Source organism: Mixophyes fleayi, chromosome 9 (genome assembly GCF_038048845.1).
Source record: "Mixophyes fleayi isolate aMixFle1 chromosome 9, aMixFle1.hap1, whole genome shotgun sequence".
Taxonomy (NCBI): domain Eukaryota; kingdom Metazoa; phylum Chordata; class Amphibia; order Anura; family Limnodynastidae; genus Mixophyes; species Mixophyes fleayi.
Window position 1 is genome coordinate 36,421,317 of NC_134410.1, and position 144,179 is coordinate 36,565,495.

A 144,179-nucleotide genomic window follows, 5' to 3' on the forward strand; every position below is an offset into this window, starting at 1 on the left:
TGTTGCCCATCACCGTTTCAGATATTATCTGCATGTCCATTATGCAGCGTTCACATTGCAGCCCCGGCAATATCTCAGGTATATGAACCCGGAATATTGCCGGGTAACAGAGCCTCCCACCCCGACAAATTCCCAGGTCGACACTGAACTCAGGTCTGCCTGGGTCTCCCTGGCAACATCACAAGAGGAGCTTTCATTGGCTCCTCTTGTGATGTTGTTTTGTTTTTTTTTTCCCTAACTTTCAATTGTGTTCGATGAGACCCGGGTCTCAATGTTCAGGCTGGCATCTACCCTGCAAAAGACCTGGGTTCAATTCCCGGGTCATCTGACCCAGGTAGATGCAGGGGACCCCATTGACACACAAACTCGACCCAGGTTGCCTGGTCTTACCCTGGCAATAACTCGGGTTTTTGAGGCAGTGTGAATGGGGTATTATACTCAGACAACACATTGTGATGTTTCACTTGTATTTCAATTTAACTGTTCCAAATTAGAATCCCACTAAATGAAATCTGTATCAAAAGAGGTTAAAAAAGTCCCGCCTCCTTTTTCCCCATACTACTTAACCATCAGTAATGCAAAGCACAAACATGATGTTTAAAGCAAATTACCTGAGTACATGGCAAATCTTAAAGGATATCTCCAGTCAAAACCTTTTGAATGGAGTTTGAGGGGTTAAAATAAAAATAAGGCCACACGGAATCCAATGTTTTGGCCTGAGAGAGATGTACAAGCTGGGTGTATGTTTCATATAGCAGTACATTGGACACCTAATCTTCCTGCAGCAGCTTGACCTAGTTATCACATAATTACCTTTTGCTAATGGAGGCCCGTGCACCTTCCACTGTTTGTCAGTCTGTAGCTTCCGGCTCACCTCTATTCTCCTCCTCACAATCTTACTCTGTCCATCACATACAGCCCTGTCCTCATAAACATAATGCCAATAAGTGACAGGTCACTAACTGCTTTCCGGGTTATCAGCACACTCATCTCATTACATACTGCTCATACCATAGTTAAATACAAACTTAAAATCAAACACACTACATGGATTCTGCTTGGGAATGCAGATCTTTGAAGAAAAACAGTACTACAGTAGTTTAAAATGCCCAAATAAGCCCTTTTTAAAAAGTACTTTGTAGCACTGTCATTTTAAGACTGCACACTTGCTTCTGTCTGCATCTACAATTCCAGCACACAATTCTCTATACACTTTTTTAGAGACTATTTACTTTTGCAAATATCGCATGTGATGCATGCTGAATGCAGAGAAAAACTTTACACAGTTTTAGTAGACTCAGCTCAGCAGCCTAATTTGAACATTTTAAAGGAAACAAATGTAGGTAGACCAATAATCCAGCTACAAGGTAGCCCACTATGGGATCGGAATAGAGTCTTGTAAGTACTAGCCTTCAAATGTCCGTACAAAGCAAGCAATGAACCCTATTGAAAATAAAGGAACATAGGGCCTGAGTCATTAATGAAAGTAAGGCAAAAAAAAGGAGTACATGTTCTCCAGGACAAACCATGTTACAATGCAAGGGGTGCACATTAGTTTATTATTCTGCACATAAGTTAAACACTGGCTGTTTTTTCATGTAGCACACAAACACTTGATAGATTTAGTTTTACACTGAAATTTAAAGTTGATCTAGGACATGTCTTAACCCAACTATAAATCTGACCCACATATTTTAAATTGATCTTCCTCTCCAATGTGACATGGTTTTGCCCAGGTGCTAAGTTACTCCTTTTTTATGCTTTACTGTCCTTAATGGCTCAGGCCCATAATGTGCAACATACTTCTATATTAAATGCTCATACAATCAACTTCATTTAGGCTTCATGTCAGCAAAAGCAAAAACACAAAGCACTATTTAAGCTCCATTGTTTCAGTTTTTTATGGAGCTGTTAAACTTGATTATCTGTCCCTTGGAACTGAGTAATTAGGTCTTCTGATGTAATTCCTCTAAGTAACCTATCATTTCTTATTTCACAAAAGAGATAGTGACCATCCTAGAATTTCCAATGGGTTTAATCTACCTGGAATTTGTAATGGGCCATTTTTTCTCTCCTGAAATTGTTCTGGCCACTAAGATTGATGTCTATTCCTAAAAATATCTGAAGATGGGCACAATGGTCTGTTCTTCTCCGAGCAGGATGTAGCCATGGACAGTTGGTATGAAACATGAGTTTCACACAGATGCTAGCAATATTATAACAAATTATTACAACAACTATAGATATGTCTTCAACCAGAAAGAAAAAATGAAATGCACATTGAATTTTAAAAAGTCTTTACTTCCATGCCAAGGGCATGTCTTACTGTTTCATTAACATGATGGTGATAAGGTGATAAATTAATTAAAGACCTGCTGGCTTGGGATGCGTCTTAGAAATGCACAGTATACTTTGATTACATTATCAAAGTGATTTCGGCTACAGATACGTCTAAATGAGCCATTAAGAGAATTGCATATCATTTCTCAATTGATGCACACACATAAAGGACACACATGGGAACCCATGCATTATCTGTTACTGTGCAAGCAGAGATAGAGAATGATATAGAATACAGAGAGGAGCGTTATGTAGAATAAACAGTGAAATACACAGATAACTGGGAGGAATAGATGCAACGAGAATATTTTTCTTCAATAATAAACTTCTTTCAAGATTCTGCTAGTAAGAAAATTACTATATTTCTTTGACTGATATGTCTTTGAACTGTGGTTTTCAATAATTTCAATTCAGTGTGACAAATAAGGTAGAAAATTATTTTCAAGTCCAAAAGGCTGGGGTGATTGAATGTCTTCCAGAATATTGGAGTTTGAGTGACCCCATTAGTTGAAGTGCACATATACTATTGTGGGCCTTTATAGGAGATAAGCAATGTTTCATTTTCCCATTAGTATTTTAGATGTCAGATATGAAATGCTCCAATAAAATCCCATTTACAGTGCCATGCCATCTAAATATGGGAGATGAATAGAATTTCGTGTTGGATTTAATTACTGTCTGTGAGCACTGACATCTTTATGGAAAACGCCATCCCTTATTGGTTAAGAAAATAACTGTAATAGTTCATGGAAGATATATCTTTCGATAAGATGATATCTGCTTTAGTTTAGAAGTAAGTAGGCTTTGGGGAACTTATTGCCAATGACAGTATTTAAGCAATTCATTTCTGATGTAACATGGAATGGAGTCCCACTTCCTTCTCTACGAGGAGATTCGTTGAAAATGGTAAACGTTACACACCCACCAGGTGTAGGGGTTAAAACTAAAAAGGTAATTCTATCTGTGCTTTAAATGTATTATAAGATTACCTAAGGCTGGATCCCAAAACAATTCCTGTTCTACCTGCAACATTCAGAACCATCAAGTTACCCCCCTGATCAGAGTCGGAACTAGCAAGCTGTGGGCCCCGGTGCAGGGAAGCGGGGAGGAGGGAATCGGGGCCCACAGCTCGCTAGTTCCCAGTGCAGGGGGCCCCATTATCTCCATGGGCCCAGGGTGCACCGCACCTGCTGCACCAATGGTAGCACTGGCACTGCCTTTGATGTCGCAGAATTTAAGGATGACACTTGGCAAAAAATATTAATCTTGTGACTTTGTATTGTGGCAACTGAGGATGAGCTGGTCAGAAAGAGGTGTTCTTTTCTAAATGTCACATACATATACCTGATACATATACCTGACATGCAGGGCCGGATTAAGCAATGGAGTCCCCAGGCAATGGGCAGCGCGCTGCTTAGTAAGGAGATCTCACAAGACTATGAGTCATAGTCTCACGAGACCTTCTCTCTAGCAGCGCGATGTGCACTGCGGTTACACTGACAGCAGGGCAGCTAACAGCATCAGTATCAGATTTGCTGTTAGCTGCGTCTGCCTAGAATGAAAGGAAGGCTGCCCCCGACCCAATCTCCGTCAATATTACATAAAAATATTTGTTAGGGCCTCCCAGCTGCCCGAGGCCCCTGGGCTATAGCCCACAAAGACTATTAGGGTAATCCGGCTCTACTGACACGGCACTGAAATTTACATTAAAGGCTCTATTCCTGGAATACTGGGTATCTGTAGGACCTATTTAACCCATAAACAACTTGCCCCCAATATGTCTTAAAAATGGTAGATTCGACATTGCCTGGCCCCCTCACCTCCGAGCTCCAGAGATGCCGCACCCCCAGTAGCCACTCCACTGCTGGGGGGCCTGAAACAATTGCTCTTTTCCCGCAAAAAATCAGACTGAACAAATTGCTCAGTGATGCTGCTGGTTCTTACAGCATTAATAGGCTACATTTTCATGAACACTGGTTCAGTCCACAGGGGCAACTTCTGTCGTCTGCATGTGACAGGTGCTCTTTAACTTTTCACTGTTAACACTAAGAATTTGTCCTTTACTGCTTCAATTTTTCATGACTGTTGCCAAATTCACTACAGTGCACAATGAATGCAGAAAATATCTTAGTAATGAATGTGACATTACTTATATACCAGAATAATGTCAACCTGTTCACACAGCTTGATATGTAACTGTGCATTGAAAAAATACCATAGTAAAAGGACAAGTAGTCCCTTAAAGATATTTCCTCTCCAATCATTCAAAATATGTCTACTTCTGTAATCAAAATATGTCAACCTAGAAGGGAGACCTGTTGCTATGAAGTAATAATATTAATCCACCAGGACTTCTCGATAAGGCCCTACACCAGGATTTCCCAAACCCAGTCCTCAGGGCTCCCTAACAGTGCAGGTTTTCCGGATCACATGTGACATAATTAGGACCACCTGTGGATCTGTTACAATGTGTCAGTCAGTAATGAATACACCTGTGCTCCAGCAAGGAGATATGGAAAAGCTGCACTGTTAGGGAGCCCTAAGGACTAGTTTCGGGAAACCCTGCCCTACACAATGGAGGTAGAGGGTGCAGACCAGTTCTTGTGGAACGGAGCTCCGAAAGCATTGAATATTTACTTATCCTAAAGAATGCTACTGAGTGACACTACGATAATTTCTAAACCTGTAATCATCAACTATAATGGGCAAATATTATATCTATTTAAATATCTCATATTTTAATTATACATTATATGCCTTGTATTTCCCAAGTGCTGCTCTTTATGAGAAAATGTTCCTCTTTTGGACCCAAGTCCCACTGTTCCTCAACACTTCTAATTTAACCTTCCTTTGCTCCCAAAAATGTTTATTTGGCTGCAGTAATTATAATCCCAACTATAATGTGTATGGTTATTGTTTAGAGCTTTGTAGTGTTTATACCTTTGCTGAGGTAGCTGTGTCTTAAGAAGCAGTTGTCTCGATCAATGCCTATTAAAAATGAGTAGAAAAAAAATCCAAACACTGGGGCAAGGTATTATGGGACAGGTTGTTATTGAGTAACAACTGCACAAAATTGCTAATTGACTAATTGCCAAATAAGGAAAAGGTAGAGTGCTTGTCTAAGGAAAGCAATCATAAGATTGCTAATACATGATAACAACATAACAATAGAAATAAACAGACAATACCGAAATCGAGTATACTATCTCCAAATGGCAGTACAGAAGATAGTATATAATGTCTCAGCAGTAAAGTAAAGCCTTAAACTACCAGCTTTACTGATGAATTAGTCCGTAGAGAATAGAACAAGTCAATTCAAAGTGTAGTGAGCAAATCATCAGGTTCTAAGAGAATCAATACACGTGACAATAAATCATTTGGACAAGTCTAACTCAAATTTCCCATGTGAGCTCTCACCCCACTCAAGGAGACTGTAAGTCAGTCCAAAATAATTAAAGATAACTGAGCAGTGGATCCCTCAAAGAGAGATTGTTATCAACCTTGTAAATTGTTTATCCTTAAGGTTTAATATAGCTTTAACCTTTTGATGCCCAGAGGTGCACCTCCCCTCTGTTATGACCTGAACAATTTTCATAGGTTTGCAATTTTCTGAATGCTCCTAAAATTCGTCTGGATTTACCCCACCTAATCTGTGACATAAATTAATTGTGATGGTGAGGTGACATTTTATTTTGTTTGTCACTTTTGTGTGTGTGAAGCTTTTTAGAAATGTGATCTCTGCCAATGTACAACAAAGGAGGCATAAAAATATTAGGGATGTGCACCGGCCACTTTTGGTGTCTCCTATTTTGTGTTTTGGATTCGGATTTGCTTGAGGTTTTGGGTTTGGATTTGTTTCGCAAAACACCTGACGAAAGGTTTTGGTTCGGATTTAAGGTTTTGGATTTATTTTGGAAAAAACATAAAAAGTGTTAATCAAGTTTTTTTGGTTTATTTTCACTTCTACGCTATTATTAACCTCAATAACATTCAATAACAATCATTTCCACTAATTCCCAGTCTATTCTGCAGAATCAGTGAACTTTGTAATATTGCAGTACCAATGGACTTATACTGCAGGATTGTTTTTGGATATTTTTTTTTTTTATAACTTTTTTTACAATTTTTCGTGCTATGCTGGGCTGGGCTGGGCTGGGCCATTCTAAGGGCATTGTTATTTCCCCAGCACAGCACGAGATATAGCAGGACAGAGGACCACCTAACACAACCTCCCTCTACCCTGATCAATGCCCGAGTGAAGATGGCGGCGGCTAGCGGGGAATTTATAGGATCCCAGTATCGCGAGATCCGACAGCGGGATTATGACTCAGAGCCTCGGTTTCAGTTTTGCAATTGGCGGGAATACCCGGATCTGTCTCGGATCCGGCTCGAATCGGCAACGTTCGGGCGGGCCCGGATTTCAGATATCCGAGCCCGCTCATCTCTAAAAAATATAGGGTGAGATCTGAAGACTGCCAGCTCCGAGCTGGTGAAAATTCAAGAACTTTTGTGGAGAGTAAATGGTCAAATACTGCACAGCATGAAACCGCTGTCCACGTGCATTTCTTACACCCTACGTCACATTTTAATAATCAGGAACCGCAAAGGGAAATCTCATTTTCAGACAGCTCTGCAAAGCTAGGCACTCCGCACAATCATCATCATCATCATCATCATTTATTTATATAGCGCCACTAATTCCGCATCGCTGTACAGAGAACTCACTCACATCAGTCCCTGCCCCATTGAAGCTTACAGTCTAAATTCCCTAATATACACACAATGCAAGAAATACAGTCACTCCACCTGACTGATCCCCTTCACCTCTGCAATCTTCTGCTCCTCTGCAAACATTACCACTGAGGTCTGAAAAGGTTTTGGTGGAAATATTGAGGGCGAGCCGTACAGCAGGACCAGAGCTGATTTTGCACCGTACAGTTGACATTGTGTGATTCAACAATGACATCCAGGATGTGGCCAACCTGACGCAGTAAATGAAGAGCGTCCCGGAGTCAGAGGAAGGATTTATCTTTTTAAAGCTTAACATTTTTTTTTATTATGACCGATAAGAAAAAAAACACCCATAAAAATGCTGGCAATGGGGCGCATTTAGAGGTGGGCACATTTACGCTTAGAACATACGTTGGAAAAGACGAATGTAACAAAAATAAACATTTATGTGCACAGTGTTATTATTAAATTCCAAAGTTACATTACCCTATCTGTGCACAATATGATAATGTAATGGAATATTGTTATTAATAAATGCTTAATAAAGTTGCACCTTCAAAATGAAATGTAAGTACAGTGCAAGAACAAATACAAATGAAAAATACTAATGTAATGAAATGAAATAAAAATGGTTGTTCTCCCCTTTAAAAAACAAATAGGGATCATATTTCCATGCAAATGTCAATTAAGTATTGTGTAAAGACGTCCGTGACTTGATATAATATAGCAGTGCCGTAACTAGACATCTTGGTGCCCTGGGCGAGACAAGGCACTGGCGCCCCCCATCTAAGTGGGAGTGGCATTTGACAAATGGGTGTGGCAAACATAATGTGTGGGTGTGGCTAGCACTTTACTGAAACAATTATTATATATATATATATATATATATATATATATATATATATATATAATATGACCATTTAAAGTATGCAAAAAATATGTAGCGATAGGTATTCTAATTTTTATGCACTTAATACTGAAATAAGAGCAGCAAAACTGTGTCTTAAGGAATTGTAGACTGTAAGCCCCAATGGGGCAGGGAGTGATGAGAGGGAGTGATGAGAGAGAGAGGGAGGGAGGGAGAGATAGATAGATAGATAGATAGATAGATAGATAGAGTTCTGTTGCCCTTTACAATTGTTAATTTATAAAGCAGCAAAGATGCTGAAAACAAGCTTAAAGAGATCATGAAATAAACACTGAGGTGTTTTTTTTAAAACTACAGACAAGGATAAAGGGCAACAAGAAAGACTGAATGGTGCCTTTATATTTGGCATCTCCACATTAAATCACTTTAGCGTAGTAAAAATAAGGATTTGTGTAGTTGGTTTGCGCTATAAATCCAAAGAGACCATCTTTGTTTTCAGACTGCACGAGTGTCCATTAAAATGATACCCTCTCTCTTTTTTTATACAGAATGCATCTGGCATTAATGCGGGGGTCTCAGCAAGAGAAACGGTGGGATTATTGTACAATTATAACAGTAAATAACTAAAGAAAAGTAAGCACTTAGGAAAAAAAATTCAAAGTGTGTTTCCAATTTAAAATGACTATCCCCTGTTTTGTACGTGCCGATCTATGTTTACGAGTATATTCCTTTGTCTTTCTTACGTCCATCTGTGTTTTCAGTCTTTTATAGTATCCAGTCTGTGGGTCTGTGAGAAAAAAGAGCTTGGTGATTCTGCCCAGAGTGGAACGCAAACTTGCGTTCCAAATGACGAACTTCCTATCGGTGGAATGCACATGCGTTCCACTGCGGAACTTAAGGGCAGAAGCACCAAACTCTTGTAAGTTAGTCTCTCTTTCTTCAAGGTATGGAGGCAGGTACCGGGCGGCAGCTGCGCCCCCTTGGCCTTGCGCCCTGGGCAACGGCACCGCCTGCACCACCCTCGTTACGGCCCTGTGTGGGGGAGAATGTGCCTAGCACTTTACAAGTACTGGACTGGTCTCCAATCCTGTACAACTTTCTCGTACCTGTTCTTGTAGTTTGACCACATGGAGCTGCTGCTGTCATCTTCCGCTCACTTGCTACTTGGCCGGATCCTGCTGGGGCCCTGTTTGGAAAAAATATTTTTACTATTCACCACAAGGAAAGGAAAGCAAAGCAACAAGTGAATAGTCCAGGCCTCCTTCCTCTAACCAGCCCTGACATTAAATAAAAGTACCCATGTTTTATAATCAGGTCACCTTCTCAAAATTACATTAAAAAAGGCATATTTCCTGTCTCACCAACCAACATTAAATTAAGAGCACTCCCATTTCACAAATAGGCCCTATTCAACACCAACTCTGTTCCACATTCAATTAAAACACACCCCAAAATCCCCAGTAATAAATTAAATTAATAGCCCCCAACACCACAATCATCACACAAGTATAAGAATAGCCCCACCAATAAATTAATAACCCTAATTCCCATTAAATTAATAGTCACCAATAAATGAATAGTCCTACTCCTGTTAAATTAATAGACACACAGGCTGAGGGGGGGGGCAGGGGGAAGAGGAGACACACAGGCTGAGGTGGGGGGGCAGGGGGAAGAGGAGACACACAGGCTGAGGTGGGGGGGCAGGGGGAAGAGGAGACACACAGGCTGAGGTGGGGGGGCAGGGGGAAGAGGAGACGCACAGGCTGAGGAGGGGCAGGGGGAAGAGGAGACACACAGGCTGAGGGGAGGGGGCAGGGGGCAGAGGAGACACACAGGCTGAGGGGGGGGCAGGGGGAAGAGGAGACACACAGGCTGAGGGGGGGGCAGAGGAGACACACAGGCTGAGGGGGGGGCAGGGGGAAGAGGAGACACACAGGCTGAGGGGGGGGCAGGGGGAAGAGGAGACACACAGGCTGAGGGGGGGCAGGGGGAAGAGGAGACACACAGGCTGAGGGGGGGCAGGGGGAAGAGGAGACACACAGGATGAGGGGGGGCACACACTAGCTCAGGGGGGAGACACACACTGGCTCAGGGGGGGAGACACACACTGTCTCAGGGGGGGAGACAAACACTGGCTCGGGGGGGGGAGACACACACTGGCTCAGGGGGGGGAGACACACACTGGCTCAGGGGGGGGAGACACACACTGGCTCAGGGGGGGGGAGACACACACTGGCTCAGGGGGGGGGGGGAGACACACACTGGCTCAGGGGGGGGGGAGACACACACTGGCTCAGGGGGGGGAGACACACACTGGCTCAGGGGGGAGACACACACTGGCTCAGGGGGGGGGAGACACATACACGCAGGCTGAGGGGGAGACACACACACACACAGGCTGAGGGGGAGACAGACACACACACACGCTGAGGGGGAGACACACACACAGGCTGAGGGGGAGAGAGAGAGATTCAAATACAAAGAGAGAGACAGGGTAGGAAACACATGCTGATTATTACTTACCTACATAGCTGGATTACAGGCTGGTGTAAAATGCAACAGAAGCTTGTGGGCTGTCCAGGGGGCGGAGGGTCCACTGCTGAGCAGTCACAATACTTGTAGCAGGCAGCTTGCTGTGCTGGACAAGCTGAAGGGCTGACCACGGGGGAGGGGCGCCTCTTTCAGCTTGCTGTCACTCAACACAAAGAGGGCGGGCAGATCGGCTTCTTGTAGGAGCGTCCTGTGTTGAACTGCACAGGAGCTCCTTAGTGTATTTTGACTGTAAGGTGGCAATAGAGGCTGGAGTGCCTCTGCAGCATGGCGCCTCCAACCTCCCCGCACTGCTTATATCGCGATCTGCAGCGCTGACTCTGCATCAGCCCCAGATGTGTACCTGGGGCTGTGACTTGTTTAATAACAGGGGGGGCCGTGGCGCCCCCTAGAATTTGCGCCCTGGGCGGTGGCACCGGCCGCACCACCCTCGCTACGGCTCTGTAATATAGTCACAATGCTAATGATTAAAGTACTAATAGCTGGAAGGGTCAGTATGCAATCAAATATTTCAAGAGATCCTGTGAAAAACCACATTAAATCAGGAAGTAAAGCCAAATAAATTATTTAGTGTCCAATACTTTAGTGGGGAAGTAAATTTTCATATATAGAACTCAGCTATCATAAGTGTTTTAATCATGTATTACAGTAGATTGCTGGTTCCCAATAAACTGGGTGGTTCCTGAGATATGTTGTGTAAGACATAAAGGAAGGAGAAATGATGTACTTCATTAAACACACTGAATGGATTCTGTCCTGAAATCTTCAATTTCCAAAGGATTTGTCCTTGAAATGCTTCTTTCATCATTAACATTAATATTGATGAGTTTAATTTACTATACACCTACTACTTTACAAAATATGTTATAATGTGAGGAATCGTTTCAGCTTGATACTATATTTGATGCCCCATTAAGTACCTTGCTCTTTGCATGGAGTGACATACTCCTTGGGGTATATAATTACTAAACTGCGGGTTTAAAAAAGTGGAGATGTTGCCCATAGCAACCAATCAGATACTAACTGTCATTTTGTAGAATGCACTTAATAAATGAAAGCTAGAATCTGATTGGTTGCTATAGGCAACATCTCCACTTCTCCAAATCCACAGTTTAGTAAATCTAGCCCCTTGTTTTGTTTGAGTGAGCTTTACTTGTTTTCAGGTATCTGGTTATCTGTTCTCATTCCTCCCTGTGTGTGTATCCTATGTGTTCTCATTTCCTCCATGTGTGTGTACCTTATGTATCCTCTCTGGGAGATCCTGGAGGGCAAGTGAAGTGTGAGGATGGAAGTAGATGGGGCAAAGTAATTTTGGCCCCGCCCCGTGACACAATGACGCAAGAGTGTCATTTTGCAGTAGGGTCAAAATTACACGATTCACCGTGAATCGGGTCATGAAGGCTCCCATCCTGCGCACTTCACTAGGACAAGAGCAGGATGTGGGAGAATGGCCTACTCTCCTGACAGTCTCCTGGAAGTCCTGGAGACTTACCCGGAAATCGAGAGTCTCCCGGACATTCTAGGAGAGAAGGCAAGTCTGAATTACATGTTCTGCAATATTCTAGGACTCGAGAAAATAATCAGTATCTGGGTAACAATCTGAAAGTGGTAAACATTGTAAAAGCACTAGGAGTCGCTTTTTCTCTGCAAGTTATAATCCCATACACACATAAATGATTCACCAATTGTTTTATAACTACAGTTATTATGGCGAACTCTACTAAAGAATTTATGAGGGAAACAATTGGGGCATGGTCATCTTCCAAAAGACTTAATTAACCATAATAACCCACTCGATTTCATCTGGATATTTAGTGCTAAGTCGGTTACTCATTGGAGTTTATTTTGGGACCAAGTAGGCTACTATATTGGGCCTATTTACCCAAATCAATGACAATAACAGATTGCTTATACATAGCCACAAATGGACCAATAGGGATATCACTGTCACGTTTGGACACATACATGCGTTGCTAAATTGGATAAGATCCAGCTGTTTGGTGCTTGGCTGAGTTACCAGAGGACTTCTGTACCACATGGGGGCCTGTTATTGCCTTCTGATCCCAGTCAGTCTGAGAGTTAGTCAGAGGATGATCACTATCAGCCTGTATGGGGTCATCTTCCTACAGGAATTACTGTCATGCCCAAATAACTGTCCAAATGACTGCGATCTGATTATTACTAGGTATCTTATTTGCTTGGAGACCTCACATGCAGCAATATCAAACTAATGTCCAATATCATCTGCAATATAACAGTATGTATGTGTGACCAGCAGAAACCTGGGGAATAGAGACAAACAAAGGATGAGCTTTAAAAAAAAAAAAAAAAGTACAAAAATAATACTTTGGATAATAAGACAATAAATGATTCTTGCATACAACTTTGGGACCCATTTAGAGTTGCACGTGCACCTGTTTTAATTTGTGCAAGATACGCATTTTGGTACTGCGCATGCTCACAAAAGAAGTGGGCATATATCTGTATGAAATGTTGGCGTACCTTCTACTTACAATCTTTACGCCCGAAGAGATGGTACAGGGGAGAGAAGGGGGGGAAAAGCGTAGGCTGAGCACAGCAAGGGCACATTATTCTCTCATATGCATCTGACCTGTAAGGGTCCTTACCTGTCCGTGATCCAGCGCTGTCAGCCGCACTTCCAGGTTTGCGGCGAAGAGGATCACGTTACTCCCCGCCAGAGGCATCACGTGACTTCACGGTGGGGAATTCAAATAAAAAGGAGGATCTGACATGCATCTGTGTCAGATCAACAGTTTAGTCCACCTGACTCTGTGCAAGTGTATTTCCGTGTCTCACTCCTGACTGTTTATCCTGTGTACCAGACCTGGCTTCCTTGCTTGTTGCTCTTTTGGATTTCCCTGAGTGCTGCTGCCATCTGACCTGTGTACCAAACCCGGCTTGTGACTCAACTACTCTCTTACTCAGTCCTGTGTGCCGTCTGCCATCTGACCTGTGTACTGAACTGGCTTGTGTCCTGAATCCTCCCATGGGCCTATTCCCCACAAGACTAGCCGTAACCTGTGATTCAGCACCGCACCCCTCAAGGTACCCACTGATTTCTATTCACATCGTGTTGTCATATTCACCTATCCAGCTCACATCTAGGGGCCAAACCAAGGGCCGCGACCTGCAGTCCCTTTGCAGCCAAGCCCATCCCACCTTGCTGTGTTTCTTGGTAAAGACCAGGGGGCTGTAAGACTCCGTGCCTTGCTAGGCCTGTGCAAATCTAGACTGAGTGTACCCCTGAGTGTAACATGACCACATTATCCTATTTTACCCAACATAATAATGTATTAATATGTACAAACAGGGTAATGTCTATTCTGCATACAGTACTAATAGATACTCCTAATGCTTGGCTATGCTTCTGTCCGGCATACATACACACTAAGTAAGTACTACGTTTGAGTCCAATTGGCATGTAAGTGGTACACATAAAAAATATTATTATTTTAAATTGTTTTGCATTTTAAGATGCATTCACCTTTACATACAGTTGCAAGTGCGCTTTTTCTTTATATGTCATTTTCCACGTACGCCAAATGCACATGTAGAGCCACATCTAAATGATCCCTTTTTATATATATATATATATATATATATATATATATATATATATATATATATATATATATATATATATATATATATATATGAACCAGTAATAAAAGTTTAGTGCATTAATTTAATGGAAAAAAAGAAAAGTAGGTAGACACAATAGAGTCCAACATAAGAATTAGTTCCATTAGTGTTAGGACTGGCTTGACCTGCAGTTGCTAAAATAGTTGTTTCGTGTCATCATCCTTCAATGTAAGCTTGCAAATTTTTACATTTCTATATTTATAAAAGCTTATGGTCTTGGTATTCCCATGCCTTGCACAATATGTTTATTTTGCGTTCATTAATGAATCTGTCCAACAATGTTTAAACTTTTCTGCATTTTCCTCTGTATGTAAAGTACAGAATCTATATCGGTTCTCCTTTATAGTTAAGTGGTTAAGTTGTAGCAGAGCTATTTAAATGCTGCTGCATTGTCTGGTTTGACACCTGGGCTTATTAATTATATTCCAGATAAATTATACATTTGCTATCTGTACTTTCTTTACAATAAAATGTAAACATAATTTAATTCTCTATTATTGGTGTCAGAAAGGAGATTTATTTACTTATTAATACATAGTGAGGTTGCCTAGAAGCTGTAAGTATTTTATGTATGTACTGTATGGATGTAAACATGTATTGTAAGCAATATGGTGGTAAGCTGTACTAATAATACAATAATCATCATGGTAGTGTAGAACAATGTCAATTTTTAAATGGCCATTAATTACATTATTACTGACCATATGACATCTTGCTGGATATTATTACTGACCATATGACATCTTGCTGGATATTATTACTGGTCATATGACATCTTGCTGGTCATTATTACTGGTCATATGACATCTTGCTGGATATTATTACTGGTCATATGACATCTTGCTGGTCATTATTACTGGTCATATGACATCTTGCTGGATATTATTACTGGTCATATGACATCTTGCTGGACATTATTACTGACCATATGACATCTTGCTGGACATTATTACTGACCATATGACATCTTGCTGGACATTATTACTGACCATATGACATCTTGCTGGACATTATTACTGACCATAGGACATCTTGCTGGACATTATTACTGCCCATATGACATCTTGCTGGACATTATTACTGACCATAGGACATCTTGCTGGACATTATTACTGCCCATATGACATCTTGCTGTTCATTATTACTGCCCATATGACATCTTGCTGTTCATTATTACTGCCCATATGACATCTTGCTGGATATTATTACCGGTCATATGACATCTTGCTGGATATTATTACCGGTCATATGACATCTTGCTGGACATTATTACTGGTCATATGACATCTTGCTGGTCATTATTACTGGTCATATGACATCTTGCTGGATATTATTACTGGTCATATGACATCTTGCTGGATATTATTACTGGTCATATGACATCTTGCTGGACATTATTACTGGCCATATGACATCTTGCTGGATATTATTACTGGTCATATGACATCTTGCTGGATATTATTACTGACCATATGACATCTTGCTGGACATTATTACTGGCCATATGACATCTTGCTGGACATTATTACTGGCCATATGACATCTTGCTGGACATTATTACTGGTCATATGACATCTTGCTGGATATTATTACTGGTCATATGACATCTTGCTGGACATTATTACTGGCCATATGACATCTTGCTGGACATTATTACTGGCCATATGACATCTTGCTGGTCATTGTTACTGACCATATGACATCTTGCTGGACATTATTACTGCCCATATGACATCTTGCTGGATATTATTACTGGTCATATGACATCTTGCTGGTCATTGTTACTGACCATATGACATCTTGCTGGTCATTATTACTGGTCATATGACATCTTGCTGGATATTATTACTGGTCATATGACATCTTGCTGGTCATTATTACTGGTCATATGACATCTTGCTGGATATTATTACTGGTCATATGACATCTTGCTGGACATTATTACTGACCATATGACATCTTGCTGGACATTATTACTGACCATATGACATCTTGCTGGACATTATTACTGACCATAGGACATCTTGCTGGACATTATTACTGCCCATATGACATCTTGCTGGACATTATTACTGACCATAGGACATCTTGCTGGACATTATTACTGCCCATATGACATCTTGCTGTTCATTATTACTGCCCATATGACATCTTGCTGTTCATTATTACTGCCCATATGACATCTTGCTGGATATTATTACCGGTCATATGACATCTTGCTGGATATTATTACTGGTCATATGACATCTTGCTGGACATTATTACTGGTCATATGACATCTTGCTGGTCATTATTACTGGTCATATGACATCTTGCTGGATATTATTACTGGTCATATGACATCTTGCTGGATATTATTACTGGTCATATGACATCTTGCTGGACATTATTACTGGCCATATGACATCTTGCTGGATATTATTACTGGTCATATGACATCTTGCTGGATATTATTACTGACCATATGACATCTTGCTGGACATTATTACTGGCCATATGACATCTTGCTGGACATTATTACTGGCCATATGACATCTTGCTGGACATTATTACTGGTCATATGACATCTTGCTGGATATTATTACTGGTCATATGACATCTTGCTGGACATTATTACTGGCCATATGACATCTTGCTGGACATTATTACTGGCCATATGACATCTTGCTGGGCATTATTACTGGCCATATGACATCTTGCTGGTCATTGTTACTGACCATATGACATCTTGCTGGACATTATTACTGCCCATATGACATCTTGCTGGTCATTGTTACTGACCATATGACATCTTGCTGGGTATTATTACTGACCATATGACATATATCTGGACATTATTACTGACCATATGACATGTTGCTGCATTTACTCACCAGAAAAAAATTATTGAAAACGTCTCCTTCAGCAACAAAACCCTGAATAGCCGATGATCTATTTCAATCACGCCACAGTGATTGCAGTTATGTACAATAGCCTTCTAATGTATACAGGGGCGGGCTGGCCCGGAGGGCAGGGGGGCATCGCCCCCCCGGGACGCTCAGTCTGACCCCTGTTTGGGCCGAGCCCCCCCTTCCCGGTGGATGTAAAATTTAATCAATATTATCGGCGGCCACATCGCAAAACACGCGATGCGGCCGCATCAGTGCACAGGCAGCCGCATCATCAACGACGCGGCCGCATCGCGGGTCATGTGATGCGGCCGCCTGTCCGCCCCCCGGGCTGAGACTTGCCAGCCCACTCCTGAATGTATACGTTATTTAGGTTTTCAGCACAACATTTTGTAAATTACTTTAGTTTTGTTGAAAGTATGCTCCATAAGTTTTCTTTTTCGTCCTTATATGGGGCATTGTTTGTTTATAACCTTCTCTAAAGTTTTTGAATGGTCATTGAACAGTGTAATGAGTAATACCTGTTCGTGAATGGGCTTGTCTCTAGATTTACGTTTCATTAATTCTGTTCTGTCTAGTTCCTTTAATGGGTACATTTTACCTACCATTTTTTCCAAAGACCACAGTAGCCTAATCGGCACAAAAACCACCACGTGTTCAGGCTTACTTGTAGCTGAATACCACCTGAGGAACAGGGAATGGAGCAAGTAAGGACTGCCATTCACCTGAACCATCCATATTTAACAACAACACACAGAACACCAACTTGTATGTGAACCTATGAATTGAAACTTTATATGCAACCAACACTGTACATTATCATCATCATCATCATTTATTTATATAGCGCCAACATATTCCGTAGCGCTTTACAATTGGAGACAAACATAGTAAACTAATAAACAAACTGGGTAAAACAGACAGAGGTGAGAAGGCCCTGCTTGCAAGTTTACAATCTATTGGACAATGGGAGTTTGACACATGAGGTTAAGTCTACATTTGCAGTCGGCCCAGCCAGACTGCAAAGGTAAAAGTGACTCATAAGCTAAATGATCCTGTCACACAAAAATGTTGGTCAAGGGGTAGTTGTATAACGGGTGGTAATAGGGTAATGTAGTGAGGTTAAGAGGGTGGTTGAGGAATATTATAAGCTTGTCTGAAAAGGTGGGTTTTCAGAGAACTCTTGAAAGCTTGTAGACCAAAGGAGAGTCTTATTGTTCGAGGGAGAGAATTCCATAGAGTGGGTGCAGCCCGAAAAAAGTCCTGTAACCGGGAATGGGAGGATGTAATGACTGTGGATGAGAGACGCAGATCTTGTGCAGAACAGAGTTGCCGAGTTGGGAGATATTTTAAGACAAGAGAGGAGATGTATGTTGGTGCAGCTTTGTTGATGGCCTTGTAGGTTAGTAAAAGTATTTTATATTGGATTTGGTAGAAAACAGGCAGCCAGTGTAGAGACATACAGAGTGATTCAACAGAGGAATAATGATTTGCAAGGAAAATCAATCTTGCCGCAGCGTGCAAAATAGATTGTAGGGGTTTGAGTCTGTTTTTCGGAAGGCCAGTAAGGAGGGAATTGCAATAGTCAATGTGGGAGATGATAACTGCATGAATTAAGGTTTTTGCAGTGTCTTGTGTGAGATATGTGCGAATTCTGGAAATGTACATTATTGGCACCTTTAACTTAAAGGACACATTCCCTGTAGTTATGGTTTGAAATAACCCATCCATTACCAGGACCGAACGTTCCCTGTGAACCTCAAACCTTTTTTTTCTCCAGGTCCCTAATGCATGGACATTGTTGTTCTTTCTTGGATTTCCAGAAAAGATGTCCAAAACTATACTGACTTGCTACATTGACTTTAATGGATTGATGCTCTGCTACCACTCATCTGTTTCAAACTCTTCCTTTTCGTAATTTCCAATGCATGGGAATTGGAAGTACACAGAGGAAGGAGATCGATAATGCCCCTGCCTGTTTAACTGAGAGACAGCAGAACAGTTCTGGACAGTTATTTTATCCAGACATACTGGGCCTGAGTCATTAAGAAGAGTAAGGAAAAACAAAAAGGAGTAAGTGCTCTCCGGGACAAACCATGTTACAATACAAGTGGTGCAAATTATTTTACTATTTTGCACATAAGTTAAATTCTGCCTGTTTCTTCATCTAGCACACAAAAGTTATGGAACTGTAAAGAGAACAGCTGGGAGCCTGGGAACTGCCTAGGCCCCCAGGAGCCTTAGTAGTTTTAATAGTATGAAATTAATTTTTACATTTTCTTTACCATAGGTGACGTCACTGATGTCTCTACCAAACGCCACACTTCTAACAGGAGAAGAAGCAGCTCCAGCTCTTCTCCTCCCTAGGTTAGCAGCAGAGGGACGAGGAGACAACATAAGCGTAAATTGTGTTCCATAGTATTCCGAGCCACACGTATCTTAAGATATGTCCACCTCGGAATAATATCCAAAATATGTATATTTTCATTAGCCAGGCTTAAAGCGTATCCTACGCCATGGCCCGTAAGGCTGTTAAATAGTTACATTATTTTTATTTTTTTTAAAAAGTGTGTGTAATAGAAGAGTTCCCATTAATGGCACAAAGAACTACAAGGATGAAAAATGATTACTATGCCACTACCGTCTGTAGTGTCCTCCTTTAAAATAGAAACCCCTTTTGCATCCTTTTTTAATCAGATTAAACATAATTTCAGGTTTCACAGGAAGCAACATTAAAAAGAAATATATCATTATAGAATTGATTGCAAAGATATAGATTAAAATTCAATGAATTCAAATGTATATCTCAGCCCCAACTCTATAAGAAAATCAATTTACTTTGTGGTTATAGATTTGCATACAGACTGATCAACCATTATTCTCCAATTCTATTAACTTTAGCTGTCCTGTATTACATAATGTAAAGATTTTTATTCTTGCCTTACATAAATCTTATGTATTTGTTTATGTGGATGACAGATTCCCTTTAGATACAAATAAATCAACTTCAGTAGCAATACTCAGCAAATATTAAAGTAGAAATAAAACAGATCCAGGAACAAAAAGAGAGACAGAATATTTATTCCATTGGATCGTACAAATCAAACCCAGAGATATGCACTTAGCTGCTTTGTTGGACTGGGGCATGAAGGGCCCATCGGAGCACTGCAACGCTAGGGGCCCACCAGAGGGGGTGTGGCCAGCCATCATAGAGGGAAGACCAAACACTAGAGGGAGAGTGGTCAGCCCACAAAGGAGAGCTAGCACCATAGTGTAGTATGAAAAGAATGCAGTGCGTATATAAAGAGTACAGAATCTTGACCTGCCCCTTAGATTGGGCAGAACAGTCACCAAACATCGGAATTGTCCCACTAGAATCAGAACATTTGACAGACTGTCCTACCTGTTCTTGTCACTTTCACCATCTGTGGCTGCTGGTTTCTTTAGTTGCGGCTTGATCCTGGAATGCTGGGGACCCTATTTTGAAAAAAAATGGGTACATTTAGAAAATTCCAACCAGCCCTGGCGTTAAATCAATAGCACCCACGATTAATATTTAGGCCTTCCTCCAGCCCCAAAATTAAAGTAATAATATTCCCATTTAATAAATAAACCTATTTCCCTCCCACCAAACAGCCCCAGCAAAAAATTAATAGCATTTACGTATAATAAATATACCTATTTCCCATAACCATCACTGCCATGAAATAATTCATATTCACATTTAATAAATAGACCTTATGATCCTCAAACTCAGCCCCACATTCAATTAATAGCCCCCAAACCACCTCAGCATTAAATTAAAGGTCCTGTCACCCCATCTTAATTTAATAGGCCCCACTATTAAATTAAATAGCCCACCAATAAATTCAATTACCCCACCATCACCCCACAAATAAAATAGCACCATTAAATAATTAGCCCCCACCTAAACTCCACCATCAAATTAATAGTCTACCTCCGACCCATGTACTATTAAGACAACCCCACTCCGTTCTCTCATATCACACATTATATAAAAAAAAAAACACTCCCTCATACATTATAGCAGCCCATCCTCCTTTCATTCACACAGTATAGCAGGCCACCCTGCCATTTGATTCACACAGTATAGCAGGCCAGGCCCCCCCTCCCATGTCACTCATACAGTATAGCAGGCCCCCGTCACTCACACAAATAGCAGCCCCCCCTCCCCTGTCTCTCACACAAATAGCAGCCCTCCCTCCCCTGTCACTCACACAAATAGCAGGGCCCCCCTCCCCTGTCACTCACACAAATAACAGGGCCCTCCTTCCCTGTCACTCACACAAATAGCAGGGCCCCTTTTCATTCACACTTACCTTATTGCTGCAGCTCACATGCTTACAGTGCGATCAAAAGCGAAACAGGAAGTAGTGTGTGTTCTACTGTGGAACGCACGCTACTTCCTGTTTAGCTAAAGTGGCTGGTCCCTGAGGAGGGGCCAGTCACCCACTGCCACACTGACCCCACGGCGCGGCACCTGGTCCCCGGCCCCCACCGTTACCTGAGGACACAGTAATAATTTTTTAGCCCCACCCCACCACAGAAGAGGCCGGAGCTATCTGCCATCAGGGCCTTCCTGGATTTCCCGCCCAGCGGCCCAGTCCAATGCTGCTTAGCTGTATTTTCTTTAATGAGAATCTGTCACATTTGAGCTAACAGTATAGCACAATTGTGCCTTAAATATACTTAGAGGCCTATTTAACAATAAAGCCCCAATTGCGTCGATACGGCGATCATTTTAATGCTGCAATTTATAAAAAAATATTGCCAGGAAAATTATCCCGGCGACACTTCGTAAATTTACCGCTTTGCCGGGCCAGTCTTTGCCGATGTGTTCATGCATCAGCCAAAGAGGAACTGAGATCTGAAAGCTCAGATTTGGGCTTTCAGTTCCACTTAGATAAAAATAAAAAAAGAGTTTTAAAAATAGATAGGCCTACATATTATTTAAAACATTAAAAAATGTAAATACCTGTAAAAAAAAATATTTATGCAAATAATAGAGCATTTTAAAAATTATTTTATCTGTTATTGCCATCCTGTTGGGGCATGCTTACCCTTTTACAAGTGCTAGACCACCGTCCAACCCTATTCTGCTCTCTCCTAGCTTTTCCTGCAGTTTTAACTTTCTGGTGCTACTGCTGGTGTCTTAAGCTCAGTTGCTGATTGGCCTAATCTTGGAATGTTGGGGTTTGTTTGGAAAAGAGATAGGTACTATTCACCTTCTGGAAAGCTAAGCAATGAGTGAACACTCTAGGCCACCCTAACCCAACCAACAAAACATTAAATCAATTGTATCCTCATTTAATAATTATGCATACATCCCCCAACCAGCCTGACATTAAATTAATAGTGCTTTCTGTTTAATAAAAAATATCCCCTCTACCAGCCTCAAAATTAAATTAATAGTCCACATTTAATAAATAAGCATTTTTCCTCACCCAGCCCTGACATTACATTATTAGCACCCATTTTTAATAATTAGACATCTTTTCCCTAAACAGTCCGACATTAAATTAATAACGTTCCCGTTTAATAAACAGATAGAAAATGCCTTAGGCGATTGCAAGTGCTTAGGTACGTCATGTAATGATTGAAAATGCAGTGAAATCTCTATAATGTAAAGTTGCATTGTCCAAGAGAGAGGGAAAAGGCTGGGACGCAGAAAGAAGACGGACGGAAAGCACAGCATAGCAACCAGAAGATGCATCTAATGCGTTTCAGAGAAAGAGGAGATTATGAGGGTATTTAAACTTGACCTTCATAATTACATACCTATGCAGTGATGGGAAACTTGTTTTATCAAAATAGAGGAAATAACAAAAAACACAAGAGGAGCTTAAAAAAATAGTGGGATGGTCCACTATCTCCAACATGTGCAGTTTGAAGAGATAGGGCAACAAAATCTGAAATGATAAAATTTAGGACTAATAACAGTAATAAATAACAATATATAAGTAAACATTGCAAATTGCTTAATTAATTATCAATCTTAAATCATTTCACCTCTCCACCACCAGAGGGGAAAAAAAGAGATCTTGCACTAATTGGCTAGAAAAAGGTTCACAAATAAAACAGAACTACAATCAAAAAATGTTAAAGTCATTAAAAGATAGGAGGATCTGAGTTTTCATTGCAAGCTGTTCCATACGATTTTTTTTGTCGAACTCTGCAAACGCTCTTAGACGTGCTTGTCTAATATCTTGATTTTTTTTGTTCTCCCTTTCCAGAGAGGGAATCTTCTTTCTAGGTTGGGTGAAGCAGCAGACTGGGGTGATGATGCTTCCAATTCCAATTACTCAAGGATCAGTACTCCCTCCTCCGAGTTTTAGCAAAGAGAGGTCAAGACTCTGTAAAGACTTGGGGGTAAATTTATCAAGCTGCAGGTTTGAAAAAGTGGAGATGTTGCCTATAGCAACCAAACAGATTCTAGCTGTCATTTTGTAGAATGTGCTAAATAAATGATAACTACGATCTGATTGGTTGCTATAGGCAACATCTCAACTTTTTCAAACCCGCAGCTTGATAAATTTACCACTTGGGGTCTGAAAGGGAATCACCATCTACAATTAAACCATTGTTGCTTTAGTGCCCTGGGTTACATCTAAAAGGGATTCTATTTTTTGAATGGTGACGGGAGCTTATCTTTAATATGGAAATAGTGCATTCTGAGAATCATGTCCCGGGAAACTTATCCAGAGGCTGATTTGCAAAGTATGATGGGCTCCGTCCATTAAGAGGTCGTCGTCAGTGGCCTCAGGGAAAAGACTCACTGGAATTGGTGCCGCTGGAAGGCCTCAATCCCAGGTGCCTTCAGGAAGCCCCACTCATGTTCCCCAGAGGAACAGGTTAACTGTTGATTCAGGCTTGACCTTGGGTTGGGGATCACTGAATTTGATCAAATTTGGGGAAATCAAGAGGAGCTTTAAGCACGCTTATGTATTTTAGAAGCAAATGGATTTAAATTATATTAAATGTTTTACAATAATATGCAAATTGCAATTCTGCCATTCATTTAGGTAATTTTAGGCCTAACTATTTACAAATCTTTTTGTGTATTGGCCTAAAAAAGAATGCCGGGCAGATCTGTCAATTGAGATGGGTGGTAAATAGGTAAATATGGACTTTTTCCATCACAGTAATTATAAAGTGCTACATATGATTGTGATGATTGGTGGATATAAAACTACACAACTACAAGGTACCAAAAAATCCAATAATCAATAGAAGCTCATCATTAGCATGTTAACAAACAAGGAAAGGATGGAACACCGTTATAACTTTATCTTGAAATGTGTTTTATAATGAGCAAAGGCCCATCTAATGGAAATTGTGCAATTCAGTCTTCATTACACAGACAGTTTAATGGGATCATATATAGGATTTACAACTAGTCTTCAATATACTGTTGATGGAATTTCATGGAACTGTGTCGCAGCTATAATCCTAAACAGACGGTTCGGAAAATGGGACTCCTTGATGCATTACTTAAACAAATATCCCCCACTAAGCATTGTCTACCATTACTGATAGCCCAAACACATCATTATTATAAATGTTTTAGTTTTTCTGCCAATACACTGCTCATATGCCAGCATTCATGTTTTTTCATATAGTTCCTGACAGTAAGTGGGTATCTGAGCCACCATTATATGAAGTGACAATTTTTTCTATAACTGATTCATAAATACATTAGTTTATTTCAGCATAACTATGTGCATTGTGCTTTAATTATTGCTTACTTTTGTCTCTATGGTGGAAAAAAAGTATTAATTTCATAAAATGTACTGCCTTCCAAGGTGGAGTGAGTTTATGGTTAGTTTTCATGGCTTAAAAGCCTTACTGAACTTACTTTAAAGTACTATTTAGAAGTACCTTCTTGTATACATAGGATCTGATTCAGAGTGGAGCACAAACTTAAGCACAATTTGCAGTTGAAAAAGATGCACACAAGTGTATGTGTATGTACGTCGCCGTCAGAGTTAAAGATATGTCCAGGTCTGAATAAATAGCAGATATGTCCACTTCACAATAGACACACCCCTAAGTCCATCCTGTGCACATGTACAAAAACCTTTTATTTTTTATGTTAAAAACTCAATTCCTATGAAGCATCATTTACACTTAACCAAGCTAATACAGCAGGAACACCTTCCCTACATACATCTGCCCTGACCAGCTGCAAATAAAAGCTCTTTTTCAGACTGTGAGGAAAGCAGGATGCTAAGGACACATTATTAGAAATCGTAATGCAACTGTTATGAACATTATACTGTGTAAGACTCGCGCACCAAAATACATGTAATTGTTAAAGTGCAGGGATGGTGCAGTCACAAGGTTGACATGTTATTATTATGCATTTTGTGACTGTCATTTTTCATATGTTGTGAATTATGGTATATTGAGATGTAATATTTAAATTGCGGGGATGGGGACTGTGACAGTGAGGTCAAACAGTCTGGCAGCAAGTCACAATTAACCAACTGCACTCTGTTTCATTGACAAACTGTCACTGTACTGCAGAGTCATTCACTGCTGCTGACTGGGAAATGTTTTACAGGGAAGGAGTGCGGATAAGGAATATCTTGCTGGGGAGGGGCATGATATGCAGCATATGGGCAGGGCCACCATCAAGGGGGTACGGTCGGTACAGCTGTGAGGGGCCCGGGTAGACTTTGGGTCCCAGACAGACCCCAGGCCCACAGGTCTGTCCTGGCCCCTTAGTCTGACCGTCTGTCTCCCTCCGTGATGTAGCAGCTCCCGGTCACAGATCGGCTGGGAGCTCAATGCGCGGTGAGGTAATCACTGAGAGATTGATGCGTGGTGAGGTCATCACTGGGAGCTCGATGCGTGGTGATGTCATCACTGGGAGCTCGATGCGTGGTGAGGTCATCACTGGGAGCTCGATGCGTGGTGAGGTCATCACTGGGAGCTCGATGCGCGGTGAGGTCATCACTGAGAGCTTAATGCGCGGTGAGGTCATCACTGGGAGCTCGATGCGTGGTGAGGTCATCACTGGGAGTTTTATGCGTGGTGAGGTCATCACTGGGAGCTCGATGCGTGGTGAGGCCATCACTGGGAGCTCGATGCGTGGTGAGGCCATCACTGGGAGCTCGATGCATGGTGAGGTCATCACTGGGAGCTCGATGCGTGGTGAGGCCATCACTGGGAGCTCGATGCGTGGTGAGGTCATCACTGGGAGCTCGATGCGTGGTAAGGTCATCACTGGGAGCTCGATGCGTGGTGAGGCCATCACTGGGAGCTCGATGCGTGGTGAGGTCATCACTGGGAGCTCGATGCGTGGTGAGGCCATCACTGGGAGCTCGATGCGTGGTGAGGCCATCACTGGGAGCTCGATGCGTGGTGAGGCCATCACTGGGAGCTCGATGCGTGGTGAGGCCATCACTGGGAGCTCGATGCGTGGTGAGGCCATCACTGGGAGCTCGATGCGTGGTGAGGCCATCACTGGGAGCTCGATGCGTGGTGAGGTCATCACTGAGAGCTCGATGCGTGGTGAGGTCATCACTGGGAGCTCGATGCGTGGTGAGGTCATCACTGGGAGCTCAATGTGTGGTGAGGCCATCACTGGGAGCTCGATGCATGGTGAGGCCATCACTGGGAGCTCGATGCATGGTGAGGCCATCACTGGGAGCTCGATGCGTGGTGAGGTCATCACTGGGAGCTCGATGCGTGGTGAGGTCATCACTGGGAGCTCGATGCGTGGTGAGGTCATCACTGGGAGATCGATGCGTGGTGAGGTCATCACTGGGAGCTCGATGCGTGGTGAGGCCACCACTGGGAGCTCGGTAGGTGTTGAGGTCATCACTGGGAGCTCGATGCGTGGTGAGGTCATCACTGGGAGCTCGATGCGTGGTGAGGTCATCACTGGGAGCTCGATGCGTGGTGAGGTCATCACTGGGAGCTCGATGCGTGGTGAGGTCATCACTGGGAGCTCGATGCATGGTGAGGCCATCACTGGGAGCTCGATGCATGGTGAGGCCATCACTGGGAGCTCGATGCGTGGTGAGGTCATCACTGGGAGCTCGATGCGTGGTGAGGCCATCACTGGGAGCTCGATGCGTGGTGAGGCCATCACTGGGAGCTCGATGCGTGGTGAGGCCACCACTGGGAGCTCGATGCGTGGTGAGGTCATCACTGGGAGCTCGATGCGTGGTGAGGTCATCACTGGGAGCTCGATGCGTGGTGAGGCCACCACTGGGAGCTCGGTAGGTGGTGAGGTCATCACTGGGAGCTCGATGCGTGGTGAGGTCATCACTGGGAGCTCGATGCGTGGTGAGGTCATCACTGGGAGCTCGATGCGTGGTGAGGTCATCACTGGGAGCTCGATGCGTGGTGAGGTCATCACTGGGAGCTCGATGCGTGGTGAGGTCATCACTGGGAGCTCGATGCGTGGTGAGGCCATCACTGGGAGCTCGATGCGTGGTGAGGCCACCACTGGGAGCTCGGTAGGTGGTGAGGTCATCACTGGGAGCTCGATGCATGGTGAGGTCATCACTGGGAGCTCGATGCGTGGTGAGGTCATCACTGGGAGCTCGATGCGTGGTGAGGCCACCACTGGGAGCTCGATGCGTGGTGAGGCCACCACTGGGAGCTCGGTAGGTGGTGAGGTCATCACTGGGAGCTCGATGCGTGGTGAGGTCATCACTGGGAGCTCGATGCGTGGTGAGGTCATCACTGGGAGCTCGATGCGTGGTGAGGTCATCACTGGGAGCTCGATGCGTAGTGAGGCCATCACTGGGAGCTCGGTAGGTGGTGAGGTCATCACTGGGAGCTCGGTTGGTGGTGAGGTCATCACTGGGAGCTCGATGCGTAGTGAGGCCATCACTGGGAGCTCGATGCGTGGTGAGGCCATCACTGGGAGCTCGATGCGTGGTGAGGTCATCACTGGGAGCTCGATGCGTGGTGAGGTCATCACTGGGAGCTCGGTAGGTGGTGAGGTCATCACTGGGAGCTCGATGCGTGGTGAGGTCATCACTGGGAGCTCGATGCGTGGTGAGGTCATCACTGGGAGCTCGATGCGTGGTGAGGTCATCACTGGGAGCTCGATGCGTGGTGAGGCCATCACTGGGAGCTCGATGCGTGGTGAGGCCATCACTGGGAGCTCGATGCGTGGTGAGGCCATCACTGGGAGCTCGATGCGTGGTGAGGCCACCACTGGGAGCTCGGTAGGTGGTGAGGTCATCACTGGGAGCTCGATGCGTGGTGAGGTCATCACTGGGAGCTCGATGCGTGGTGAGGTCATCACTGGGAGCTCGATGCGTGGTGAGGTCATCACTGGGAGCTCGATGCGTGGTGAGGCCACCACTGGGAGCTCGGTAGGTGGTGAGGTCATCACTGGGAGCTCGATGCGTGGTGAGGTCATCACTGGGAGCTCGATGCGTGGTGAGGTCATCACTGGGAGCTCGATGCATGGTGAGGTCATCACTGGGAGCTCGATGCGTGGTGAGGTCATCACTGGGAGCTCGATGCGTAGTGAGGCCATCACTGGGAGCTCGGTTGGTGGTGAGGTCATCACTGGGAGCTCGATGCATAGTGAGGCCATCACTGGGAGCTCGATGCGTGGTGAGGCCATCACTGGGAGCTCGATGCGTGGTGAGGTCATCACTGGCAGCTCGATGCGTGGTGAGGCCATCACTGCGTGCTCACTGTCTATCAGTGACCGGGAGCTGCCGCATAGTGTTAAAAAAACAGGTAAGTGAATTTTTATTTGTATTCCAAATACTTTGTAGTTTATTTTGTCTTCTTATGTTTATCTTGTGTAGCCCTGAAACAAATGGAACCACTAGTTGCAAAACAGACTTTCTTCTGGCACCTAAAGGGTACTTGCTCTGTTCCAAAAGTTTTTAATTAGACCCTAGGTTACCACCGCAAATGCTGTAAAATTTAAGAACTACAAGGTACCAAAAATCCAATAATCAATAGAGGCTCATCATTAGCACATTAACAAACAAGGAAAGGATGGAACACACATAGCAAAAGGAATTGTAAATATATCACAGCAAAGGTCAGACAGTATGTTATAACATTATCTTGAAATGTGTTTTATAATGAGCAAAGGCCCATCTAATGGAAATTATGCAATTCAGTCTTCATTACACAGACAGTTTATTGGGATCATATATAGGATTTACAACTAGTCTTCAATATACCGGTGATGGAATTCCATGGAACTGTGTCACAGCTATAATCCTAAACAAAATGTCAAAGGAGCATATTTAACAAATTGTGATAGTGCACTATCGTGCACTTACCATAAATTACATGTCCCTCTTTGTGTCCCGCATATTTAAGAAAGGTGCATCGCAGCAGATATCGTGGATATCTGCTGCTTTGCATTCCTTTTCGTTTTTTGGGAGCAGTCACCATTCTACAGTATGGTGACTGCTCCCATCCGCAATCTATAAAGATTTTTTCGGTAACTTGTCTTGATAATGTACGCCGGCTGAAGCTGGCGTACATTATCATAAATTAAAAATTTTAGTGATGTCAGCTCTGCTCCGAAGAGCAGAGCTGGACAGCGCATGAATGGAGGGAACCCATGATCCCTCCCTGTCACTCACCGCTCGCTCTCTATAGTTGCCGAGACAGAGCGAGATGTTTGTGCGCATGTCCAGTTCTTCAAACTGCACATGCGCAATTGCTGTAAGAAGAGAAGTGAAGAGGACGAGGAGGAGATCCGGAGACAGCATGTTCCGAAGAGACAGTGGAACTGTGATTTTTTTTTATCACAGAAACAGCAGTTTATCGGAACTGCTGTTTCTGTGCTGGGTTGTACATAAATGTGAGAAATAGATCAATCCTTATCATTGCGATAAGGATTGAAAACTATTTTTCACTTTATGTGAATATTGATAAATGTGCCCCATGTCCCTTTAGTCTAGAGATGGGCGGGTCCGGTTCTCCGAGAACCGAACCCACCCGAACTTTGGGTATCCGAGTACCGAGCTGAGCCCGTTCCGAATCCAAATCGAGGCCGAACGTCATTGTGACGTCGTCGGATCTCGGGGCTCGGTTCTCGCGATACTTCAACTTTATAAATACACGCCTCCACAGCAATCCATCGCCAATTGACAGAGGGAGAGAGCAGGGTGTAGTCATAGGCTGATTAGAGCAGGGACAGAGAATACAATATTGTTCTTGCAATTGCTCTAACCAAAATCGCTAGTGCAGAGAGGAGGATAGAGGTTTATTATTTTTTCTTAATATTTGGCACTCCCCAGCGCTTTTGGGGTGTACCCCATAATTGTGCATAAATATTTCTGGCTGTCAAAAGTCATATCTGTCAGCAGTATCTACTAAATAATTTTTAGCACTCCTCAGTGCTTTTGGGGTGTCCTCCCTAATTGTGCATTAATATTTCTGGCTGTCAAAAGTCATATCTGTCAGCAGTATCTACTAAATAATTTTTAGCACTCCTCAGTGTTTTTGGGGTGTCCTCCCTAATTGTGCATTAATATTTCTGGCTGTCAAAAGTCATATCTGTCAGCAGTATCTACTAAATAATTTTTAGCACTCCTCAGTGCTTTTGGGGTGTCCTAATGGTGGGTGGGTGGGTGTCAAAATACACCCACCACACCATCCTCATCAATATCCTCAGTAGCGCTCGGAGTTAGCCCGGCATCCCACTTAAGGCTGGATGACTCCGGCACTATTATTGATTCCTCTGAAGAAAGCGTTAGTCCTGCTGCTGCTGTTGCTGCTGCTGGGGGTGAATCGTCATCCCAGAGGCAGGTTAATAAAATGAGCAGTCCTACATTTCAGCAATTAACTGTGAAACAATCATTTGCGAGGGGAAGCAAATATGACAGCAGTCACCCAGTCGCCAAGCGAATCACAGACGCCATGGCTGCAATGTTAGTGTTAGATCTGCGTCCAATCTCCACAATAAACGCAGCTGGTTTTTCACAGTTAATTGAGGTTTTGTGTCCGCGTTACAGAATTCCATCGCGACACCATTTCTCCCGTAAAGCTATTCCACAACTATACCAAAAAGTGTGTAAAAATGTAGAGATTGCGCTGAAAAATGCCATTATGCCCACTGTTCACTTAACCATAGATATGTGGACAAGTGGAAGTGGCCAAACCAAAGACTATATGACTGTGACAGCCCACTGGGTTGGTCATTCACCTTCACCAGCAGGAACAGCAGCAGCATGTACACCACTACTTAACATTTGTCACAGGCAGGCCACTCTTTGTATCACCGGCTTCACTAACAGGCATACGGCTGACAATTTGTTACGCAAACTGAGAGATGTGATTGATGCATGGCTTATACCACAGAGAATACAATATTGTTCTTGCAATTGCTCTAACCAAAATCGCTAGTGCAGAGAGGAGGATAGAGGTTTATTATTTTTTCTTAATATTTGGCACTCCCCAGCGCTTTTGGGGTGTACCCCATAATTGTGCATAAATATTTCTGGCTGTCAAAAGTCATATCTGTCAGCAGTATCTACTAAATAATTTTTAGCACTCCTCAGTGCTTTTGGGGTGTCCTCCCTAATTGTGCATAAATATTTCTGGCTGTCAAAAGTCATATCTGTCAGCAGTATCTACCAAATAATTTTTAGCACTCCCCAGTGGTTTGCGCTCAGAATGTATTCAAAGCAGTCCACATATGATCTGAATGAGCAACCAGGTTCTGTCACCAGTCCTGATGTTAGTGTTCCCAGTACGTCATCTGGCCAAGGCGATGTCAAACAACAGAGTGTTTTCAAATTAGTGCAAAAAACAAAAAACCCCCAAAAAATTTCTGTATTGAAGCGAAAAAGAAGTGTAACTGAGCAAAAGTTAAGTGACGATAAAAAAAAAATTGCAAGCATGCCATTCTACACACGCAGTGGCAAAGAGAGAATGAGGCCTTCACCTTTGGCTATTAGTGGCAGATGCCAAAAAGTTACCCAGCCTACAATTGGTGCACAACTACTGTTACGCGTCAAAGCCGAGCTGCAAGATAACAGTGAGGCATTACAGGAGAATATTTGCTCTGATTCACAAATGACAACAATCCCTGTGGAGAGTCCATCCAACAGTGGGATGTCTAATTGTGAGCATTCTGCTGATGTGTGCCTTAATAGCCCGAGTGTAGCCGGTGATACCCAAATTGAGGATGCCACTTTGGAATTAGAAGAGGATGAGGGGGAGATTTGTGTAGGCGACGAGGGCCCTAATGAGGATGTTGATGAGGATGAGGTTGTTTGTGTAAGTCCTGCACCAGTGGCAGCAGTTCTGGCACGTGACAAGAAAAAGGCCATTGTCTTGCCTGGGCATAAAACAAAAAAATCCACTTATGTGTGGAATTATTTCTACCCAAATCCAGACAACAATTGTATAGCCATTTGTAGTGTATGTCAAGCCACAGTCAGTCGAGGGAGGGACCTTAACCATCTTGGAACCTCGTCTATGTTACGCCATTTAACGAGAGTTCATGGCAAAGTGTTGGGAAAAGCTGAAAGTTCTTCCCAAAAGAATACAAGCACTCCCTCATCAGCTAAGACCCTCTGCTCACCGACATACCGACGGCTACAAAATACACCCACCACACCATCCTCATCAATATCCTCAGTAGCGCTCGGAGTTAGCTCGGCATCCCACTTAAGGCTGGATGACTCCGGCACTATTATTGATTCCTCTGAAGAAAGCGTTAGTCCTGCTGCTGCTGTTGCTGCTGCTGGGGGTGAATCGTCATCCCAGAGGCAGGTTAATAAAATGAGCAGTCCTACATTTCAGCAATTAACTGTGAAACAATCATTTGCGAGGGGAAGCAAATATGACAGCAGTCACCCAGTCGCCAAGCGAATCACAGACGCCATGGCTGCAATGTTAGTGTTAGATCTGCGTCCAATCTCCACAATAAACGCAGCTGGTTTTTCACAGTTGAGGTTTTGTGTCCGCGTTACAGAATTCCATCGCGACACCATTTCTCCCGTAAAGCTATTCCACAACTATACCAAAAAGTGTGTAAAAATGTAGAGATTGCGCTGAAAAATGCCATTCTGCCACTGTTCACTTAACCATAGATATGTGGACAAGTGGAAGTGGCCAAACCAAAGACTATATGACTGTGACAGCCCACTGGGTTGGTCATTCACCTTCACCAGCAGGAACAGCAGCAGCATGTACACCACTACGTAACATTTGTCACAGGCAGGCCACTCTTTGTATCACCGGCTTCACTAACAGGCATACGGCTGACAATTTGTTACGCAAACTGAGAGATGTGATTGATGCATGGCTTATACCACTCGGACTCTCCCCAGGGTATGTCATTTCAGATAACGCCAACAATATAGTGCGAGCATTACAGCTGGGTGATTTCCAACATATTCCCTGTTTTGCTCACACCATCAACTTGGTGGTGCAGAGCTTCCTACGAAATAACCGTAAGGTGCAGGAGATGCTTTCGGTGGCCCGTAAAATTTCAGGCCATTTCAGGCATTCAGCCACAGCATGTAGGAGATTACAGCAGCTCCAAGAGCAGTTTAACTTGCCCTGCCACCAACTTAAGCAAGAGGTGGTAACTCGGTGGAATTCCACCCTGTACATGCTTCAGAGGATGGAGGAACAGCGCAAAGCCATCCAAGCATATTGCACAAGCCATGACATTGGGAAAGGAGGCGGGATGTATTTCACTCTTGCACAGTGGGGAATCCTTTCAGTGCTGTGCAAGGTGCTGAAACCATTTGAAGTTGTGACGTGTGAGGTGAGTGCAGACTCTGCTAGTTTGAGCCAAGTCATTCCTTTAATTAGACTATTAGAAAAGCAGCTTGAGAAAATGAAGGAGGAGCTGAAAGCAAGCAATTCAGCAAAGTATGTTGGCCTTGTCGATCAAGTACTTAATTCGCTTCACAATGATCCTCGAGTTATTAAGATCTTGAACTCGGATCAGTACGTTTTGGCCACTGTGCTTGATCCAAGGTTTAAAACCTACATTGAGTCTTTACTTGTAAATGAGCGAGATGTGAATTTTTGCAAGGGGCTATTGCTCAGCAAGTTGGCCGCTGAACTGGGCCTCGGCTTGACGACGTGTCCTCCTTCACTTTCTCAAGCTGCTGCTCGTAAAAAATTAAATTTCCAAAAAAGAAGCAGGGAAGACACAGGGGGCAGACCAGAACAATTTAACATCTGGGCTGGTTTGAAGGATTTTTCCAAAAAATGTGTCACTTTGACCATAACTCCATCCAATACGAGTATAAACATGCAAAGGATGGTGGAGGATTACTTTCAAGAGGTAGTTGATATGGAAATGTCAGACAGTCCCTTTCCTTACTGGGAAGAAAAGCAGGCCATTTGGAAACCCATGTACAAACTTGCTTTGCAATACCTAAGCTGCCCACCCTCCAGTGTGTACTCTGAACGAGTGTTCAGCACAGCAGGGAACTTAGTCAGTGATCGCCGTAGAAGGTTACTTCCCAAAAATGTGGAGAAAATGATGTTTATAAAAATGAACTACATCTTCCACGAGGAAGGCCTTCACCATCCAAGACATCCAAGCACTGACTGTTCTCTGAGGATTAAGCTGAAGATGATGCCGATAACATCTTTTTAAAACTTTCTATGTAAGTGTAGGGTGCAATCTACCCCCAAAGAGGAAAGGGACTTGTGGCATTTCCATATCACGTACCGTCTTGAAAGTCTGCTGTTTGGGCAATTTATCCTTAAGGGTAGGGTGTCATAGACAGAGTGACCCTAAACTGGCTTTGTCCATTTTTCATAATATTGTACAGTCTATAATGGCTGAATTTTTTGATATTTTATACAAGTGGAGGGGGGCCTAGAGAGACAGAAACCAAACTGGCTTCCTCCATGTCAATTAATATTGTACAGTCTATAATGGCTGAATTTTTTGGTATTTTATACAAGTGGAGGGGGGCCTAGAGAGACAGAAACCAAACTGTCTTTCTCCATGTCAATTAATATTGTACAGTCTATAATGGCTAAATTTTTGGGTATTTTATACAAGTGGAGGGGGGCCTAGAGAGACAGAAACCAAACTGGCTTTCTCCATGTCAATTAATATTGTACAGTCTATAATGGCTGAATTTTTTGGTATTTTATACAAGTGGAGGGGGGCCTTGAGAGACAGAAAGCAAACTGCCTTTTTACATTTCTTTACATATTTAACTATAAGTGTAGGGTGTAATATACATTCAAAGACGATGGCTGCATTGCCAATATGCATAGATGGAGAGGAAGACAATCTGTTTTGTGTGTAGAATAGGCCTACCAACGAAGAATTAAACTGTTTTTTTGGATGATTTATTACCTCAACAATTAGATTACTTGTCTCTAAAACAGTTGGAGCACTAAGTTGGGTTAATTTAGGCCCAAAAACATGGATTTTCCAAAAAAATAGCAAAACAAAACCAAAACCAAAACACGCAATGGCAGTTTTGCAAAACCAAAACCAAAACCAAAACACGACGGTAATCCAGATCCAAAACCGAATCCAAAACCAAAACACGGGGGTCAGTGACCATCTCTAGTTCTGATATAGAGTGGAGTACAAATGTAAGCACAATTTGCGATTGGGCTACCACCCTAAATACTATACTATCATACATCACTGAGCATAGCAAGTGACACCTAGGGCTATATTTACTAAACTGCGGGTTTGAAAAGTGGAGATGTTGCCTAAGGCAACTAATCAGATTCTAGTTATCATTTATTTAGTACATCATCAGCTATTTATATAGCACCACTAATTCCGCAGCGCTGTACAGAAAACTTACAACATTCCCTGCCCCATTAGCGCTTACAGTCTAAATTCCCTAACACACACACACACACAGACACACACACAGACTAGGGGAAAATTTTGATAGCAGCTAATTAACCTACTAGTATGTTTTTGGAAAGTGGGGGGAAACTAGAGATGGCCAGGCTCAGTTTCCTTGAAACCGAACAACCCCCCACCCGAACTTTGGAGTTCCGTGTACCGAGCCGAGTCGGCTTGGCACTCTTGCGCCTATTCGGATTCCAAAACGAGGCAAAACGTCATTGTGATGTTTATTACAGAGAAAGAAAAGACAGTGTAAATTGAGGCACTCCGTGGATGCTCATTAATATTTAACTTTTATTAGATTGATTAAAATGGACAAAAATTGAGCGAAATAATTAAAAAGAATAGTTAAAAGGTGTGAATAGTGATTAAAATGCAAAAAAATTATTTTGCAAAGTCTCACCTTAATCCTATTATAATCCTTAAGTCTCACCTTAATCCTAACACTTAGGTGAGACACAACGCCGACGCGCGTTTCGCTCACTGGCTTTTTCAAGGCAGTGAGCGAAACGCGCGTCGGCGTTGTGTCTCACCTTTCTTTATTTTATGCTATGTACCTTAAGGATCGCTTCCCAGTTTATTTTAGGTAGGGAAATTTCACAAAATCCCGCGAATCCTGTACTTAGCTTCATTAACCTCCTATGTCTCTGCCTAAATCGATCATAATTTAGCGCTATTAGTTTCTGTATGAGAGGGACTTTCGCTAGGAGTCTTTATCAGACTTCCAAGCTATGAGTCTGCACCAGACTCTTAAGTTGTAAGATTACCTTCTACAAGCTCCATAGGAGAAGTTTATTTGTGATGCTATTGTAAGTTTATCCTTAGCCCAAGATCGAGTGACATTATAGTTAGAATAATCTTACCTAACCATTATTATCATAGGTGTTTGGATAACAATACATTTAGCCAAATCCCATTACCTTGCTTATAAAAATAAGTGTTACATAGCTGTTAATTAGTGCCATTCAAGCCTGTTATCTCATATATATATAATAGGATTAAGGTGAGACTTTGCAAAATAAATTTTTTTGCATTTTAATCACTATTCACACCTTTTAACTATTCTTTTTAATTATTTCGCTCAATTTTTGTCCATTTTAATCAATCTAATAAAAGTTAAATATTAATGAGCATCCACGGAGTGCCTCAATTTACACTGTCTTTTCTTTCTCTGTAATAAACTAAATATATCAGTGTCTGGGTGCACCCCCCGGTTTGAATTTTTCTTCTCGGGCTAATCAGGATTTATCATACTTTATGCTCGCAATACATTACCTTGTGCGGTTCTTCCATCTCAGTTCTATACATGTCATTGTGATGTTGTCGGATCTCGGATCTCGCGAGTTTTGGAATCAATATATACCCGCCTCCACAGCGATCTAGCGCCATTTGAGAGAGGGACAGAGAAATGTTAGGTGACGGTCACAGTATAGAGCAGGCAAAGTGATAGAGTAGAAATAGGAGGGTGGTAATTTTTCTGAATTTGCACTACAAATTGTTTGGGGTCTCATATACACCCTTATAAAAGAGCTGATTTTTCTGAGTGCTGAAATCCTAATATAGCACTGTATTTTTCTGAATTTGCACTACAAAGTGTTTGGGGTCTCATATACACCCCTATAAAAGAACTGATTTTTCTGAGTGCTGAAATCCTAATAATATAGCACTGTATTTTTCTGAATTTGTCAAAATGTTGTGCAGACTCATCTGCATCACCACTGGGTGTCTTGGGAAAGCTAAGTTTTTTACTAGCAGCAATTTCGAGAGAAACTGAAGGAGGAGACGTCATTGTGTCATGTACCACTTGAGTTGTCAGGAGCTCATTGCATCTCTTGAGATATGGGTCAGTTGGAAAGAAAGAGAAGACATAGATCTTAAACCTAGGATCAAGCACAGTTGCCAAAATGTAATGATTCGATTTCAAGATGTTGATAACTCTTGGATCCTGGTGAAACTAATAAAGTACTTAATCTACAAGTCTAACATAATTAGCGGAATTGCTTTGTTTCATTTTCTCCTTCAATATCTCTTGCTGCTTTTCAAAAAGTCTAATTAGAGAAATCACTTGACTCAAGCTAACAGTGTCTGCACTCTCATCACAGGTGACTACTTTGAGTGGTTTCAGCTCCTTGCACAACATGAAAAGTATTCTCCACTGCACTAGACTAAAGTACATTCCCCCTAAATTCTATTCTTCTTGCAGTTGCCGCATTCTCTTACATGCTGTTGAAGAATCACGAAAATAACCCTATATATTTTGGGACACAGACAGCATCTCCTGCATGTCATTGTCAATTTTTAAAAAGTTCTGTACCACCGAGTTGATTGTGTGAGCAAAACAGGGAATGTGATGGAATTCCCTCCGCTGTAATGCTCTAACAATATTGGTGACCTGTGCCTTGTCTCGTCTCTGATAACCACCTCTCACTCCCGCCTCCAAGACTTCTCCCGTGTTGCTCCCCACTTATGGAATTCCCTACCACGCTCAATCAGACTTTCCCACAGCCTTCAAATCTTTAGATGCTCTTTGAAAACCCATCTCTTTTTCAGAGGTGACCTTATCCTCGATAACACTGTTCACATTAATGCACCCTCACAACTATCCCAATCTCCACTCTGAGCCACACTCGCTCCTCTTGTTTCAGCTGTGCCCTATTCTCTTTAGAATATAAGCTCTCTATTGAGCAGTGTCCTCTATACCCCTTGTTTTCAGGTCTCCATTCATTTTGTCTGTTCTTGTTTTATGTATGTCTTATGTATGTCCTTGTCTTCCCTACTGTACGGCGCTGTGGAGCACTGTGGTGGCTTACAAATCTACAATAATAATAATAATAATAATAATAATAATATAATATGCCTCTTAGTGAAGCAGATGATACACAGAGCAGCCTGCCTCTAAAAAATGTGACATTCTTGGGTACATACTGCTACTGTCCCTGCTGGTGAAGGTGAATCACCAAACCAGCAGTGGCGGATCCAGGGGGGGGGGCGATCGAGGCAATCACCCCCCCTAGCAGGGACTTGCTGCCGATGGCTGCACAACATGTGCAGGTCCGTTTGGCAGTGACAGTGTGCTGCCCGGCTGCTCTGATTGTGTTTAAAACACAATCATAGCAGCCGGGCAGCACACTCTCACTGCCGAGTGGACCTGCACATAGTGTGCAGCCGCCGGCAGCCTTAGATGTCAAAAAGGGGGCGGGGCCTAAATCGCCCCCCCTAAATCGCCCAGGGTATAGCAATTTTTTAGATCCGCCCCTGCAACCTAGTGGGCTGTCACAGTCATACATTTCTACAAACCTTCTGGTAGAGGTGAGGAATAGCTTTTCTAGTAATGTGGTGTGATGGAATTTTGTAACGGGGACAGAAAACCTCAAGTAACTGTGTAAAACCAGCTGCATTAATAGTGGATATTGGACGCAGATCTGATACTAGTATAGTCGCCATGGCGTCTGTGACCCGCTTTGCGACTGGGTGACAGCTTTCACACTTGTTTCCTCTTGCAAAGGATTGTTTAACAGTCAATTGTTGTAAACTACTAGTAGTCTTCTTCTTGGTCTGCTTCTGGGTTGAAGATCCACCCCCAGCAGCAGTGAACTCGCTTCAAATGGTGTAACATGGATGAGGATCCTAGATGGTTAAGGTCCCTACCTCTACTGAGTGTGGCTTTAATATGTTACAAATGGTTAGACAACTGTTGTCAGGATTTGTGTAAAAATAATTCCACACATAAGAGGTGGATTTATTGGTCTTATGCTCAGGCATGACAATGACCTTCTTCTTATCACTGGCAAGAACTGTTGCAGTCTTTGTTTGAAAGTGTATGAAAATAATATTGTGACCTGTGAGGTGGTCAAAATTGACTGCAAATGACTTGAAATTAGTGTTATTGAGATTAAAAATAATAATGTATCGGGGGGGGGGGGGAGCAAAATTATGTCATTTTAGAAAAAATAGGGATTTTAGAAAAAAATAGGGATACAAAACCAAAACCAAAACACACAAGGGCAGTTTTGCCAAAACCAAAACACGAAGTTAATTCATATCCAAAACCAAAACACCTATAATTAGATATGTATTCTGGTTGAGGTTAAGCCAAACAAACAGCAATATGTCTCGGTGCCTGCATAGGCTACAAAAAGTAATTTAATCTTTATGATTAGCTTTATTAACTGAGAAGTGATCCGGAGCAGAACACATACAATCCCTCCTATAGCCCCATTAAATGACTCAAGGTTGCTCACAACTCCACACACCTGCAGCCATGCAGCTGCAGTGCCCTGTATACACATCTCCCACCCTCCAGCGTCATGTGGATCTATAAGCGAATCCTACACAAAGGGGGAGTTGTATAATAGGTTCCCTTTATCTTGAACATTCCGCAGTACATGATATAAAATGTGTAGCGCCTGTCATGGGTTGCACTGGTACCTGGCCCCGCGCAAGTATCCAAACAAAGCGGAGGGGGAACTTAAGGTGATCAGCGGAGATGGTGCTTGGTCTGCACAACGACAGCGTGTTGTTTAATGTCAGCCTAGGTGACAGCAGGGGCTCAGCAGTGGTCGGGCTCAGCAGGACAGCTCACAATGTAGTAGCTGTGTGTCTGGGCTGTATCCTGGTGCTGGGATCCCTGTACAATTCTCTGGTGCTGTTGATCTTTGTGAAGTTTGAAGCTATACGGACCCCCATCAACATGATCCTGCTGAATATCAGTGTGAGCGACCTGCTGGTCTGTGTCTTCGGCACTCCGTTTAGCTTTGCAGCCAGTGTGTCAGGGGAATGGATGATTGGGCAGCAGGGCTGCAAATGGTATGGCTTCTGCAACTCCTTGTTTGGTAAGTATTCCATCATTTAATACACCTACTAGGGTTAAACTCCTTATTATACTTGGCTTCTATATCATCATTCATTTATCCCTTAATCCTCAACTTATTATAGGTGTTTCACTTCCCTTTTACGCAGCATCTTAACTTTCCAGCTATATACTTTCTTCTGTTTCATCATTCTGTGTTTTGTATATTTCTTCTCTATTTATACATTTATATCTCTTACTCAACCCTGTTGCCAAGTCAGTTCTTTATATATTATAAATATTTGAAGTAGCTATTTTTCATGGTTGTTATCGGTGGTGTGACACAGTTTCAGAAGTGTATATGGCTAATGTTTAAATAATAATAAATTTAGTAAAAGAGTGCTTTTAAATCTCACAGTTTATAATGAGCATGTAAAACTGTGTGACAAGGTCTGCTGAAATACAATGTATTTTCTTTGGAGAGCATTTTCTTATTAAGCACTTGAGACACTTGTTCAGAATGTTACTTTAGTGTTTTAAATAGTACTGGAGTGATGAATGTGCTCTGTGATATCCTCCTTGTTTTAATCATAAAAGTAATTTATTTCAATTTAGAACAATTAGACGCTGTGCATGGTATAAAGGGCCCCTATGTGACACCACCATAATCTGTATGCTTATAAATACATGGAAGCATCATATCTTACTTATGTAATGAGGGAGCAGGGTGTAGAGAAGATTTGAAAACTTTTCTTTTTTATCCCATCAAGAGACTTAGGGGTATACTTACTAAACTGCGGGTTTGAAAAAGTGGAGTTGTTGCCTATAGCAACCAATCAGCTTATTGCTGTCATTTTGTAGAATGTACTAAATAAATAACTAGAATCTGATTGGTTGCTATAGGCAACATCTCCACATTTTCAAACCCACAATTTTAGAAAAATATACCCCTTAGTGGAAGTGACACCAAATGAAAATATGGTTAGCAGTCACTCAGGTTTATTATTGAACTGCACTATCTTTAATTCAGTTTCCACCAGTTTTTTTTTTGTTATCACTTACAATAAAATTGGTTTAGTCCATTTTTAAGTGACATTTTTCAGACTTCACTTTTGTTTCTCTTCTCCTAAGTTGTTTTGCAACACCATAACATGTACTAATTGTATTCCTCCTTTCAATAAAACTTGGTCAGTGTTTAATTCTTCATCTTGCCTTTTTGACACTTTATCAGTAAATAATAACACGCAGGTTAAATTTCCACCTGAGGTTACGGAGCAGGGTAAGCACTGCCAAAAAAAGTGCTCTGGGTGCCTTTTCACTCAGCCTCAGAGTCCCCTCTCTCTCCAGTGTGTGTACGACTACAATTAATGTGGAGCCCTTCTTAAGCTGGGTATATACCTATGCAAATATCATGGTTCACGACTGTTTGTTTAGATATTGCAAGCATATGTACGCTCCCACAATCATGTTTTATCTGACCAAAACACATTGTATCTGTTTATTTGGTTTTATAAACTTCCTAAAAATCACGATCAACAGTCTATTTTCAGCAGATGGTTATAAGATATAAAAATCCCAGATCTGAAGGTAAATTGTGTAGGTGGTTATGCATGAATTGTCCTGCTCAACAGGAACTTCAATCGTTAGCAAAATCGTTAGAGACATTGCACTGGTGTGTACCCAGTTTTACACAAATTGACATAAACTTTTGCATATGAGTTGTTAGCACTTTTAAAGACAAAGGGCCTGATTCATCAAGGTGTGTAAATGACAATTTTCTGCATATCATCAGCATGCCCAGAACCAGACGATACACCACAGAACGCAGCCACATTCAATTCATATTCGACCGCAAAGGACACTCAATACAGCCTACAATTTCAGGGGGCAACGGGACGGGGAAGGGCCATTTGCCCATAGTCAATGTGCAGTAAGGGCATGCCAATCTCGAGCACACACAGCAGCATCCGCTTTAAGGTCTGGGCATCTCTCATATACTTCTTTTTCATCCTTATCTCTTGTTCCAGCAAAGTCTAAATGCCGCTTACCAATGATGACACCTGTGTATGCATGCTATAACAGGTGTATGCAATCAGTAGCAACTGAAAAAATATTTCTTATGTAGAGTAGACATTAATAACATCCTAATGTATTTCATGGAGAAAAAAAGAATGAAAAAAAAACCACTTTATTTTTTAATGTTTTGTCATTAATGCCTATATTTTTAACAGGTGAAATTAATTCTATATATTTTTTTTCTGTGTGTTCTTTTGAGAATTTATATTCCACATAGGTATTGGACGCATCCTGCAGTGTATTGTGTAATAGGACAGACCTACACCTGTATTCATCAGCGCACGCATCTTTAGATCCGCTCCTTGTTGAATTTGGGCACGCGCAGATCTGTTTTATGTGTGTTCTGTTACAAATGCACATTGCGCTCAATATATGTACCTTGATGAATCAGGCCCAAATAGTGTTCTCTTTTAAGAATTATTAGGTCCATCAACAAGATAAACAGCACAATTTCACATCAAGACATTAGAATGTTCTAAAATAATTTCCTTCATTTTGCTGCACAGACAGCTGCCTTTGGCTGGGTCATTATATGTACACTCTAATACAGAGGTTATAGATTGTCTAGGTTTCCCCTTTTACCAAACATAACAGTGTCATTGATTGAGAAAAGCACTTTGCATTGTTGCAGATGATGAGGCAGCCATCTTGGATGTGCTCAGCTGGTATTCCATACTTGCTAACTCTCCTGGAATGTCTGGCAGACTCCAAAAATCCGGGTAGGTCTCCCAGACTTCCGAGAGAGCAGACAATTCTCCCACATCCTGCTCACTTCCAAGGGAAGTGGGCAGGATGAGAACCTCAAATGACGCCCCCCTTGCGACAAAATATTGATTTCATTGCTGGGGACAAGGCCAAAATGATGTGATGGTCAGAAAAATCTTAAATGTAACTAAAAGGGGAAAATAACTGCAGGGCTTCTCCTCTTCTAAAGGTTCAAACTAATTTACATCATATATATATATATATATATATATATATATATATATATATCTATAATCTAAATGTCTAGTGGCGTGTGTTAGTCTGTCTGTGTGTGTGTGGAAAAAATAAAACCAAACTGCAGCGCCACCTGCTGGGCGGAGTTATACACTGACCTACTAAATTCTTAGTGTGTGTGGAAAAAAAAATTCAGAAAGGGCTGAAATTTGGTATACTAAGATGTTTTTAATTTGTTAATTTAATTTGTTAATTGTTAAAAGTGTTTATAAAAATTTTAAAAAAATATATATATATTTCTTGAAGGAGAAGTGACAGTTGGGAGTGGTTGGTGGTTGCCGGGGGTGACAGTGGGGAGTGGTTGGTGGTTGAGGCCTGAGCTATGGCCCAAATGCATGACAAGAACCTTTTTAACACCACCTTAAGTAGCTTGATTTGGCTAGAATGCATGAGTATCATGCACGGGTTAACTTGTGTGTGTGTGTGTGTGTGTATATATATATATATATATATATGTATATATGTATATATATATATATATATATATATATATATATATATATATAGCAGAAATACTATTAAAAAACCCACAGTGTATTAAAACACATAATTTGCATATATAAGGTTGTACTTTTTAAGCAACCTTTAACCACTAGCTTCAGTATTAGCAGATAAATATAATATGAGCAAAGGGTCTTGTAACAGTCAATGGGAATTGCCAGTGTAAACCACTGGTATAAAGGAGCCAGGTGTTGGTATGTCTCTATCCACTTCAGAAACAAAGCAGTTCCATACGATACTCCAGCATCAAAGTATATATAATAATCCGTCAGACAGTTCATTTGTCTCCAGCACACTCTGTCCGGATGAAATAGTCCAGTCTGCTTTTATCACAGAGGCGATCTGTAGCTCAGTCCAATTAATAATCTCCTCCATGCTTTTCAGTACACTTAATTCTTTTCTCAGAACGATAGTTGAGATTTAAGTCCTGCCTGTATTTAAATAACCCTCGTCCAATCAAGTTCAGGCATTCATTGATTAACATCTGATATAACATTATTTAAGCAACACATGTGTTTCGTTTGCCATGCATGATAAACATACTTAAACGCACTAATAATAAAAATATCTAATCTACGTTTCAATGAATCCGACTTCTTAATTATTCTGGTTACAACCAGAGGTATGTTATGTAAAGTAGTTAAACATTCATCATACACAATGTGACATACATAATACAATATAATTAAAATGTTATTCATGGCAGGATTAACAAACTTTATTGTTTCAATTAAATTAATTACTGTCTAAAAACAAGTTTTAACCAATAAACTTAATAATAATATAAATATCCAATTTTCAGTCTATTCAGGACTTTATAAATGTTGACATTTTTAAGTAATTAATCAGAATATACATATAGACTGAAAGTAGAATGCTGGGGACAATTGAACTGTCTGACTGATTGTTACACATTCTAGGATCCTGGAGTATAGCGTGAAACTGCTTTTTTTTTCCTGGAGTGGTGAGACTTACCAGCACCTGGTTATTATCAGCAGGAGGGAGAGTTCTTGTAGAATACTTACAATGCATGCAGTCTTTCCTTTTCCACTTGCTCCTGAGATACCGATGAGTTACCTTGGCAATTACCATTGATTGTTTCAGCATAGACTCTCTGCTCATATTATATTAATCTGCTAATATTGATGCTAGTGGCTAATTGTTGCTTCAAGAGTACAAACATTAATATATGCATTTTATATATTTTCTTTTAAATGTTATTTTTATTGTGGTGTAGACTATTGGAGATTACACTCTCTCCACTGTGAGCAGTGGTATAATAAGACTAATTATAACATTTACATGTACTTATTAAAATAAGACTAATTATAACCTTTACATGTACTTATTATGCGTCTAAGGTAATCGTGTTTCTTTTCTGGCTGACATGTCATTACATATTTTTTTGTATTAACAAAATTGCTTTTGTGCAACAAAATACACACTGCATATTAACAACATTATTTTGTGTGATAAAAATCTTAGGGGCATATTCAATTGTTGAATATGCCCACGGTGTTAAAAGTATTACCGTTATTACGGTAATACTAAGCTGGATTTCAGCTCGCAGCTCCCTGAGCCGCGAGCTGAAATCCAGCGAGAAAAGTACCGTAATAACAGTATTTACGTGCACTATTACCGTAATGATGGTAATAGTGTGCGCGCCGTGTTACTTTAGGCAGTAACGACAACAATTGAATATGCCCCTTAATGACTGCATTGAAAATGTATGTTGCAAACTATATTTTGTATCATAAGCCCTATTTTCTATCAGAAAAAATTATTCTGTACCACAATCATCTTATTTATATGGATCCGCAGCAAAATGTTGGAGCCAATGAAGCAGTGTCTATCAGGAGAAGGGCCATAAACAAGTCATAAATATATGTTCACAGTCTGAAATCTGTTCAAATAATTATGTGATGCAATTAAGGCTATGGACCCAATATGCAGACTGAGGTCCACAAAAGTGCCATAGAAATGGACGTGCAGAGCTGGGACTACCAGTTGGTCATCCCTGTTTGGTCATTATATTGTCTCATTAATATGTTCCCTTTTGTTAGGTCATAAATAAACACTTCAGACTCATGTCTTGCTCAGAAAACTACTTAGAATGTCCTTCAAACGTAACCTCAAAGACCAATCTACTGTATAACTCACATTAATAGGTGCTGTATATCAAGGCTGTTTGTAGCTTGTATCTTTCATCTTACTGCACACTAACTATCAGATGACCAATCCTCAGCGGATGAATGGTATTAGAGATAGTCCTTGTTCCTTCTTTCTACTCTGGAGACTAATTACCAATGTTCTCAATTGCAATACTATATCAGACCTGTACAAGAACATAGTGTAACATGAATGTGATGTATCTCACTTTTGTCATTTAAGTGGAAACATTTAACATAAGTCAATATTCGTGAACACAGATATAGACAAAACCCAGAGGCTTAGTTTGGGCATTTTGGTTCCATGGGGCTAGATTTACTAAACTACAGGTTTAAAAAAGTGGAGATGTTGCCTATAGCAACCAATCAGACTCTAGCTGTAATTTTGTAGAATATACTAAATAAATGATAGCTAGAATCTGATTGGTTGCTATAGGCAACATCTCCACTTTTTCAAACCCACAGCTTGATAAATTTACCCCTTGGGGTCTGAAGTAAATAAATATACCCCATGGTAACCAACTTGTCTCTAAATTACAAATGGAAGCAACAAGGCTGCTGGATCAGTCATCTAACACCAGGGCTAACCATGGCACATGCTCAGTGTTTCTATCATCCCTGGTGGGCATAGTATAAGGTGCGCTCTTTGGCAGAACCGAATTGGGGCATGCTAATGGTAGGTAAGTCAGCATACGACAGGGACCTGGGGCAGAGTCAGTACATAATCTTCAATTATTTACATTATTCTCTGTTTAATTATCACTATTGTTCTTTTCATGTTTTTCTTTTATTGTTGTGTATTTTAGGAGTGTATAGTTTTCAGAAGTGTTGCTACTCTTAATCAGTTTGTGTCACATGTTTCATTCTAGGTATTGTGTCCCTGGTTTCTCTGTCCATGTTATCATATGAGCGCTACCTTACAGTGCTGAAGTGTACAAAGGTAGACGACTCTAACTACAGAAATGCCTGTCTGTGCATTGTTGGATCCTGGGTCTACTCTCTGTTTTGGACAGTGCCGCCTCTATTTGGCTGGAGCAGTTATGGTCTTGAAAGCTCTGGTATCACCTGTTCTGTAGTCTGGCACTCTCGGTCACAGAACAACGTGTCCTACATTATGTGCCTGTTCCTGTTCTGTCTGGTGTTACCTCTACTTGTCATGATATTTAGCTACGGGCACATTGTCAAAGTAATCCGAGGGGTAAGTGCACTTCTAATTTACCTTACATTGTGATTTCATTCAAAAGAAGGAAAAGGAGAAATATGCTATACTACTGATATTACCTGTGGTTTTATTAGTTTTCTTTAAAATATCAAAGGATATTTGAGCACACATTTTGTACAGAAATGACCACACAAAATTCTCCACACAATTCAACATGCAAAAGGAAAGAAGTTTATTTATTTATCTGCTGCCTTTTTCATAAGGTTCTAAATCAGGTATTGCAGGCTGTTGTGTTCGGGGGTCACGTAATGCCCTCTTCCTCCTTCTGGGTGGCCCATTGGCCTCTTTGGGAATTTTCATTAAATGCAGCCTGTGCTCTTCTATTAAACACTAAGGGGCCTATTTCATACATCCTAACGTTCCTTTCTTGTCCTCCAGGAGGGGATGGGGTGAGGCCAATCACTTCATTTTGGCCCCAAGACAAAATCAATATTTTGTCGCAGGGGAGGGACAAAAATGACGAGATTGGCCGCAAATCGCGTCATTGAGGCTCTGGGCAGGCTGCAGGAAAATGTCCTGCTCTCTAGAATTCAGGAGTCTCCTGGACATCCCGGGAGAGTGGGCAAGTATGGCCTATTTATCAAACATTTGTAGCCGTTAAATCCTGTGAAAACGTCCATATGGGCAAAGTACATCTGTAAGGTAAGGTTCTAAGTGCACTTTGCCCAATTTAAAAAAAAAATTAAAAATGCACGCACAAGTGCAATATATGAAAAAGATGGTTTTGGTGTTCTCTCACCAATTAATAATTAAGTCATAATTAAGCTGTATTTTGGGAAAAAATGGAAAAGTTGAATTTAATCAATGGGTTGGTTGTAAAGTTGTAGAAAGTTGTTCTTTATTGTGATGCCCAGCGCGCCTCTTCAGGTTTTTTTCCCCCTACCCACAAAGCTATGCACTTTCAGTTTGTGGTGTGCACAAATAAGCTTCGGGAATATGGTCCAGAGATTTTTACTTATTGAATACTCCACTCTGTTATATGTAATTTGATAAATCTACATGTTATCCATGTATGATAACTTATACATAGATAGTAAAATATTCTTCTAGCTTCTCTTGTAGCTCCATAAATGTAGGCGACCATATAAAGCTGCATATACATCACTATAGTATATTCATTTTAAACAGCAGAACAATGAATCACTTTGGCTGCCATAGTTGTTTTATACATAGGGACTCTGTACACTATAAAACTATTGTTTTATTAGAGAAAAGAGGAGAATGAGAGCTGGGAAAAGATAAACAACATGCTTTATTTTTTATGAACTTTTTTTTTCTTATATTCTTATTATTAAATTATTTTTTAGTAAGTGTTGCTACTCTTTTAACGACATTGTTTGTCACGTGTTTAATTTTAGGCATCGTGTCCCTTGTTTCTCTTTGGGGATTGGTGTCCATGTAACTAGAACAACAATAGCTGCTGTCTATGAATTTTATTTTAGTTAATAAAGATTATTTGCCTGTTGTAAATTTTCATCAGTTTAGAAATGCTCTAATGCATCATGAGCCTAAAATTGGTGTATTACCTGTATAACGACTAGGTTAAATGACATTTTCATATGTGAATAATGAAGATGGAAGAAACATCCTTTTCCACTTACTTACCATCACTTTCCACTACAGTTAGAAAGTAAAGTTTAATGAAATAAACCAGATATATCACAACCACAGGTTTTAAAGAGGTACTATTGTAATACAAAAAGGTAAAGTGATAAAGCATTGCATTTCAGTTATGTCTGTTGTGACATCACTGATAGTGTCTCAGGGTATGAATCTACCAATGTGAGTCTGTATAGAATATTACACTGGTGGAGCAGTCACACAAGCACCGAATTTACAGCTGCCCAAGAGTAATGCAATGAGCAGTTAGGATGCTATATTATGTGATTTCTCCCAGGCAGGATATGGAAGACCTGCATTTTAGTGCACAATGTAATAAATAAATAAAAATACTATGTATAACCCAAAGGAAGGTTCTATTCACAATAATTTTGAACTTATTTTATGTGTTTGCTGCCTTCTGGTGAAAAAAAAAAATAAGCATGTTGTGGAAATACAAGCCTTGGCCTTGGCATACCCTGCCACCACAGGTGGGTTGAACAGTTTGGCATCACCCTATCTACTGGCATGCTGGAGATTTCAGTTTACAAGTATCCTCCCCTACCTCTAGGGGCAGGCTGGGGGCAGGGGAGTATCTGCCCCCAGGGCCAGTCCCATAGTGGGCTACCTTAGGCTGGGTCACTGGGTCACCTGCATTTTTCTTCCGTTTAAAATGTTCCTGATAGGCTGATAAGCAGAATCTGGTCCCCCCCAGGCTAAAACTTGCCAGGCAGTCCCTGCCTACCTCTCCACTTATAATTTGGCATGCATTCAGCGAAAGCTATAATTAGTTGTTTTTTTTACTGTGTTAGAATAATATTACAGCTCTTTGCTAAGTAGTTGAAGGATATCTCAGTCCAAAACCGAACATTCAGTATTTTGAGGAGTTGACACCTGTTAGACCTGTTTAAAACAGTCTGATCAATAGAGGTATGGAACAGAACAGCCTGGGGCCATTGGAGGCATTTGGTAGATCTAGCAAAACAGAGCATACTTGGTAGGTAAAAACATTTTATTTTTATTTTAACTCATTCAACTTCACTCCAGTCATGCATTTCACATTTTGGGTAGGGATCACCTGCCTGTCCCTAGGGGCTGCAGAGACAATGATAGGTTGAAATTTTGTTTTCAATCATAAAACAGAAGAAAAATAAAAAAACATTTATTACAGGATCTTATTAGTATGAAATAAAAAATAAGTTGACAAACACAAGTTATTTTAGCTGTATTAATTAATTTATACACATTGATAGACACGTTTCTTGGCCATCCCGTTCCAGCCCTTCTGTGTATTGCTCCCATTTTCCCTGATAGGACAGAAGAAAACTCCTTAATTAAATAACACGCACCCCTTACCCCTAGTCTAAGTGGTAAATGTATCAAGCTACGAGTTTCCGGTGGGTTTGAAAAGTGAAGATGTTGCCTATAGCAACAACTCAGATTCTAGTTATTTAGTACATTCTAGAAAATGATAGCTGGTATTCTCTTACAGGCCGGCAGTAGGCCAAGGCAAGGCGTGTTGCGATGGTGGTCATTAATGTTGCTGCCAACACTTGATATCTGTAATTTAAGTTTTGAGAACTTCCCAATGTTTTGTGACCAGCTTAATGGTTGTACCCCTCTTCAAGATGGGGGTTCCGGCTCACTTTCCGGGACTTAGTGGCAGGACTTAGCTGCACAAATATTTAAAATAGTCAGCTGAATCAGCTGGCTCAGCGTTTGGTTTTTGCTGTCTATAAGCATTTGCTGCTGTTGTGATATTGTCATTCTGCTCTACTTTTATACCTTCGCATTGTTATACTGCTATATTGTGGTAATGTTGTAGTGATAGGCAGTTAGGCGATTTCACTGTTATGCTGTCTGGTGATCAGATATTCCTGTTGTGGATAAGCTCAAGGAATCTTTTAATATGGAGGCTAAAAAAAGAGGCGATCAAAATGTTGCAAATAAGTAAAGATGTTTTGCCTTTGCATAAGTATCTAATATATAAAAGCCTAGCGGCGTCTGTTAGTGTGTGTGTGTGTGTGTGTGTGTGGAAAAAACTATTTTCTCAGAAAGGGCTCATCCAATTGACCTGAAATTTGGTATACTGACATTATTTGACAAAAAAATTATAATAGTGAAGTCAGTTAACTTCCATCATCCCCCCTTCCCCCTGTGGGAGAGGTAGTAAAGGCTGAATTTACGAGTTGGGGGCTCAAACTCATTTTCGTGAGGTAATTTTACCTCTTGAACACACATGCTGTGTTAGTGTGTGTGTGTGTGTGTGTGTGTGTGTGTGTGGAAAAAACTACCGGGTGACAGAGTGCTCAAGCTGCAGCGCCACCTGCTGGGCGGAGTTATATACTACACTGACCTACTAAATTCTTAGCATTATCTAATATATAAAAGCCTAGCGTAGTGTGTGTGTGGCGATGAAGATGACAAGAACCTTTTTAACACCTTAAGTAGCTTGATTTGACTAGAATGCATGAGTATCATGCACGGGTTAACTTGTGTGAAATAATTATTTAATTTGGAAAGACAAAAACCTGCTAAGAAGGTGTGCTTGTTGGCACTAATGTTGCTGTTCTTCAGACTTAAGGAAGATGATGTAAAAGATCTGGTTTTGACTCCGGCAATGAATGAAGTTTGCTTAAGCATGGAGACAGTTTTGCTAATTGACGATGCAGCAGCCTTTAGAGCACTGATGGAAAAAAGGATGGAGACGTATCTTAAAACATCATTTTCTGTCACTAGATTCTCTCTGTACACCTTCTGTTTCTTTAACTTTAGTGCCAAACTCATTGACCATATGGACTGAAAATGTGGAGCAAGATCTCAGACCAGAAGAATGAGGATTATTGTAGGACTGATGGAACTAAAGTTGTCTGCTGGGTTTAATTATGCCTATGGCAATTTGTACAGATGCTACATTCTAGAATGTGTTGGGTACAATGCTCTTCCAACCTTCCAAGGTAAGTATCTTTGGTAAGGAATTGCACAATTTTATCTGCAGGCTATCTTGAGGTCAGATGCATCCTCAGCTGAAGAGAACCAACAATCTCTACCTCCTATGCACTTACCGGGTCCGGTTCTATTTATGGAATCTGCCTATTGATTCTTGGGACCTTGCCTGGAAGATTAAGTCTCTTGTCTGTCAAGTTGGTTTCCTGTCTTCTCTAGTGTGTTTCCTGTGAATCTCTCTCCAGTGTTCTGCCTGTCCATGCCAGTGTGTTCCTGGTTATTTCCATCAATGCCAGAGAGTTCAGTATAACTCGCTATCCTGCAGATACCTTAACATCCCCGCCTGTTTCTGTCTTACCTCCTATACCTCTCCATAGGACTGCAGCCTACGAAGCTACTAAGCCCATACTTGTGGGGGTTAGTGGTGAATATTTACCCTTGATTAGAATCCACAACTCCATTCCAGGTAGTGTCAAATCACTCTGGCTGTTTGAATCCAGATCTTTCTGCGCGATTCCTGACAAGTGTATTTGCAAGAGCCACTTGTGTCAGACATCCTTAGATTCTTGAAAGAATAATGGGGAAGAGGCTATATATACAGAAATCAAAAAGTTAATTGAGACCTTCTGTTAAAATATTCATTACCTTTAGTCTTAACATTAATAAGGAACCTTATTAGCCATTATATGAAGTCACTCTGTGGAATCTTAAAATTATTTTTCTATTTACTGTCTTTTCGAATAACATTTTAGGCATTTTCATGTTGTTCTCTAGCAGCTATATTTTCTCTTCACAGAGTAGTAATGGGACTTGTGGTCAAAATTTCCTCTAAATTACTGATGTCTTTCCATTTCAATCCATAGATTAGTTTACTTTTTTCCCCTATAACCACATAATGGAGAGGAAGAGAAGTGGCTACATTATATGTAGCTAGATGCCTCAACATATATATAGGGGCGACTGAGCCAGTCAGAATCACAGATAGACTGTTCATACTAACCACACAAAGGATGGAAAAAGGCCAAGCAGGTTCTGCTCCAACAATCACTAGATGAAGAGTAAAAGCAATCCAAAAGCATACGGTTTAGTGGGCAAGAAGCCTCCAGAGGGTTTAAGGGCACAGTCCTTGAGCAGCATGGCCAGATCCTGGACCAGGGTGCTTTCAGAGGTGATCAGAGGACTCCAGGAAGAAGCTCTATACGAAACATACTAGGTGGATCAATTTGGATTTAGTGGTGGTGATGGACTACATTATGCTGCTATGGCCATGTGAATAAGCAAATAACACTATGGTATAAATGTTCCTCTGTAACAATAACACTAATATTGCAGTGAAAAAAGCTCTTATTAGGGAATTATACTCATTCAAATGGCTGCAATTAATTGCCCCTGAATAGTTAGACAAGGTAAATGCAAGCAAGGATAACAATACACCAAACTAATGATATACAGTATACTTGTAGCCTATTAAGGAGAGAAATATAACTGTGACACATTACAGCTAATCACTGAGTAAGAACCAATGATTTAGCAGCCACCGAAATAGTTTATAGACACTTACAGTGTACGTATGCGTTGTTACATATAGTTTTTTAGTTTGCCAAGGTGTGAATCTATACAAGAAGAAGATGCCAGTGGTGCCCACCAATAAAGAGGGTACATGAGGGCCTGGTTGGGATGTATTTATTTCAAATAAATGTATTTTTAAAACGGTGTGTGCGTATTATTTACATTTTTCCTAGGTGTATTACAGGTCCCAGTGTGCCCTAGGTGCCAAGCAGCCATGGGAATGCTGGCACTTATAGTACTACAAGCACAAGCATGCCCAAACATTTAATGACGACCTGGGCATTCTGGGACCTGTAGTACACCACAGACAAAATGGTTAATTAAAGCTATTTTGTTACCTGGGGTGTGGGAATAGTCCTAATGTTTTTCAGTTAAACATAAGGGGTTGGGGACCCGCATTTTTTTTTGTTATCACCTCAGGGATCCAGCGATGTGCTGACCGGCCTAGGGCTGGATTGGCACTATGGCAGGGGAAACCTCACTATGTTTGCTACTATAGTGACAGCAGCTGGTACTGGTAATTAGTATTCTGTTTTGCACATAAGTTAAATACTGAAAGTTTTTTCATGTAGCACACAAATACTTGATAGCTTATTTGTACACTGAAATTTAAAGTTGATATTTGTGTGTTACATGAAAAAACAGTCAGTATTTGACTTATGTGCAAAACAGGATACTAATTTGCACCCCTTGCATTGAAACATGGTTTTGTCCAGGAGACTGAAATAAGAAGTTTCTTAAGTTAAGATCCTTAATGAAACAGGCCCCTGATTCCTAATGTTGATAGGGCTACTAAATATGTAACTTCATTAGGTGTGTTGGCCAGTTATAAAGTGTAAATATAATTTTTAAAAAATTATATATGCATTTTTTCTCTGTGTAACTGCTTATAACGACTTATTGGTAAGTCATAAGCAAAGAACCTTATTTATCCTTATATTTTGCTGGTATTAGTTTGAGACTGGGCCACAATATTGGCTTCTTAGTTGATGTAAAATATTAAGTATTGCTCTTTCATTCCAATAGATGGATAGCACAGTGGTGAAAATGATCATGAACTATGAATGAATACCAAGCCCTCCATCCAATTTTGCTATGGGACCTGGAGAATATAGCAACTCCGGGCCACATAATAAAATTTGGGGGGGGGGGGCTCGGCGATGATAATCCACCACCACGAGGCCTCTTTACTCTACTGAGCTTACCCAACAAGAAGAGATTAATAAAAATAAATACTCCAGTAGAATAGATGTCCACAGAGCGCATGTTGTGTAGTTACAAATATACATTAGGTGCGAAGGAAATATACATCATTGGATATGTTCTGTATCTATTAGAGTGACTGGTTCCCAGCTCTGAGTTATAGACTTATTCAAATGATTTCTTCTTTTCTTCACAGATGTGCAGGATTAACCTGACAGCAGCTCAGAAGAGAGAACACCACTTACTGTTTATGGTGCTGTGCATGGTCACTTGCTATCTCTTCTGCTGGATGCCTTATGGTTTAGTCTCTTTGATTACAACATTTGGAAAGTCCGGAATAATCTCCCCCACCGTCAGCATCATACCATCTATTCTGGCCAAGAGCAGCACCTTTATTAATCCTCTAATTTATATATTTATGAATAAACAGGTAAGGATTTGTCTGATATATACAATTCCGAGGACTAAGTGAGCACCTTGCTTAAGGCTAAATGAGACAAGCATAAGACAACATATGAACGTCTTTGGAGGTCAATTTAATAAAACATTGCTGTTCCCATGATCAGTGCACTGTGCCCCTTCAATCCTCAAACAGCCCTAACGCTAGACAGCCTGTGCTCTGTAACAGGGAGGGGCCTCTAAAAGAGAAAACAGCACAGGGCCAATCAGTGTGGAGCTGGTGCCCCTACAGGAGGGATATGGATGTAACAAACACCTTGTTCCCCCACAAAGAGGTTACCAGCCCTGCTTTGAAATAAACTGGAGCTCTTCCCAACCCTCTGGGCTGTGGCGGTCAGGGTAATCATCAAGATTGGGAACCCTGTAGCGTCAACTTTGCCACCCCAGTGGGCCCAGTATAATAGCAGTCTCTAAGGCCTTTGTCCACTGTACCAGGGAAAGCTAAAAGTAGACACATACCTGACTTTCAAATAAAGTTAAATTAAACAAAAGTAATTAATAAATTAATTAAAGTTAACTTAATTAAAAAAAAATCTTGACCCATCATGATCTATTTGGAAAAAAATAAGATTTGTCAGCCTACAAGGAAAATAACCCAAAAAATCCAATATATCCCCATTAAAAACAATCCACTGGTGCATCAGTCAGTTGGGCTTTATCTGAGTGTTTTTCCTATTTGGACAAAAATGTATCAATAAACAATTTTTTTTTATGTGGACTATAGTACCTTGAGTAAAAATCAATTGTTTTATGCAAAGGACTCTGGCAGAGCCACAGAGGTACTTTCCCGTTCTCACACATTGACACACACACACACACACACACACACACAAAAACTCACCAGTCAAAAAATTGAGAAAGATGAGAAAATATTTGTGTTTACTTATCTTCAGTTCTGATGAGATGCAGACCGGCCTCTATCACTAAGAGGAGTCCCTGTAGTCCATTACTAGACTTCCAGGATAGCTAGGGACAGACTGGTGGTTGAGATACAATCTTGTCCAGGATATCTACTCACATTATTTCTGAGTCTGCACCAGTTACATTTAGTTGAGCATAAAACAATGCATGTGATTGATAATGACCTTAACACACAATCAATTATTACACATGACTGTCCAGTCCTATTTGCATGTAGCATGCACACAGTTCAACAAAGCAATTTATGGTTGTGCCTTGCAGAAGCTGTTGCAAGACATTTCAGGAACCCATGCTGTCAAATAAACTTTAAGATCAACGTCTATTTTTATAGAGAGAACAAGAAAGAAAATAGTATTTTTAAAGTTAAATACCCTTTAAAAGGATTTTTTTAAGGAGACTTTTATTCAATTAAACTTTATTGGAAAATGTTGTGTGTTTTTATTTTACTCTTGTGGTTTAATGGGCAGGATCTTTACTACTGTGTTTGCAAAGTTCCCATTCTCAGGGGTCCCAATCTTGGTACTTATCCTGGTACCTAGTTCCTGGAGATAGGCATGCTGTTTTTGTGCCTTCATTAATAAAGCAAATTCTAGCAACATTTATGAAGAGACAGGAAAAGGTTTATTCAAAAGAGAGATAGCTTTAAACTGGTAGGAGGTTGGTCTTTTATGTTGTGTCTATCCTTTTATATTTGTGAGATTCTCACTCCTGTGTCTCCTAAATCATTCATACTCCTGCCACAGGGGGCACTGTTGCTACCTCCTGTGCAGAAAACTATGACTGTAGCAGAAAGTAGGACAGGTGGGTGAATATCTCAAACATTGAAGGTCTTGCTAGTTGGGTGTCGGGGGGGGGGGGGGGGGGGCTTTCTGGTAGAAAATGTGCTAGGGCGAAATTTGTAATAAAATAAAATATTGCCCCATATAAACACCTAAAAAGTCAAAGAGAAGCTTACCACAGTACAAAAGTTGTCTAGGGCCACATTTTCTATTTTACTTGTAAGTAACAAAATACTTTTTTGTTTTAATGCTTAGTTTCTCTATTTGTTCTTGATGAATATATATTATGGGATGTTTTTTGCTTGTTTTTTGCATTCCAGTTTTATCGGTGTGTTGTTGCTCTCCTGAAATGCGAATCACAGCCACATGACAGCGAAATCACATTTAATTCCCGACACAGCAAAGAGCTACCGATTAAAGAAAATGACAAGAGCCAACGCAGCTATCACCAAGCACTACAGATAAATGAAACAATGTCTTTTCCTGGGAAGCAACAGAAATTGACTCTTGTAGTTCACTACATAGATTACAGATGAGCGTTAAAGTCAAACCACCGGCTAGATAATAACAAAATTGTTATATGGAAAAAGGGTCAGCGTTTGGAAAAACATTGTTTGACACGAGTGGGTACTTGGGCGTCATCACTTGACTCATCAGAGTGGGACCATTATCACTAATGAAAGGCTGAAATTTGACGTGTATTGTATTTCTCCCCACACTATTACAAAGAAAAAAAAATTGTGTTCATATAAATAAGATGATCGTAATAACTATCAAGGATAGCAAAAGTGTCAGTCAAGACAACATTCCTTAAGTGTGGAAGATTCATCACTAAAGCAACTAAGAAACAACTTGTTTAAACCCAAGTTGTCTCTGTATGTAAAATATATTTCAAAACATTCAAAGTACATAAGTGAAGATGTGACCACGTATTGACAGAACTTAAGGTTTGTAGAATGGCGGATTTCGGGGTTGAGAAATTTCCTTGGCACTCTGCACTTCCTCTACTCTCCCTTGAACAGAAAGTTTCCACGTTCTGTAAAAACTTTGAAAGTAAATATGGAATGGTTAACTTCATCCAGATATGTAAACATTACCCAGATAGCTATGAGAATTTAAGGCAGAGACAATTTCAGAAAGACATAAATAGTACATTGATTGCACGGCAGTTTGACAAGGCAACGAGTCAGTTTTGTTAAGCCCAGTTACTTAAAAAATGTACCAGGAATTGATTATATTTTATATAATAAATCAATGAATGAATCAATGAATTGAAAATATATTATGTTTGTATTATCTCATCATGCATTTGGTATTTCATTACTGTTGGGCCAGCTGTGTGAGTTTTATTTGTTTGTTTTTTAATTTGTTTTCTTTAACTCTAGAGAGATGATACAAATTTTGTTCAAATTGAAGACTTTACAGTGTTGTACTGGGGTGCGAAGAGCCTACCAAGCTATATAGGTGCAAGAGCAGGAGCCCATTACTATGCAAAATCAGTATTACACGTAGCACACAAAACTGATACCTTAAATAAACTTTACAGTAAAATTAAAACATTTCAGGAATGTTCTAGATATATAGAGTAGAGCTGTCCGCTGACCCTGTGTTTTGGCTTTAGATGTGGCTTTGATATTAAAACATCTTTATGTTTTGGTTGTGCCCCAAAATCATGAAAGGTTTTGGTTTTGAATCTGGATTGAAGTAAAAATTGTGAAAACGAGGTAAAATTATGTGATATTGAGCTATTTTAGCTCCTATATTACTATTTACAGTCTATTTTCTAATGATCTCTTCACAGCTGTCCAAATTTTCACCAATTTTGGTCAAAGTATTGGTGCTGACCCTCTCCAATGTGTCACACATGGTGCCTAACAGTACCTACTTGAAGTATCTTCTTTTTTTAAAATGAAAATGTAATTCATGTAGAAATCTTTGATAAGGATGATGAGAACATTGATACCTGTCACCATTGAGCAAGATGACCAATGACCACCGTTATTCAAATTTCCATGATTCATTTGTTAACATCTCTATCTATTCTCCAGTTCAAAATACAAAATGCTGGCTTTTGTGGGGGCCCAAACAAATCAAGCACTTCAACCACAAAGTGTCAATCCCTGTCGCTGAAGTGCTTGGCTTGTTAAACTATGTGCATGTCCTTTCCAAGGACAATGCCATCTTGACTTGCACCATTTAACATTGTGGCCTCTCATGTTTTACATCTCTATTAATGTCGCTGTCGTAGTTGAGGTCTTGTGTCCACTCTTGTCTTTGGATTTTGTAACTCATCGTTGCATTTGCTTTCTCCATTTCAAAAAAAATAATTAACCCAGTCTATATGGTTCTCTAACTCATCATCATCATCATCATCATTTATTTATATAGCGCCACTAATTCCGCAGCGCTGTACAGAGAACTCATTCACATCAGTCCCTGCCCCATTGGAGCTTACAGTCTAAATTCCCTACTATAGACACACACTCACACACAGAGACAGACAGACAACACAGAGACAGACAGACATAACTCCATAACGTAGCATAAATTGTCAGCCATCATATCTCCATCTATACATGCTTTCCTTGCCAGAGCCAAATTCTGTCCTCTTAATTTCTCAGAATGTGCATTTTCAATTGCAATGTCTTGTCAAGACAGATGTTTTTGGCAACCAAATCTGCATCAATGTCAGTTATACATACTTGTGTGGAAAGGCCAGCTATTGGCCTACCTGAACTGTCTGTTTTTACATTTATATTACGATTCACTAATATAATATATATAGTGATTTTGGGGTAACTTTGTGGTCTTGGGGCCTGATTCATTAAGGATCTTAAATGAAGAGGATCCTTAGTTCAGTCTCCTGGACAAAACCATGTTACAATGCAAGGGGTGCAAATGAGTGTTCTGTTTTGCACAGAAGTTAAATACTGTTTTTTCCTGTAACACACAAATACTTGATAGCTTATCCCCAAAATCACTATCCTAAAAATGGTGGCATACACAGCATTAGCATCCAAGCCAGAAAGGCTGTCATTATATCCATTTTCAAACTGAGCAGTGACACAATTTAGTCCAAAGGCAGCATATAATTTTATTTTTATGCGGATGACCTTTTCAGTCTTTAGACTATATTATATGTCTATTTATTAAAGCAAATTAGCGATACAATGCTGCCAAAATTGATTTTTTAAATGTGGGATTTCCACCTTAACTTACCTTATATAACACCATACAATTAGGAGTACGCTGGCTTTTCTACCCAATGTATAAGATCTGTCCCCCCTCTAGTGCTCATTACTGTCATGTAGCTGAGAAGAAAATTATCTTCCTATGATTGTAAGTACATGTGTTTAGTTAGTGCCAGACAGACAAAATGTTTATTTTGAAGTTTAATTTATGTTTTTCAGCTTAATAAAACTGTCTGAGGGCATTGGTACCAAAACCTTGAATTTGTGTGACTTCTCTGCTGCCGTACACTATCATCTAATCCAGGAGATGGCAGATGGCACCTGTTCCCTAAACCCGGTTACAATATATATATATATATATATATATATATATATATATATATATATTTATATCTATATTGTAACAAAGGGAAGCATTTAGCTGATAATATGCAGAGTAAGCATGCAAGCAGAGTAACATGTTTGTGCAGCAATGCACCTATTTAAAGATAAACTGGTTGAAGACATATGTGTGACAAATAATAGTTTAAAGTTTGGTTTAACTTGCATGCTTTGAAAGTGTATTTTCCCACAGCAAACTGACAGGGTGTCTGCAGTCAGAGCAAACAGAGTAACTGATGGGAGTTCCATCCTAAAGGGAAGGTGAGTGTGTTATCTGCCCATCAAGCTAGGGCTGTGGGAGAAGTGTCATGTATAAAAACCTTGTTAGTTTTACTGTTCAGGGTGACTGAATGCTGGAAAAGCTGGCTGGTCTTTGTCTAGCCGGTGTTTAGGGTCACAAGAAACTGTTTGGAATTTGCATGGTGTCAAATACCTTTACCATGCTGACAGTAAAACTAAATTAAAAAAAAGCAAAAAGTTGTTCAAGTGTGTTTCACCAGAGGTGTGTTCTTACCCCACCCTCCACCCAAAGGAAAACAACACTAGGGGTCTTCCAAAACACCATGGGTGTTGATAATAAACTTTAAATTGAAAGTTCAGTATATTTGGAGAAATTGGTGTTTGTAGAACTACAAACACCAGCATACCCATAAGTGCCACAGCATGCTCGCACTTGTAGAACTACACGCACCAGCTTACCCTTGTATCCAAGGCTCACTGGGAACTGCACCTGTAAACATACTGTAAAATAAGCACCGTAAACAAAAATAGTTTATTAAAAGTAAAAACTCCCCACACACCCTTTTTTTCCAATTTATTGCTCACTTAAATCTAGGGGGATCTTCTTAGAGCCAGTTGACATTATGACAGGGGGACCCCATGCTATGGATTTTCAGCTATGATGTCACCAGCCTAGCTTGTCATAGTTTAGTGCTGATAGCAGGTTTTGTGGGGGAACCTCACGCTGTTTGCCCCCCTGATTTTGCCGCTACCAGCCTAAGCTATGATTTCCTTAAGCGCAGTTCACCCAAACCGCAGCTTTTCATGCGATTATTTGTGCAGGGTTCTCTCATCTCCTTTTTCCACCACTTTTAACTCTGCTCTACAGCTACTCTGTCCTCCTACTTCTTGAGCCTTTTGCCCTCTGGCTCCACTTCTGTATTTCTTTGCACCTTTTCAGTTGCTCTTACCTGGTAGCTGTGCCCTCACTCTTGGGCACAGCAGGCTTCCTGCTGGGCCGACTTTTATTCATCCTTTCTTATTAGCTGTGCGCTGAGCTACGTTAATTATAATGATGCTTGTTTATTGTACCTTAATGTTATACCTTGAACTGTCCTACTATTTGTCCCTGTACAGCACTGCGGACACTTTGTGGCACCTTACAAATGAAAATTATTAATAATATTATTATTCTGCAGTAGAGTAAAAAGTCAGGAGGCACTAAGAAATAGAGCTTGAGTTATATATTTGCTCAATATATTTTATTTTAAGTGTGTTATATGGGGTGAATATTCAAAAATACACTTTTAGATGTTTCTTCCCATGCAGCTGAATCTGAAATTTCCAATAAATTAATTTGCGAATTAGCATTGATTATAGCAAAGTTCTGTAAAAAAAAATGTCCACAGCAGAATCAGACCAGTCACAGCCAATAAGAAAAGAGCCAATCACACAGCAACAGCCACTATCACAGAACTTTAACCAGGGCCAAATTAAGATTAGGCTCAGTTGGGCTAGTGCATATATCAAACATATTTTTTTTCATCAGCACAGAAAATAATGTCATGAAATGAAATGTGTAGTGTAGTAGCACAATATAGTGCCACTATCCTACGCATATAACACACTTGTCAAGACTGCAGAACTTTCTGTGTAAAACGTGTGGCTAGACATACTATGCAAGCCAAGCCCTGACCATGGATCAAGACTTCTGTCAACCACAGCAATATACTTAGTATGGAGTCATTGTACGTTATTATACAACATAACCATTCCAACTTATTCTTTTGTATGCACAGAGGCAGGCCTGATCAACCACTAGGCTGATCAGGCTGCAACCTGGGGAGCTGGGGGGCCGCGGCGCTGTGGGTATTTTTTTTTTCCATTCATTTTTTTTTTTCGGGGTGGGGGATGGGGGGTCGTCGTAGGGGAAAGGGGGGCGGGGGTGGAGGTGGCGATGATCAAAGTCATTGGTGGTCAGTGGTCAGCAACAGGCAGCCAATCGCTAGGCTGCCTGTTGCTGTGCAGCAGACAGGAAGCAGGAAGTCTTCACTTCCTGTCTGCTGATCTGAGGGGCTACGCTGGTCAGCACAACTACAGGTAAGTTAAGGGGGGACTGACATGCATATCTATAGGGAGGGAGAGAGGGGGCTGTCTTACAAATCTATAGGGTGAGAGAGAGGGGCTGTCATACAAATCTATAGGGTAGGAGAGGGGGCTGTCATACAAATCTATAGGGTGGGAGGGGGGCTGCCATGCAAATCTATAGGGAGGGAGAGAGGTTGATATGTGTGAAGGAGGGCAGAGGAGGGGGGCTGATATATGTGACTGGGTGGGTTTTGATGTGACGGGGGGAATAGCTACAGAGTGGAAATAAGAAAAATGGCTGCAGGGGGGATTGATGCAGGGTTGGAGGTAAGGAAAATGGCTGCAGGGGTTAAAGAAAATGGCTGCAGCAGGGGTTAAGGAAAATGTCTGCAGGGGGTATTTAAAAAATAGAGCAGCTTTGGGAGGCATAATCTCATGATTGTGTTGCAGTTACATGGATGTGGTCTGAGCAATCACTAGAATACTAAATATAAGTGAGATGGGACTGATAGATGTTTGTATTTGATTGACCACAAATGTTCAGATATTGCTTATATATGCCTGTACAATGGGGTGCTTTTAGCTGGCCATAATGGAGTGTTTTGTTTTAACTAAAGGGCCTAATCATTCAGGGTTTGTTAACATTTTACATTATAATAAATTTTTGCATTTTCAAAACAGGACGCCAACTTTCCAGAACTCAGCGAGAGGATAACAAAGCTGCAAGAGAGAAGAGAAAGAACAGGTAAGAGACAATGGCACAATCTGTCTAAATTTGAATGCTGGAGCATACAACTGAACAGTCATATTCAGGAGTGTTCCTATACACCTATATATTTGGAGGGGGGGGGACTCTGCTTGTTTGCCTGTGACCCTTACCTCTGCCTGGTTACCGGATTCTGTTTGTACACCTGTTGCCCTGAACTCTTCCTGGTCACTGGACTCGGCTAGTCTTGCTTCCTTGGACTGCCTTATGCCTCTGACTAGCTGGAATCCTGACCGCGGCCTCCCTAATCTGGTGCCTTGTGCCTCCTGGCAATTGGGTAACTTAATCTACTTGTTCCTGCATTTTGAACTGTATTTGACATTTGAAATCATTGCTTGGAACCTGTTGCTTCTGTGGACTATTCTTGCCATTCATCACACCTGCGCATACTTGTGTATTGGAGTATACCTGTTAATCCTGCTACCTGCATTCAGCATATTCCATGAACTGAATCCTTATTTGCATATTTTGCCTAAATAAAGACACTTGGAGCTAGATTTACTAAGCTGCGGGTTTGAAAAAGCGGGGATGTTGCCTATAGCAACCAATCAGATTCTAGCTGTCATTTTGTAGAAAGTACTAAATAAATGAAAGCTAGAATCTGATTGGTTGCTATAGGCAACATCCCCACTTTTTCAAACCCGCAGCTTAGTAAATCTAGCCCTTGTTTTTTTTACTGCTATTGATGTGTCCTGAATGCACTAGGAATCATAACAATAGTGTAGTATTTTTGGGAAATTGAAACCCAAAAAAGAAGGTGATATTATTCTGCGTACCGGATATATGAATCAAAAAGGTACATCTTTGTATGTATCCTGAATTCCTCAGGGGAGGCCGTACCCTTACACCTTGATCCAAAGTGCCGAGAAAAAAAAAGAATACCATAGATAGTGTAGTATTTTTATATAGTGAGTGGTTATTGCTAATACACCAAATAACATGGGTGCATACCAAATGTATAGAAATGCTTATCTGTGATGTTTCACGTCTCTGCAACACACTCAATCTATTTTCTTAGTCAATCTTACAGAACTGTATGTTTATCGGTGGTATTTCACAATGCTGTAACACTTGATCCACTTCGTTAATCTCCAAGATATATAGGGACCATAATAGTGTAGCACAGTTAGTAAATTTAATGTAACATATAAAAATGCATTAGCTGATTAGTTGCTGCATGTTTGTAATTTGTTAGTAAATAAACTTAACTGAGTTGCATTAATATATGTGCACACCTGATTTTTACATATTTCAAATGGACAGTTTTAATTTTTTTGCCAATTTTTTCAAACTGACTAAAAATGAGATTATAACTATGTTTACTAAGCATGTCATGATGTTGTTTGTAGTGCACACAGAGCCACTTGACCAGTGATGGGCAACAACAGGCTCGCAGACAGCCAGCAGGGGGGCAGGTATGCCAGGGGGCCCGGGCCCACACTGCAGACCAGCAAGATTCTTTTCTGCTGATTTTTTTCCTGGGAACGGGGGGGGGGGGGGGGGGGGGGGTGTGTCAGGCAGGCAGTCCTTGCAATCCCTGCAGAGGCTGTCAAGTCCCATACTATGCGCTGTGATAGTCTATGCAGGGACCGCACAGGCTCCATCCATCACTATTACTCAGTGGCTACATCCTGGTCCCTGTGACATAAGCAGGTCAAGTGACTGCAGCAGTCACATGACACACAGTGCTGGCTTGCTGGATATCTTCATGTTCCTGTGTGCTGTGCAGTGGAGATAAAGGTAAGAGAAAGGGGTGATGTGATGGGGAGGGGGTGTGTGTTATTAAAGCTGCTGGGCAGAGAAGTACATATGTAACTAAAAGCTTCTGGGCAGAGGGTGACATGTGTTATTCATACTTGCCTACTCTCCTGGAATTTTTGGGAGGTTCCCAAATTTCATGGAGTTCGCCTGAACTCCCAGAAGAGTAGGCAAACCTCCCGGTTCGTAAAAAATGCAGATATTCACGGCATTGAATATTGGGGGTGGAGCTTATTCACGTCATTAAACCCTGCTAGTTAATGACGTGAATTTCGGCATTTTATAGTGGGGAAGGAGCTATGGTGACGCAAAGATGTCACCTTAGGAGCTGACTGTCTGACAGAGTCAGACAGTCTACAAGTCTGGTGTTATTAAAGCTGCTGGGCAGAGAGTGGCATGTGGGATTAAAGCTTCTGGGCAGTGAGTGGCATGTGGGATTAAAGCTTCTGGGCAGAGAGTGGCATGTGGGATTAAAGCTTCTGGGCAGAGAGTGGCATGTGGGATTAAAGCTGCTGGGCAGAGAGGGGCATGCGTGATTAAAGCAGAGCCGTAACAAGGGCGGTGTGACCGCCCAGGGCGCAATGCCAAGGGGGCGCCGCACGCAATTTGCCCAGACTTGACCCTCCAGGTACCCAGGCGGTGCCACAGGCAGCTGTGCACCTGTTGCACAGGTAGAAGCAGCTCCTGGTCCCAGACCGCAATACAGGAAGTAAAACAATCACTTCCTGTAGGCTGCAACTCAGCTATGCAGCAGGATCCGCGTTACTGGCAGGGAGGTGTACACTGTACACTGTACACTGTACACTGAGAGCGTGCAGGAGGAATAGAGCTACAGCAGAAAACGTGGGCACAGTAATTTCTATAACTGAACTTAATGTATAATAATACTCCAAACTATTAAAACAATTGAAGTTTTTATATCAAGAGTATAGTATGCATAAGCATTCTGTTCATGTATATTTTATGTTGGGCACAGGGGGGTACTTGTGTGTAAAGCTGCTAGGCAGAGGGGGTATGTGTGTGTAAAGCATGGGGGCATGTGTGAGTAAAGCTGCAGGGCATTTCTGTAACGACAGTGCTGCAGGGCTCCGCCCCTAGACTACGGGAGCCCTGTAGCACCAAATGATTGTATCCTCTACTGAGGATATATTAAATTATTCCTTGCCTTGTGCTTTACACCTCCTAGGCCCAACCCCAATGGCACGCAGCCACACCTCCAATGGTATGGCCACACCCTTTTGGCTTTGCACTGCCGGCACATGGATTTCCTTTCTAGTCGACTATAGGGGGGCCCCATGAAGTTACTGTACCGAAATTTCTCTTGGCGGCCCTGGCTGCCAGTAACCCAGTGAGTCTTTATCCCCCTGTTGCGTGCCCCACTCTAACCTATTTCCTCCTCTATGTCAAGACTGAACAGGAGCAGCCGGCTTCTGCATCACATGGCCTATTTTACACAACACAGGGAGGTCGACCTGCACATATAATCAGAGGGGGAGGAGGAGGGAGTGCAGATTACTCTGTACCATGTAGACTCCATCCTTCCTCTGTGGGTTATGGCCTGGTTTGAAGGTAAGAAATATTTAAGCTGCCATTATTAAAATGTATTTAAATTAATAATTTAATTAGACTAAATAATTTACTAGATTAGATCTGGGTGGCCCTTGTACTCCAAGTGAGTGTGGAAGGTGTGGAGGTATGAGTGGCATATTGGGTTTAGAAATTTAGAGTACATGTGGCCATCAGGGGGGTACGGCCGGTACAGCTGTGAGGGGCCCAGACAGTTCTCCCTACATCTGTTCGGGCCCCGTGGTGTGTCCAGTCCACTTAGTCTGACCGCCTGTCCCCTCCGCAATGCTCTGGTCACTGATGGGCTGGTAGATTACGTGCGGCGACGTCATCACTTCACACCGCACTTCCTTTTTATCAGTGAACAGGAGCCGCCGCATCGAATGAGCAACAGTTAATTTAATTAGGCATTTATTATGATTTGGAGGTGATTGAGTGGAGCATTTATTCTGAGGGGGTCGGAGTGGAGCATTTATTGTGATAGGGAAAGGGAAGTGGAGCATTTATTCTGATAGAGCGAGGGGGGGGGAGCAGAGCAGTTATTGTGATGATGGAGTGGAGCATTTACTGTGATGACGGAGGGTGGGGGAGGCATATACTGAGATAATGAGGAGCGGAAATTTCTGTGATAAGGGAGGGGGGTCCACAGTTTCTGATAACAGACCTGCATGTGAGGGGGGGGGAGCAGAGCAGAGCAGTTATTGTGATGATGGAGTGGAGCATTTACTGTGATGACGGAGGGTGGGGGAGGCATATACTGAGATAATGAGGAGCGGAAATTTCTGTGATAAGGGAGGGGGGCCCACAGTTTCTGATAACAGACCTGCATGTGGGATCTGAGGGTATGTGAAGGTCGGAAGCCACCTGGTGGTGGTAAGGTAGTTTTGGAGCTGTTTTTATTACTGAAATTAGGGGTAATGGGCAGTCCTGTTGAAGGGTCCATATGCTGCTCTTGATGTGTAATTGGTCGCCCATCAGGTACTTAGACTGTACCACATGTAACATGTGTGCATGAACCTTCCCAGTAGTAAAAATGTCCCTGGTAATAATTTGCACACTGTGCAATAATCTAATGACTGGTATGTACCAGTGGCTGGCTGGCAAATCTTAGCCCCTGAGCCCTGGGGGAGATACCCCCTTACCCCTCAGCCCAATCAGCCACTGGTATTTACAGTCATATTACCACTCTACATTGATCACATACTAAATACATCCTGAATACAAAGGTGTCCCCTATTCTTTGCTGCCCCCTTACCCCTCCAGAAAAGACAGTCACATGAATGTTTAATATTATGTTGATTTGATGGCAAATGTATTCAATAAACTTCTCCTCCCCTCTCCCTTTCCCATATTTTTCTATTGTCCTTCATTTATCCTTGGCCTACAACTAATTAAGTTAAGCTTGTTTCATCTTTATTTTATGAGAATACTCTCGGGTTAGCTTTTGCATCTTGTCTCATTAACAGACCAAGGGGTATAGTTAATAAAATGCGGATTTTAAAAAGTGGAGATGTTGCCTATGGCAACCAATCAGATTCTAGCTGTCATTTATTTAGAACATGATGCTAGAGACAGCTAGAATCTGATTGGCTGCTATAGTCAACATCTTCACTTTTTTAAACTGCCAGTTTAGTAAATATACCCCTAAGACATTATAACTTTCATGTCTTTTTTAGAGTGATTTATTTCATATCCTTCACAAATCTATTGTACTCCTTTAATATAAAGATTTCTCTAGATAAATAGATGCACTGTTGTATTTTAATATACTAAGAAAAAAATGTATAACTTTATAATTTCAGGTTATAGTTTATGTAATTTTCTGTACAATAAAAAGATAAATAAAGGAACAACAATCAGTATTGTGGTAAAAATCTAAAAATGTTATTTATTTTACCAGTATTTATATTAAATAATATTATATTAGAACTGAGGTATTGGTTATGGGTTATTGGTAATATCTATAATGACAATCAGTCATCATCTATAACTATGACATCATTAGTTAATGTGCAGTCTCTGGATTGTGTAGACTTAGGAAATTCTTCTGTTCTCCTGGTGCCAGCAGTACAGTTGGTCACCTCCATTAGTTTTATGTAAGGAATCACTGTTACATCAGGCGTATTCATTAATATGGGGAGAGCATTCTGATGTCCTACAGATGTTCCTCTAGTGTAGCTCATCTGTCCCTCAATTATCCATGGACTTGTCCTATGTGCTGAGCGCTCTTTCTGAACATATGCTGGGAGTGCTGAAGCTGTTTGTGGCATCATATTCCTATCTCCATCTCCTATTTGCATCCAGTTTAACACTGTAGGTGTGTGGTGGTGTCTCTTGGTTTGATGCATGTTTATAGTGTCAGGCACTGTTTTCCCAAATGTGACATCTGGATGACCAAGGAATAAAGGGAAACTTTGACCATGATTTGCAGAAGTGTCTTTTTTCTGTTTTTTGCATTGGAGTAATATTTCGGGCTGTGAGTAGGTCACCAGCTCTTCCTTGATGCTAGAGAAACGTCTCTCTGTATCTGAAGTATTACAGGGTATTTCATACATTTTTAGGTCTTGTGTGTCAAAACTTGTAGAGGGTCTCTTGAGATGACCAGAGCTGGTGTTTAAAGTCATTTGGTAATTTTGATTATTTACATAGGTTTTAGTAGAAACAGAAGTCATCTTAGAAGAAGTTGCATCTAAATTAGGTTCACACAAACCGACTGCCTTGGAATTATTATTACTGCGTTTGATGTTTCCTCTGCCAGGACTTTAGGGGGGGGGTATTTTTTGGAGATGATGGGGTTGAGTGACTTCTCCTTGTTGGCTTCACAATTGATGTAACTCCCTTTGACAGCTGATTTAGTTCTCTTGAATATGTCCTCTTTCTTGTTCTTTTCTTTTTCTCAGTGTTCTCATTTTTTCTTCTGTTGCTCTTTCCCTTCAGTCCTCTGTCCTTGATATTGGGGGATAGGGCTAAACTCTGTAAGTCCACTTTATCTTCCTGTTGTTGATTCTTCTGTTGGTGTTTCTCTGCTGACAACACAATTGGTCTACAGAATTCAGATTGGTGTTCTTTCATCTCAATGGGCTGAGGATATACAGAGAGTAGAAAACCATCATTGATTTTGAATGACGTTGATAATCTTAATCTTGGACATAACTATTTAAGGTATAAATAAATCTGTGGTTCTCCAGATGATGCAGAATTACATGCGTCAGAATGCTGACACCTATGCATCTACAACACTTCGAGAACCTTACATTACCCAAGTCTGCTGTAAGTAATAAACTGTTATAAGTTAAAAGCATTTAAGTGTCCATTTCTCACCTCCAACGGTAACAAGTTCCAGTTCATCAATGAGTGTTTGGAAATCTAAATCTAAAGTATGACGGTTGGAAGGTTTATTCAATCTAGGGCCAGATTCATAATCACTGTGTAAATATCAGGACTTAAATGGTGTAAGTTGATATCAATGTAACTTGAGCATAATCATTAAGGGTTATTTGTGAATATACAAAGGTGCGGCCATGCAGAGAAAATACCGTTATGATGTCATGCACCTATGATTGCACCTACTTATGCAGGTTCTTCTAGTGATTGGTGCTACTAGATGGTGGTGACTGCAGGGGTGTAACACTGTGCTCCTTCTGATATGAGGAGCAGGGGAATTGGGGGGAATTGTTTTTCAATTTGGACTAGGCATAAGACAGCGCTTAGATCTGCTCATATGTAAAGCAAGATATTTTAACATACAATAAGATATATAAATGAGCTTCAGGACTTATTCCTCTTTTAGAAGATGACTGCTGAGTCCATTGTATAGCTCAAATTGACATTATTTTTACATTTGGGTGGAGGTGGAGAACAGATGTCAGCCTGTACTTTCAATGAAAAGACTTTTGCTCAAACTGGGTGCATTTTATGAAGAACAGATTATTTTTATAAACACAAATAACAAGATTAACGGATATTAAAATATATAAATGTCATACATATAATACTAAAATACATGTATCAGGATGCTGGCACTTATAATTGTACAACTATCGGGAAATCCTGGGTTACCCGAGCCCGCTGTAAGGAATAAATTGTTAGAAGTTAAAAGGCATTTTATTGTCCTTTCCTCACCTCCAATGCTAAAACGTTCTCATCTCGTTCCAGTTCATCAATGAGCGTTTGGATATCTATATCTGTATTTGGGGACAGAATTGCATCTAAGAAGGCTGGGTGGATGATGTCTTCAACCTAGGAACAGATTCAAAATCACTTTGTAAATGTCAGGTTTTAGTTGATGTGAGTATATATCAATATTACTTGGACATAGTCATTAAGGAATATTTGTAAATGTGCAAAGGTGCGGCCCTAGAGAGAAAATACATTTATGATGTCATGCACCTATGATTGCACCTACTTATACAGGTTCTCCTAGGGATTGGGGCTACTAGATGGTGGTGACTGCAGGGGTCTAACACTGTGCTCCTTCTGATACGAGGAGCTGGGGGATTGGGGAGTTTGTTTTTCAAATGAACTGTGCGAAATACAGCACTTAGATCTGCTCACATGCAAAACTAAATATATTAACACAGAATAATATATTTAAAAGATGAATAATAAAGAACCAAAGCTTCCTTACTGTTATCTCATCTTACTAAGATAGAAATGAGTCTTCAAGTAGATAAACATTGTAAAAGTTTCTTATAGTTACGGATCCAGAAAGGATGGTAGGCAGGACTTCCAGAGTGACATTTATGTATTTCCAGCATCAGACTTCCCATCAGTGACTGCGATCCTGCAATCAGTAATGTAGAGCGAAGGACCCTTCCCAACGCAGAAGGTGGGCGTGCTCCTTACACACCCCGATGCCAAATAACCAGATTTCTGCAAACTTAAATCCTTGGATAATATGTGATTAGTACATGAATTTTAGTATGGTTTTAGAAGATTTTGTATCTTATTCACTAAAAGAAATGAAATACTGATCATCAAGAATATGAAACGACACAATAGATCTGGTGCCATTAGTCATAACAAATATTTTACCTGTGACAGAAACTCCGGCTGATCACACAGAGTCTCTATGTAAAGTAGAAGTTCTGTGTCAGGTGAGTCTTCTGATGGGCGTCCTTCTTCACTCTTTGGGAGCTTTACATTACGTGGCGAAGTTACTGTCTCCATGTAGCCCGGGGAGATCTTCTCGTTGTGTCTATAGAGATGTCTCTTCAGCAATTTCTTCTGTCTTTCATTGCACAGATTACGTCTTTTACTTTTTAATTTCCAGGTATCGGCTGGGAAAAGGAGAGAGTTCAGAAACAGATGAGTAAAACTTTGTCAATAAATTCTTACCAGTCACAGTACATAGTATGTAGAAGAGCCACTTCTATAGAAACTCATTGTTAGGCAGAGCACAGACACTTGATAAGAGGACCCTATATTTCCACATACCTGCTCGTACACGTCTTTTAGTGTGCACAGTGCTTTTCTCCTTGATGATTGCTTCTGCTGGACTCTCAGAGTTTGTATTGATGTCTATGTTTATGATGACTTCCACTTCACTATCAGTCTCTGTAATTTGCTCTTCATAGATGTCCTTGTGTACAGCAGCTGCAGTCATTGCAGTGATCTCTGCATTTATATCTGTTTGTTCATCACTTTCAGGTTTTGCATTGTCCTCTTTGTAGGTGTCCAGTTGTTCTGCGGGTTCAGACTTGGCAGTGGTCTCTTCATCTACGCCTGCTTCTAATGACCCTACTGTCTCCATATTGATGTCATTGGCTTTGTCTGCTTCTACCATCTGCTGGTTAGATCTCTGTATGTTCTCTGCTTCCTCTTCCTCTATGAATCTAATAAACATACAAATAGTTCAGAAACAGGATAATAAAGTGGTTATCCTGCTGTTATGTTAACTTAGGGGAAAAAACTTACGTCTTAGCTATCTGATAGTAGATCTTGCGGTCAGCTTTGGTGATCTTTAGCCATTTGTTCAATGTGTATTGCACACCCTCCTTTATCTTCATATCAGGGCGGAGACGAGAAAGAGAGCGGAGTACTGGTCTGTGGATAATAACATTAGATTGTAGGTTAGGTGCTGTTAGAACAGTGTTAAGCACTATGTACATTACAACAAGAATATCACCTGCAATGTGAATTGGCATAAGATTAACCAATAATTATGCGTCATGTCTCAATGTCATTAGATTTTAGTGTATTAATATGCGACATTCTAATGACTATTGTTTCTGCCCACAAAGTTATAAGGGATATAGGTCGACCATCCGGCGTCCCACACAGTGAGCTAATAAAGAAAAACTCTCAGAGAAGTATTTGGCAAAATTATTTTGGCAACAGCTTTATTAAACACTTCCAAACTTGGCAGACAAGCGGCGTGCAAGGCTAATAAACTTTACCACCTTTTCCAGTTCCATCTGGAAAAATAGGGCATGTTCTGCCTACTACCATGGAGGCACCGCAACAATGTCCTCTGGAGACCAGCCCCTTGGCATAAATCACCCTCTAATAAACCTAGTACGCCGCCAGTATTGGCCCAACCGTTGAAGCTGGAACCAGGCGTGCGGCCATCTTCCCTGGGTGATACTGCCGGCCCTGCTGGCTCCCCACTTCCTATGCCTTGCTCGCCGCTTTCCTGCCCTTCCAACTGTGACAAAGCAATTTGAGCAATAAATTACATTCACAAGGCATACAATGACAACACCATTACTCGTCAAGCAATTACAAAGATTACATATATAAACTGTTAAATATATAATATAGACTGAAAAACAATGTATAATAAGCCTCCTTCCCCCTCTCCTTTAACTACCCTCACCTTGTCCTGCCTCCTGTCTCGCCCCCTGCCCCCTCCTTTCCCTGAGTGGCTACCTGCACTGCTCGGGTGTAACAAAATAGGACGGACTTCGTTGTCTGCACCCCCCTTTCTTCATGTCACTTGCATGGGGCCGCCTAGCGACCATCCTCCCTTATTCCTCTTCGGCGCTATTGCTGCGCCTGCGATTCCTTTTATACACCCACTGAAGCATGAGACAACGCTGTCACCCTGGAGAAAGCAGTTATATAATAATTCCTATTGATAATGATAACAGGACCATCCCCACCATAGTAGGCCTCAGTGATGGTCTTCACTAATGTTTTTCAAAACTTTTTCCTAGAATAGACAAAGGTCTTAGCGTCTCCTGTCTATTATGCTAAAAGACTGATATGGCAAACTTGGCATCTCATGGGTCCCAATCTCATTCATTACAGAAGCACCCACAGCTCAGGGTTATCAGGTGGTGCCCCTAGCTTCTCAGCAGGGGGCTGGTAGTCTCTGGGAGGGGGGGCATACTATTTTTTTTCTACCTTCCCCATAGAGGTACAAGCCTTTTACTGACAAGCCGAAATAAAATGTTCTCAGTGCTGGCACTGGTTGCTATTGAATTGAATTGATATTCATGGGATTTGTATCATTCCACATCTGTCCATAAAACTTGGCATGTATCGTCTTACCCCAAACATCCGAAAACAGAAGAACGAAATAACTGTCTTAGTCATAGTTGTATAACTTTGACAAAATATTACTTTGCAAATACAATGTAAAATTATTTTTCCATGAAATGGCAAAGAAAAGCAGAACTCAAAAATGCTATCATTGGTACTTTGGTCTTTTTTAGAAACACTTGTTGAAATGCGAAATTCAGTTTGAGTAATATTTAGCTGTAACTTCATTCATCTCTAGTTGATAATCTTAATGAATAATGGTACTGCCACTAAATAGCAGCTTCTTCAGTGTGTAGTTGACACTTGGGGGTATATTTGCTAAAAGGCGGGTTTGAAAAAGTGGAGATGTTGCCTATAGCAACCAATTAGATTCTATCTGACATTTATTTAGTGCATTCTACAAAATGAAAGCTAAAATCTGATTCGTTGCTATAGGCAAAATCTCCACTTCTTCAAACCCGCAGTTTAGTAAATCTAGCCCTTGGAATTTAATAATTATGATTAATCTGTTTACAATGTGCACTGTGTGTACTGTGCCTCGGTTTGCAGGGAGAAAAAGATTAGGGTATGTATTATGTAAACGTGTAAACATCACATCAAAGTCCAACCTTCTATCCTTTTATGACCATCCCCTTCATTGAATTAAACTCATTAAGCCTTAATAGAATGTATTAATACATTAATAGAATGCCAATATAAATCACTATCAATTATGTAACATAAATTCTAGGAGTAAATCCATATGTCAAAAAGAAAATATGGTTCATGCATGTCAAAATCTAAATGTAAATTATAGATGAATAATATGAATTCTCACATCTCACATTTATAGATATATATTAATACCTGTACATATGTAGTGCTATAAGCATTATATGAAAGAGAATGGAAAATGTATGCTATAAATTTGCAGTTTTCTTCATATACTGAAAAATAGATACAACCTAATTATTATTTATAACCTGTACATTTGATAGACAAGTTACTTGCTGGTATCCCCACTTTTGCTTGGATTAACCTAGTGTCAGTTGTCATGTTGCATCAACTAACTAACTGAGCCCAAGTTAAAGCCCGGCCCCTCACTTTCACTGAGTGGAAGCAGCCATTTTAAGAATGAAGCTTAGAGCTGGAAGTCAGTAAATAGAGAGCTTGTATTCTCATCATTATTAGCTCATGCTACAAAATGGATGCCTCCATTGTATAGCATTCCTCTCAAAAACAAATTTAAGAACAAAATAAACCATTCCCCAAAATGCCTAAAACACATTTTTCTACTACCTAATGTCCACTCAGATTCGGCCAACTATATCAGCATTGCAGAAAAAGCAATCACAATTTCTAATCTGCATATGGGTCAGATTGTTGGAACAGTCCTCTGAAAATTGATTAATCGCTTAATTTATTTAAAAAGTATTTAGGGAAATAATGTACCAAACAAATGTATCCTTTATGAAACGGGTCATGTTAACACATCTGCATTGATTGAGATAGATATATATATATATATATATATATATATATATATATATATATATATATATATATATATGTATAGATATATTTATGTTACACTGATGGAACTTTAGTCTTTTCAATTAATAACGTGGAGTGACAGCATATTTCTTCATGATCATAAAATACAAGTTACATAATATGGGAAGACATTTTGTAACATTCAAAATGTGTATATACCCATATATGTAACCAATAGTAGAGGAAAAATACTCCCCACTATTAAACCCTTATTAATTCTTTACATTTGTGACTGCACTAAAAAAACATAGAAATAAAAAGCTGCTTGTAACTTATTAGAACTTGTACAGTATGTTATGGAACGGGAACATTTATACATCTGTGAATGTTATAAATGTACTTTCACATGAGAAGACATTACATTGTGCCTATTTATATATATTTTAGTATATTACTCACATCATGAAGCAGGACAGGACCTCTGTGTCCGGGAAGCAGGGTACATATCTCCTGACCAGGTTATTATATTTCTGCCAACGTTTGAAATGTTCGTGTACAGTGTTAGTGCTGCTGGAGCTCATGCTGAAAGTATTGTGCCCAGTCCCTGGCATCACTGGAAATGGCACTTCTGGTCTTTGACTAGAACCAAGACTCCCTGACATCACTGTGGGTGATGGAAACTTCCCCACTGGTAAATTGAAGTTTATTTCTGGCTTTCCTGTAATCCAGTTCTTACATGACTGAGCAGGTACATTGACTGCACTGGGTATTAACCATGTTTTGTCTGCAGCAGTCATCTGTGTCAATCCTGGCATCAATGTCGGTGTTGCAGAAGCACGCACTGTTTGCAAATGAGGTCTCATTCCTGGCGATTTAGAAGGTACAATTATTGTGCTGGGGTGAAGACTCCCTGACATCAGCAATGTTGGTGCTGGATTATTTACTGTCCGAGACATTCCAGGTTTCCCCACTAGGCAGTTGTTAGGACCTAAGAAGCTGTTCTGTCCAAAGCTATCAGATGTAGTACTGTGGATTGTCTTGGTAGAGTCAGTTGGCAGAACAGTCACACTGGTAGAGGAAACAACACAAACTGGCCGTAGAACCTCATTGCCCCAAATTAGTGTGGGTGGAACATTAGGGTTAGTAACATTTGAAAGCTGTGAGATGATCTTCTGTTTATTGATGAAAGTCATAGTGACCTTGAAAATAACAATAATTGTGAGTTATTATTTACTTCAATATTCCTTATAACATAGAAAAAACATTACCATACATTAACATACAGCATTTTTTTTTTATCTTTAAACCAACCAGAAAAATTTATTTTTTGAAATTATGGTAAATGCTTTTGGGCATCTTAGTAAAATTTTATGATACAATTTAGATTCAAAGCATAAAATATCTATTGACACCCACCTGTTTTTGTCACTGGTAGAATTGAAAATGTATGTTCGGGCTCTGATTTGTTATCCAACTTGTCTAGTCCTATAGTATGTAAACTCAGTTGGCTTGAGCAGTGGATTATAGATAAGGGAACAGTGTCTGGTCACCTGCACGAAGCTCAGCAGATATGAGGCAGTGTGAATATCACAGGTGGGATGATGTGTAATGTTCTACAGCTCATTTGAAAATAAACAGCCTCAGCTACTGGCATGTGCTGAGACCAGTACATCATTTACTGGTTTATTTCCATGGGGGCTTACTTTGCCTATACCAGTGGTTCATTCAAGTTTGGTTAATACATTTATAGTTTATAGCCTTTTCCACACCAGTAGGAGATCTTTTCTATAGGTCTTATATATCATATGGGTATGGCAATAAGAGTTAGTATAGATTTATAGGAAGGATTTGGCATGACGAAAATGTGAAGTACTTTTTGACGTTTAGCTCTGTGTATTACTGGTCTGATTATACAGCCAAAGATGATAAGACTATTTGTGAGGCGATTACATAGCGCTTCTCTATGTATACCTGCAAGTCCAAAATGTGTGTGTGTGGGGGGGGGGGGGGGGGGGTGGGGTTGCAAGTCCAGCGAGAGACTTAATCAAAGTAGGATTAAGCATTAAATAAAATAAAATTATTTATTAAATAAATAATTTATTGGTCCTTAAAGAACACACATAATAAGAATGATTGTGCTGAATGGGATTACAACAAAAACACAAGAATACTGTAGTTATGGGGGAATGAATAGAGCAAATAGTAGTAGACACTATAAAAAACACTAAAATTAAAATTATCAATAATATTAATATTTAATGAGACTTTACATAAACACTTTACCAATGCACCTTATAAAGTAGGTAAACCAGAGTTGTACATACAGTACCAGCATTATATGTGTATATTTCAACACAATTTTTGCTTATGTGTTTTTTTTAAAACCAATCCAGTAACCTACCTTTACTTAAATTATTACAAATACTTTTATTATTTATATAATGACCATGTAGTTCAAAATCACAATCTTAAAATACCTATTAAAACTTACCTGTATTTACACGGATACAAAGGAATCTGTATAAGTATCTACTGGTGTTGTATATTCTGTGTATAAATCCAGTAGGACTGAGCTGTGGACCATATATCTGATTACAGATAAGGAGCTGATGTCTCTGTGTCTGATCACTTCCACGATGCTCAACAGCTCTGAGGCAGTTTGAATATCTCAGGTGGGATGATGCATTATGTTGTAGAACGCAATTCAAAAATAAACAGCCTCAGCTACTGGCATGTGCCGAGACCAGTACATCAGTTACTGGTTTATTTCCATGGGGTGTTCACTTGCTTATAATATTGTATTATTCAATTTAGATTATAATATTATAAAGGAAAAATTAGGCTTGATAAATATATGAAGGACATTTGACTTATAACTCGTATTACTAGTCTATTTTTATTTATTTTCCGTAAAACTAGGACCAACTTAGGCAGTAATTTCTTTCAATTTTCCTGTGTAAATTTGGAACTTCAATACACAGGAAATATTAGGTGCATTGTGAATGTAACACAAAACATGTTAATATTATCTATAATACTGAAGTGACATTAACAAATGTAGTAACATCTGTAAATAACATATGTGTATTAATGCTCTATGATTTCATCTCTTTTATTTTATTGAAGGACCAGTAAATATTTTATTCTAATTTTTCCAACCACTGTTCAGGTGATAAACTTGGGCCTGATTCATTAAGGATCTTAACTTGAGAAACTTCTTATTTCAGTTTCCTGGACAAAACCATGTTACAATGCAAGGGGTGCAAATTAGCATTCTGTTTGGCACATAAGTTATTGAGCAATAATGCTCAATAATGGAGCAGAGCTGACCTCCGCCACCTCAAAGATGATGAAAGATTTTGGTGCAAGGAGATGGGGAGTGAGCAGCACAACACAATGTATATTAACGATTAATCACATACTATGCGGTCACTGCCTACTCTGTCTTTCTCCTCTTGTGGACACCCTCCTGACTGATGGCCATGTAAAGTGATGGCAAATGTGGAAGACAGAGATGAAATGCCATGCACTTTCCTCCCTACTTATCGTGTTATGTGAACCTAAAGTGTAGTGTGCATCTGCCATTATAATACATCAGAGGTGTCCTGCAGCTCCGCTGTCTCACTCCTCGCTGTCCTCCACTGTGGTCTGTGGTGTGTAGCCCAGAAGAGGGACAGACAATTAGCACGGACATCATGCTCACATGGAGCTACGGCCAAATATGAGAACATCTATTTTAGAGGAGACTATAGAGCTCCTGTAATGCCATTGTGGGAGAAGTATGGGTAGGGGAGGTTTATAACTAAGGCCATTTGAATAATAACACACACAGTAAGAATGATTTTGCTGCAAAATGTAACAACAAAATACTTTCACATTGTCTTATTTTCCCAAATAGTTGTTATAGGAACAGTAATGCAAAACAGTGGATACCATAAAATGAATAAAAATACATTTATTACAAATAATGCTAATAATGAATTATCAAAACTTTACCAATATACCAACTTATGTTGCTAAACCAGAGCTCTATATACATTACCACTATTATACTGTATTTTTCCATACAATTTATGATCATGGTATATTTTTAAACCAATCCGGTAACTTGCCCTTGTTAAAGTTATTCTACATACTTTAGTGATTTCAAAGGGACCATAAAGACTGAATCACCTACTGAGACCTGTGTTTATCCTGGTATAATGGGATATGAATAATTATATAATGCTGTATTCCAACAGGTGATGTTTAGTTTGATTTGTAAACACAGTTGCATTTTGCTGTAAAAGATATTATATTTCTGTTTGTAGACAGGGAGACAGTGTGAGTGTGTCTCATCACCTCCACAAAGCTCAACAGTTCAATAACTAGAGGTTGAATGTTCCAGCCTCTGCCTTGTCTATAAAACATTCACCACCCATTGTCTTTATAAAATTCGAAGGATGTTTTAGAACATTGTCAAGAATATACAAAAAATAGGGGTACTCTGCACTCTCTATGTACAGGACTCTGGGGTGCAAGAGGGGGTTGCCCTCATTGTATAGACAAAAAGCAGTGATACTCTTCACTCTCCAGACACATGATTAATGATGTACTATTTTTCTATGTTAAAAACAGGGAATGTTAGTTCCACTTATTGAAATATATGTTAAGCTGACAAAGTACTCCCATTCTGATCAGTCCTAATATGATCAAATGCTACGCTATTTTATCTGGGCTTAAGGCCTACCTGCACACAGCTTTTAAAGGCAAATCTTTCCCAAGCACTAGCAGCCATGGGAGACCTGGGACTCACCTGACACAAGTTGGAATTAATTATTGTAAAGAATAAACAGCCCCATCTGCTGACATGTGCTGAGAGTAATGCGTAATTTGGTTTGGATGATTAATCTCCTGCAAGATGTATAACTTCCCATACTAGTGTATTGTTCACAAGTATTTCATTATTATCATTATTATGATCTGTAAGTTCTCAATATTATTGCAGCTCTTTGTCATCTACATGATCTGCCCTTGTACATTTATGTTATGTGTTTGTACATCTATAAATGCATGGACTACAATGCCTCTAGAAAGAAGAGAAGATTTTATTTTATATTTAATAAACTTGTTTACAACGTTTTCGAAATTAATTTAAGTTATAGTTTATTTTAAATTTGTAAATATGTTATTAATTTTTACTTTCTTAGTTGTGCAAACATAGGCACATATGGACCTACCTTTCCATGTAATTGCATTTTAAGGCATGACACACAGATGAGCGAGGGCAGGCAGTATTTATCAACTGAAGCATTTGGTCACACAAGCAGAGGTGGGCAGATGCGCTTGATAAAGAAGAACAGATTCAAATACAAAATACTATAAACAAATGGAAAATATTATAGCGCACTTCCAGAGACAGCCCTGTACTATATCAGGATATCCACCAAATCGTACATATAAAAGACAAAAATAATAATACGTACATAGGCGCTCATGGATGTTCATATAGGGAATAAATTCTTCTTGTAACCAAATGAATGGCATATACAAAGAAAAAAATAGCAATATAGTGTAATAGGTTACAGCAAGGTATTCCTATTGTATTAGGCTACCAAAAGTTCCCAATGAGAGAAGTGAGGAAATTCAAAATCTTCAACACCCAAAGTGTTACAATCTAAATCCTATATCATATGTGCTTACAAGATAAATTCATTCATACTTGCATTATACAATGTGAAGGAAATATCGATCGTCCTTACAGGAACATCTTCTGAGCCACAGTCATGTAAATAAAAATAACACTATATAGTGTATTACAGATTTTTAATAAATATAAAACAAGTAAAACAAATAAAATCCTCAACAAGTGAGGATGATGCCCGTACCGCAAAGTACAAGTTCAAAAGCAGGTAGAAAGTACTCAGCTGTGACACCACGCTCCTTATGGGTCAGACTCCTTCCTCATGCCACAGAACAGTCCAGCGGTATAGCCATCAAAAATCCAATGCGTTTCTACCCCTAGCTAGGGGTCAAAATGCGTTGGTTCTACTTCTACATCTACAAATGCATCAGGAAGGCGACTGACCTAAGCAAACCTATAGACAAGTAAATCTATAAAGAAAGGCATCCCATGTGTCATGACTTCAATCATCTCGCAACGAAGGCCGAGAGCGTCTCTCTGCTTGTGGGGTTCTCCGCAGGCCAGGTCCAGATTATAGACCCTAATAAGAAGGAAATACGGAAGTTATTTAATAAAAAGAGGCTTATAGATAAGTCCAGAGTAACTTGTGTAAAATGGATCCTGGGCCCCGAAAGTCTCTTCCTTGTAGCTCATACCAGTGGGAACATGTACTTGTATAATGTGGAGCACACGCGTGCTTCCACAGCGCCCCACTACCAGCTACTTAAGCAAGGAGAAAACTTTGCCGTTGATACATGCAAGAGCAAGTCAACAGACAAACCCTCTGCTGAAATGGACTTTTGGACATGGACATTTTTCATAAAAACGAGCCTGGTGAGACCTCAATAGAGAGTGAGAGTGGAAGGGAGAATGTGCCAGAGGTGGGTACACTACAGGAACAGTTAAAGAGGTAGGAAGTGACCCAAGAGAGAACTGTGTCTAGATGGACAATAGAGTGAAGGATATATAGGAGAAGAGAGTGTTCAACAGTGTCCAAAGCAGCAGAGAGTTACAGGAGAATGAGTATTGCAATAAGAAAATATTAATATTTATTTAAAAACACAATTTCAGTAATCAAATGAAACACAAAATAAAAAAAACTGAAAATACAAACTGCTTTGTAAAACAAAATAGAAAAATACAAATATCAAATACAAACACATGCATGTTGGTTTTATCCCACTGGTTAGAGATGTTGCAAAGCAAGTCATGCTGGAACCCATAATAGCTATCTTCTTCATATATTTAAAATATTAGATAAAAAGCGATTAACCTTATGCATTTTGAAGCAAAATATTATTGGACTGTGTACACAGCTGCACTTTCAAGCTTTAAAATAATACAATTTCTGAAGCCTTAACTGTAACACAGGTCTCCCAATAACCTAAAAGGAATAACATTGTTAACTATAGATACTTACATGCTGCAAAAAGCAACTCCTTCATGTCTTGATTTTCCTCTATGAAATGATCCTTGCCATACCTCCTTTGTGCTCCACCTGACAGCTGGGTCATAAGGTCTGTTGGAATAAATGACAAACATTTAGCCATTTACTAAAATGGTGTCTGTTTCTCACTTATTCTCAAAATGAAAGAGAATGCAAGGTATCTCCCTTAGAAAACATTGACAAATCTGTGCCTTAAAATCAATAAACACACAACACTTAGTTTATGTACTTTACCTCGGCAGAAAAGAACATTCACATAGTGAATTAGATATTTAATTAACACAGACAATGCTTAATTACTGAATATTTTTCAGATGAGGCAAACATGTCCCAGATAAGGCCTGGTAGTACATCAATGAAAGCCGTTAGTTTGGTCTATTTTAACCTAAACTCTAACAATCAAGCTTCATCATTATTTTTCTAAGTGCTATTGCTATAAAATACACATCTAATAATCTCAGCAGGGGTAGAGACAGACCTTATAGATCTATTTCAAAATTGCAGATTTCAAAGGTAAACATTTGTTTAAGTCCAAACTATCTGGTGCATGCATTTGTATATTTTTTGAAAAATGAAACAAGCCTTTACTTTCATCATCAAACAACAATTGTATTTTTAGGATATTACAGATTTTTAAAAGTGTGATATAAACCATATTAGAAAAAAAATTATCTGGCAAATCAGTCTTGAACCTGAAGTGGTCTGCCTCCACATTTTCAGGGGGCTGGGGATCTGTTGGATAAACATGCAACATGGGGAAGTGCCAAAACACATAAGAATCATCTTAATAGATATTAGATTAAAAAGCTTCACAGCCTCCCCCTCCAAAAAACAACCAAACAAAATTGGATTAAAATTTAAAATACAAACAACACACACATTAAAATGCACGTTACATATGAAAATCGAAGGTGTGTGCAATTTTTAATTTCATTACGCTCATTAACACTTTAGGTTGCCACTAGTGCCTGTGTTGTATGTTTGTTTCAATTTGAAGTATTCCTAACTGATTAGACAAATGAGCTGGCAACAGTAGGGTCATGAGTTCGACTCCACAGTCATGCCTGTATCTGTGTGGACTTCGTATATCCTCATGTTTCTGCGGATTTAGTCCAATGTGTCACTTATAGAAGAGTATGCTAGTATATGTTTTGGCGTTTGCATTGTATCGTGCATGGATATTTATGTTTGTGAATTATTAGCCGTTAAATTCGCATCCACAGTTATTTAGAATTCAAAATTACACATGACACATTTTTTCTTGTCGGAGAACAAGAGAATGTGTGTGTGTGTGTGTGTGTGTGTAGTTCTTTATTGTTTAACCTTAAACCTTCATGTTGGTAGTAGTGCCTGTGTTGTGTTGTGTTGTATGTTTTTTTTTGCAGCACTATAAGCTTAGTTAATGGTTTATGTACTCACATTTATTTTTACCTAAGAGCACTGTCAAACATGGTGCTTAACATTCAAGTCTATATAATGTATGTAATACTCAATCTGCACGTTGGCTTAGTGGTTATCCACTTTTCATCAGTGGGGTCATGAGTTTGATTCCTTTTTGTGGAATATGCCTATATTGCATGTTGAAATTTGTGTGGAGGTACAACACAGACAAGCAGCTGTTCCAAATAATTTGAATCCAAACAAATAGAAAATATCCACAGATAAAAGAAAAAAAAACGTTTTAAGTCCTATTATTATATTATTATTATATTATACATGAATGAATTCCCATAGCCAAATATTTAAACTGTGCATGTACCAAGGATTTAGGGCTATAATATTTCAATGTATAATTATTGACATTAATAAAAATTATAAAAGAAAAAAAGCTTGTTATGAGAGACGTTCATGATCAGCTTTTCGTTCTAGTCTATATCATTCACATATTGTTTCCACATGCATGTTGTCTTAGTGGTTAGACAATCCACCTTTTAACAGTGGGGGCCTGAGTTCAAATACTCACTCACAGCCCTATCTCTGAGGAGTGTACATATCTTTCCAATATTTGTGTTGATTTCCTATTTGTCCCCTATATAAGAGTACGCTTGGTTTAAGTTCGCACAATTTATCTGTTCAATTATAACAAATTAACCTGTTATGTCCTTCATAATATTATTAGAACATTATTAGCTGTTTTTTTACAATATCAAAAAAGGTATAGACTAACTATTAGCTATTACACCTCAACCACTTTACATTGCAATGTATTACAACTGTGCATCCACCATGGTTGTTTTTTTAAAAAAAGAGTACTTGTTTAATGTTTGTTATTAATATAAAATAAAAAAATATATATTAAAAAAGTGTATTAAGATGTATGTTGAGTGTATTTAGTTGTGAGTGTTTTAAATGAGCGATGCTTTTTGAACAGTTTAATGTTATTGAGTGCTGCTGCTATAGCTGCTTTGGACTTAAACATGACTCCAAGCTTCCTTAAGTTTAAGCAAGAAGTTAAGATAAAACTCTGAGCATTTCTTCTTAAGTATTTGACGGATCCGGAGGTAAACGCCTACTCTTCTTAAGTCAGTATGATCTCCGCCCATTCCCAAACCTTTTTTTTTAAGTGTTTGGAGAACTTCTTAAGTGCAGTTAAGAAGGATTTTCATCTTAACTTAAGAAATTCTTAACTTACGCAACAGATTTTCCTTCTTAACTCCCTTTTTCTGGGCATGCGCTGAGAAGATTTTCATAAGATCCGCAAAAAACGTCAGATAAGATCAGTAATGAATCAGGTCCTATTACTTTAAATTAAGCTTCCGCTGACTGCAATCAAGTACTGCCTCAGTGTCCTGAGCATTGGTTTTGCTGGGGAAAAACACATTTGTGTTATCTCACAATGCACAGTACTTCTGAATAATCTTTGCTGTTATTTTTTTTTCTTTGGCTGGCACAATGCTCTTCAATAGTAGATGTAGAATTTTTCCATCACACAGGTTCCTGTGGAAAAATTTCAAATGATTCAAACAGTATGACATGCTCATGACATCACTAAGGTCACAAGCAGCAAACTCCCGTTTCGATCGGCTGATAATTGATTTTGCCCACATAATGGCTGCTGCTGCTGCATTTTGGTGACGTGTCAACTATAAACTACCCAAATTCTAATCTTGACGAAGCATAAAGGATTAAAACTTACCACTTTACGAGGCCTTTTCCATGTGCAAACAAATCCTTCCTGACAAGCTGTGACTATACAGTCTTCAAGAAAAATAAGCACAGTTAGACTTTTGTGTGCTATCTTTTTACAGATAAGAGGCTCTAACAAAGGAATGTCTTCCATCCTGGGGCAAAAAGGGGTCCTAAATGTTTTAGCAGGGTCCTTTTTGTTTTTAGTAACTAGGTTCAGATTGTTGCTACTCTTGCTCAATATATGTATATATATATATATATATATATATATATATATATATATATATATATATATATTGTGGCAATACTGTGGTTCCTCTTGGGGTCTTTGTCATGATGTCTTTCCTTGTGGTTATGAATGGACAGAGCGACAAACTTGCTGACACCAGATTTGATGGAGCTGTCCATGCTGCTTTTGCTGCCACTGTTGGACACGGTAGAGTGGGGAAGGCTGTTGGACCTAGGCAGAGGGGGAGGTATAGCGTTCCCTGGCATTGTGATGCCGTTGCCGTTACTTCCTGGGTATGCAGCACCACTTCCAGCGGGTGGCCGTGTAGTGTTCTTAACATTAGTATGTGTCCTTGTTCTTGACAAAGGCTGATGAGGGAATACGATGTCTTCCATCATGTCCCATAAACACAGTAGGCCAAGACAGCTGAGCCAAATCTATAAGTAACACTAACTGGATGACTGTCTGTAGAGTTCCCTTTTGACAATCTTGACTGCGTACTGTTTGCCTATCTCTACCAAAGATGATCAGTTCTTGAAAATCTTCATTGCTTCCGCTAAACTCCATGGGTTCGGTTTCTTCTATGCTTGTGGTATTGGGGTCAAACGCCACCATGCTGACCCAAGACTTGTGTCCCTGACCTCTGGCTATTACACAACAATTATTCTACCTCTCAACACTGGAGTCATGAGTTCGATTCCCAACCATGGCCAGTGTTTGTGTGGGTTTCCTCCCACACTCCAACAACATACTAGTAGGTTAATTGGCTGCTATCAGATTGACCCTAGTCTGCGTTTCTGTCTGTCTGTGTGTGTTATGGAATTTAGACAGTAGGCTTCAATGGGGGAGGGACTGATGTGAATGACAAATATTCTCTGTACAGCGCTGCGGAATTAGTGATGCTATATAAATAAATAAATGATGATGATGATGATGATCTAGTGGTAAATTATCACTTCTGCAGCAGTGCAAACACAAAGCAAATTCAATCAGACATGTTTCTGAAGATAATTCTTTCTTTTCTATAGAATACCATCCAATTCCACTGCATATTTGAATAAAAAAATATTTGTCAATCATAATCCATTTGTTTCATTAACCCTCAACTAATGTGGACGGTAAGCTTTTGCTGAAGTTATAGTGATTAGTTTAGCATTCAGTGCAAATGATAAAACATGGTATCTGTACACTACAAGCCCTTTATTATTTTAATAGAATGTTATATAAACAAAAAGCATAACATTAATAAAAACAAAATATAATTACCATTTTTAAGTGATGGATTCATGATAAAAACAAGCATACATTACCAGCACCGATCAAAATCCAAAGAAATGGAAAGAGACATGAGACAAAACACTTCCCACATGCAGTGCACTGTGTAATTAAAAGTAAATAAATAAATAACGGGCAGGTGTGACAATGAGGTATCAATAAAGAAGAAATTATTTTACATTTAATAAAGCAGTGAAGAAGATTTTGGGGTGCTGCATATTAATTAAGGGTCTTGTATATTTTCAAATTATGTGTGGGTGTGTAATATGTTTATTTTTACTCTCTAGATGTAAAGGATTCTGAAATCAAAGTTGCAACTTCAGTGGGCCCCCAGAGCTCAGGGGACAAGCATGAGCTCCAACCTTGTTGGGTTAGTAGTCTCTGGGAGGTGGACATACTGTTATCTTGTGGCCACTTTATCCATAGCGCCATCAGTCCTGCACTGACACCCTGGAACTGATTTTCCTATTGCAAGCTGACCCCATGCTCTTAGTGATCCTCTAATAGTGGATTCCGGCCCAGGCTATCTAGATCAGGCTCTGTTTGATAATTTGCTGAAAGAGAATGTTGACAGTTTTTAAATAATTCCTTAAACTGTGTTTGAATCTGTTCTTCTTTATCAAGCGCATCTGCCCACCTCTGCTTGTGTGACCAAATACTTCAGTTGACAAATACTGCCTGCCCTCGCTCATCTGTGTGTCATGCCTTAAAATGCAATTACATGGAAAGGTAGGTCCATATGTGCCTATGTTTGTACAAATAAGAAAGTAAAAATTAATAACACATTTACAAATTTAAAATAAACTATAACTTAAATTAATTTTGAAAACGTTGTAAACAAGTTTATTAAATATAAAATAAAATCTTCTCTTCTTTCTAGAGGCATTGTAGTCCATGCATTTATAGATGTACAAACACATAACATAAATGTACAAGGGCAGATCATGTAAATGAGAAAGAGCTGCAATGATATTGAGAACTTAGAGATCATAATAATGAAATACTTGTAAACAATACACTAGTATGGGAAGTTATACATCTTGCAGGAGATTAATCATCCAAACCAAATTACGCATTACTCTCAGCACATGTCAGCAGATGGGGCTGTTTATTCTTTACAATAATTAATTCCAACTTGTGTCAGGTGAGTCCCAGGTCTCCCATGGCTGCTAGTGCTTGGGAAAGACTTGCCTTTAAAAGCTGTGTGCAGATAAGTCTTTAACCCAGATAAAAAAAAAGCATAGCATTTGATCATATTAGGACTGATCAGAATGGGAGTACTTTGTCAGCTTAACATATATTGCAATATGTGGAACTAACATTCCCTGTTTTTAATATAGAAACATAGTTAGTACAGCATTAATCATGTGTTTGGAGAGTGAAGAGTATCACTGCTTTTTGTCTATACAATGAGGGCAACCCCCTCTTGCACCCCAGAGTCCTGTACATAGAGAGTGCAAATTACCCCTGTTTTTGTATATTCTTGACAATGTTCTAAAACATCATTCGAATTTTATAAAGACAATGGGTGGTGAATGTATTATAGACAAGGCGGAGGCTGGAACATTCAACCTCTAGTTATTAAACTGTTGAGCTTTGTGGAGGTGATCAGACACACTCACACTGTCTCCCTGTCTACAAACAGAAATATAATATCTTCCACAGCAAAATGCAACTGTGTTTACAAATCAAACTAAACATCACTTGCTGGAATACAGCATTATATAATTATTCATATCCCATTATACCAGGATAAACACAGGTCTCAGTAAGTGATTCAGTCTTTATGGTCCCTATGAAATCACTAAAGTATGTATAATAACTTTAACAAGGGCAAGTTACCGGATTGGTTTAAAAATATACCATGATCATAAATTGTATTGAAAAATACAGTGTAATAGTGGTAATGTATATAGAGCTCTGGTTTAGCAACATAAGTTGGTATATTGGTAAGGTTTTGATGCAAATTGTAATTCATTATTAGCATTATTTCTAATAAATATATTTTTATTCATTTTATGGTATCCACTGTTTTGCATTACTGTTCCTATAACAAGTATTTGGGAAAATAAGACAATGTGAAAGTATTTTGTTGTTACATTTTGCAGCAAAATCATTCTTACTATGTGTGTTATTATTCAAATGGCCTTAGTTATAAACCTCCCCTTCCCATACCCCTCCCACAATGGCATTACAGGAGCTCTATAGTCTCCTCTAAAATAGATTTTCTCATATTTGGCCGTAGCTCCATGTGAGCATGATGTCAGTGCTAATTGTCTGTCCCTCTTCTGGGCTACACACCACAGAACAGAGTGGAGGACAGCGAGGAGTGAGACAGCGGAGCTGCAGGACACCTCTGATGTAGTATTATGGATGGTGCACACTACACTTTAGGTTCACATAACAAGATAAGTATGGAGGAAAGTGCATGGCATTTACTCTCTGTCTTCCACATTTGCCATCGCTTTACATGGCCATCCGTCAGGCGTGTCCACAAGAGGAGAAAGACAGAGTAGGCAGTGACCGCATAGTATGTGATTAATCGTTAATATACATTGTGTTGTGCTGCTCACTCCCCATCTCCTTGCACCAAAATCTTTCATCACCTGTGAGGTGACGGAAGTCAGCTCTGCTCCATTACTGATCATTATTGTATAACCTACGTATTACATACAGTATGTTGTAGCTCTGTTCCAAACATGGAGCACCAGGGACCTATGTACGTTAGTACATAGACATCTATGTTTGTACAGCTAACTTCTGAGTAAAGACCTGCACAGCTGGGAGTAGGGGATCAGGACAGGGACAAGTTTATCACCTGAACAGTGGTTGGAAAATTTAGAATAAAATATTTACTGGTCCTTCAATTAAATAAAAGATGGAATCATAGAGCATTAATACACAGATGTTATTTACAAATGTTACTACATTTCTTAATGTCACTTTAGTATTATAGATAATATTAATATGTTTTGTGTTACATTCACAATGCAGGTAATATTTCCTGTGTATTGAAGTTCCAAATTTACACAGGAAAATTGAAAGAAATTAGTGCCTTAGTTGGTCCTACTTGTACGCCAAATAAATAAAAATAGACTAGTAATACAACGAGTTATAAGTTGAATGTCCTTCATATATTTATCAAGCCTAATGTTTCCGTTATAATATTATAATTTAAATTGTGGCCAGTGATAATTCATTATTATAAGGGAACACCCCATGGAAATAAACCAGTAACTGATGTACTGGTCTCGGCACATGCCAGTAGCTGAGGCTGTTTATTTTTGAATTGTGTTCTAGAACATAACGCATCATCCCACCTGAGATATTCAAACTGCCTCAGAGCTGATGAGCATCGTGGAAGTGATCAGACGCAGAGACATCAGCTCCTTATCTGTAATCAGATATATGGTCCACAGCTCAGTCCTACTGGATTTATACACAGAATATACAACACTGGTAGATACTTATACAGATTCCTTTGTATCCGTGAAAATACAGGTAAGTGTTAATAGGTATTTTAAAATTTGTAAGTTTAAACTACATATTCATTATAAAGATAATAAAAGTATTTATAATAGTTTAAGTATAGGAATGTTACTGGATTGGTTATAAAAAGTAATATGAGCAAAAATTGTGTTGAAATATACACATATAATGGTGGTACTGTATGTACAACTCTGGTTTACCTACTTTATAAGGTGCATTGGTAAAGTGTTTATGTAAAGTATCATTAATTATTATTATTATTGAGAATATTAATTTTAGTATTTTTTTTAAATGTCTACCACTTTTTGCTCTATTCTTTCCCCCATAACTACAGTATTCTGGTGTTTTGTTAAATTCACAATGCACCTAATATATTCGGTGTATTGAAGTTCCAAATTTACACAGGAAAATTGAAAGAAATTTGTGTCTTAGTTGGTCCTACTTTGACACCAAATTATTAAAAATAGACTAGTAATACAATGAGTTATAAGTCAAATGTCCTTCATATATTTAGCAAGCCTAATTTTTCCTTTATAATATTATAATCTAAATTGTGGCCTGTGATAATACAATATTATAAGCAGGTGAACACCCTATGGAAATAAACCAGTCAATTATGTACTGGTCTCAGCACATGCCAGTAGCTGAGGCTGTTTATTTTCAAATGAGCTGTAGAGCATAACACATCATCCCACCTGTGATATTCACACTGCCTCATATCTGCTGAGCTTGGTGCAGGTGACCAGACACACAGACATTGTCTGTAACCTTATCCATAATCAGACACATATGATCCACTGCTCAAGCCAACTGGGTTTACATATAATAGGACTAGATAATTTGGAAAACAAATCAGTGCCTGAACATACATTTTCAATTCTACCAGTGACAAAAACAGGTGGGTGTCAATAGATATTTTATACTTTGAATCTAAATTGTATCATAACATTTTACTAAGATGCCCAAAAGCATTTACCATAATTTAAAAAAATAAAATTTTCTGGTTGGATTAAAGATAAAAAAAAATGCTGTATGTTAATGTATGGTAATGTTTTCTCTATGTTATAAGGAATATTGATGTAAATAATAACTCACAATTATTGTTATTTTCAAGGTCACTATGACTTTCATCAATAAACAGAAGATCATCTCACAGCTTTCCAATGTTCCTAACCCTAATGTTCCACCCACAATAATTTGGGGCAATGAGGTTCTACGGCCAGTTTGTGTTGTTTCCTCTACCAGCATGACTGTTCTGCCAACTGACTCTAACAAGACAATCCACAGTGCTACATCTGATAGCTTTGGACAGAACAGCTTCTTAGCTCCTAACAACTGCCTAGTGGGGAAACCTAGAATGTCTCGGACAGTAAATAATCCAGCACCAACATTGCTGATGTCAGGGAGTCTTCACCCCAGCACAATAATTGTACCTGCTGAATCACCAGGAATGAGACATCATTTGCAAACAGTGCTTGCTTCTGCAACACCGACATTGATGCCAGGATTGACACAGGTGACTGCTGCAGACAAAACATGGTTAATACCCAGTGCAGTCAATGTACCTGCTCAGTCATGTAAGAACTGGATTACAGGAAAGCCAGAAATAAACTTCAATTTGCCAGTGGGGAATTTTCCAGCACCCACAGTGATGTCAGGGAGTCTTGGTTCTAGTCAAAGACCAGAAGTGCCATTTCCAGTGATGCCAGGGACTGGGCCCAATACTTTCAGCATGGGCTCCAGCAGCACTAACACTGTACACGAACATTTCAAACGTTGGCAGAAATATAATAACCTGGTCAGGAGATATGTACCCTGCTTCCCGGACACAGAGGTCCTGTCCTGCTTCATGATGTGAGTAATATACTAAAATAGGCACACTGTAATGTCTTCTCATGTGAAAGTACATTCATTACATTCACATATGTATAAATATTCCCATTCCATAACATACTGTACAAGTTCTATTAAGTTACAAGCAGCTTTTTATTTCTATGTTTTTTTAGTGCACAGTCACAAATGTAAAGAATTAATAAGGGTTTAATAGCTGGGAGTATTTTTCCTCTACTATTGGTTACATATATTGGTATATACTCATTTTAAATGTTACAAAATGTCTTCCTATATTATGCAACTTGTATTTTATGATCATGAAGAAATATGCTGTCACTCCACGTTATTAATTGAAAAGACTAAAGTTCCATCAGTGTAACATAAATATATCTATACATATATATATATATATATATATATATAAAAGCACGAAATCAATATAATAAGGCGCTAGCAACCACACTGTAACCACCAATTTATAAATAATTGGTATAAAAATGTACCAGATGATCAGTCCCGTAGTGAAAAGACACACCTAGCTCAATTTAAGAGCGGCAGCCACAGATGACTTGTGTCCAGATGGTTAATCCGGAGGATTGTAGTAACTGTAGATAGAAAAACAAGTAGGGCGAAAAACAAGTAGGGCGCCCAATGTGTAATATCAGATAGAAATGGGGACGATGTAATAAACTGCGTACGGTAAGGATTCAAGGATCATGTAGTATGGTAGGAGTTCCTCTTCAGAGGTAATACCTCCCCCTCGCCCACATAAAGCAAAGTCGAGACACAGATTTTTTGTTTCCATTTGGAGGTGTATACTTAATATTAAGTCAATTGGTTTTTGGGCTTCCACTATTGATAGTGGTGGAGGATTCATCACAATTGGTGTTATATTATACGACCATACCACACTATATGTGCTTTTTATATTTCCACATTGTCGTCATCCTGTGGGCGAGGGGGAGGTATTACCTCTGAAGAGGAACTCCTACCATACTACATGATCCTTGAATCCTTACGGTGCGCAGTTTATTACATCGTCCCCATTTCTATCTGATATTACACATTGGGCGCCCTACTTGTTTTTTCTATCAACATTTATATATATATATATATATATATATATATATATATATATTTATATCAATGCAGATGTGGTAACATGACCCGTTTCATAAAGGATACATTTGTTTGGTACATTATTTCCCTAAATATTTTTGAAATAAATTAATCGATTAATCGATTTTAAGAGGACTGTTCCAACAATCTGACCCATTGGCAGATTAGAAATTGTGATTGCTTTTGCTGCAATGCTGATATAGTTGGCCGAATCTGAGTGGACATTAGGTAGTAGAAAAATGTGTTTTAGGCATTTTGGGGAATGGTTTATTTTGTACTTACTTTTGTCTTTGAGAGGAATGCTAATCAAAATTATTAAAGTCCAAGGGCTAGATTTATTAAGCTGCGGGTTTGAAAAAGTGGGGATGTTGCCTATAGCAACCAATCAGATTCTAGCTGTCATTTTGTAGAAAGTACTAAATAAATGAAAGCTAGAATCTGATTGGTTGCTATAGGCAACATCCCCAATTTTTCAAACCCGCAGCTTAGTAAATCTAGCCCCAAGTGTCAACTACACACTGAAGAAGCTGCTATTTAGTGGCAGAACCATTATTCATGAGGGTTATCAACTAGAGATGAGTGAAGTTACAGCTAAATTTTACTCAAATTGAATTTCGCATTTCAACAAGTGTTTCTAAAAAAGACCAAAGTACCAATGATAGCATTTTTGAGTTCTGCTTTTCTTTGCCATTTCATGGAAAAATAATTTTACATTGTATCTGCAAAGTAATATTTTGTCAAAGTTATACAACTATGACAAAGACAGTTATTTCGTTCTTCTGTTTTCGAATGTTTGGGGTAAGACGATACATGCCAAGTTTTATGGACAGATGTGGAATGATACAAATTCCATGAATATCAATTCAATTCAATAGCAACCAGTGCCAGCACTTACAACATTTTATTTCTTCTTATCAGTAAAAATCTTGTACCACTATGGGGAAGGTAGAAAAAAATAGTATGCCCCCCCTCCCAGAGACTACCAGCCCCCTGCTGAGAAGCTAGGGGCACCTCCTGATAACCCTGGGCTGTGGGTGCATCTGTAATGAATGAGATTGGGACCCATGAGATGCCAAGTTTGCCATAGCAGTCTTTCAGCATAACAGACAGGAGACGCTAAGACCTTTGTCTATTCTAGGAAAAAGTTTTGAAAAACATTAGTGAAGACCATCACTGAGGCCGACTATGGTGGGGATGGTCCTGTTATCATTATCAATAGGAATTATTATATAACTGCTTTCTCCAGGGTGACAGCGTTGTATCATGCTTCAGTGGGTGTATAAAAGGAATCGCAGGCGCAGCAATAGCGCCGAAGAGGAATAAGGGAGGATGGTCGCTAGGCGGCCCCATGCAAGTGACATGAAGAAAGGGGGGTGCAGACAACGAAGTCCGTCTTATTTTGTTACACCCGAGCAGTGCAGGTAGCCACTCAGGGAAAGGAGGGGGCAGGGGGCGAGACAGGAGGCAGGACAAGGTGAGGGTAGTTAAAGGAGAGGGGGAAGGAGGCTTATTATACATAGTTTTTCAGTCTATATTATATATTAAACAGTTTATATATGTAATCTTTGTAATTGCTTGACAAGTAATGGTGTTGTCATTGTATGCCTTGTGAATGTAATTTATTGCTCAAATTGCTTTGTCACAGTTGGAAGGGTGGGAAAGGGGCGAGCAAGGCATAGGAAGTGGGGAGCCAGCAGGGCCGGCCAGTATCACCCAGGGAAGATGGCCGCACGCCTGGTTCCAGCTTCAACGGTTGGGCCAATACTGGCGGCGTGCCAGGTTTATTAGAGGGTGATTTATGCCAAGGGGCTGGTCTCCAGAGGACATTGTTGCGGTGCCTACATGGTAGTAGGCAGAACACGCCCTATTTTTCCAGATGGAACTGGAAAAGGTGGTAAATTTTATTAGCCTTGCACGCCGCTTGTCTGCCAAGTTTGGAAGTGTTTAATAAAGCTGTTGCCAAAATAATTTTGCCAAATACTTCTCTGAGAGTTTTTCTTTATTAGCTCACTGCGTGGGACGCCGGATGGTCGACCTATATCCTTTATAACTTTGTGGGCTGAAACAATAGTCATTAGAATGTCGCATATCAATACACTAAAATCTAATGAGATTGAGACATGAGGCATAATTATTGGTTAATCTTATGCCAATTCACATTGCAGGTGATATTCTTGTTGTAATGTACATAGTGCTTAACACTGTTCTAACAGCATCTAACCTACAATCTAATGTTATTATCCACAGACCAGTACTCCGCTCTCTTTCTCGTCTCCGCCCTGATATGAAGATAAAGGAGGGTGTGCAATACACATTGAACAAATGGCTAAAGACCACCAAAGCTGACCGCAAGATCTACTATCAGATAGCTAAGACGTAAGTTTTTTCCCCTAAGTTAACATAACAGCAGGATAGCCACTTTATTATCCTGTTTCTGAACTATTTGTTTGTCTATTAGGTTCATAGAGGAAGAGGAAGCAGAGAACTTACAGAGATCTCACCAGCAGATGGTAGAAGCAGACAAAGCCTATGACATCAATATGGGGACAGAAGGGTCATTAGAAGCAGGCGTAGATGAAGAGACCACTGCCAAGTCTGAAGCTGCAGAACAACTGGACACCTACAAGGAGGACAATGCAAAACCTGAAAGTGATGAACAAACAGATATAAATGCAGAGATCACTGCAATGACTGCAGCTGCTGTACACAAGGACATCTATGAAGAGCAAATTACAGAGACTGATAATGAAGTGGAAGTCATCATAAACATAGACATCAATACAAACTCTGAGAGTCCAGTAGAAGCAATCATCAAGGAGAAAAGCACTGTGCACACTAAAAGACGTGTACGAGCAGGTATGTGGAAATATAGGTTCCTCTTATCAAGTGTCTGTGCTCTGCCTAACAATGAGTTTCTATAGAAGTGGCTCTTCTACATACTATGTACTGTGACTGGTAAGAATTTATTGACAAAGTTTTGCTCATCTGTTTCTGAACTATCACATTTTCCCAGTCGATACCTGGAAATTAAAAAGTAAAAGACGTAATCTGTGCAATGAAAGACAGAAGAAATTGCTGAAGAGACATCTCTATAGACACAACGGGAAGATCTCCCCGGGCTACATGGAGACAGTAACTTCGCCACGTAATGTAAAGCTCCCAAAGAGTGAAGAAGGACGCCCATCAGAAGACTCACCTGACACAGAACTTCTACATTACATAGAGACTCTGTGTGATCAGCCGGAGTTTCTGTCACAGGTAAAATATTTGTTATAACTAATGGCACCAGATCTGTATTGTGTAGTTTCATATTCTTGATGATCAGTATTTCATTTCTTTTAGTGAATAAGATACAAAATCTTCTAAAACCATACTAAAGTTTATGTACTAATCACATATTATCCAAGGATTTAAGTTTGCAGAAATCTGGCTATTTGGCAGCGGGGTGTGTAAGGAGCACGCCCACCTTCTGCGTTGGGAAGTGTCCTTCGCTCTACATTACTGTTTGCAGGATCGCAGTCACTGATGGGAAATCAGATGCTGGAAATACATAAATGTCACTCTGGAAGTCCTGCCTACCATCCTTTCTGGATCCGTAACTATAAGAAACTTTTACAATGTTTATCTACTTGAAGACTCATTTCTATCTTAGTAAGATGAGATAACAGTAAGGAAGCTTTGGTTCTTTATTATTCATCTTTTAAATATATTATTATGTGTTAATATATTTAGTTTTGTATGTGAGCAGATCTAAGTGCTGTATTTCGCACAGTTCATTTTAAAAACAAACTCCCCAATCCCCCAGCTCCTCGTATCAGAAGGAGCACAGTGTTAGACCCCTGCAGTCACCACCATCTAGTAGCCCCAATCCCTAGGAGAACCTGTATAAGTAGGTGCAATCATAGGTGCATGACATCATAAATGTATTTTCTCTCTAGGGCCGCACCTTTGCACATTTACAAATATTCGTTAATGACTATGTCCAAGTAATATTGATATATACTAGCACCAACTAAAACCTGACATTTACAAAGTGATTTTGAATCTGTTCCTAGGTTGAAGACATCATCCACCCAGCCTTCTTAGATGCAATTCTGTCCCCAAATACAGATATAGATATCCAAACGCTCATTGATGAACTGGAACGAGATGAGAACGTTTTAGCATTGGAGGTGAGGAAAGGACAATAAAATGCCTTTTAACTTCTAACAATTTATTCCTTACAGCGGGCTCGGGTAACCCATGATTTCCCAATAGTTGTACAATTATAAGTGCCAGCATCCTGATACATGTATTTTACTATTATATGTATGACATTTGTATATTTTAATATCCGTTAATCTTGTTATTTGTGTCTATAAAAATAATCTGTTCTTCATAAAATGCACCCAGTTTGAGCAAAAGTCTTCTCATTGAAAGTACAGGCTGACATCTGTTCTCCACCTCCGCCCAAATGTAAAAACAATGTCAATTTGAGCTATACAATGGACTCAGAAGTCATCTTCTAAAAGTGGAATAAGTCCTGAAGCTCATTTATATATCTTATTGTATGTTAAAATATCTTGCTTTACATATGAGCAGATCTAAGCACTGTCTTATGCCTAGTCCAAATTGAAAAACAATTCCCCCCAATTCCCCTGCTCCTCATATCAGAAGGAGCACAGTGTTACACCCCTGCAGTCACCACCATCTAGTATCACCAATCAAGAAGAACCTGCATAAGTAGGTGCAATCATAGGTGCATGACATCATAACGGTATTTTCTCTGCATGGCCGCACCTTTGTATATTCACAAATAACCCTTAATGATTATGCTCAAGTTACATTGATATCAACTTACACCATTTAAGTCCTGATATTTACACAGTGATTATGAATCTGGCCCTAGATTGAATAAACCTTACAACCGTGATACTTTAGATTTAGATTTGCAAACGCTCATTGATGAACGAAACTTGTTACCGTTGGAGGTGAGAAATGGACACTTAAATGCTTTTAACTGTTTATTACTTACAGCAGACGGGTAACGTAAGGTTCTATAAGTATTGTAGATGTATAGGTGTCAGCATTCTGACGCATGTAATTCTGCATCATCTGGAGAACCACAGATTTATTTATGCCTTAAATAGTTATGTCCAAGATTAAGATTATCAACGTCATTCAAAATCAATGATGGTTTTCTACTCTCTGTATATCCTCAGCCCATTGAGACGAGAGAACACCAATCTGAATCCTGTAGACCAATTGTGCTGTCAGCAGAGAAACACCAACAGAAGAGCCAACAACAGGACGATAACGCGGACTTACAGAGTGTAGCCCTATCCCCCAATATCAAGGACAGAGGACTGAAGGGAAAGAGCAACAGAAGAAAAAATGAGAACGCTGAGAAAAAGAAAAGAACAAGAAAGAGGACATATTCAGGAGAACTAAATGAGCTGTCAGAGGGAGTTACATCAACTGTGAAGCCAACAAGGAAAAGTCACTCAACCCCATCATCTCAAAAAAATATTCTCCCCCAAAGTCCTGGCAGAGGAAACATCAAACGCAGTAATAACAATTCCAAGGCAGTCGGTTTGTGGGAACCTAATTTAGATGCAACTTCTTCTAAGATGACTTCTGTTTCTACTAAAACCTATGTAAATCATCAAAACTACCAAATGACTTTAAACACCAACTCTGGTCATCTCAAGAGACCCTCTACAAGTTTTGACACACAAGACCTAAAAATGTATGAAATACCCTGCAATACTTCAGATACAGAGAGACGTTTCTCTAGCATCAAGGAAGAGCTGGTGACCTACTCACAGCCCGAAATATTACTCCAGGGCAAAAAACAGAAAAAAGACACTTCTGCAAATCATGGTCAAAGTTTCCCTTTATTCCTTGGTCATCCAGATTTCACATTTGGGAAAACAGTGCCTGACTCTATAAACATGCATCAAACCAAGAGACACCACCACACACCTACAGTGTTAAACTGGATGCAAATAGGAGATGGAGATAGGAATATGATGCCACAAACAGCTTCAGCACTCCCAGCATATGTTCAGAAAGAGCGCTCAGCACATAGGACAAGTCCATGGTTAATGGAGGGACAGATGAGCTACACTAGAGGAACGTCTGTAGGACATCAGAATGCTCTCCCCATATTAATGAATACGCCTGATGTAACAGTGATTCCTTACATAAAACTAATGGAGATGACCAACTGTACTGCTGGCACCAGGAGAACAGAAGAATTTCCTAAGTCTACACAATCCAGAGACTGCACATTAACTAATGATGTCATAGTTATAGATGATGACTGATTGTCATTATAGATATTACCAATAACCCATAACCAATACCTCAGTTCTAATATAATATTATTTAATATAAATTCTAGTTATACTGATTAAATAAATAATATTTTTAGATTTTTACCACAATACTGATTGTTGTTCTTTTATTTATCTTTTTATTGTACAGAAAATTACATAAACTATAACCTGAAATGATAAAGTTATACATTTTTTTCTTAGTATATTACAATACAACAGTGCATCTATTTATCTAGAGCAATCCTTACATTAAAGGAGTACAATATACTTCTGAAGGATATGAAATAAGTCACTCTAAAAAAGACATGTACGTTATAATGTCTTAGGGGCATACTTACTAAACTGCCGGTTTAAAAAAAGTGAAGATGTTGACTATAGCAGCCAATCAGATTCTAGCTGTCTCTAGCATCATGTTCTAAATAAATGACAGCTAGAATCTGATTGGTTGTCATAGGTAACATCTCCACTTTTTCAAATCTGCAGTTTAGTAAATATACCCCTTGGTCTGTTAATGAGACAAGACGCAAAAGCTATCCTGAGAGTATTCTCATAAAATAAAGATGAAACAAGCTGAACTTAATCAGTGGAAGGCCAAGGATAAATGAAGGACAATAGAGAAATATAGGGAAAGGGAGACGGCAGGAGGAGTTTATTGAATACATTTACCAACAAATCAACATAATATTAAACATTCATGTGACGGTCTGTTCTGGAGGGGTAAGGGGGCAGCAAAGAATAGGGGACATCTTCGTATTCAGGATGTATTTAGAATGTGATCAATGTAGAGTGATATTATGACTGTAAATACCAGGGGCTGATTGGGCTGGGGGGTAAGGGGGTATCTCCTCCAGGGCCAGTCCCATAGTGGCTACCTTGAGCTTAGGCACTGGGCTATCTGCATTTTTTTTCCTTTAAAATGTTCCTAATATGCTGCTAGGTCGGGGCTTAGCCCTCAGGGGTTCTATCACTGTAATAGATGTATTTCCAGGGACACTTTGCTAGTATGTGATGGGCAACCAATTACAAATCAAGGGCAGCATATGGACCTTCCAACCTTCAAAAGGAGTGCCATTATCCTTAATTTCAGTAATTAAAACAGCTCCAAAACTACCTTGCCACCCCCAGGTGGCTTTAGACCCCCACATACCCTCAGATCCTACAACTGCTGGGCTGCCATCATAAACTGTGGAGCCCAGTGCTAATATATCTGGCTGCCCCTCCTTCCTCCCTCGTGGCTGTACATACCCCCCTCCCTCATCACAGTAAATGACCCCCTTCTTCTGCACAGTACATTCCGCCACTCCCTCTTCACAGAAATTGATCCCCTTCCTTATCACAGTATATGCCTCTCCCCACCCTCTATCACATTAAATGCTCCACTCCCCCAAATCATCACTGTAAATGCTTCGCCCCTCCATCACAGTATATGTTCCTCTCTACCTTCATCACAGTAAATGCTCCGCTCACCCCCCTGATCAAAGCAAATATTCCGCTCACCCCCTCATCACAGTAAGTGCCCCCTCAACACAAAGGGTGCTCTGCTGACCCCTGTTCTATCAGAGTAAATGCTCCGCTTCCCCTGTCTCAAATCAGAATAAATGTTCCACTCCCCCCCCTTCCACTATCACAATACATGTTCTGCTCCCCCTTCTGCTATTACAATAAATGTTCTCCTCCCCCCTCCGCAATCAGAATAAACACCCCCCTCTCCTATTAGAATAAAATTCTCTGCTCCCCCACCCCCAACTCTTAATAAATGCCTAATTCACTTACCTTTTGTTTATATGATGCAGCGGCTCCAAGTCACTGATAGAAAGGAAGTGTGACGTAAAGTGATGACGTCAGTGAACGTAAGCTCCCAGCCAATCGGTGACCAGAGCATTGCGGAGATGACAGGCGGTCAGACTATGTTGCCTGGACAGACCATGGGGCCTAGACGGATGGAGGGGTCTCTCTGGGCCCACTAATCTGTCCAAGCCCCTCACAGTTTTACCTGTCGTACCCCCCGGGTGACCACATGCACTCTAAAACTCTTAGGCCAATAAGTCACTCATACTGTAAGAGGGGTGTGGCCAGTCATGTAAGGGGGTGTGGTCAGCCCATGGAGGACAAGTTATAGCACTATAGTGTGGTCCTTAAAGAAAAAAGTGGACATTGCAAATTAGGACAGTTTTACATGTATCATGTAAAAAAAACTATAGATAAAAATATGTATTAATCAATAAATAACCTTTATGTATAGTAATAAACACATGTATGAATAAATACAAAAATATAAATTAGAACTAGAAAATTAAACAGCAGCGTTTAAATGAAAGCATATTAATTAACCATCACACAATTATGGACATCTTTTAATTTATTTTAACACTAAGAAGGTGTTATGCAAACCTAAAATATATAAATCAAGTACCTTATCATTCAAACACACACAGTTTGAGTTTCAAATAACTTTAAGTAAACATGTTAATAATCTGCTTATCACAATCAGTGCAAAATACCCACATATATTACCTCCTTCATTTTTTGGAGTGGTATTGTTAAAGTTTAAGACTGAAAACGTTAACACAACAACTATTTAGTTTAACACTGAGAACGTCTGATACAACAACGCAAAAAATATATAAATGACATTCCTTAATATTCAAACACCACACAGTTATGATTTTCAAATAACTTTAAATAAACGTATTACTAATCTACTAATCATAGACAGTGCTAATACCTTCATATATTACCTCCTTCATTTTTTGGCGCGGTATTGATGAAGCATTATAGGTAACAGCAATTAAACTGTTACAGAAGCAATTTTTGTAGAAGAGAAGATGAATGTGCAAATGTATCAATGATGTCATCAAATATGAAATTTCCAACAATATCCCTTTCAATATTAAAAAGAAGAAATGATTCTAACAATTCTTGGCCAATCATTGATCTCAATCGATTTTTTACAATTTTAAGCTTTGAAAAACTCTTTCACAAAATACCTGAGTACAAGCTAATGTAAGAAGAGTTTTGTGCACAGCAAACAGATTGTATATGCAGCAGAGTGTAAATTGTCATCATATAGGAGCCGCTAGCAACAGGTCAGGCAGTTTTTACAGGCTTTATTTTTTATATGACTGGGCATTGTTTCTTCAACGTTTGTTTCTTCTACACTTGTGCTCTGAAGAGAATAAGGCTTTTTAAGCACTGAATAAATCTGCACAAATTTTAGAAGCTCTGCTTTAATCTGTGTAGTTTGACATCGCCTTACCCAGATGACGTACTGGGAACACTACCATCAGGACTGGAGACAGAACCTGGTTGCTGATTCTGCTCATATGTGGACTGCTTTGAATCCATTCTGAGCCCAAAGCACTTGTAGTGCTACAAATTGTTTTAGATACTGCTGACAAATATGACTTTTGACAGCCAGAAAATTTAATGCAAAAGAATGGGGGACACCCCAAAAGCACTTGGCAGTGCTAAATATATTTTTTTGACACTGCTGCCAAATAGGACTTTTGACAGCCAGAAAAATTTACGCAAAAGAATAGGGGACAGCCCAAAGGCACTTGGAGTGCCAGAAACTGAACAAAAACCCTCCTCTCTTCTCCTCTTACTGCTGTAACAACTGGTATTAAGATTAGAATGGTATTGAATAGAAACAATAATGTGTCCAATTACTGCTCTGTCTCTGCGCTGATATAGCCAGTGGGACCTAACCCTGCTTTCTCCCTCTGTCAAATGGCGATGGATTGCTGTGGAGGCTGGTATTTATGCTTTTCAAATCTCGCGAGAACCGAGCTCAGAAAAACTAATACGTCACGATGACGTTTTGCCTCGATTTCGAATCCGAACGGGCGGGAGAGTACCGAGCGTGCTCGGCTCGGTACTCGGATAGGCTAAATTCGGTAGGATTCGGATCTCGGGGAACCGAGCCCGTCCATCTCTAATATTCACTCTTGTGAAGTCTTCTCTTGATTGTTGACTTTGACACATATACACCTACCTCCTGGAGAGTGTTCTTGATTTGGCCAACTGTTGTGAAGGGGTTTTTCTTTACCAGGGAAAAAATTCTTCTGTCATCCAACACAGTTGTTTTCCATGGTCTTTCGGGTCTTTTGGTGTTGCTGAGCTCTCCAGTGCATTCTTTCCTTTTAAGAATGTTCCAAACAGTTGAGTTGGCCACACCTAATGTTTTTGCTATCTCTCTGATGGGTTTGTTTTGATTTTTCAGCCTAATGATGGCTTGCTTCACTGATAGTGACAGTTCTTTGGATCTCATATTGAGAGTCGACAGCAACAGATTCCAAATGCAAATGCCACACCTAGAATCAACTCCAGACTTTTTACCTGCTTAATTGATGATGAAATAACGAGGGAGTAGCCCACACATGTCCATGAAATAGCTTTTGAGTCGATTGTCCCATTACTTTTGGTCCCTTAAAAAGTGGGAGGCACATATAGAAACCGTTGTAATTCCTACATTGTTCACCTGATTTGGATGTAAATACCCTCAAATTAAAGCTGAAAGTCTGCCGTTAAAGCACATCTTGTTAGTTTCATTTCAAATCCATTGTGGTGGTGTATAGAGCCCAAAATATGAGAATTGTGTTGATGTCCCAATATTTATGGACTTGACTGTATCCCACATATGCAATCAGACCTCACCAGAAGCCCCTTATATGCCACAAGATCACCCCAAATACCCCACATATGCCGTTAGACCTCACCAGATGGCCATCAGACATCCCCACATGCCCATGAGCCTCAACAAATTTTAATAAATCTAACAATATGCCCCTTGTTTACCCTTCACACAGCCCGCGGAAAAGGAAGGAGGGAGAACACGCTGCATTGTCTCCTCCTCCTTCTCTGATTGGAGTGGTTACACACTGTGACCTCCCTGCATTGTGCAGAGGAGGTCACATGACCAGGAGCCGTACTTGCTGGAGAACGAAATACCCCTGCCAGCAGCTGGAGCATTGGAGCTGCGCTGGCAGGGGACTGATCTGCCCTGCTAGCATCGATCCCGCATATCAAAGTAAAAAGAGCCACATGCAGCTCAGGAGCTGTGGGTTGGCCAACTCTGTTGTATATTGTAATTGTATATGAGTAATATAGACTCATATAGACTCAGCAAATGTAAAAGATCAAAGGGTATATCTCAAACAGCAGTTTTCCTTGACCTGGTGATTAATTTCTGTACACGAAAAATTATTTACTGCAGCAAATGCCTGAAGGCCCCACAGTACATAGGTCACATCAAGGTAAAACTTCAAAAAGGTCTATTTGTATTTAAATTTATTATTACTAACATTACAAAAAATGCAGGTTTTACACTCACAGAGGCTGATTTTGTTTCAGACTTAATATTCAGCTATATTCAACCCACATCTAGTTTCAGAAAGGAGGTGTAGCATTGCTATCTTCCTGCAGAATATCTAAATATAACATCACAATCTGCAAAGAAAAAACAACTTACTTCCAAAGATCAAAGAAGAGAAAGTAAGGGTTTTGCAAACAAAGGAAATGCTTTGCTATAGTCATTACGTTCAAAAGCTTCAATTCTATAGAACTGCTTTCTGAAAAGTAGGCCTTAACAAACATAGCAATATGAAAGTGCGAATGGGACCAAAATTTTAATTACATTATTTTGTCTCTTATGCCCTTCTCCCAACCCACCACCATAAAACTCTTTGTTTCTTACCATCCTTACTTCCCATCTATATACCTGGTTGTACCCAGTGCTAGCTGAGCCATGTTTATAGTATAGAACAATACATTGGGCCTGATTCATCAAGGCACGTATCTGCTGATTTTGAGTGTATCGTGCACAAAATCACTCTGCGCATGCCCAGAACAGGGACATACGTCTATGAACACAGTCCTGTTCCATGCGCCTGCAGGTGCAAAGGACACTTACTGCAGTCTACGATTTCAGGGAGTGAACAGGCCGGGACAGGGGTGTTTTGCCGTAGTGAATTTGTGATAGTGGCATGCCAAATTCACGCGCATTCAGCAACGTCCTATTCAAGCTTTGAGCGGTGGTAGTCAGTTTCACGGTACTGACTTCCCCGACACAGAAGACAACGACGTGAGGAGTCCGACTGAATAGTACACCGACCTGCAAAAAAACTACTTACCGGAATGCAGATTACTTCAGATCACGACTTGCTGTGCTTCTGACTGGAGAAAATGACGTCATCACCAACCGCGACTTGGCTTAAAGTGGCGATGGACAGACCCGCCTGTCATTTATGTCATCTAAGTAGTATTAGGGTTAACCCTAATTATAACCCTAATATCCCTAACATCCTAACCCCTAAAATAGTACTTACATGCGGGTCCGTCCATCGCCGCTTTAAGACTAGTCGCGGTTGGTGATGACGTCATTTCTCCAGCCGGCAATACAGCGAGTTGTGATCTGAAGTAATCTGCATTCCGCTAAGTAGCTTTTTTTGCAGGTCAGTGTACTATTCAGTTCGACTACTCATGTCGTTGTCTTCTGTGTTGGGGTAGTCAATATCATTAATAGGTACTACACCCGCATTGAGTATCTCAAAGTTACTTGTTTTTCTGCCGTATCTCTTGCTCCAGCTACATGGCTAGTCTTGATCAGTAGTGATGACAGTCTTGTATACATGCTGTAACATGTGTTTGCAATCATAAACAACTGTAGACATTTATTTTATGCTCAGTATACATTAACAATGTTCTAATAAATTAATTTCATGGGGGAAAATAACGAAAAACACTTTTTAAAAAAAAAAAAAACTTTTCTTTGCTGTTTTAACATTAATGCATTTATTATCAGATAACAATAATGCAAGATTCTTTTATTTTCCTGTGCATTCTTTTGCAAATTTGTAATCCACATAGGCATTGTATGAATTCTGCTGAGTCTGGTATAGTAAAGCACAGCAGACCTGCCCCCGATTTCAAAATCACACACATCTTGAGATTCGTCTCTTGCTGAATTTGGCGGAGACAAATCCTAAATACGTGCACATAATGTTGATTGCACTCAGAATGCGTGCCTGGATGAATCAAGCCCATTATCTTAGTTGCCAAAATTGGAAGCAAAGTTCTAGGGACACTGCAGGTGTGAGGTCAAAATAATGGTTAGACACAGTCGAGTGTTGCAGTATGCAGTGCGTGACGGAAATTAAGGTCTTGCGGACATGCAAATTAGTGAATAGTGTATTGTTCAGTAACACATAAGCACTCAAACGATAAAAATAATACATATTTTGAATTGCTGTTTTAAATAATTAAATAGTACATGCTAATAGTTTTCCTTTGATGAATAAAATTGAATTAAAAAAGCTTTAACTCTAGTAAAACTATAAAATGTCCTCTAAAGTCTTTCGACTGTATATTTGCATCATAATTCAAATAAAAACAGATATTTCAAATATTTTTAATATGTGGTCTTATTTTATCTGTTCAACATCATATACATACATAAGTACATATGTAAATGTAAATACCAACACACATATACGCATTATACATAAACACTAAATATTATCTATGTACATACAATACATACATACTGCATATTACATACACCCATACTTGAACATGCATACACTGGCCAGACATTCCAGTGGGTAAACTTACCAAGCTGCGGGTTTGAATAGGGGAGATGTTGCCTATAGCAACCAATCAGATTCTAGTTGCCATTTATTTAGTACATTCTACAAAATGACAGCTGGAATCTGATTGGTTGCTATAGGCAACATCTCCACTTTTTCAAACCTTGATAAATGTACCCCCATGTCTTTACAGAGCTGAAAATGAACAGTTAGCAAAATAATACACAATGTAATGTTTCTCAGTCCTCCACGTCCCACTCTGACCACTCTGAGTATTAAATGTAAATTAAGTGTATTGATACTGCTATCCTGGGCCATTATAGAAAATCTTTCCCCTGCCATTTTTAAAACAAATGTGCAACTCCTCTTAAAATTTCATCTTTGACACATCCCAAAGACCACTCCCATTTTAGCTTTATTAAAATTTGGACTCATTTCTGATTAATAAAACAGTAATAAAGTTTCTGTGTGAAACAGGATGCATGGCTTGAGTACACAGAGAGGACTGCCACTAAGACTCTGTTATCTATACTTGCCAACTTTCTAAAGTTGGCTTCTGGAAGACTGCCGGGGGAGGGGGGAATGATGGGGGGGCGGGGATCCAAAATTTGCATCATTGTGGACCCGCCACGTGACGTAAAGACACAAACGCGTCATTTTACAGCAGGGGGCGGGGCCAAACACAGCGATTCCCAGTGAATCGCGGCATTTTGGACCTAATTCTGCCCACCTACTTCACTAGGAAGTGGGCAGATGCAGGAGATTGCCACACTCTTCCGGGAGTCCGTGAGACTCACGGGAAATGTGGGAGTCTCCCGGACATTCCGGGAGAGTTGGCAAGTATGCTGTTATCAAGAAGAAAATTCTCCAAAACACAACCTCGCGTGTGCATAATGTAGTTTGCACAGACTGTTGGTGATGTAACAAGTAACGAGTAAGGTCATAGGCTGTGTGCATGGACCCACAGTGTTGATAGCTAGCTTATCCTAAGCATGGAGTCTAAGCAATGTCTAGTCTTCACTACAGGTTTAGGCTATAAGGCTTGCCTCACTTGACCGACACCAAAAGTACCAGGAAATCAGGAACATGGCACAAATGACAATTGAAACAGGCTAGAGGTGAAGATGGTCAGGACAGGTGCAAAGTCTGAAAGCGAGCAGTAAGTCAGTGTCACATGCAGACAGAGATGAGAAGGAAACAAGCTGTGTCTCTTATGTGTTATCAGAGAAGCAATAAAGAATAAAGCACTAGAAGCTTATTGCTCAGGCAGAGAGTAGTGCACTGGAAATATTTTACAGCAGCTGCAATATAACAAGCATTGAACAATAAGAGTCATACAGCAGCTTGGGCATGCACCTAAGACGGGTTCCAACACAACTTTTGAGGGTCTCGAACAAATTAATGGTATAACCTTCAATATATGGCGACTGGACTTGGAGGTTCAAAATTTGCATCTCATGATCTCTGCACATCATCATCACTGTTTATGTGGAAGGCACCACAAAACTTTGCAGCGACAGACAGTCAGTTACAATCAATGTTGATGAAAGATGTGCTGACGTGAGACAAATGGTAGAGAGGGCCTAACTTGTGAGAGCTTACAAACCAGAGGAAAAAGGCAATGCTGAAAATATAGGAGCTGATAGGACATGGGATTGGAGGTGTTAGAACATGCAGATGGAGTATTATATAAAGGTAGGAAGTGAACAAGCAGAGAACAGTGCTGAAAAAGCCAAGAGAGTGAAGAATGTAGAGGAGATAAGGGTGGTGTAGAAAAGTGAACATTTGACTTAGACCTAAGTAGATCATTGGTCACTTTCATGGGCGCACGGAGGATTGTCGGGGGGGGGGGGTTTCTCCCCGCCGACCCAAAAAAAAAAATGAGAGAGAGCTGCTGCGCATGCTCCGTTTCGCCAGCGCTGTCCTATACAGCAGCCGCGGCCCTGTCTAAGAAGCGTCTGCGGCGGTGCTGTATTGTATACTTCTTTGACAGCGCCGCGGCTGCTGTATAGGACAGTGGCCACTTAGTTAGCGCAGGGGGGTTTTCTAGAGACTCAGAAATCCCCCCTGCGTGCGCCACTGACTTTAGTAAGGGCAGCCTTGGTGGAGTGAAAGGGATGGAAGCCCGATTGCAGAGGGTCAAGTAAAAAGTAAGATGAGAGAAAGTGGATCAGACAGTTGTATACTAGTTGCTTAAGTTTAGAAGCAAATGAGAGGAGATAAATTCAACACTAGCTGGAAAGTGATAGGGTCAAGCAGAGCCGTCTTAATGCATGGGCACACGGGACAGTTGCCAAGGGGCTCCACGAGCATAGGGGACCCATACACTTGCCAACTTTTCAGTATATTATTCTCAGAACCTTCAAACCCTCTTATTTAAAATGTTTAGGTGGACTAATCACCTCAGAAATTTCGTAAATGTTTGTGTTGAACACTTGATTAATAATAAATAATTCATAGTAATTTCGTACTGTGCAATCTCCGTCTGTATTATTTACCAACTGAGTACCATTTTTATGTTGAATTTCTTGTTTTTCAACTTCAAGGCTCATGTTATATTGTCCAAACGTTTGTGTGGATTAATCTCTGCAGTACAGCATATTTTTTAATGTTTAACCACTGATTTTGTTGGAGGTACCAATACTTATAAGCTTAATTTTAACGATAATTTACATTTTTATTCCTGTGAGTGGTTGTGTAGGTTGGACCCCAACTTTGCCAGGGGGGCCTGTAATGCTGTCAAGAAGGCCCAGGGGTCAAGAGATGGTTTCTTATATATAATAAATGAGAAATGAGCACATGTTGGAAGATGGAAGATCACACTGAGAGTTTGCTGTTTGCTTTTTTGCTTTTGAGGGTCACTGTTCACGTTAAAAATATTCTACTACAACATGTTGCCCGATCATTTTTATTTATTTTTATTTAAACAGCAAACATTACTGTGTTCTGAGTTTACTAATCGTCATTCACATTTAAGGTTCGCTTATCACCATTTGCATTAGAAAGTGTTAAGATCAAACATATTCAATCCAGTTGAACATGTACAAATTGGCTCTGCCATGGTCAAACCAGCTCAAACATGGTTGAGTGCATTGTTTAATTATTTTAATGTCTTAACAATTTTTACTTGATCTAAAGTTCGACAATTTTCAATCTGATATAACGAACCAGTTTTAAACAAATGTATATATGCTACTGAAAACTGTAGTTGTGAATTAGCCGGAGAGTGTTGAAAGAGACCTCCTCAATCTTTTCTCCACAGTCAACTCACAAGCAATATTTGGACTGGACCTTTCTTCCATTGTTAGAAAAGAGGAGCAAAACGGAAGGAGGAGACTAACGGATAGGTTTATACTGACTATAAAATGTTTTTTTCTTCAACAAATTGCTATATTTATATATAAATATATCTTTATGGAATTGAAAACAATATTTTATTTTATTTTATTTTATTTTAATTCATGGCAATAAGTTCCCATTTTTTTCACAGAACTGTATTTACTTTTTAGTCACTAAAGCCTCCTCAAATAAATCTAAATGTAATGCTATAATACTGTCTGCTAACTATGGCTACATCTTAAATGTAGTACCAAAAGAAGATTCTGATATGTGCAACAGTGGTCAAAGTGGTGGTGGGGGCTATATGGTGGTGGGGTATATGGTGGTGGGGTATATGGTGGTGGGGTATATGGTGGTATGCCATACCGCCACTTCTCCCACTGCTAACTGTACAATTATCAAATTCCATTTACTTACATTTCCCATACCCCCCACTTCTAAAATTCCACACCGCCACTTCTAAATTTACACATCGACCAGTGATGTGCAATGTTTTTCATTCTCTTGACAACTGTCTGGAAATAAGCAGATGTTCTAAAAAGTGCAAGTTTTAATGCGAGGAAATAGGAAAGCTAGTTTTGGGTTTTTGGAGCACTAGGCTGATTTCTCACTTGGCTACAGTCTCTATGGTAAGTGTCGACAAACCCTCAATGGGGAGGGTGCAGCTATGCTGGGGAAGAAGATGGTTAGATAATGGTCAGAGATTTTAAACAAGAAACTGGGGGAGTAGGGTAATGAAAGAATCAGTGTTCAAGATAGTGTAGGCTGGAAACAGTTCAAACCACATTTGCGCTTTGGAGACCTTGTTGGAATACAAAGTGTCCCATGTGCCAAGTGGCGGTTTGCCAATCTGCATGACAAACCGGAGCGGATTAGGAAGAAAAGTAGAAATGGTTGCGACGGGTGGGATGCCTCAAACTGCTTCAGATTTCTTGTCTGTCAGAAAGGGTAAAAAAATAAAAATTAAATATTAAAAATAATTAGAGAAAGAAAGAAATGTCCCCTCCCTTCTTTAAAAGCCCAGCCTACTGAGCACTAAGCCTGGTCCTCTGCTGTAGGGGGGCTGAGAAAATGATGGGGTCCTCACACCTAAAGAGTTCCTGCCCAGTTTTGACTAGCACTGGGCCCCACCCCTTGTGTCCCTGGCCTTTGGGTCAAAGGGTAAATAATGTCAAAATATAGTGCAACCTATTGTTGCACTACAAGTAATAGCATTCACTGACAGTCCATGACTGTTATTGCATGTTGGTGCTTGTAGAACTAAAAGCACCAGCATGCTCATGGGCATATGCACATTTGTAGTGCCACAGTATTGGGCATTATAAATGTCCCTCACAGCAAACAAACATAAACATATGTCCGCGTTATTGTTGAAATCTATGTTCTTCGATATTGATGAAGTCAGTGTTGCCCCCGTAGTGATTAGATCTGTCCCACCGGAGGCATGGTCAGTGATGTGTGGGCAGGGGCGGGCTGGACCGGCGGGCAGGGGTGCAGCGGGCACCCAGGCCGCTCAGTCTAGCGGCTGTTTGGGCCGGCCGCCTCCCCCGTCCCCCGCCGTGGATGCAATAATTTTTTTTATATCACCGGCGGCCGCATCCGATGCGGCTGTGTCAGCGCACAAGCGGCTGCATCACGTGACACACAATGACGCGGCCGCATCGCATGTCGTGATGCGGCCGCCTGTGCGCCCCCGGGCTGATACCTCCCAGCCCGCGCCTGTGTGTGGGTGTGGCCAGCTGTGTGGGGGCATGGCCAGCACCATGGAAGGCATAGCTTGTACTTCCTTCAAATCACCTACATCTCCCTCCCATCCTCCCTTATATAAAGAGTGCAGCACTAACTGGTTCACACAGCATGTATGTAAAGTGAAGAGTGGAAATACGTCCAGCTGTCCCTCATGCCGGGACAAGCTCCTGGCTGATCAGGACAGTCCCCCAAAATCAGGACTATCCTGATGGAATTGGGACCATTGAGAGGTAAATATATGTTATTTTATTGACCATTAAAGACAAAAATTCAAACAATGGTTTTTATTGAAACATACAAACTGTGCAGTTAATGTGTGAGAACGTGATTATCAGTTGCTGGTCATTTTCATACCTCAAATGGCCAAAGGGGAATGTATAAAATGTATTAAATATAACTATTCTTATTTTCAAGTGTTCATGCATCTGAGCAGACTTCAAAATACAAATCCTCACCACCCCGCACCACTCATTCACCAGAACCCCCCACCCCCCTCCCTGTACCAGGTGCCTTTATACAAATTAGGCCCATTGTTAATCCAGCCCTCCTGCCCCTGTTTTGTTGACATCAGTATGTCCCCTATATTGTTGAAATAAATATGTTCACATAAATACCTTTTGCCCCCATAATTAATATTGTCGGAACTGCGCTGTTCAGGAATATACAGCTAAATGTATACAAAGTCAAATGTAAAAATACCATTGTGGAGAATATTCTTATTGTTTTATACACGCAAGCTAATTTTAAGTTTGCCCCACCCCCTCACAAAGAAGGTTACCTGAGGTCACAAAGACACCACCATAAAAAGTTTAATTGTGGTATTTATCTCACCCCGTACGTACAAAATATCATAACAAAATGCCCACAGATTTTTAGTATAAACCTACATGGTAAAAAAAAAAGTCAAATGTGTCATTTAAGAGATCAACAATTTTAGGGCATAAATATAGATTAGAAAAACAATCTTGTTTCAGAACACACTGCAGGAAGTTTATGCACAGTGGATTATTCACTTTGTGCATCTGTACACAACACATTCTGAAAAATGTCAAATTTAACCAGTTTAGGCAAAAAAACACCTTTTTTGCTGATTAATGCTTTTTTAAACCAGACATAAAAGAACAAATATAACACATGGGGCTAGATTTACTAAGCTGCGGGTTTGAAAAAGTGGGGATGTTGCCTATAGCAACCAATCAGATTCTAGCTGTCATTTTGTAGAAAGTACTAAATAAATGAAAGCTAGAGTCTGATTGGTTGCTATAGGCAACATCCCCACTTTTTCAAGCCCGCAGCTTAGTAAATCTAGCCCAAGGACTCTGAACGAAGAAAAAAGTGCCAAACATAGTGTTACCCCGATCTTTAACCAGAGGGCCTACTAATGAATGCATTAAGTAAAACTAGGCAGAAAAAGAGACAAGATGTTTTGTTATATAAAACAAAGGAAAATAATAAGAAGTTTATTGTTCCATTTATAACTGAATATAGTATTGATGAGAGAAGGATTAAACATACTCTCACTAAACATTGGAATATTATAAAGATGGACCCTATTTTGGGAAATGAAGTAACGGATAAACTTGACATTGTGTTTAGGAAAACAAAGGATCTGAAGGCTCTTTTGGCACCAAGTTTGTTGAAAAATGAAACTAAGCTTGAGAAGAAGGGGACTTTCTTGTCCAATTTTAGTAATGGCTTTGTAAGATGTTCTAAATGTAATGTATGTAAATGGGCTGATCCCTGTAATAAAACTTTCTTGGATTCCACAAATATGAAGGAATTCAGGATAAAAGGGAAAATTAACTGTCAAACCACATCAGTGATATATGTCTTGGAATGCCCATGCCATTTAAAATATGTTGGTAAAACTAAAAGGATGTTAAAGATACGCATTCAGGAACATATACGGGCAATTAAAAATAAATCTGAGATACATTCAGTTTCCAAACATTTCTCAGCCTTCCACAATGGAGATCCTGGTTCTCTGAAATTTAAGGCCATAGAGCATGTTATACTAGGTCCAAGGGGGGTGGGGGGCGGGGGGGGGATTTTGCTGCGAAATTAGCTTGGATTCTTAAGTTGGGCACTCTTGCACCTTTGGGTCTCAATGAGGCTTTTGAAATAGCGCCTATTATCTGATTATTATTTTTTTTTACTAACTATCTCTCATGTTTTTTTCCCTCTTTCATATCCATTGTTTCTAGGTATATTTCATGCGTTATAGATAGTGATCATGTCTAGAATAGGTTATTTCTTCGTCCTATTGATCTGATGTCTTAATTACTTTTATTATTGTTGTTGTTGTATTTGGGAGCTAGCATAGCCCATGTTTATTGACTGCTTGTTACTATGCAATTAATATAGCCCGTTCTTTGGGCATTTATCTCTTATGTATTAGTTTAGTGTTAGAAGATCTCTGTATAGATTAGGGCTTTTGAAGTGTCCATTGCAGTTTTTAAATTTTTTAAGCATTTTTTTAAGTTTTTACATCTGTTAAGGGCTGTCATTAGGTTAATGATCTAGGGCCTGATTCATTAAGGATCTTAACTTAAGAAACTTCTTATTTAAGTCTACTGGACAAAACCATGTTACAATGCAAGGGGTGCAAATTAGTATTCTGTTTTGCACATAAGTTAAATACTGACTGTTTTTCATATATATATATATATATATATATATATAGTTATGTCATTTTCTCTCATTATTGAATTTATGTTTAAGGGTTTTTGAGCGCCTCTTAATTTTTATTGTGCGTTTATCTTTGTATGGGATTGCAGAGCCCCTAGAGGCAGTCATTTCTCTTATACACTTACAATTGTGTTTCATTATCTGACCATTTCCAAATATATAGGTATCTGTGATTATTTTTATCACACATATTTTGCTTTTTATATAATTATATACTGCGTGATCTGTGCTGTGCGGTGGTAATCGTTTTCACGAATTTTTCACGAAATCCGAATTTCTGGCAAACCGATGTGAAAATAAACAGACTTACCTTGAAGCCGACGCTGGAGATCTCCGATTGGATCACCATGCTGACAGCAAGTTATCCCGATTGGAGAAGTGTGCGGCACTGCAGCTTGACGTCATCGCAATGTCTGTCAATAGAAATTTAAAGCAGCAATGTGGGGACCCCTAAGGTTAAGTATTTAAACACTTAACCCAACATTGCCACTTTAAATTTCTATTGACAGACATTGCAATGACATCAAGCTGCAATGCCGCACACTTCTCCAGTCGGGATAACTTGCTGTCAGCTGGGTGATCCAATCGGAGATCTCCAGCGTCGGCTTCAAGGTAAGTCTGTTTATTTTCACATCGATTTGCCAGAAATTCGGATTTTAGTTGGAGGGCTTGTCGATGTCTGATTTTTCCTCATCGATCAAGCGTACCCAACCCTGTGCTGTGTACTGTGTTCACTAATTATTTTCCATATTTCTTTTTCCCTTTACATTTTCCAAACAGGTCCCAACATTCCAGGATCCATACAAGAATCCAGTACCAGGTTGTGAAAGCTGCAATAACAGGTAGGTGAGAGCAACACCATTTTAATACACAAAGGGGGGAATTCAATTGCCGGTGACAGGGCCCTCTTAACAACATTATGGGCCCCCGGGCAAAGCAGTGCACCGGGGCCCATATATATATATATATATATATATATATATATATATATAGATAGATATAAATATAGTTATAGATATAGATATATATCACATTTTTTATACATGGTCAGCCGTCAGCGTCCCTTGAAATAATTAGAAAAAAAAATACCCTTAACTTACCTTTTAATCGGCTTATTCTCCGATGCGATCCTCTTCACTGCTGCCTGCTGATTAAAGTTGTTTTCACGCGGGGGACTGCTCCGTGCTGCGCTCCGCAATGGATGTCGGGCGGGCGTGATGACCTCACGCCCGGCATGCACTGCGAGCGCCGCGCGGAGGAGGAGACCAGGGAGGGAACCGGATCGCCAGCTGACTGCAAGGTAAGTATTTTCTTTTATTTTTTTGCAGGATATTTTTTTTTAGCACTGCCTCTGAAGAGCCCCCTGGCCCGCAGGGCCCCCGGGCACCTGCCCACTGTGCCCAATGGAAGAGACGGCCCTGGCCGGTTTAGTGACGCGTGAACATTTCTGACAAAATCTCCACCACAAAGTGTCTCACAGACGGTCCAGAGACACTTCATGGCTAATTGAATTCCCCCCATAATGTCATGTGTAAAGAGGCGGAGCCACAGTCCATGTTGGCCATGCCCCCATCACTGTGACCACGCCCCCTTTGACGACGGCAAACATCCGTTCTCCTGCTATGTGTGGAGGGGGGGCCCAGAAAGTTGCTGTACCGGGGCCTCAAATTCCTCTTGGCAGTCCTGATAAAGGGATGCATATGGTCAGCAACAATACTTAGTCAGACTGTGGTGTTTAAATAATGCGCAGGGGCCTAATGTGTGAAAAGAAAACATTCCCCATACAATTTGTTATGAACTTGCCCGTAGAATAGCCCTCATCCAAGATGGCCATCACTGTTTCATGAAGGTTCCATCTTGGGTATCTATTCCTGTTTGGACCTATAAACTCTTACTCCCTTTTTGATTTGGATTGCAATCATTTCATACTTGCACCAGACAGTTCTCTGCCTTGAGACTATTGACTTATTGCATACTTTAGATTTGTATTTTTAAATAAATCCTTTTTACCTCAGAACTACCTGGCTATTAGACTTCCATCTGTGATACCAGAAGTGTGACACAATTACACCACCACCACTAGCCTGCACCGTTGCAACAAGGCAGAACAGATCCATGTTTCATGTTGTATATACCAAATTCTGACCGAATCATCTGTATGTCACAGCAGAAATCGAGATTTGTCTGACCAGGCAACATTTTTATTGGCAGATGCCTATTAGATTGTAACGAGTGTCAGTGAGAGCATTGGTATACTCAACACAGGATATACAGGTTAGAGATATAGCGAAGTTTGTGGAATAAGATGGATTCTCAGGGAGCTAAGTACTGCAGGACCGTGCAGCACTATGACACTCAAATGCAGTAAGCAAACTAGCAGTTGCGCATGCTCAATAGACATCTTAGGTAGACAGAAGGGCACTCTGTGTCTGTGATCTGCCTCTGCCTAGAGACCGTACGTAGCGCCTACTTCTCTCAATAATTTTTTCAATCTTCAGCTGTCCAGTTTTATTGAACCAATACCAACAGTAACCTCAGTCTTTTGTTCTTAGCTGACAGGAGTGGAACTCGCTGTGGTCTTCTGCAGTAACCCACCCATGTCAAGGTTTCTGTGCCTTCAGAGATGCTCTTCTGCATACCACTGTTGTAGTGCATGGTTTTTTGTTCTACTGTCACTTTCCTGTTAGCTTGAACCAGTCTCGCCATTCTCAACTGACCATTGTGTTGCTGCCACATGATTGGCTGATTAAATATTTGCATTAACGAGCAGGTGTACAGTTGTACCTACTAAAGTGGCCACTAAATGTATATATACACTAGAGGAAGCCCAGTTCTTCTTCCTTACTTGTAAAAAATGTATTTTATTTTGATTTTCATCCATTCCACTTTCTTCTCTCCATTTTCGTTCCTAAGTTTGTGAGTTTTAATGTTCCATGAACTACCCTTTAATGAGAATTCCACCATAGTCCACTTTAAAGGAAAGAACATTGTCAATATGACATAAAGTAACTAGGTTCCAGACTTATTTTTGTAAAAAAAAGTTGTGTGACCATTAACTACATACCCAGATAAGTCTTGCCTTGACTACACGAACATGACCTATATACAGTTAGTGTCACGCAGCTTATTCATGTGACAGCCTGAGTGAGAATGATCTGTTTCCAGTCCCTGACTCACATAATAAAACCTAACATTCAGCATTTTATTTCATAGTGGTTAACACGGTAATTGGCAACATCTTAAAATAGTTGACAGGGGCACTTTTTTGGTGATTCAGAGCATCAAACCACGTCACGTACAATTTTGATCTCAGTGCACTAAATCGCCATCACGTATATCGAGTTGTTTAGAAGGTTATTTTAGCATTTTAAATACTCAACTGCTTAGAAATATTAACATATAAGGCCTGTGTCATTGAGGATAGCACAGCAAAAAAAATAAGTAAATTTGATCCTGGACAAACCATGTTACAATGCAAGGGGTGCAAATTAGTTTATTATTTTGCACATAAAGAAAATACTGGATTTTTTGTCATGTAGCACACAAATAACTTTACTTTTACACTTAAATTTAAGGTTGATCTAGGACATGCCCTAGCCCAAATATAAATCTTTCCCCACATTTTAAATTTACCTCCCCCTCCAATGCAACATGCTTTTGCCAAGGTGCAAAGTTACTCCTTTTTTATGCTTTACTCTCCTTAATGACTCAGGCCCATAAAGTCTTAAGAATAATAACAAATCAGACTAACTGCATCTAACAGGCAGAAAAAGAAAGTTTTAGTTTGCAGCTGGACAGTATTAAACAATATTCTCATTTCCATGGACTCACAGTTTCAGGTACAAATCTCTAAAACATTTGATTGTTTTTAGTATAGAACCTGTGGGATCTATGTATCAAGGCCAACGTGGAGAAAAACCGGTGCATTTTCTCTTCTTTCCCATATTTGCTTTTGGTGGACATCTGTCACGACAAGGGTTCGCGTGTATGGTAATGAGATTAATCATTACCATACGTCATGTTGCATTGCTCACATCTTCCTGGGCCAAAATTCTCGTTCACCTGAATTTTACATATTGCAAAACTCTTATCTAAAAACAGAGCACTGGGGTTTTTAGTATGTCAGACCGTAAAACCCTATATCACACTTACCTCATCCATAGCCAGTTGTTATATAGCGCCTAACATACTTATTAATAAAAGAAAAGAGTAAAAAGATTGAACTAAACTAGCATAAGGACTCTCTTTATTAACACTGATTTTAAATGACAGATCATGTTTTTAAAAAAGTGGAAACATAAGTAATGTATTTTTTACATTTGCCTTCATGCATTTGCCTGCCATTTGTCTTTGTTTTCCCTGGACAGCACATCAAGACAGTTGGGAGGTATGCTAGTATATAAAGTAAAGAAAATTATTAATAGATACAGCAAGGTAAAAATGTTGTATAGTTTAAATTGTACAAATTATTATTATCATATGTTGTCAGTTAATAATTGATATACAGCATATTACAATATTTGTAAGTATACTAGGGGCACAGAAGATGTATTAAACTGTGAGTATGATTGATGTACTATATAATGGGGACATGGGAGATGTGTCATGTGGCCAGAGGCAGGCTGGGCTGGGGAGCATCTGCCACCAGCCCCATAAATATGCTGCCAAAACAAAATTTAAAAAGCATATGGAATACCAAAAGAGCACCTAAAGAGGATATAGATCTTAATAATGAACCCAAAAATAGACCCCCAAAAAAGGATAATAAAAAAAATAATATAAAAAGAGGTTATGATCCCCACAACAGACACTATCAAAAGAGTTAAAGGACCTGACAAAATAACCAACAAAATCACAAATGGCAGACTACTAAGAGACAACATAGGGAAAGTGTTAAGGACAGAGTAGCACGAGATCCTCAACTGCTAAAAGCTCTTCACGAGATGTTCACCTTTAGCAGTCCCCATTCCAAGGAACTATTTATGTTCCGCAGTACTCGGCTGCCCCAAGACTTGAGCTTGGGTAGTAGCAATTGTTGATCTAGCACTTGCCCAGTGGGGTGGACAGAACACAGTAGTAGGTAGTGAATAACCAGGATATTGTTGGCAGAACTCAGAGACAGGCAGGGGTTAATGCAGAGTAGTCTGGCACTTGTCTCATGGTGTGGATAGCTCACAGTCGTATTTTGGCAGAAATCAGAGTCAGATAGGCAGAAATCAGGAGTACAGAAGACAGCAGAATCCCATAAATAAGCCAGAGATCAGGGCATATGAGAGCAAATCTTTTTAAAACCGTAAGAGTCAGGAGTGGAGTAGACAGCAGAATCCTTAGAACAATCTGGATCAAATACGGAAAATAAAACAGGTCAGGATACAAGGCACACTAGGTCAAGCAGGAACTATCACCAGCACTGGTATGCTGCCAGGAAAAGATTTATAAAGGCAGCAGCATCAATTGGAAACTGCAGGATAAATAGCTGCATAGGTGTGGTAAGTAAAATGCACAGCTGCCAGACTGGGAGTTGAAGAGAAGCTTGCTGCCATTTATCTAGCAACCGGCTGAACTGCAGGATTAACAGAAAAATATGTGACTATATCAAGTTCCTATTCAGCACTGCTGGACCAGCCTATAATGATTTTGATAAAGAAAACCATTATAATAATCATCTACCCTCTCATAGTTTTAATAGAAGGAAGTCACATTCCAAAGACAGAAAATAGGTTTTCTCCAATAAAAGAGTGCAGAGAGTAGAATAATAGGTATATTAGAAGGAGGGGTTGTAGAAAAAGAGTAACCCCCTCATAATTAAATTAATTATTAAATTAACTATTAATCAAGAAATATTTAGCTTGGAATTTATTATTATTATTATTATTATTATTATTATTATTAATTTATTTAGAGCTATTTACACAACACAAACCTATTATGAAGTGTGTTATAGAGACTATGTAATCAGTCCCTCTCCCAGTGGATCATGCCATCTATATTTGCTACCACAAAGAGTTAATTTTGTCAGAAGCCAATTAACCTTCCAATATGTCTTTGGAGTGTCGGAGGAAACTGAAACACTCAGATTAAACCTGTATAAACCTTAGGCTTTAAGATAAAGGCCCTTTGTTCTAAGTACTAAGCTAGATCTCTTTCATGCATAATTTGACCTGCCTAAGTTCATCAGGAAACTGACTCTAAAGAAATTTTGAACTAAGGATGACACTATTACCAGGAAATATAACAGTACAGAAGATACCATAGTAACATGAAATATAATTACACCTTTTACCATTCTCATTTAATGGGGAATTTTACAGAAACTGTTCAGAAGATGGTACAGGATGACCTTGAGACCATGTTGGAAAAATCCGTTCAGAAACATTCAAATTTAACACCAGGAGTGAAAAGACGTGCTGAAAGAACTCAACAATAATAGCATTATAGTCATAAAATAAGATAAGGGAACTCTCATTTTGGAGTGAGAACAGTACATAAAAGAAACTTTTATTAGGTGCATCACATATATACCCAACCATCAATTTAAAGAAAAAGTTTCCGTACTTTAAAAGCAACCTTTAACAGTAATAGTTTAAACACAAACACATTTTTTAGTAGGTCTCCCACTGGGGAGACCTATCATATTGGGGATAGGTTCTCTAACCTTGAGTCTGTCAAGTTATGTATATTACTTTTAAATTTGCATCCTATCTACAAGATTCAATCTAAATTATCCAAAAACTGAAAGGCTGTTATTGGAAAGAAGATTATATTCTAGGGACAACCAATCTGTCCTCATTTTACTCATTATTCATACATAAGGATGTGCAACGTTAAGGTATTTCTTAGAGAAGGAAAGTGTTTTAGGCCCACAATAGATAGAACTCAATATTGAGAGAATGACTTTTGTCCTGAACCATAATTATTTTATATTTTAAGAAATTTTTTATCTGCATTTACAAGGAACAGCGATGGGGATCGAGTGGGCACCTTGCTATGCTAACCTTTTCATGGACTATGGGAACATCATCATTGTGGGTACCAACAATTATCTACTTCCAAAAAGTTGCCATGACTTCAAATGGATTGGTAAAATTCCGAAAGTACAGTTCAGAAGATTGAAAAAGAATTGCACAAAACAAAGCATTTAAATTGAACAGCACAGTTCCTTAAAAATAGACTTATTGAAAGAGGCTATAAATAAGAACATCTTGAAGTTTTCCTAAATGAGGTAAGAAATCTAGGATAGGATACTTTGTATCTAAAAGGTAAAGAGAAGGGGGTCCAAAAAACTAATCTTCTCAATCATTACTCAGTATTCAAACAAATCCCTAAAATTGAAGAAGAGCTTTTATAAACATTGGCACATTCTCCTAAAAAATATCTAAAAATCACCTTGGACCTTACCAACAGTACCCAAACTAGTGAGTCATCCACCAGTGATACCTGACAGGATAATAAAACAAAATATTTCCATGTCCCATCTGTAAAACATACAGAACAGGTGAAAAAACCTGAATGAATTACATGCAAATGGTAGCAGGAAGTCGTATAAGATAACGACCTGTATCCATAGTAAACAGAATGTTTAAATACATTTATTAGAGTGTTTATGAGGCCTATAATATGTGGATAAGACTTCCAGGAGACTGAAGATTAGAACTCAACATAGAAAAAGGGCTACAAAGACTAAAGTGTTTCCAAGCACTATTCGGAATCCATTAAAAAAAAACTTGAAATACCTTAAATTTGTAGGCATGTAATGGGTAACCCTAAATAGTAGCGGTGGGGACAGAGAGGGACATTTTGAATCCATGAATTGAAAACCTTATCACCAAAATGACTGAATGTAAATATTAAATTTGGGGTGTTTCATGGCTAACAAAACTGGAAATAACATTTTATTCCTTACAATATAGATTTTTAAAAGGTTGGTATTAAAGGTTATTAGACTTATAGATTTTATTATTTCAATTATATTTCTTACCTCTTTATGTTTTTCTATATACACATTTTGACCTAATGCTCATTTTTATTATTTTATATGTCCAATACATAGATGTAATTTGTGCAACATTAGTGGCCTTGAAGTTACATGTTCACCCTATTTGTGATGTAATGTAATCGGACTGCACAAGAGAAGGCCATAGGGCAGATTATGGACTAAGTGTGAGTTAATGTTAACTAATTTCCAGTGAATGAAATCCAGTTTCCAACTGAGTTATAATGGTAATTTTAAGACTGGGCAGCACAGTGGCTTAGTGGTTAGCACTTCTGCCTCACAGCACTTGGGTTATGAGTTTGATTCCTGACCATGGTCTTATCTGTGTGGAGTTTGTATGTTCTCCCTGTGTTTGTGTAGGTTTCGTCCAGGTGCTCCGGTTTACTCCCACAATCCAAAAACATACTGGTAGGTTAATTGGCTGCTATTAAATTGACCTTAGTCTGTGTGTGTGTATGTTAGGGAATTTAGACTGTAAGCTCTATTGGGCTAGGGACTAAGTTCTCTTTGCAGCGCTGCGGAATTAGTGGCGCTATATAAATAAATGATGATGACTAGTATTCATCTATTCAAGCCTTTATACATATAAGTATAGAGGCTTATATTTCATTATTAATAGTGTGCTCTCTTGTGTGATAACACATGAAAATTGATTTATATTGAATGCAACGGGTTGTGCTTGCACAGTCATTCTAACAGACACTGACTCGGTTATGTTGATTGGGTAGCATGACTTCCATCAGTTTTATCATTCTTAATTTTTGATTGTGCTTCAAACCAAGTGCTACACCTTTTGTATGGTTGATGTGATATGCTAATATAGGATATTCTAAAGATAACCTAATTTGTTTATAACGAAAATAATGTGGTCAATGTGTTATATATGGATTGTCAACAAGACCCAAAAATAGTATAAGTAATGTGTAAGTATCATTTATTGGTGAATTTCTAATAGCATTATATGATGCGGATATCTAGATGACATATAGCTTAAATGAATAGTTCCCATACATGGAATCATGAATGGGTTCTGGGAAGAGGACTGTTTAGGCAGAATAAAAACGTCAGCATTATTGCATTAATGTTTCATGAGGGATAATGAATGCAATCATCATAGTAATTACTACAATATAATTAGTACAATTAACCACAAAACCACAGAACTCTTCATGTTCAATTGGAGACACTTATTACTAGTCCCTTGATGAATTAACTAGGTTTAATTACGATTCAGGCACTTACGTTGGGATATAGTGTATCACTATGTAACTTTACAATGATTTTCTTTTAATGTTTGACTGCACATGTAAAGGTAACAAACAGGTCAAGAATATTCCATTCTATTTCTGACAGTAATGATTTTACATGGTTTAGTGAAACCAGCTCATTTCACTGCGACTAGACATTGCCTGTAATGAAATTGCTACATTCTAACAAGCCTGTACAAGACCTCAAAATAACAGAATTCTCACTGCTTGGTTGAGTACATCCTTTTATTGTTTGCAATTTCAGTGCAGCTCTAATGCTCTCTGGAGAGAAATGAATTCCCCTGGATGAGCCTCCAGATGTCACGGTAATGTCCAGCTGCACTCAGTTCCGGATACTAAAGTATCCGAACATTACAGATTTTCCAGCTTACTCCTATGGAGTGCCAAGAAAAATCTGTGATGTTACATCACCACATCGCTGTAAATTGAATTCCCCCCCTCTAGGTCTCAATTAACGATTTTAATTATCACTCAGGCATTTCATTCATGATGCAGTTTATATGTTGCTAGAATTTGTCACTACAGAGATTTAGATATATTTGTGGCTTTCTGTGTCTGTTTTCTATATGTAAGATCAAAGGGTGTGAAATGATCATCCAGTGGTGTATTATTATTTTTTCCTGTATAGAACATTTATGGGTCTCAATAATTCTAACCTGCGGCACTATAAAACACATGCAGGATGGCAATTATCGCTTAATAGCGCCTATAAAACTTATAGAATAAAATTATTCATAGTTTCAGAAATTGCTTATCTGGGGATTTAACCTGGAAAAGTTGCCTGCATGGCGGAGTTTCCACTCTGGTTACGATAGACAAGGATCTAGGATCTCTAATACTATTACTTGTTTATGAATGGACTTTATTGAAATATGTATCTTGAGTATTTATCACATTGTCTTAAACAAATAACATCTCGGTATTGCATAGATTCTGACAATTAAATTTTTAGGGTTTTGGGTCTGCCTGACCTCTGAACTATGTCAATAATGATCTCACACAGGTTTTAAATGTCCAACAAGAACTCAAAACCCCCACTTTTCTGATGAATTAGGCAGGGTCATTCGAAACGTGAAAAGAGTGGTGACATAGACTAAGGACACCGAAATTATCAGAGGTAACCATAGTTCAAGGGCTGGTTGGTGACTGCAGCACGATCCAGAACCATATCTGTCATGAGCTTGTTACCTCTGCAAAATTATAAGTGAATATATTTATATTGACTATTAACCTGTGTCAGGTTTACACTATTTTAAGGTTTTTATATAGATACAGTATAATTGTCTGCATACTGATGAATGTTTGAGGATGTGTTTGAGGCACCGTTTGGGGTACGTGATGAAGCCTTTCTCACTGTACTGTAGTGATCATATACTGGAATGTATAAATTGGTTTCTGTTGTTGCACACCAAATATCCATTTGGAGAAGAAGAAAAGGACAACCAATAGGTGAGCACTTACACTATTTTATTAATCAAATAAATTGTAAGATTGGTACGCACTATATATACTTTTCTTTTTTTCCGGTCAAGTTATAAATACCAGTGTAATCCTGGTAGTTGGGAGTGCTCTGTAACTTGCATGGTTAATCTATGCTCGTGTGACCACACTCTCAGGTGTGTACATGATCAATGCCACGTTAATATTTTTTACATTACATTTTTGTATAATACTTTTATTCATTTTATTAAATAATTTAAATATTTTTTTCATGTATTGACCTCTAATAAGCACGGTAGCTGGTGTGAAAATTCAAGTCTTGAAGAGAGTCTATATGCCTCTGGGAGCACCAGTGCTTCACTTAAACATCTATTTTAATTTACTGCGTGTAGCATGTAAAATACATATATAAGAATATTACTTTTTTTATATGTTTAGAGTATAAATTAGGTTCAGTGGGTGACTTCTCTATGCTATCACTCAATCTGTGTTATAACATTGCACATTTACAGTGCCTATAGAAAATTATTACCTTTGTCACATTACACCATGGAAATTGAAATAAATTAAATCAAACTTATTCCAGCTGTATTTACACATTGTAACCCTCAACATCAAAGTTAAAATAACATTTACAACAATTCTTAACAATTAAAATAATTTATATGCTAAAATATCTGGTTTGGATAAGTGATTATAAACTTTCGAGTAACCATTATAAACTTGCTCAGGTACAACCAACAACCTTCCAGGTCATGCAACAGGCTAATTGGCAACCACCTGACATCAATTGTAGTGGTTTTGATTTCTTCAGAATAAAACCTGCTGCTCCTTGAGGATTTCACTTCTAAGGCAAATAATTCCTCATAGTTGAAAAGGTGCTTGTAAAAGGCCTCTGGGTAAAGTTGTGGAAAGGCACAAGTTAGGAGAAGGATACTAAATGATTTCAAAGGTTATTACTCTCCCTCTAAGTACTGTTCAAAACATTATTAAGAAGTGGAAAGCGAATGGCCGAAAAACACTTTGTCTAGATCAAGCCCTCCCTCCAAACCGGATGACAGAGCCAGCAGGATATTGATCAGGGAAGCTACCAAGAGGCCAAAGGCAACTTCGAAGGACTTACAAGTCTTAATGACTGAGAATGGTTGGTCAACTTTCTCACAAGCCTCTCACAAATCTGTTGTGTAAGGCAGTGTGGCAAGAAAGATGTCTCTTTTGAAAAATTGACACACACATTTGCGCTTTGCGGAAAAAAACAAAAAACTTGGAACATTCTGATACCATGTGGCAAAAGGTTGTATTGAACAGATGAGACCAATATAGAACTGTTTGAACTGAACTCCAAGTGCAATGTTTTGGCACAAACCAAACACAGCACATCACCCAAAACACACCATACCTACTGTGAAGCATGTGAGGGCAAAATTATATTGTGTCAGTGTTACTCTTCAGCAGGGACTGGGCTATTGGTCAGGATTGAAGGGAAGATGGATGCTGCCATGTGCACCGAAATTCTTGAGGAAAACCTGCGGCGCTCTTCTAGATAGCTGCAGATGGACAGGTGGTTCACCTTCCATCACGACAACGACTCTATACGTATCACCAAGAAAAAAATGCAGTGATTTAAGGATAGGGAGGTGAATGTCCTTGACTAGCCAAGTCAGATCTCTGACCTAAGTCTGATAGGAACTCTGTGGATGGACTTGAAGAGAGCATTCCATCACCAGTCACCACAACATATTACTGAACTTGAACAATTCTGCAAGGAAGAATGGGCAAATTCCCCAATCTAGGTGCAGAAACCTGGTAGAGACATATCCAAACAGACTGATCACTGTAATTATAGCAAAAAGTGTTCTTCAAAGTATTAAATCAGGGGACTGATCACTTTTCAAAACCTGATATTCTAGCATTTAATGTTTTATTAATTTTCAGAACTGTTCCCTTTTTTTTGCTAGTTGACTGTTGTAAGGCGAAATGTGTAAATAAAGCTAGAAAGAATTTTATTTAATTTATTTAAATTTCCATGGCGTCATGTGACAAGAGATAATGATATTGCCAGGGTATGTTTCTATAGGTACTGTAACTATAGCCCTTCAGTATCAAGCCTATCTATGCCACACACTAGCTTTGCGATACTAATTACCACCACCAAGGTTTTTTCGGATAAGAGCTGACACTCTTATTTAGGAAGCCTTCGGTTCTCCCTAGCATTAATCCAACACAATTTACTTTAATCAGAGTTCACTTAAACCACCAGGTTTGCACAGTTTCAATTAGGTAGCGTCTGGACCAAACTGTCGCGTGAATTCATAAGAACACAGAGACTAGAACTTATTAAGTGTAATTTAATATGGAAAATACATCCACAATGCTTAAGATAAAAAGATAATAAAATGACATACAAATAGAGTGCAATTGTTTCTTATAAAATAAAAAGGATAAAACACAGAATTGATACCTCACTTAGAATCAAGTTTGTGGTGCCGGGAGGAGCAGGAAAAAATGGAACCTCTTCAATTAAACTCCCTCAGAAGAAGAACCCAGGGTTACATTTTCAATACAGTTTTAAAGTCAAGCTACAGGGCCCCCCAGCCCCCTTCCCTGTGAGGTCAGAACCAACAGGATGGGAGAATGCAAATTAGGGTCTTATGACTTTGCTGTTTGAATACCTCTAAGTCAAGTTTTCTTTACACCGTCCTAACTTTTCAACAGTATGGTTTACGAACATGATTTTACCTTCACACAACAGGTCCTAAGTTTCCCTTCATCTGCATACCACACATGCCTCTGGTATGTATGATATTGGAGAAAATGATATGATCTTTTCCTGTGCCCTTATTCAGCTTAAATCTGTCATTAACATACAACCCAGTCTCTGCAGTCGGCCTGTCTGGGGCCTCCCAAACATGTGTGAGATTTCATTGTCTTGCAAGAGATCTCCTCAAAGGCATTCACATTTGCCATCCTGCCATAAATGGTATAAGGTGCTACCCTTATCTACCAGCCCCCCTGGGTGGTTTAACATACACAAAACCCCTTGATCTAACAGCTCCTAAGAGAACCATGTCTCACTATTTCTAGGAAGTAATTCACAAACATATATTTGCAGATTTATGCCTAAAAATTAGCTTGCACATGACAAGCCCATAAAAAAATAAAACAAATTTAAGTTTGGATAAAAACAAAGAGGCTAGAAATACCTGACAAATGAATATCAATTAGCAACAATTGAGCTGAGCTGAATATTGTCTCCAGTAATGCAAAAATAGAATTTTTCTTAGCATTTAAAATTAGAATAATTTTTAGCTCTCTCTGTGTGATAATCAAGACAATGTTTATTTTTTTCCTTTTAGCACATATATGTTTGTTCTTATTGAATACTAGCTATTAAATTATGAAATTATAAAGTATTATCAACATTACTATCAATAATGTGACTTCACCATACTGCACTGAACTTTGCTAGATACCTGCCACTTTCTTGACTGATGACTTAATAAAGTGCAAGTTGTTCATAAACCACATGTGAGCTCTGAAAGGTAAACACTGACACCTTAGTAATGCATGAACATGAAATATAACTTTACAAGGTCACAGGCTCCATTTTCTTACAAAAAGGTGTCGGTCAGTACAATAGCAACACTAATATAGAATAACAGTTACTTCAATGAATAATGTAACTCTCAATATCAATAATGAAACAGTTCAGACGGATAACAGCAGGTAAAATATTCTTAGACTTCCTGCAGCCCATTAACTATTGTTATAGGTCAGCTTTCTGAAAGAAAACATGAATTCATACAGAATTGTAGTGACATTGTAATGACATTCACAAGAGATATATGGGATTAAGTGTAACACTGTCATTATAGATCTGTCACACTGCTATCGTTACCGTTTCCATTTCATTGTATGTTATTTATTTGTATCCTATTCCCCTCAATGTAGGTAGTACGTGATATGTTAGTGCTTTATAAATAAGGTAATAATAATAGAGGTATAACCACGGATAGATTGATATGCTAGGCCAAGACTGTTCAACCATCAGCCCGCTAAGCCTGTTTCTGGTCCTGTAGTCTTCCTCTGCAAATCATAGTGTCTGTGTCACATTCCTGTTTATAGGCAGAGGTAGAACAAAGCTCATGTATATAGTTCTACTCATAATATTGCAGATTTAACTTGTATTTGCTTCTCCTGTGTGATCCAAACCTTTGAAAACTTTCTTTCACCATGTTCTTTAACTGTGCCCTTTACTAAGTTGAGAAATAGTTTGTTGCAGTTGTACCTGGTTATATAAAATGACCTGATAAAGTTATTCTTCTAGCCCATAAAGGTTATCTGGATTCTGCTAGATAAATATGGGTTGATGCCCTGGATTATATATATTGATGTAACCATCAGCATAACTCCCAACAGTTGAAATTTCTAAACTGAGGCATGACAACGCCTCCTCAGAAAGGGGGCATGGCCACTGTGTGTTAATGGTGTGTCCATATTACAATGGGCATGGCCACACCCTAGTCTGAAGTGTAAGATCACCCCTAACCCGCCTCCTCACCCCTTCCATATAAACAAAATTGAATCACCCTGTTCACCAGATACACCTATTCTATACATGGGGGCATACTTCCCAGCTTTCCACAAGTAGGGAAAATTATGCCGACAATGGGGACTGCCCAACAAAATGGGGTCAGTTGGCAGGTATGCATCAGTGATATCACTCTATTTGCCCATTCACACAGCCAGGCTGGGAGGCTGAGTAGCAGAAAAGCTCCCATTGTGAATCTTACATATTTAGCTGTGCAGACTTTTTTTTTATACTATCATTATCCTATAAAAGTATGCATTCACTTACCTGATAATCCTAGCACAGTTTACCATTAAGCATGCTAAAATGAAAGAATTTGTTTACTAATTATGACGATAAAGATTGCATCCTCAACTTATCCATAAACTCTCATGATTACCTCAGGGAGTTATCAAAAGTGAAAAAAAAAAAATCATAGCCATACAGCTTATTAAAACTGTAAGTGATCTGTTTATCAATATGATAGATAAACTGTTGAACTAGTTTGTTTTCAGTTTTGATTGTGCTCGCAGAAATGCCTGCTAATTTGTTCATGCAATATTATAGTTATTAATCCAAATTTTAGGTATATATCCTTTTTGATATAAGTGGTTTGGTAGACAGAACTGATTTGGTTTCAATTGTATTGGAATGATGTTAAAATAAGTCCTGTATGAAGTATCTAATAACAGCAGTCTAAATCGGCTGCATAGGTGTCAAACAGCTCACTGCAAGTATGAATGGAAATAAGTGAAGCTAGTGCGGAATATCTGAACATGGTCCTTTTTGCCTTTCAAGCTTTTTGACCCACCACTACATCTGATCAGTCACTATGGTCTGCTTGTGGAATGCGAAAGATATTCATACTCAGGTGCTTCTGCTACCCATATATGTCATTTTAAACCAATCTGGCTTCAAATCACAGCCTGCAAAGTACCTGAATCTTTATGAGCAGGTGAGAGTAGAATTACAGCCAGATACATCATGGTCCCATGCAGTCTCTGAGCTGCAAAAATTATTTTGTGTGTTCACTTTATGACCACAGGCGCCTTTCAGTCTGTGAGCTCCAGAGTGGTGAGCACACAGGAGACATTTTCACGGCATTTGACACAAGTGATATATGTCTTAAAAAAATTGTTGCATACATACAGGGCTGCCAAGAAGAATTCAGGGCCCGGGTACAACAAATTCATGGGGCCCCCCTCATAGTGAAGTAAGCCCCAAAATTTTTTTGCGCCGCCTTACGGCGGCGCAAAAAAAATTAGGTATATGGTCATATATTCAGGGGCGTGGCTAGCCAAACGGCAGTGCAAAATTTTTGGGAGGTGTGGTCATGCATTTGGGGGCGTGGCAACGTGCCATTGGGGCGTGGCTAACATAAAAACCACTAGGCTCTCAATTCGCCGGAGCGTCACATATGTTCAAGCACTCCTGACTTTCAGGACATCTACCACCACAGGGTAGTATACAAACAATGCAGTGTGTACACAAACAGTTCAGTCTTGGCCTACACCTTACATTGGACACAACATTCACCAAAAATTGGTATTGTCCCTACTAGAATCACAACATTTCACACACTGTGCTGCTCTCTCCTACCTGTTCTTCTCACTTTCTCCACCTGTGGCTGCTGCTTTCTTTAGTTGTGGCTTGTCCGGATCCAGAAATGTTGAAGGACCTATTTTGAAAAAAAAATGGCTACATTTAGAAAATTACAGCCAGCCCCAGCGTTAAATCAATAGCACCCACGATTAATAATTAGCCCCAACATTAAAATAATACTATTCACATTTAATAAATAAACCTATATTCCTTCCTGCAAACAGCCCCAGCAATACCTATTTCCCGCAACCATCACTGCCATTAAATAATTCATAGTCACATTTAATAAATAGACCTCATTCTCCCTAAACTCACCCCAAGATTCAATAGCCCCCAAACCACCCCATCTTAAATTAATAGTCCCTACTATTAAATTGCCTCACCATCACCCTACAAACAAAATAGCGCCCATTAATTAGCTGCCACCTACCTCACACACACTACATTGCAACAAGCCCCCTGTGCCATTACACACACAATACTGTGCCCCTTCATCACAACTACACTGTACCCCCTTATGCTCACACTGCGACCTCCATGCTGCTTTTCCCCCTTCTTTTTTACTTTGTGCCTCTCTCCCACTTTTTTTCCTCCTCTGTTCCTCTCCCACTTTTTTTTTTATTCCCCTGTGGCTCTCTCCTTTTTTTCCCTCCTCTGTTCCTCTCTCCCACTTTTTTTCCCCTCCTCTGTTCCTCTTTCCCCAATTTTTTTTTTATTCCTCTGTGGCTCTCTCCTTTTTTCCTCCTCTGTTCCTCTCTCCCACTTTTTTTTTTATTCCCCTGTGGCTCTCTCCCACTTTTTTTCCCCTCCTCTGTTCCTCTTTCCCCAATTTTTTTTTATTCCTCTGTGACTCTCTCCTTTTTTTCCTCCTCTGTTTCTCTCTCCCACTTTTTTTCCCCTCCTCTGTTCCTCTTTCCCCAATTTTTTTTTATTCCTCTGTGGCTCTCTCCTTTTTTTCCTCCTCTGTTTCTCTGTCCCCTTTCTTTATAGTACTGTCCCTCTCTGTTTTCCTCCCCTTGCCTCTCCGTTTCTTTACTTACCTTTTGTCAACTTCTTTCTTTTCTTTTCTGCTCTTCTGTCTCCTCTTCTGTCTTCTTTCTTCCTGCTGGCTGCGGCGCTCCTCACTGACTGACAGGCGTGACTTGATGACGTCACGCCCGGCAGTCAGTGTGAATGGAGGAGAGGAGGGACACGGCGCCGCGCGATCACGTGAGTATTTATTTTATTTTATTTTTTTTAATTTATTCTTCCTCCCAGCTCCCAAGACCCCCCCCTCCCCCCCCCCCCCCCCCCGCGGAAAAAAAAAAAAAAAAGTTAAAAAAAAAGCGCAAGACAGAAAAATTAAAAAAAAAAAAATTAATTAGCAGCGGGGGCCCGGCCCGGGCCCCCTGGCATGGCCGGGCCAGGGTAAACTGTACCCGCTCCCCCCCCCTCTCGGCGGCCCTGCATACATATATATGCTTCCCACAGCCATGAGCAACAGTGGTAGATTTCTATAGGCTCTCTCTGATATACCCAGGGCCGGATTAAGGGAATGGAGGCCCCTGGGCTAAGGGGCCCTCCATTCCCCGCGAGGCCCCCAATGTGAGCCGTCCGCCGCCCCCCACCCCCCGCGAGGACCCCCCCAAGCACTTACCTGTCAGTGCAGTCCTCCGTCCCGGCGCGCTGTAAGCTCCTTACTGAGGAGATCTCGCGAGAGTTCATGAACTCTCGCGAGATATCCTCAGTAAGCAGACTACAGCGCGCCGGGACGGAGGACTGCACTGACAGTACTCAGCAGCATCGATCGGGCCGGGGGCGCCCCCGCCCCCGACTGATCAATAATGCTGCTGAGGAGTTTGAAGGGCCCCCTGGATGCCCGAGGCCCCTGGGCTATAGCCCAGTTAGACCTCGGGTTAATCCGGCCCTGGATATACCAAATGTTCTAGGAGCTATAGACTGTACTCATATAGTGCAAAGACCACCTGTACTGAGAGGACAGGTACTTATCAATCGCCACCACTACCACTCCCTGAATGTGCAGGTAGTCTGTGATGCACACAGGCGTATAGTATTGATGTCGGTTACCCTGGGTAATGTCATGACTCCTGTATCCTATATCAGTCAGCTCTATATACCAGGATAGACAGTGGTGAAATGCCAGAGGAATGGCTACTGGGTGTGTACAACTAGCATTGTGATAAGTATGTAAATGTCTATTTATGCATATACAAGATAGGAATTAAAATCTGCCTTTTGTGTCATTCCAGGCAATTCAGGATATGAGTGTAGGCCAGGCGCGGGCACATGCCGCACAGGCGGCCGCATCACATGACACGGGATGCGGCCGCGTCATTGATGACGCGGCCGCATCACATTTATATTGCTTCCGGGGGGCGGCCGGCCCTAACAGCCGTGATTCTGAGCGGCCCAAAGGGGCAATGCCCCCCTGCCCCCTGGCCCAGCCCGCCCCTGGTAGAGGCCGTGGTTACTAACACCTCTGTTGAATCCACAGACTCCTGCACAACATAAATATAATGAACATTAGAGGTGTGAAAAAACGTACCATTGGGCTCTTGAAGACCCGGCCTAGGTGCCTTGATAAATCTGTTGGCATTCATCTTTATTCTCCCACCAAGGTCTCTTATATGGTGTTGGATTACAGACTGTTGCATATTCTTACTTTACACTTACTTAGCCCTATGGGCGAAAACACAGGAGGCCAAATAACATCAGGAGACAAGCGAGCAACAGAGGGGGGAAGGCAGACTAAGCAGGCTCTGAGTGATGGGTACTTCTCATGTAAGTGTGCGTGTCAACTAATTTAGAAGTGTCAGTACATTTTTTAGTTGACACTTCTAAGTTTAGAAGGGTCAACTCATTACTCATTTTTTATAGAAATCAATACTTATCCTTAACCCACTATGCCAACATTTTAATCAAGTGTCTTTTTACCTTAACATAGTAAGTTCATAATAACCGTGAATAATAAAAAAATATATTTAAATCAAACACATATGATTTATTAGCAAAAATATAAGGATAATCTCAGCAATCTCAGGAGTGCACATTGGTGTTTTCTGGATGTTGCATGTCTGGATTATATGAACAAAACACACACACATATATATATATATATATATATATATATATATATATATATATATACTGTATATATACTGTGACACATGCACCCTTCTGATGATGTACAAACAACAACTTCTTGCTTGTACTTTGTTTTTATTGTCAGGACGGCATAACACAAAGTCCCACTCACATTCTAAGTTTTCTAGCAGTTTCGTCTTTTCTAATACGACAAGCATTGCTTGATGGCAATGTGCATCGGATTATAACCACTGCACAAAGCACCATTTGATACATTTAATCCTAAATCTAATAAGATATCTCTTGAAAACTGATCTGAGAGTCAGTTGTTCAGTGCAACCCCCACACAACAGATTTTCATAATGTCTTTCCTTATACCGTATTTTTCGCTCCATAAGACGCACTTTTTCCCCCTAAATAAGTGGGGAAAAAAGTGTGTGCGTCTTATGGAGCGAATACTACAAGCCAGAAAGTCAGAAACAAGAAAACTTACTGCAGGTCCCGGCCAGGCTGCAGATCCTCCTGATCGTCTGTCCCCCTGCCTATCTGTGAGGACCAAGCTATCACATGGGACGTGCACCACAGGACCTGTGAGGACCAAGCTATCCCATGTGATCAATAGCAGCCTTCCTTCTCCTCCTTAGCTAAAAGCTAAAGAGACTAGTTGATGCATAGATGATCACAGTAATTTAATTATACATCAGATTGATTTTTAATGTGCTTTACAATTATTTTTAAATGTTATGGCCAATTTAGGAACAAATTTCTGTGTCTATACAAAGATGTCTCTCAATCAGAGTAGGTCTTAATGACTCTTAGAAAAGTTCTGTTTTGACAAAGATAATTCCTGATAGAGAGAAAAACAATCAAAAACAGCAAAAAAGTTATGCTATAGTGTGTGTGTGTGTGTGTGTGTGTGTGTGTGTGTGTGTGTGTGTGTGTGTGTGTGTGTGTGTGTTGGTGAGTGAGAGTGGGGGCCAGTGTATTTTGTGTGAGTGAAGGGGGCAGTGTATTTTGTGTGATTGAAGGGGCCAGTGTATTTTGTGTGAGTCTTAATGACTCTTAGAAAAGTTCTGTTTTGACAAAGATAATTCCTGATAGAGAGAAAAACAATCAAAAACAGCAAAAAAGTTATGCTATAGTGTGTGTGTGTGTGTGTGTGTGTGTGTGTGTGTGTGTGTGTGTGTGTGTGTGTGTGTGTGTGTGTGTGTGTTGGTGAGTGAGAGTGGGGGCCAGTGTATTTTGTGTGAGTGAAGGGGGCAGTGTATTTTGTGTGATTGAAGGGGCCAGTGTATTTTGTGTGAGTGAAGGGGGCAGTGTATTTTGTGTGATTGAAGGGGCCAGTGTATTTTGTGTGAGTGAAGGGGCCAGTGTATGTTTTCCTCCTCTAAAAACTAGGTGCGTCTTATAGTCAGGTGCGTCTTATGGAGCGAAAAATACGGTAATTTCCATGTTGCTTTTACAAATTCCATTTCCATTATTTCCATTTGTAAAGTTTATACAGTTCTCCTGCTTAGTTATCCATAATAAAGCCATGATGTGGATAGTTTTGAATATGATTTAAATGTGAATGGAAGTGTCTGAGTTTGGTACAAGAGTTATTTGGAGCTTATGTTGGTTTTAAAAGTGAAGACTTTGGTTTGGTATGGATAATGTTACATAACAGCATGCCTTGTAATAGTGTTGCAATGCTGTGTAGATATAACATAGGTAATGGTATGGTGTTAGTCTGATTTGTATGTGATTGTGTAGTCTAATAAGAATTGGGCCCTGTTGCTATGAAAGACTGCATTGCAGTAAATTAGGCCATTACGAGCACATGTTATTAAAATGGCTGACAGTGTGTTGACTCCTATAAGGCTGTACAATTCTTGGAACTCCTGTTGTGTTTGGGAAAGATTGTTGGTTTAAATGGAAGCATTTGTATTATACATAGTGCTGTGTGGTTCTGTGTTGGTTTAATGTTGTAATGGAGTTGTGTTATGTTATTTGAGTGGAATCAGATAAAATGGAGTAAGTGAAATGAAATGATAGAGAGATAAATGCGGTAGAGTATGCAAGAATATTTGGAAGGCTAACATGTGTGCATGATTGTCTGTGTGGTCTCCCTCCCCCATAGGTCTCCCCCCCTCCCCCTGCACACACACAATGCATTCACACATGTAGAGCAATAGGTAAAGCTTCACACACACACATTCACACACCTTTAGACAATAGTTAGTAAAAACACACATACAATGACTTGTATATTTATATAACAGGCAATAAATGTAATATATGGCACAAAAATCTATACTTTATATAAAATATTGTTACGCTGTTTACTGTTTTATAATATATACATAAGTTTTACAATTAGAATGTTAATAATACAACACATTTTAAATGAAACTATATTTTGTGCGCAGTTTTTCTTGAAGATATGAGCATAAGCTATTATATGAATATTGGTCCTGTGGATTTAAGGGAATATAAGAATTATATTTCTTAGGTTAATTTAGAAGTACCTTTGCGAGGAGTTGGTTGACGGTAATAGTCATATATAACGGTATTAAATGGTCATCCATACACTTGCCAGATTATTAAGAAGATTAAAACCCCATAACCACCCAGGAAATCCTTTTACACTCTGACTCTAGCACACTGGGCTGAGTTATCACCATAGCAACCAGCGTGTGTCACTTTCACAAACACCTAACTTGCCCTCTAGGTGACCCGTCCTCTAATTCACTGGGGTGCAGGATTTACTAAAATGCCACTAGGGGACGTTACATCTCTTTTTATGAAAGTCTGTAATGAAACATTTTTGGGCACTAACTGACTGTGGGATTTTTTTTTCTACAATCCCACCGGCAGCACTGATGGACATAAAAATGTTTCAATGGTAAATCCTAGCTACTGGCCAAGTTCCTTGTGTCAATATTTCAGAAGGTCACAATCCAGTGCAAATATAACATGACAATTACTGTACAGTTACACTATTTTCTGCTCATAAATTATAAGATTTTCTATTGTTTCTTAACTTCTTTGTCAAAGAATGTACGCATCATTACCATGAAAATAGATTTATTTTTGTTAGCGTAATTTTTTTATGTCTGCCTGAAAGAGTGTTTGGATTCTTCTGCATTTCATTAACCTGTTTGAGACTTTTTTATTGCTATGTATTTCTCTTTATTGCTCTATGAAGCTAACAATTTTGCTAAGCAATGAGAAGCATTTAGTACCTTTTGCCGTTTTCTATTTGTAAAGTGGAGCTAGTAGAGTGGCAATAATATAACCCCCTCTGAGTCATTACTTCGAATTTATAACCACCTAAAACATCATTGTCATCACCAGCATTGCATTATTCTTGACTGCCACTAATGCACATCTGCCGAACACCAGTGCAGTGGTGCACGCAGGGGGGGGTTTCTGGGTCTCCAGAAACCCCCTCCGCTAACAAAGTGCCCCACATAGCGGCACTGTACTATACAGCAGCGACGACGCTGTCAAAGAAGTGTCCGCGGCGGTGCATACAGCACCGCTGCGGACGCTTCTTTGACAGCGCCGCGGCTGCTGTATAGTACAGTGCTGCCGAAACGGAGCTGCGCATACGCAGCAGCTCTCTCGTGTGTTTTTTGGTTTTGGGTGGGGGGGGTTCCCCCCCCAAACAATCCTGCGTGCGCCCCTGCAGTGCCGTCTTTTCCACTAGGCACGATGGCAGGTGCCCAAGGGCCCCATGGGCAAGGGGGCCCCATAGGCAAGGTACTTAATTAGAATAAATAATGCTGCAAAAGAAAAAAAAAGGTACTTTTTGCGGTCAGCTCAGGTGGCAATCCGGTTCCCTCCCTGTTCCCCTCCTCCATGCTGCATTCGCATCATTTTCATTGAGAAGCGCAGCATGGAGGAGCCACTGCACGAGAAGCAACTGAGAAGCAAGCGACAGCGAGGATTCAAAGTAGCAGAAGACACAGAATAAGAAAAAGGAAGTGAAGAAGGGGGTGCAATTGGAGAAGAGGGCGATTGAAAGGTAAGTGAAGGAGGAGATTTGATTTTTTTGTTGTACTGCAAGGGCCACTGAGCGAGTGCCTTTAAAAAAAAAGTGAATATATATATATATAGCCTTGTCGTTTATCAGCTGTATTCCTTGAACTACATGTGAGTTCATTGCTTATTGTTTTATTAAATTTATATTGTTTATTACACTGTACTCTCTTCCATTTATTATACGGCCATTGGAGGAGCGCTTTTCTTTGGAATATGGCTGTTCTTAAGGAAACATTTCCTGCCTTCTACTTGTGAAGCCATTTGAACCTTTGATGTCTGGTATGCATATTATATTTTATTGGTCTTCCTGGCTAGAATACATGCACCCTGGTTATTGGGAATCACATCTCTTATAGTTGCAGTGGTGTGACAAGCTGCACGTGGTGTATTGTTCTATACATTACAATATTATGCTATGTATGCCTTTTCTGCATTATCTTTCCTGAGTTGAGATCCAGAGTCACCGTTCTCGAAGAAGATCCACTCTATTCCAAGATTATACATCTTAACTTGACGGTACGCATATATATATACACATCCCATTTATTATTATCCTGAAATTACACTATGAGGCGCCTGGCCTGTGCTTTATTTCAGTGACTAATTTCTTCTGTATTGACCATCTGGATACAGGCTTCTATACGGCTGCCACTCACACATGAGTGAAGTGATTGTGGACTTAAAATTATTTGGGACTATTTTTTATTGTACTTAATACTACAAAACGTACAAAAATATTTTTTTGCAATACTTACCGATGTGGTAGATAGCGCCGGATTATATCTATTGTTGTGTTTATATATATATATATATATATATATATATATATATATATATATATATGTGGGCCCCGGTGCGCCGCTTTGTCCGGGGTCCATAATGTTAATGTGGCCCTGCCTGACACCATGGAACACCTATACTATGTGAAACTGAAACTGGTATTTCAGGGAGTTGCCAACGGAAATAAGCTAATACCAAAAGAAGAGTAGATAATCATCATCATTATTATCATCAAGAAATACAAAGTTATTGTGGATAAGTCAATTATAAAAAAGAAAAATGTGAAGATGAAAACATTTAAGGTCCTTGTTTTTGCTGCCAGGATTAAGGGAAACCTCCCAATGTTTAGCTCAAAAATGTGAAAATCCGACACCTTAAAAAATAAGAAACCAAAATAATGTGCATTGTTTATGTACAGTTATGGTCTACCCAGTTACCAGGGAACTCATCTAATAAAGATGTCAAAAAAAGATCCTTCCGCAAACAAATTGCTGGTGTGGTTCTTCCAAAACAGAAGAACACATGTTTGTGTTAATATGTGAATAGCTTGAAAATTGCTCACCTGGATACAGAGAGTATTAAGCTTCTTAAGGGTTAATGACGTGTCCAGGGTCCCTAGTCATCCTTGACAGTGAGTACTTGGAAAAATGAGAAAGCCAAAAACCACTGTGTGTATCTGTGATGAAACTCTGTGTAATTGGTTTAGTAATTAATTTATAACATTCACCTAAGAATTTACTTAAAATTGCCTTTAAAATATAATGAATTTGTGGATCTAGTAAGGTGTAGTGGAAATCTATTTTACAATTGATAAAATATATATATTGTGCAGTATGTTCAACAGGATAACATTGTTAATATAAATTGCATTCACAATTGGTATAGTCCAAAGTCTCTTGTCTGTAATAGATCATGAAGGATAATCTGTTGCAATTTGCAATACTGGTTTTCATAGCAACACCACTTACTGCGCGTTTTGCTGGTATTTGTCCGGCTTCCTCAGGAACAGTGTTGTCCAAGTTCTTAAACCAGGTCTAATAATGTCATGTTAAACTCCAATTGGAGCAGAAGGAAACATCACTTCTGCTGTGACCTGATATACTTTGCATCTTAATATCATTGGCAGTCATTGATAATTTTTGTTAAATACCAATAAGTTTATGCAATTACTGATCTAAAACATAAAAATACAAATGTTAAAAATCACAAGCATATCTGTTAAAAAGTAACATTCTTCAATGTAGATTTTAAGATCTGAAAATATATATTGTTTTAAATTATTAAGCTTCATAAAAAAATCTATCAAAACATCAGTTGACATTGTGACTTTATAATATATCTAGTGCCTATGTAGACTCCAGTATGTCAGAAATACATGGCCACTGTGGCAGTTATGGTTATTCATCTGGTCAGTATTTCTGGAGACCTTCCTAATCATAACCCAGGTATTGAATTGATTGTCCCATTTACTCACTATTTCACATTTCTTCTAACTACAAATTAATACAACTAACCACTACAATTTTCCTTATCCAATCTATTTATCCAACTGAAAAATGTTTATATACAATTTGTAATACACAATAATCATTTAATAAGGATAATGGGGATCCTCACTTTCAAGATTAGAGACTCCAGTTTAACAACTGACAATGTATTTTTAATGTTTAATTAACATTTTATATTTCATAGAACAGCACTTAGAGACAATTATAGGTTAATTTTTCTTGAAAAACTATTTGTTATGAAAAATAGATGAATCTACATCACTGAGGACACTAATTGTCATTAAGATAAAATTAGGAGATATTATGTAATTTGTTTAAATGATACTATAATGAGCATTTTTAGCAGGAGAATGGTTAGAATGTGTATTTAGGGTATATACTCATCCTTTGAGTATATAGAAATTAGAGAAACTATATAGAGATTTTAGGCACTACTGCTGGCACCAATATTTCACTATTCATTCATATACTGGAAAGGCATTAGACTGAACCGTAGAACTTTTAGAGAAATACTAAAACTACTAATTATACATAATCCCCATTAATATGATTATTTATATGACAGTTTTATTTATAGAATATAAGAACTATTCAAGCTATTATATTGATGGTTGGAATGTAAGGGTTCCTTGAGAGATAATTGATTTGCAATTCAAAGATGACTATTTCAATCTAAATAATTATCTATTTTACATTGCTTTAGTCTTGTCAGGAACAATACAGAAAACAATATTGGCAGAATATAATACAAAAGAAAAATACTACCAATTCCTAATGTGGCTTACATTTCACAATAACAATATAATCAAATGATAACATTTTCATAGGACATTTGTCCTGTACAATTGAATCCACAACTCTAGAACAATGAAAGCAATTACACTAATTATCTCATGCGCTGTGTAAATAGTAAATGTCTAATTTAACACACAACTCAAATTAATGTAAGGGTGTGCACCGGCCACTTTTGGTGTTTTGGGTTTTGGGTTCTGATTAGCTTGAGGTTTTGGGTTCTGATTTGTTTTGCCAAAACACCCCACGAAAGGTTTTGGTTCTGATTTAGGGTTTTGGGTTCTGATTTATTTTTAAAAAAGCATAAAAAGTGCTAAAATCCCGGTTTTTTTTTTTTTTTTCACTTCTACGCTATTATTAACCTCAATAACATTCAATAAGAATCATTCCACTAATTTCCAGTCTATTCTGAACACCTCACAGCTATCTGGACAGCACCTTAAATTTAATAATTTATAAAATAAAGGTTTTCACTACATCTTACTGGATCCACAAATTAATTATGTGTTAAGTCAATTCTTAGGTATGTGTAACCATTTAATGAATTAATTACATTTAGTTTTATCACAGATATACACACTTTGGTTCTTGCACTTCTCTTTTTCATAGTACCCACTTCCAAGCATGATGAGGGTCCCTTGACATATCATTAACCCTTAAGAGGCTAAATACTAACTATAACCAGTTTGTTTTATCAAGTTTGTGCATTGAGATTGAGAATTTCAGTATTTGATAAAGCCAATCCCATACAATACAAATGATGTGTAACTGAATTAACAGAATCAATGCATGCAGACCATGACCATCTAGTTGTGGATATATTATTAAGTGAAGCAGTGAGATGCACTTTCAGAATTTCCTACCTTAGTGGAGAGGAATTGAAGATATTGTACATTTGTTGCACAGTTCCAATGTAAGTGATTGCCTCTTTACAGGATTCAGCGCAGTCAACACCCACAAGGTACTCCATTGTATTTCCCAGCCATGTAAGATCCATTGTTGTAGGCTTGGCTAATGGATGCTTGAAAATTTGTAGGAGAGAAGAATTACATTTAGAGCACTCTGGTTCGATACCATGTGTGTAATCGTTGAAACACAACATTGATTGTTACAGCCACTTTATTTCTGTCAGAGACAGGAAATGTTACACTTTATTTATCAGGTTAGGGGCCTTTAGATTACGTGGCCATCTAATAAACATGCCAAGTGGCTTTTTCCCCCTTT

General features: G+C 39.7%; 2 protein-coding genes and 1 pseudogene across 2 annotated transcripts; 2 read left to right on the forward strand and 1 right to left on the reverse strand.

Moving 5' to 3' along the window:
* Positions 1–40,296: 40,296 nt before the first annotated feature.
* On the forward strand, positions 40,297–58,839 carry LOC142101558 (pinopsin-like). The gene is made up of 4 exons (XM_075186004.1): positions 40,297–40,701; positions 47,272–47,600; positions 55,138–55,371; positions 57,421–58,839. Exons 1-4 carry the CDS (start codon positions 40,356–40,358, stop codon positions 57,634–57,636), a joined length of 1,125 nt encoding a protein of 374 aa, XP_075042105.1. The 5' UTR covers positions 40,297–40,355; the 3' UTR covers positions 57,637–58,839.
* A 7,821-nt stretch (positions 58,840–66,660) lies between these two features.
* On the forward strand, positions 66,661–97,851 carry LOC142101559 (uncharacterized). The gene is made up of 5 exons (XM_075186005.1): positions 66,661–67,072; positions 92,373–93,112; positions 96,458–96,586; positions 96,669–97,066; positions 97,224–97,851. Exons 2-5 carry the CDS (start codon positions 92,379–92,381, stop codon positions 97,484–97,486), a joined length of 1,524 nt encoding a protein of 507 aa, XP_075042106.1. The 5' UTR covers positions 66,661–67,072; positions 92,373–92,378; the 3' UTR covers positions 97,487–97,851.
* Positions 86,216–90,417, reverse strand: LOC142101819 (WD repeat-containing protein 20 pseudogene; annotated as a pseudogene).
* Positions 97,852–144,179: the final 46,328 nt, after the last annotated feature.

Bases quoted from the DNA above. Each gene is read 5' to 3' on its own strand.
- LOC142101559 (XM_075186005.1), top strand. From the start codon at position 92,379: ATGACTTTCATCAATAAACAGAAGATCATCTCACAGCTTTCCAATGTT. The intron at 93,113-96,457 runs GTGAGTAATATA...TATTATCCACAG, and splicing joins GTCCTGTCCTGCTTCATGAT to ACCAGTACTCCGCTCTCTTT. The intron at 96,587-96,668 runs GTAAGTTTTTTC...TTTGTCTATTAG, and splicing joins TACTATCAGATAGCTAAGAC to GTTCATAGAGGAAGAGGAAG.
- LOC142101558 (XM_075186004.1), top strand. From the start codon at position 40,356: ATGGTGCTTGGTCTGCACAACGACAGCGTGTTGTTTAATGTCAGCCTA. The intron at 40,702-47,271 runs GTAAGTATTCCA...GTTTCATTCTAG, and splicing joins CTTCTGCAACTCCTTGTTTG to GTATTGTGTCCCTGGTTTCT. The intron at 55,372-57,420 runs GTAAGGATTTGT...TTTGCATTCCAG, and splicing joins ATATATTTATGAATAAACAG to TTTTATCGGTGTGTTGTTGC.